The sequence below is a fragment of the Akebia trifoliata genome, chromosome 16, assembly GCF_017979445.1.
Source record: "Akebia trifoliata isolate Shusen 1 chromosome 16, ASM1797944v1, whole genome shotgun sequence".
In the NCBI taxonomy this organism is placed as follows: domain Eukaryota; kingdom Viridiplantae; phylum Streptophyta; class Magnoliopsida; order Ranunculales; family Lardizabalaceae; genus Akebia; species Akebia trifoliata.
Window position 1 is genome coordinate 30495632 of NC_141390.1, and position 119608 is coordinate 30615239.

The window sequence follows — 119608 nt, forward strand, 5'->3', positions numbered from 1 at the left end:
GATTTATTCTTCATTAGATATATCCAAGTACAACGTGAATGATCATCCACAATTGTAAGAAAATACCTAAAACCAGTAATTGACTCAACAGAGAAGGGACCCCAAATGTCACTATGTATCAAGTCAAAAATTTTATTTCTGATAGAATGACTAGTAGTGAATGGCAATCTTTTATGTTTTGCCAATGGACAGATATGACAATTGAAATTTGAAGAAGTATGTATATCAGGCAACAACTTTTGTAGTGTTTGAATCTTATTGAGAGAGTGATGACCTAGCCTAAAATGCCAAAAATCAAAGGAAGAATGGTTTACAGCAGAAAATACATTAGAATCCATAACAGATGCTTGCAACAAATATAACCCAGCTACTTGTTTAGCCACTCCAATCGTCTTCCATGAATGTAGGTCCTGTATGAAACAAGAATGAGAAAGAAACAGAAAACAACAAGAATTTTCCGTGAGCCTTTTAACTGAGATGAGATTAAAAGAAAAAGATGGAACATATAGAACATTATGAAGAACTAATGAGTTTGAAAGTTGTACAGTTCCAACATGTGTGACAGGAACACATGTTCCATTTGGTAATTTTACTGAAGTGTTTATAATAGAGGTAATTGTAGTGAGATGCGAAATAGAACTGACCATATGATCAGTAGCACCACTATCAATTATCCAAGAATTTGATTGCTTAGAAACAAAATCAGGTGAATTAATCATACCTGATAAACTCAAAGAGTTTGAAACAGAAGATAAACTGCTCGTAGCATTCATTGTTGTAGGTGGAGTGGTTTGTGAATAAGGTTGTAGAAAAGAAAGAAGTTGTTGACACTGTTCTTTGGTGAAAGGGAAAGGAGGAGTTGAATCTGAAGCCATGGATGCTTCATCAAAACCAGTGGAAGATAATGAAACTTGATGTACAGAAGATGTTTTGGTTCTCGGATTCTGACGATATCCAGGTGGATATCCATGTAACTTGTAGCATTTATCAATTGTATGCCCAGTAAGACCACAATGAGTACAAACTGGCTTAGGACGTTGCTTCTGATAATTCTTGATCATTGTGCTAGGAACATTAACATTCTTGCTGAATAAAACAGCAGTTTCAGTCATCAAAGATGATCCCACCACCTTTCTTTGCTTCTCTTCTTGTAAAGTAAGGGATGAAACTCTATCAATGGATGGCATTGGATCCATTAATAGAATTTTCCCTCGAATGTGTGTAAAAGAGTCATTTAGACCCATCAAAAATTGAACAACATATTCTGTTTGATGTTGATCTATTACTGTCTTTAAAGCTCCACAAGAACACCCCGGATTACAAGAACAACTAGGAATTGGTTTCAAAGTGGAAAACTCATCCCATACAGCTTTTAATTTCGTGTAATAGGAACTTATTGAAAATTGATCTTGAACTAATGAAGCAAGATCTTTCTTGAGTTGAAATAGGCTATGACCATTACCTTGAGTGAATCTTTTTTTCAAATTCCTCCAGACTTCTTCAGCAACTGAAGTGCTGATGACACTAGCAGCAATTTCTCTTGTAAGAGAATTAAGAATCCATGAAAGGACCATGTTGTTGCAACGAAACTACAAAATATACAGTGGATCAGATTGATTTTGAGGTCGAGAAAACGTTCCATCCACGAACCCCGTCTTGTTCTTGGCATTAAGAGCTGTTAACATGGATCTGCTCCACGTATAGTAGTTCTCACCATTCAAAGGCTGAGAAACCAAGATCGAACCAGGGCTTTCTCCATGATGAATAAAATAAGGATTGGAAAAATCCTCAAGCATAGAAGTGTTTGAAGATGTGGACGCGGAAGTGTTTGTAGGTGCAAAAGAACTCATATTAGAGAGGAAAAAAAAAAAAAACAGAACAAAATCAGAGTTTATTGCTTTGATACCATATCAGAATAAGAAGGAAAAAGTTGTAGGAAAGTAGAGTGATATTGGAGAGAAAAAATACTTGCATTTTATTCCTTATTATCTATTTTTACATGAATCGTACCTCTATTTATACACGTACATTGATAGCTAATTATCATAACAAAATAGCAAACTGGCTAACTAACACAACTGACTAACAGAGTGATTTGTACAACTAACTAACATAACTGACTAACAGACTGATTTGTACAGCTAACTAACATAACTGACTAATCAGATTTGTACAACCCATTAACATAACTGATTTATAATCTAATAGCTTTCTCCTTGCCAGCCCTGATTTCATTTTCTTTGATCTCGACATTGCTATTGGCATGGTAATGGCCTGTCATCCTACATATGCATCCTCTATGGAAAGTGGCCTCAAAATTAACCTTGTGAACTATAAAATTCAAGTCGTGCCTCAATGCATCACCTTCAAACAATGTGTATTGGGAATAGAAGGTCTCTTTGTCGAGTACGTCGATCCTGTGCTTCACATGTTTCAAGTGACTGGTTGCATAGAGAGAATCAATCACAGAAACATGCTTATGTTAGTATTTGTTGAAAAAATTAACAATGTTGTATGAACTATTGTTACTCAACAATCTTTTTCTTGACCAACTTTCCACTTTAGGGTTTATGTGAATCCAAGATAACTTAAAATTAAGGATTAATAATTTTATATAATTATAATGCCCTTATTCTTTGAAAAGCTGACTAAAATAGCCTCCTCATTTGTTTTTTCAAAATAATAATTTAAAATAATTAAAAAGACCAAAACTTATAATATAATTACTAAATTGTCTAAGAATTTGCTTTTAAAAACAATCTTAGCCCCATTGGAATCCCAGGAATTCCCATACTAATTTATTGTGCCAGTCCAATCATTTATCTGGGCCAAAACGCAATGGCCCATTAATGCATTATTGGAGTTGTTGTTTGTCCACGTTGGCATAGCTGTAATGTTTATCTCAATCACTGGGAATATCCTAATTATTCATGTACAAACAAATATATATATAAATTATTATTATTATTTTTTCAGGTTTAATTTTTTTATTATTATTATTCTGAGATAAATACATCATGCATTCTATTCTATATGTTTTTTTTTTTTTTTTTTTCAATTTTCAATAAGTCAAAACCACTAATCATAGAGTAGCAAATTTTTGTCTCGATTGATCTTGATGGATAAAAAAAAATGATCCTATTCTCGAGATTTACTTTTGCTTCAATGGTTATGATCTAGGTTTCAAAAGTCTCCTTCACCCCTTAATTTGTATATTTGTAAGGTATGTGCTGATTATATTATGATACTCAAGTAAATTTGCAAAATTAATTCTAACAAGAGTAATTTCTTAGAATATAGAATGAGTTACAATTCATTTCTTCAGTCTCTCCTCTCATATTTTTTATTTATTTATTATAATGGGGCTACTTTTAATCCTCACAAATCAAAACCCAAGGTCACAATCAACTAAATTACACCAAAGTTTTCACTTACAGCTTGTTCATTTCTCCCCTTTTTAACAATATCTTAGTATGAATCAGGATCAAGTAAGATATCCGACACCATCATATGTTGTTATGGGAATGGGACACTGATCTTGATCGTGACTCCTTTATTATCATCTTATAAAGTAACTCAAGATTTTTTTTTATTATTATTATCGATAAGCTAAGACTATAAAGGGCCTCATCGCCTCACGTGATTTATTAAAAGAGATTATGATTGAAAATTGGTCCTAAAGGAGGATCTGATACAATTCAGCTGTAATATTAGATAGAGAAAGATTATTTTGGATCTTATAAGTGACAACTATTCAATGGTTGAAAGAAGGTCGCTTGGGTTGACACCAACATTGCCCTTATCAATAATGGACAAAACTCTCATGAAAACGAAAAATGAAAGTTCCCCACCAGGCAGCCGAGTTTTGATTTGACTTTTAATAAGCATATAATCGACCAAAAATATAAGCATCCTTGTGGGCAACGATCCTTCAATTTTTTATCTAATTAATTGAATTGTGTGATCATGTAGTTTTTATATTAGTGAAATTACACCTTGAAATTCCATCCATAGTTGATTTTTTTGTATTTGTTCATTTTAATAGAATGAAAAAGACAACAACAAAAAAAAAAAAAAGGCAATTCCTTGTTTTCAATTTCATATGTTTATGATAAAAAAAAATGATTTATTTGACTTTTTTTTTTTTCAGACTTTTTCATTTTTTATAGTCATCTAGTGTTAGGTTGAAGATGAAGTTTTTTAAGGATAGTGAAAAAAATATGTATCAAAAAATCCCTTTTAAAAAGATATGGACTCTTTAGTACTCACTTTATCAAATATTAGCGTAGACAAGATTTTTGAAGTGAAAATATTATAATTACCCTTTCAACTATTTTTTAAGTTTAAAGAGTCCTGTTTATTTGAGAATATTTGAGGTACTCCTATATTTTAAAATTACGTACATGCACCTTGATTATGATAATCCCTTATAGATCAATGAAAAAAAATATCCAAACGAAAAAAATAGAACTCTTCTTTTCTTTTTTTCAAACCTAGTAATGTTTAACTCATGTAGATGATGATGACTACAACAATGATGATGATGGAGAAGAGTATGGTCATCATCATCATCAAACTGATTTGGTCTACCTATATTAGATTTATTAAAATATAAAAATAATTTTAAACAATTAAAATATAATTTTAAATTTTGACTTGGATGTTCGTCAAATTGATTCAACAAAAAAATTATCAAGTCAGGTCAAATATGATTAAATTGAATTTATAATAATTTTTAATAAATAAAAAATTATTTTTATTTTTCAAATAAATATTAATAACCAAATAAATCGATCAGGATTTTTATTTAACTGTGTATATTTTTAGATGAAGTTACTATTGAAAAGTTGTTATAAGGGTATTTCAAGTATTTTCATAGAAAAAAATCTTCAAAAAATCCTTAATAGATAAATATTTTATAAAGTAGGAATTTAAATGGTCCACATTATTTACGGTAAATTACATTTTGACCTCTTGCAATTTAGCAAAATTTCATTTTGACCCCCTAATATTTTGAGAATTGCACTTACCTCCCTTCTAGTTATCCAAAGGGTTGACTTACCCCCTTCCATCCAATTTCCATCAAATTTACTGTTAGATTTGTTTTATAAAATCCAATTTGCCCTTTTAAAATGTTATTTCCTTTTATAAATAAAAATACGACTATGAAAAAATGGGTTCAATGAATGCTTAGATGGGTAAATCTTAATTTTTGTTTTAAAATTTAGTTTTTTAATAAAAATAAAAATAAGAAGATAAAATAGTAAAAGAACATCTGACTTTAAACCCTATTAGTGAAAAGGAAGGTAAATGCAATTATCAAAACATTACGGATCAAAGTGTAATTTACCCTATTATTTATTAGATGACTATTTTCAAGCTAAAATCGCTAGTTTCAGCGGTTTCTAGGATTTTTACATTCAACCACGTCTGTCCTTATCAACAAATTTGAGATATTTTATAAATTTTAATTCGTCACATCAGAAATATGTATCTTACAAACATTTGGTGACGGTCGCACGTTGAATATTCAAAATTTTATTTTATAACTTTTATTTATTGTCTCCTTCTCCATTGCTTTCTGCCCCCATCCAGTTGAATAGTTTACTTAATCGATAGAAAAGTCACTCAAGGTTAGAAAAGTCAAAAACAAAATATATATATATATATATATATATATATATATATATATATATATATATATATATATATATATTATATTAAGATAAGCCTGAAGTAACATCAAAATGTACATTTTGATTGTGTGATGCACACTTAACATTTATGATTATGTATGCATCACATCAAAATGTAAAAATCGATGTGTATTCCAATGTTAATCACACATGAGTCTATATATTATTAACAATTTGGTTGAATGAGATATAATTTATAAGATAGGAATCATGACTGCGTCATCGGATTGTCATTATATGGTTAGATTATAATTTCCTTCAAGTTCCTACTTACTCCAAAAGAAAAGAAAAGAAAATTTATGTGAAATATTGAAAAAAACTTACTAGTTGCAGATCACCATTGATCATACTCCATCACTAAAAAAAATCTTGTTTTCATTCTATTGAAATAATTATACTCTAAAATTTTAAAAAAACACAACAGCAACAAAAATTAGTCATTTTGAAAGTTCAATGAGTCAAATTAGTAACATTTTTCTATTTTGAAAGTTACACTTTTTAATAGTTCAAATCTTTTATATATATATATATATGGGAAATGTTCAGCAACAAACATTTTGGCAAAACATTTTTCAAAACATGGGTTAGAGATCTTAAAATGGGCTGATTTTTGGTGAGGATGATCTCTACGCTGAGGAGATCATCATCACCAAAAATCAGTTCATTCCAAAACTTCTAACCCCATCAAAAATGATTTACAAAAAATGGACGGTCCACAATTTTTCAACTTGTAAACAGGGACTAGAAGTTTTTGAATGGGCTGATTTTTGGTGAGGATGATCTCCTCACCGTAGAGATCATCCTCACAAAAAATCAGCTCATTCCAAAACCTCTAACTCATGTTTTGAAAAATGTTTGTTGCTGAACGGGACCCTATATATATATATACTTTGTAAAATAGATACTTTGTAAGCTTAGGTTACAACGAGTGAGTCCCAAGAGTCATGGTTAGGTGAAAGGTCTCCGATCATGTTCTACTCTTAATGAATATTACAAAGAAGACGACTTTGGAAAGAGATATATGTATGCCCTCTTCTTTAAGATAGGCATCTTTTGACTTTTGAATGTTTATTTGGTACTGTATTACAAATCTAAAGTTGATCAATCAACCATATAGAATATCAGCCAGTGGGCCACTTTTTTCCATGATCATTGATAAGGTGGGGGCCGATCAAATGATCATGATCACCCAATCGATAAACTTCCCTTTGATCTTATATGGCTTTATCCTTGATTCTTCTAAGCTACTTTTTTAGTTCTCAAACAAACCACATGGAAAACTTTTGCACAATTAAACAAAAATATCACTCTTTTCATTTTGAAGAAAATATTACAAGGATGTTCCCTGGATTTCTTATTATTACATCAAACTGTAGTGCTCGCCACGTACGATACAAGCCATACCGTTGCATAAGATTCACAATGCATGACATACGACATTAATTTACTCAACCAAAGCACACTCTGCATAATTTATATGGGAAAAAGAACAGACACTTAACAATAGGCATCAGGGTTCTCAGTGAGGTAGGTTTCAATAACCTTGTACATGGCCATGGCTTTCTCTTTTCCACCCTTAATTTCCTCTTCTTTGATTTCAGTACCTTCCTTGCAATGGTAATGGCTGGTTGTCTTAACTTTGCATCCTCCATCAGCAGTAGCCTCAATCTTAGCCTCGTAAACAACCAATTCAACGCCGTCCTTCAATGCATCACCTTCAAACATAGTGTATTTGCAGTAGAAGTTCTCTTTGTCAAGTTCGTTGATCTTATGCTTAACATGTTTCAAGTGACTACCTGCATAGATAAATCAATCATGGTCATGTTACAATATATATTATGGTAGAATTTTAGATCATGTTTGGAGAACGCCTTCTAGTGTGCACAAATTTGCTTTTGGTGTACAATAACGTTTGGTGAAGATCTAAGAAAGGCTTCCTGCTTTTTTCAATTCCGTCCTATGTGAGAAACTAAAAAAATTTAAGAGATTTATCGGGCAAATCGACCTAGCTGTTGCAATTTTAAGCCAAAAACTGCCTTACTTTATGGTACTCTTTTTCGAAGTAAATGACGACCCCCAAAATGTTTCTATTCGTAGAACGCACCACAATCTGATACATCGATTATCTAACTTTTTTTTTCTTTTTTTTTTTTTGTAAATATTGGGTTACACCCACACCTTGGATGGGACTAATCCTTATAGTCGCACACCCTAACTATACAACGAGAAGGGGCAAACCCGCCTGTATCACTAGTTTTACCGCTAAGCCAAGCCATCTAGGCTGGGTTAACACCTATCTAACCTTACTATTTAATTCATATTTTGTGTAACTTACTTTCACTGAAATTGATTTGTTTGATAGTTCCAACCCCTCCATCTCCTTCGATTATATCGACACTCTTAATGGCGTGAGGCATGAGCTTGGGCATGAGGCCATGGTCAACAAACAAGGCCTTGAACAGCCTAGATGCTTTGATATGGCAAGTCATCTCATGAGTATAAGTGGTGATACCCATCTTCTCTTTAAGAGAAATATAAAATGATCTAAGAAGAATAACAAGAAGGAGATTAGGGATGAATTGGCTTAGGAGTGAGTTGTGAAGATGATGAAGAGCATTGCTGTTATTTATAGAGTTTAATGAGATGGGGATACATCGGGTAGAAAAAGTCTTCAAGTCAATGTTGATCAATTCTAGCTACCCTTCTATTATTTCCTTATAAAAAATTTAAAAAAATGCATCACCGAAAGTACGATTATTTAAAGAGTGCTGATTTTCTAGCTAGTAAGTCTTCACTCGTGATAGAGAAGACTGAGCTTACAGATTTGAGCAAAACGTAGCCCAAGGCCCAAGATTCCCAATTAGTCGGATAAATTAACCCAAGCCCACCCAATACTAACTGTTTTGGGTCAGTGGAACACAAGTAGGTTATACTTGCTCTTAGCTGGTAAAAAAGACCCGAAAAAATGAGATAAAAACATAGAGATGGAGTATAAGCCCAGAAAAATGTGGGCCAAGTACAAAAGCCCATTCATTTTGGGGTTGGTGGGGTAATTTAAATTGGTTTTTAGGAAACTTTAGAGTGGGTACTCATAGAAATATTTTTTTATTCACATTGGACCAGCTGTTAAGTCTATCTTAATAACTTGGAATATCCTATTTGAATATCCAAGTTATTCCTAAACAAATAAAAGATAAAATAAAAATATACAACTTGGTGAGAATTTCTATTATTTTTTCTAATATTTTATTTGAAATAATGATTTTCTGATTCCCCCATGCTCTACTAACGTGGCTTGTGCTAGAATCATAATTTTTCTTCAGGATACAAAACACATATATTTACAAGGATGTGCAGTTGTGTATGTTGAGGAAATTGGGATACATCATGAAGTTACTCATATGAAGCAACAACATTTTGATCTGATCGATGATCATTCATGGATAAGTTATTTATGATTCTATTCTTGACGATTTCTCTCTGTTAAATGGTTATGATCAAGGTTCCTAACATCCACTATTTCCAATTTTCTCACTTTTTTAAAACCTTTAATTTGAAGATTTTCAACAAATTGGGTTGTAATTGATCATCATTTCACGTGATCAAGTAAATTCATGTGGACCCTATCAATCTCCATATAAGTAGACCACAACATGTTTGATTCTCCTTGTCATACGATATTATTGTACCAAATTGTAATTAATAATATTATTTATAAGAGAATGCTATTGTCAGCTCAAGTAGACACTTGACCTGAGATCCAGACCGTTGCATCATCCTTTTCAAAATGTATGATGAGAATATTAGAACCATCCATTATTTGGGGGATGAAGGTGTCCAGGGTTGAAACTAACACTGTTCTTATCCATAATGGACAGAACAGCTTTATTAGAAAACTGTTTTAAAATAGAATAAAGAAAATATGAAAGTGACCAACGAGGCGGCTAATCTTTTATTTGACTTTGAATAAAAAGAATCAATAATAATAATAAATAAACGCGTTTCTGTGGGCCATGACATGGGTCATTCTTCAAATTATCTTTATCTTTGTTTAGAACTTAGAAACTTGTGATCTAGTATTTTTTAGGTAAATGATCGAGTATATAGCAAACTTATCGGCAGATGATGGTTATTCGGATTTATAAGTCAATCTGAATGGTGAATTTACATCTCAAAATCGATCGATTGGTGATTTATAGGTGATTTTTCTCCTATAAACCCATCTCAATGGGATATCCTAGTCACCTCGTTTTGAAGATAGTTAAAGTTAAAAATCACATGGCAAATTGACTATCAAATATACAAATGAGATGAGAGAAAAAAAATCATAAATTTTCTAAAGATTAATATTATTATTTTAGAAGTCAATTTTTATTTATTTATTTATTAACTAAGGTCTTAATGTCTCTTAGAACACCACAACTAATCCTCCAGGCACCTGCAATCCCATTCCCCTCCATGCACTAGGTAATTTTTAAGATAAATCCTTGAGGCTAGTCTCTAAGTTGGGATTCAAACTCAAGACCTCCAGTAAGTATTTTAAAAATTGAATCGGACTGAGTTGGACCAGACTCGCTAGCTTATGTGAGTTGTGTCAATTATAAAACTTGATTTCTAAATTATCAATTGGATTGTCTGGTTCAATTGGTTTAACTGGTGACCTGACCAGATTTGTAAACCGATCGATCTAGTCTTTGTGATTTTTGATACATCCCTCCAAGATTTGGTGAAGTTTGAATTCTCTCTTGTATTTTGAAATTGATGACATGCCCCTTTCACCAAGAGTTTTCTCTTATAAACTAATGAAAAATGATTTAACTTAGTATGATTTTAATTGTCCCTAAATAAATTGTCATGCTGAAAAAATAACATTACAATCCTTTAAAATGCATGCTTCGACATACTAATAAAGTAGACCTCGTTGTTAGCTTCCAAAATTGACACATTAAAATAAATTTTGGTAGTACTAAAAAAAAGACTTTAGACATCATTTTCAAAATCGAACGTCACTTTGGTTCAGAAAATGCTAGCCTCCGGGTTGAGACTCTCCATTAACATGACCCTTGGGATGGAAGAGATTTCCAAGAGGAATGTACCCTAGGAAAATGTGTATCCATCCTAAGAGATCGAATCTGATCTCGAGGAAACCTATGTCTTTTCTTAAATTCTAACAGTCATGTTGATGGAAAGCCTCACCCATGGGTTGAAGTTAGAAACCGATAAGAAACTTGTGTTTTTCATCCCATGTTTGTCGTATGTTGGACACTTTGCCTCATAAATGTTTAACGTTAAAAAATAAATAAAATAGAGAGTTGTTATTGGCACCTCAACATTTACTTAATCATTACACCCTAATAAAAAATAAATAAAATAAAAGGATTCTTCCCTATGCGTGTGAAACTTAAGTCCAAATTCTGGTTTTGGTACACTACTCTTTTTAATTCCCAAAACATGAATTTTGAGTGAATTCGTTAATTCTATAATCAATGAATTCACTGGTTTTGGTACACTACTCTTTTTTATTCTCATTTCTATGTAATGTTTGCATGGTGTGTTTTAATCTCTAATTGAGAAGTGATAAATAATTTAAGAAATTGGGGTGTAATAAGTAAAATTTGGAGTGCAAATAGAAGCTCTAGAAAAAATAAAATAACAACAATTTGAACACCTCTATATATATTTATTTGTTTCGCACAATTAAAAGAAATATCACAATACGGGACTTATCATTATTACATCCAACTATAGTGTTGGCCAACAAAACAAACCATACCGTTGCATAAGACATACAACATTAATTTACTCAACCAAGGCACACTTTGCATAATTTATGGGAGAAAAAACACACTTAACAATAGGCATCAGGGTTCTCGGTGAGGTAGGTTTCAACAACCTTGTACATGGCCATGGCTTTCTCTTTTCCACCCTTAATTTCCTCTTCTTTGATTTCAACACCTTCCTTGCAATGGTAATGGCTGGTTGTCTTAACTTTGCATCCTCCATCAGCAGTAGCCTCAATCTTAGCCTCATAAACAACTGATTCTACGCCACCCTTCAATGCATCACCTTCAAACATGGTGTATTTGCAGTAGAAGTTCTCTTTGTCAAGTTCGTCAATCTTGTGCTTGACATGTTTCAAGTGACTACCTGCATAGATAATCAATCATGGTTATGTTACAATATATATTTTGACAAATATATTATGGTAGAATTTTAGATCATGTTCCGAGAACGCCCTGTGGCATGCACAAAATTGCTTTTGGTGTACAACAACGTTTGATGAAGATCTAAGAAAGACTTCCTGCTTTTCAATTCCATCCTATGTGGGAAACTTAAAAAAACTTTTAAGAGATTAATCACTGACCTATCTGTTGCAATTTTAAGCAAAAACTCCATTACTTTATGGTACTCTTTTTCGAAGTAAACGACTTAAATAACCTCATAATGTTTCTATTCGTAGAATGCACCACAATCTGATACAACGCCTATCTAACATTTTTTTTTTTTTTTTAAAGGTATGGGATTACCCCCACACCTTTTGTGATGGGACTAGCCCCTAAAGTAGTATACCCTGACTCCACGAAAATTTTCCAAAATGTATCAGAGTAAGTCAGGAGGTCACCAAGTTCTAACACGAATAGAAAGGGCATACTAGTTTTATTTCTAAGCCAACCCACTTAGGCTGGGTTAACATCTATCTAAACTTCTAGTTCATGTTTTGTAACTTACTTTCACTGAAATTGAGTTGTTTGATGGTTCCAGCCCCTCCATCTCCTTCGATTATATCGACGCTCTTAATGGCATGAGGCATGAGCTTGGGCATAAGGCCATGGTCAACAAACAAGGCCTTGAACAGCCTAGATGCTGAGATGTGGCAGGTCATTTCATGATGGTAAGTGGTGACACCCATCTTCTCTTTTAGTGAAATATAAAAATCTAAGAAGAATAACAAGAAGGAGATTAGGGATGAATTGGCTTAGGACTGAGTTGTGAAGATGATGAAGAGAATTGGTGGCATTTATAGATTTATTAGACGCCTTGGGTGTAAGAAGTCTTCAAGTCAATGTTCAATTCCTGACTACTGCTCTGTTTTTTATAATATAGACGTGCTCCACCAAAAGTCTAATATTCTTATTTAAACCTTCATCTACGAAAGCAATCGTTTTTCTTCAGTTGTTGGTCCCTCTCTGAAGTCTGAATTCTAGAAATTCAACTTGATTGAGAAGACTTGGCTTAATAATTTGGGCCAAAGGTAGCCCAAGCATCCCAATTGGGATAAAAGTTGTATATGATCCTATTCTTGATGATTTCTCATTGTTAAATGGTTACGATGATGGTTCCTCACATCTACTTATTCCAATTTTCTCACTCTTTTAAAACATTTAATTTGAAATTTCCATCCAATTGGGTTGTAATTGATCATCATTTCACATGACCAATTAAACTCATGTGAACCCTATCAATGTTTGATTCTCCTTGAACTTTTTTATTTTACCATAAGATATTATTGTACCAAATTGTAATTAATAATATTTATAAGAGAATGCTATTGTCAGCCCAAGTAGAACCTTGACCTGAGATCCAGATCGTTGCATCATCCTTCTCAAAATGTATGATGAGAATATTAGAACCATCCATTGTTTGGGGGACGAAGGTGATCAGGGTTGAAACTAACACTGTTCTTATCCATAATGGACAGCTTTATTAGAAAACTATTTTAAAATAGAATAGAGAAAATGAAAGTGACCAACGAGGCGGCTAATATTTTATTTAATTGTCTTTGAATAAATAGAATCAATAATAATAAATAAACGCGTTTCTGTGGGACATGACATGGTTCACTCTTCAAATTATCTTTATCTTTGTTTAGAACTTGGAAACTTGTGATCTTGTATTTTTTAGGTTATATGATCGAATATATAGCAAACTTATCGGCAGATGATAGTTATTTTGATTTATAATTAAGTCATTCTGAATGGTGAATTTACACCTCAAAATCGATTGATTAGTGATTTATAGACGATTTTTCTCCCAAAAACTTATCTCAACAGGATATCCTAGACACCCCGTTTTGAATATATTTGAAGCTAAAATCACTTGTCAAATTATTGACCATCAAATATACAAATGACATGAGAGGAAAAAAAAAAAACATAAATTTTATAGAGATTAATATTACTTTTTTTAGAGGTCAAGAATTTTTTTTTTTTAACCAAGGTCTTCATTCCTCTTAGAGCACCCCAACTAAGCCTCCTAACACTTGCATTCCCATCCCCCACCATGCACCAAGTAATTTTTAAGATAAATTATTGAGGCTTGCCCCTAATTAGGGACTCAAACTCGAGACATCCAGTAAGTTTTTAAAAAATTGAATCGGACTGAGTTGCACCAGACTCGCTAGCTTATATGGGTTGTGTCAATTAAAAAACCTAATTTATATAATATCAATTCGACTGTCTGGTTCAATTGGTTTGATTGGTGACTTGACCAGATTTGTAAAAGGATCGATCTAGCTTTTGGGTGATTTTTGACACATCCCTCCAAGATTTGGTGAAGTTTGAGTTGCCCCTTGTATTTTGAAATTGATGACATGCCCTCTTGACCTAGAGTCTTCTCTTATAAACTAATGGAAAATGATTGACCTGGAACGATTTTAATTGTCCCTATCTATCTATCTATATATATATATATATATATATATTATATATATATATATATATATATATATATATATAATATATATATATATATTATATATATATATATATATATTATATATATATATATTGTTTGATCCTTACTTTGAAAATGGACAATCACTAAACTCTTTTATTTCAAATTCAAAATCCATAGTGAAAATTTTTCTTTTTATTTTATTTAATTCTTAAAATCTACATCCCTAATGATTGTATTTTTGAAGTTAAGGTAACCTGATTTGGGGAAGAAACCAAAAAAATTTACTTGGTATTTCAATGACCAGTCCGATTTTTCAAACATTGCCTCCACTTCTTAGGGTCCGTTTTCTTTAGAATCTTTGAGATTATCTTTCCATTTCAACCCTTAGTTTGATGAAGAGTACAATTTGATGGCTTGAAGTTAGTAATATGTCCATCAAAATCGATCAAAAGGTAAGCTATAAAACTTTTATCAAATTGGTTCGACCACCTTCAGACCATGATCAAATTTGGTCAGATCAACTGTGTTTCTTAAAATATAGGAAAAATTACTAAAATAGAGATAAAAATTAATTAATTATTAAAAAAAGTATTACTTTTTAACAAATTACAAAAATCAATTTAACAGGCTGAACTATGTAGTGTTTTCTGTAATCGCTCGACTGCCCACAACGTGTTGGGCTGTCCTATGTCATCTAATTGCCTTTGGCTCACGTTATGTGCATTGAAAAAAACACATTTTCCCTAGAAAGTTGTAAGATTCAAATCTTGCTAAGGGTGCATGAACTCAAATGGATTACCAAATTGACAATACAACACCATAGCCTTATAGATTTCATGGAAACACTCAGATCCAATAAAAATAAATAAAAGAACTAATGATTTTTGAACTTGATCCAAGGTTTTGAAAATAGACGGCTACTAAATTCTTAGAACTCCTACATTTAAAATTAAAATGTAACACCAAAAATAAAATTTTAATTTTCTTTTTAAATATATTTAAAATCTTACTAAGTTAGTTAGGCAAACTAGCCTACCCTTTCCATACTCGAATATGAAAGAATCCTAACACATTGGACAGTCCAGCAAATTGAAAACATTCTAAACAGTTCAACGTGTTAAGTCTTTTTTGTAATTTTTTGAAAATTAATACTTTATTAGTAATTAATTAAATAATTTACCCTTTTTTTGATAATTTTCCCAAAAATAAATTCTCCAATGTATTATAATCTATTATAATGAGATAAGGCAGAGTAGAAGAGGTTCGACACCAAAATTTAGATTTCAAAAATGCCCCTCACTTTAACATTTAAACTTAAATCAGGGTCATTTTGAGTAAAAACCAAGCCCACGTCCCTCAAATCATGTTGATTAGTTTTAAATTAGAAAAATATCATTTTAATACTATGTAATCTAAAAATCACCTTTTAATTAATATTTTAAATTACAAATAATCCCTTCAAAGACTTGTGCATTTTCACAAGCCACCTTCTAGTTTATTATAAAAAAAGATTACTCTCACAAAATTAATAATTCACTAATTGAGTCAAAAGTCTCAAAATATAGAATATAAAATATAAAATAGTTGTTTTTCAACATGACAATTTATGTAGCTACAATTAAAATCATACTCATTTCCCATTAGTTTATAAGAAAATAGTTGTTTTCAACCCAAGTTGAAATTTATCCATCAAAATAACCTCTTTTTCAAATGCTTCGACCTACTAATAAACTATACTCATTGTTAGCTTTCAAAATCGATACAGTAAAATAAATTTTGGTAGTACTAGAAAAAAGACTTTAGACATCACTTTTTAAGTGATGTCTATACTTCAGATGAAAAAGTACTTGTAAAAAGGAAGTTTTAGACACCATTTTTTTCCAAAATCGATGTTTAAAGATCAAACGTAAACTAATGTTTAAATCCCTCGTTTTTTTTTTTTCATTCCCTCCTCAGACGAAAAATGCACTTTGGATGTCATTTTTTCAAAAAATGATACTTATTTTTAAAAAAAGTGATATCTAAAATCTTTTATATATATATATATATATATATATGGGCGGTTCAAGGGCCATATGAGAAAACATATGAAAAAACTTTCGTTTTTCAAAATAAAAGTTAGAGGTCTTGGATTGAGCTGATTTTTTGCAAGGACGGTCACTATGATGAAAAGATCATCCTCACAAAAAATCAGCTCAATCAGAAACTTCTAAATCCATCAAAAATGATTTACAAATTAGTGATAAAAATTGGTAAAAAATCGACAGTCCACATTCTAAATCACTTTTAATGGGGTTAGAAGTTTCAGATTGGGTTGATTTTTTTTTTTTTTTTGGATGATCTTCCCATCATAGAGATCATCCTCACAACAAATCAGCTCAATCCAAAATTTCTAACCCATATTTTAAAATTTTATTAAAAACGAAAGTTTTTACATATGTTTTCTCATATGGCCCTTGAACCTGACCCATATATATATATATATAGTAGTTGCACAATGTTATGACTACGGTTTTAAATGTCATTCCATTCAGTATGTTTCAAACGAAACATTCTGACTTTTCAATTTATCGAGACAAAACACTCTCACAACTGGAACATTCAAAAAATTAGTGAATTCTCAGGAAAATCAAAGTAGAAGGAAATGGGGAAGAAAAAGAAGAAGAAGAAGAGAGAGAGACCTAGATCTTGATCTAGATGGTTGAATGAGGTCACCAGAGATTGCATTGGTTAGATCTTCGATTTCTTCTTCTTGTTCGATTATTTTTTTTCATTTGTGAAACAAAGTTCCAATCGAGTTAGAGATTTGAGTGATACATGCTCTTGATTTTGGTCCTTAATGAAAGACAGGGTTATTTAACCAAAAATGCTTATGTTTTGGTAAATATTTGATATACCTTGTGTCTTAGAACTGATTGCATACCCTTGACAATAGTCTTTTGGGTAAGACTTCTTTAAAAACCTTAATTTAATATATTATATGTTTTGTATTGTTTTGTGTTTGTTTCGATGTCATTTCGATTTTTTGAAACGCCAAACCGAAACGAGATTTTAAACCATGGTTATGACTGTTTGAAGAAAGCAAGCTAATGCACAAAATTTGCGTAGAGAATTAAAAATATGGCTGACATCGAGAGTTATTCCTAAGGATTTCATAGAAAAATGAATCTCTATTAAATTTGTAGGAAAATGTTAGCCTCAACTCAACTGCGGGGTTGAGAGTTGGGTTGAGGCTCTCTATCAATATGACCATTGGGATGCTAGGGATTCCCAAGAAATGCATCCCTAGGAGTTCATCTCTAGGAAATCTATATTTTTTTCTCCTTGAAATCCTATGGTAATGTTGATGGAGATCCTCAACCATTGAGGTTAGAAAAGTCCAAATTTGTATGGAAAATGCTAGCCTCCGGGTTGAGGCTCTCCATTAACATGACCCTTGGGATGGAAGAGGTTTCCAAGAGGAATGTACCCTAAGAAAATGTGTATTCATCCTAAGATATTGGATCTGATCTCGAGAAAACCTATGTTTTTTCTCAATTCCTAACAGTCATGTTGATGGAAAGCCTCAACCATGGGTTGAAGTTGGACATCGATAAGAAACTTGTGGTTTTCATCCCATGTCTGTGGTATGTTGGACGCTTTGCCTCAAACATGTTTAACATTAAAAAAAAAAAAAAATGAAAAAAATGAAAAAGAGAGAGCTGTTATTGGCACTTCAACATTTACTTAATTATTACACCCCAATTAAAATAAATAAAATAAAGGGATTCTTCCCAACGCGTGTGCATCAAAGTCCAAATTCTGGTTTTGGTACACTATTCATCTTAATTCCCAAAACATGAATTTTGAGTGAATTCGTTAATTCTATAATCAATGAATTCACTGGTTTGTAATGTAGAGAAAATAATTGGAGCCGTTTCTATGTAATGTTTGGTGGTGTGTTTTAATCCCTAATTGGGGAGTGATAAATAATTTAAGAAATTGGGGTGTAATAAGTAAAATTTGAGGTGCAAATAACAGTTCTAAAAAAAAAAACAACAATTTGAACCCCTCTATATATTTATTTGTTTCGCACATTTAAAAGCAATATCACAATAGGGAACTTCTTATTATTACATCCAACTATAGTGTTGGCCAACAAAACAAGCCATTACCGTTGCATAAGACATACAACATTAATTTACTCAACCAAGGCACACTTTGCATAATTTATGGGAGAAAAAACAGACACTTAACAATAGGCATCAGGGTTCTCAGTGAGGTAGGTTTCAACGACCTTGTACATGGCCATGGCTTTCTCTTTTCCACCCTTAATTTCCTCTTCTTTGATTTCAACACCTTCCTTGCAATGGTAATGGCTGGTTGTCTTAACTTTGCATCCTCCATCAGCAGTAGCCTCGATCTTAGCCTCATAAACAACCGATTCAACGCCACCCTTCAATGCATCACCTTCAAACATGGTGTATTTGCAGTAGAAGTTCTCTTTGTCAAGTTCGTCAATCTTGTGCTTCACATGTTTCAAGTGACTACCTGCATAGATAATCAATCATGGTTATGTTACAATATATATTTTGACAAATATATTATGGTAGAATTTTAGATCATGTTCCGAGAACGCCTTGTGGCATGCACAAAATTGCTTTTGGTGTACAATAACGTTTGGTGAAGATCTAAGAAAGACTTCCTGCTTTTCAATTCCATCCTATGTGGGATACTAAAAAAACTTGTAAGAGATTTATCACGACCTATCTGTTGCAATTTTAAGCAAAAACTCCCTTACTTTATGGTACACTTTTCGAAGTAAACGACATAAATAACCTCATAATGTTTTTCAAAATGCATCAGAATAAGTTAGGTGTCCACCAAGGTCCAAACACACAAATAGAAAGGACATACCCCAATCACCAGTTTTATTGCTAAGCCAGCCCACTTAGGCTGGGTTAACATCTATCTAAACTTACTATCTAGTTCATGTTTTGTAACTTACTTTCACTGAAATTGAGTTGTTTGATGGTTCCAGCCCCACCATCTCCTTCGATTATATCAACGCTCTTAATGGCATGAGGCATGAGCTTGGGCATGAGGCCATGGTCAACAAACAAGGCCTTGAACAGCCTAGATGCTGAGATGTGGCAGGTCATCTCATGATGGTAAGTGGTGACACCCATCTTCTCTTTAAGAGATATATAAAATGATCTAAGAAGAATAACAAGAAGGAGATTAGGGATGAATTGGCTTAGAAGTGAGTTGTGAAGATGATGAAGAGCATTGCTGTTATTTATAGATATATTAGACGCCTTGGATGTAACAAGTCTTCAAGTCAATGTTCAAATCCAGACTACTACTCTGTTTTTTATAATATGAACATGCTCTACATTCTTATTTAAACCCTCATCTACGCAAGCATTCGTTTTTCTTCAGTTGTGGGTCCCTCTCTGACGTCTGAATTCTAGAAAGTCAACTTGATTGAGAGGACTGGGCTTAATAATTTGAGCCAAAAGTAGCCCAAGCATCCCAAGTGGGATAAAAGTTACCAAGCCTACTCAATACTAATTGTTTCGGGTCAGTGTAGCCCAAGTCATTTAATTTTTCAAAGAAAGCCTCCATCAGCCCATTTATTTTTCAGGTACTAAAAGTAGGTGACTTGCTGTTTACGTTGGTAGAAAAGCCCAAAAAAATGTGATTCAAAATTTCTGATAGAGTTTAAGCCCATAAAAATGTGGGCCAAGTACAAAAGCCCATTCAGTTGGTGATGGTGGGGTGACATATCGGTTTTTAGGTATCCCTCAAGTGGGTACCCATACCCATAATGAAGTTTTTTATTCACATTGGACCAGCTGTTAGGTTTATCTTAATCGCTTGGAATATCTAATTTGGAAATCCAAATTATTCAGCATATACATACAAAATAAAAGATAAATTTAAATATACAACTTGGTGAGGTTTTATTTATTTATTTATTATTATGTCGGTGTGGGATACACTACCCACACCATGTTTGACTCTCCTTGATTTTTTTTTTTTTTAAACATATAAACAAGTACATTATTATTTTACTAAATTGCAACTAATTATATATTATTTACAAGATATTGGTTTTATCAGCTCCAGAGGACCCTTGACCTGAGATCCAGACCATTGGATCATTCTTGCAATTTATGATGGAAATCTTAGAACCATCCAATGTTTGGGGGACAAAGGTGTCTAGGGTTGAAACTAACACTACCCTTATCCATAATGGAGGAAACAGCTATATTAGAAAATTATTTAAAATAAGAAAAAAAACAAAAATGAAAATTGCCAACGAGGCGGCTCAAATATTTTTTTGACTTTTAATAAACAGAATCAATAATAATAGATGTACGCATTCGAGTGGGCCATGACCTGTAATGAGATGGGCCATTCTTCAAATTATCTTTATCATTTGTTAGAGCTTAGAAACTTGTGATCTTGTAATTTTTAAGCTCTTGCCGAATATATAGCAAAATTTATAGATTATTTTTCTCCCCAAAACTCATCTCAACATGAATATTTGAAGAGTCGTGATAATTTGACCATCCCATGTGGTAAACTCGATCGACTACCTGACGTGACAAGTTCGGAACTATAGATTTGCACTCCTTAGGATACACAGTTCTATTGAGGTACACTTTCTATGGAGAACTGCAATTGTGTATCCCGAGGAGCACAGATCTATGATTCCAAAACTTGTTACATTAGGGTGAGGGTAGTCAATTGAGTTTGCCACTTAGGGTAATCGATCATCACAATTCATATTTGAAGCTAAAATCACTTGTCAAATTGACCATTAGCATATTTATTGATCAGAAATTAGAAGAGGAGCTTTTTTAACCTCTAATTAGGTTTGAAGCTGTCCATCAAACATACAAATTATACGAGAGAAAAAAGTACAAATATTTTAGACACCAGTATTACTGTTTTAGAGGTCCATTTTCTTCTTTGTCTATAATAATAATTATTATTATTTTGAACTGACACAATGTGAAAAAAAACTCACATTAGATGGTCCAAAGCCATCAAATTTCATAAAATTTGACCAATCAAGGTGTCAATTTTTTTCATTGTTGAATTTTTTTCAACAGGCAGATATTGTCAAATTAATGGAGGATGGGAGAACTTCGAAGCCATCAAATCTTATGAACCTTAAAAAATTCAAGACCGTCAAAATTTGATTTCTAAAATTCATGGGCCTTAGCCCATCAATTTTTCTTGTCGAATTTTTCAATTTTCACGTAATGTGAGGTATCTGGACCTGTTAGGGCCTTGGCTGGTCCTCAGGACATCCTCTCCCCCATCTTGCACCAGTTAATTTCTGGGATGTGTCCCTGAGGGAGAGCCACATCACATATCCACGAAATCCCCTTCCTTTAAAAATTGTAGGTCATGGACTGTCTATTTTCAAAGTCTTCATCAGACTTATAAAAATACGTTTTATTTCTTCTATTTTTTATTTTAAATCTGATCTACACATTGATCCATACAAGGCTGAGGTGTTAGATCTTGTTTTCAAAATGTCAATCTCTACTACTTCAATGCCACTAGAGGCAACTCGTATTAAAAAGGATCCACTCCCCATCAACGAACAATTGAGGCTCACTATCAACATGACCATTGGGATTTCAAGAAAAAAAAACAGATCTCCTAGGGATATATTACTCTTGGGTATCCCAAAGAATCATGTTGATGGCGAGCCGATGGGTTGAGGCTCGCCTTTCCCAAGCAAAATGTATCTTAGGCAAAAGTGCATCCCTAGGAACTGGTGTCTAGAAAATCTGGTTTTTTTTTCTTAAATCCTACTAATGGTCATCTTCATGGAGAGCGTCAACTAGGGCTGGGAATGGATTGGGTGTAGGTCAGATGAAGTATATATCCATATCTTTATCCAACTCTATATCCAAACATCCATATCCTTTTTGTTACCCATTTGCACTAAATGTATCCATATCCAATTATTTATCCAAATTTTGAAAGGATATCCAACTTGTACCCAAATTTCAAGTGGACTCATTGTAAAGTTGAAGAAAGAACCTTAATTTTGACTTATACATATATTTTATTATGAATTTACTGTATTAATTAAACTCAGATAAATGGATGTTTGGATTGGATAGTACACATATCCATATTCGACACTAGAACATTTTTCATAATTTTACAAGAATTCTTTATTAGATTAAAAAATTATCCACATACCTGAATAACTTGGGTCGGATGAATCGGGTAAATGGATAATATCCGACCCATTGCTATCCTAAACCTTAACCACGGGTTGAGTTTAGGAAAGTCCAAATTTGTATGGAAAATGCTAGCCTCACCAACGGGTCAAGGCTCTCCATTAACGTGACTGTTGGAATGGCAGGGAATCACAAGAAAATTGTATCCCTAGGAAAATTTAGACATCTTCTTTAGAGAGAGCATCACATTCCATCTGACTCTTGTCAATCTCCCCATATTCTTCTCGACTACTGTTACTTTAATTAAACACACACCATAAATTGGTTTGATTCGCTCAATCAAAAGCAATATCACAATAGGGGACTTCTTATTATTACACCAACTACATTGTTGGCCAGATACAATACAAGCCATACCGTTGCATAAGACACACAATGCAAGACACACAACATTAATTTACTCAACCAAGGCACACTTTGCATAATTTATTGGAGAAAGAACAAGCACTTAACAATAGGCATCAGGGTTCTCAGTGAGGTGGGTTTCAACAACCTTGTACATGGCCATGGCTTTCTCTTTTCCACCCTTAATTTCCTCTTCTTTGATTTCAACACCTTCCTTGCAATGGTAATGACTGGTTGTCTTAACTTTGCATCCTCCATCAGCAGTAGCCTCGATCTTAGCCTCATAAACAACCGATTCAACGCCACCCTTCAATGCATCACCTTCAAACATAGTGTATTTGCAGTAGAAGTTCTCTTTGTCAAGTACATCGATCTTGTGCTTCACATGTTTCAAGTGGCTACCTGCATAGATAAGTTATGTTAGTAAATTTTGACATATATATATAGGGGCGGTTCAAGGGTCATATGTAAAAACATATGAAAAAATAATGATTTTTCAAAATATGGGTTAGAGGTTTTGGATTAAGCTGATTTTTTGTGAGGATGGTCACTATGATGAGAAGATCATCCTCACAAAAATTCAGTTCAATCAGAAATTTCTAAATCCATCAAAAGTGATTTACAAACTATTGACAAAAATTGACAAAAAATCGACGGTCCACATTCTAAATCACTTTTAATGGGGTTAGAAGTCTCAGATTGGACTGATTTTTTTATCGGATGATTTTCCCATCGTAGAGATCATCCTCACAAAAAATCAGTTCAATCAGAAATTTCTAAATCCATCAAAAGTGATTTACAAACTATTGACAAAAATTGACAAAAAATCGACGGTCCACATTCTAAATCACTTTTAATGGGGTTAGAAGTTTCAGATTGGACTGATTTTTTTATCGGATGATTTTCCCATCGTAGAGATCATCCTCACAAAAAATCAGCTTAATCTGAAATTTATAACCCATATTTTAAAATTTTATTAATGTTACATTGTTTTTACATATGTTTTCTCATATATGTCCCTTGAACCTGACCCATATATATATATAAAAACAATGTTTTCTCATATGTCCCTTGAACCTGACCCATATATATATATATATTATGGTAGAATTTAGATCATGTTTGAGGGCACGTTTTGTGCTCAAAATTGCTTTTGGAGTTCAATAACGTTTGGTGAAGATCTAAGAAAGGCTTCTGCTTTTCAAATATTCCATCCTATGTGGGAAATTAAAAAAACTTAAAGGCTTTTTTTAAAATAAATAAAATTATATGCTCTTTTTTGAAGTAAATGACTAAAATTACCCCATAATGATTCTAGAGAAATTTACTAAAACGGTACACTTTTCATGATTAATTATCAAAACGGTAAACTATAGCAATTAATTCTGAAAACGGTAATTTTATCATTTTTGGAATTAATATTTTTTACTAAAATGGTAAAAATAGTAAAATATAAATTTTTTTACCGAAAATACCCTTTCTTGTTTTACATATGTATTTACCATTTTAACCTTAGAAATAAATTAAAATCCAACTAAATCTTTCTCTTCTTTTTAATCTTCCCAACACTAAATAGAAATATGAAAGAGGAGAGGATTTTTTCGGAATTTTTGCCAAAAAATAAAAAAGGGTATTTTTGGTAAAATAAATTTACATTTTACCATTTTTACCGTTTTGATAAAAAATATTAATTCCGAAAATAGTAAAATTACCGTTTTCGTAATTAATTGCTATAATTTACAGTTTTGGTAAATAGTCGAAATGTGGTGCATGTTTTGGTAAATTTGACATGATTCTATTCCTAGAACGCACCACAATCCAATACAACACCTATCTAACTTTTTTTTTAGAAGAATGATGAATGCACACAGTAAATCATACGCAGTCTATACATAGCTGATGTGGCAAGGGCACAGAACCTCATAACTTTTTCTTTGTGTATCCCAAAGAAAAAATCTATGGTTTTATGCCTTTGCCACGTCAATGACATCTGATTTACCACATGCATTCATCACGACACTTTTTTTTAATATCGGGTTATCCCCACACTTTTTTGGATGGGACAAGTCCTTACAGTTGCACACCCTCACTCCACAAAAGTTTCCCAATATGTATTAGAGTAACTTTGGAAGCCACCAAGACTCAAACACAAGACTAGAGGAACGATACCCCTATCACCAGTTTTACAGCTAAGCCAACCCATCTAGGCCGGGTTAACATCTATCTAATTCTAAACTAACTATTTAATTCATGTTTTGTAACTTACTTTCACTGAAATTGAGTTGTTTGATGGTTCCAGCCCCTCCATCTCCTTCAATAATATCGACGCTCTTAATGGCATGAGGCATGAGCTTGGGCATGAGGCCATGGTCAACAAACAAGGCCTTGAACAGCCTAGATGCTGAGATATGGCAGGTCATCTCATGAGTATAAGTGGTGACACCCATCTTCTCTTTAAGAGAAATATAAATTATCTAAGAAGAATAACAAGAAGGAGATTAGGAATGAATTGGCTTAGGAGTGAGTTGTGAAGATGATGAAGAGCATTGCTGTTATTTATAGATTAATGAGATGGGGATGTACATCGGGTATAAAAAGTCCTCAAGTCAATGTTGATCAATTCCAGCTACCCTTCTATTATTTTAAATGCACCACCAAAGTCTGATTATTTAAACCGTCATCTACGAAAGCTGTGGGTCCTCTCTGAAGTCTGATTTCTAGAAATTCAACCTAACAGGGAAGACCGGGATTACAGATTTGGGCAAAATGTAGCCCACGCAATTCCTCACTGGAATAAAATTAAGGGTAAGTTACTTAAAGGACCTTGGTGGAGGAATTCATTTTTAATTAGTCCCTATGTTTTGGGTGATAGTTTGATAAGACATTTAGTAAAAAAATTTATTTCTTAATGGTCCCTCATTATTGCCGGACTCACCGCTTTTTTATTTATTGTCGAATTCCCCACTTTTTATTGTCAAGTTCCTCACTTTTTATTTATTATCAAACTTGACAATAAATAAAATGGAGAACTTGTAAAACCCACCCATTTTCGATTTTCAAGTTTTTTCGACTAAACTACTTGAAAAAATCAACTAAAAACTTGAAAGAACGATTTGTTTGGACGATCTCAAACCAAAAGAATGATTCTTGATTGATTTTCATCCAAAAACTAAGATAAAAAAAAGGTAAATTTTTATTTTTATTTTTTACATATATCTTTAAAATATTTTTAAAAAAATCATTAAAAATGATTTCTTCGTTCTTTTTAAATCCTTTCTGAAGGAATGGAGTTTCCAAAATTTGATTGAGATGTCAAAAATCTAAATTTTTTGGATAAAAATGATGAGTTTGAATGTTTAGAACATTCAATCGTGAGAAAGGTAGGAGATGAGGTCCAGGACTATTAAGAAAAGATAAGTTTACTTAATGAATTTAAGAGACTGCATAAAACTTAGGGATTATTTAGAAAAATTCCCTCTGTCAGGTCCTTTAAGTAAATTTCCCTAAAATTAACCCAAGCCCACCCAATACTAATTGTTTCGGGTCAGTGGAGCAGAAGTCTGCTAATCAATTAAAGAAAGCCTGTAACTGCTCTTGTAGATGGTCGAAGGCCCAGAAAACAGTGATCCAAAAATTATGATGGTGTATAAGCCCATAAAAATGAGGGCCCATTAAGTTAGGGCTGGTGCACTACGTCATATTGTAGATTTAGCGACTGTACAATTGCGTTAAAAACGACTGCTAAAGACTGTCGTTAATTGCGACAGTTTTTAGCGGTCGGTTATTGGTCGTTTCTACTTTATTAAGTTATATCAACAACACCGAATCAAATATCTCTCTCTCTCTCTCTCTCTCTCTCTCATGCTCGATCTGTATCTCTCTCTTGCTCTCTCGCACTCATCTCCGTCTCTCGCTCTCAAATCTCTTGATCACGCTCTCTGTCTCTCGCTCTCTCGTTCTCAAATTAATGGAGTCTTACTATGAATCTCATAAGTGGAAACCCTAACGTTGTTCAGATCATTAACGTTTACGAAGACGAGGATTATCTCCATATGGTTATCGAGCTCTGTAAGTCGTCCAATCTCTACGATCGCATCTCCAAACGGATATGCGGGAGAGATATTTGAGGCGAATCTGAGGGAAAGATATTTGAGGCTGTTCTTCGTGCGAATCTTTGGTTTCCAACTCCGATATTTCATTCTGTGTCTTTGTCGGCGAAAGATCTTTTGCGGAGGATTCTCTGTAAGGATGTTTCGAGGAGATTCTCAGCGGAACAAGTTCTCAGTAATTGATTCATGATGAAACCTTATTTACTCTGTTTAAATCTCCTTAAATGCCTTCAATGAGAGTCTTTCAAAGAGATTTCTCAATTTCTTGCCAATTTTTAGGGTTTTGATCACTGTTTTACTCTTATAATTCAAGGTTTTTAAAGTGTTTTTGTTTGATTCTTTAAATTTTCCCTATTTTAGATTTGCAGTAGTTTTTGGATCTCTTTTCTCTGCATTTATATTTGCCAGTTTTTAGGGTTTGATCCCTGTATTTTGTATGTGTTGTATGTGTTCCTGTATTAATTTCTCCATTTTCTCTGCATTAATTCCCCTTCTTTATTATTCTACTAAATTTAGAGCCAAAATCCCCAAACCGAAGCTCAAAATAACAAACTTTTTTGTTAGCTTAGCTGTTTGTTCTGCCTTTTTCGCTTTCTTTCTATTTCTATTTGTGGAGTCTTACTATAAATCTAAGTTTCAATAGGCTAAAGTCGCACCACTTGATAGGTTGCAGAGATTTCTGCTAGAGAAAAAAGAGCTCCCTTCGGAAAAAAATGATTAATGGGGTCTTACTATAAATCTGAGTTTTCAATAGGCTGCAGTCACACCACTGCTAGAGCAAAAAGAGTATACATATATATGATAGTATGATTGGTTATGCTCTATGGAGCTGAATTTTGTTTCTCCTACCGAAACTATTTTAAGGTTGCTGAAGCTGCTGTTGTTGCATCTACATTGGATTCTCCTATTACGTGGTTCTCAGGCAAATCAGAGGTATGAATGGAAGACCATCTATTTGAGTTTCAAGAATATATCCACCCAAGTTTGAGATTTTGGTCTTTTAGTATATATGAACTAGGTTTAGTAATTGATGTTTGGTTATCAATTGGCTGGAGTTAGCAATGTTCCTTCTTTGCTGTATAGATTATACTGATACCTTTATTGTTATTTAATTTGTAAGAGATCATCTTGTTACTTACATTGGGTATCAAATCAAAGTCTATCTTATACCCTAACTTTGTAAATCCCAACATCTATGGTTATGTGCATAGGTTTCCAATATTGAAGATAAATAATCCATCATTTGCAGATTTTTATTCTGCTCGTAGATCATGAAGCTTTGAAAATTGAATTTATAGTTTATGAAGCTTTGATGTTGTGGTTACTCTATGATTTTTCAATATGAAAAAAAACAGTGCAACTTTTTGTTTTTTAGAGTGAAATCCTAACAATGTAGTTCAATTGGGTTTTTTTTAAGTGATAGAGTGCAATTGGTACTACATGATCTGCAACTAGTCAGTCCCAAAGAAAACAGAATAGAAAATATAAGAAAAGACCGTGTGAGCACATATAATTGCCATTATACCTTCATGATCAATACATGTGTGACTTTGCTTTTGAATTACTGGTTCCTCGACATCCACACAATTAGAATCTCTCCCAAGCTTTCCTGATAGTTGTTTAACAATCCTTTTTGCTTTCCGTTTTGCCATTAAAATTAATAATAATTTCCAGCAACAAATGAGAAGATGTCCTAACACTACGATACTCCTTTGGATGGTACTTGTGGTAATTTAAACACTAAGTTACAAGAGATAGACACTTGCATTGAAGAAAACAAAAACACACCATTGGATTGCCTTTCTGTGTAGCAATGAACCATAATATTATAGAAGACTTCCAAAAACTCCATTCCTTCTCCCTTTGCATTTGAAGTGTAATATTGATATTTTATATTGCTCCTTTTTGGTATAAATGTATTTCATAAAATTTATATTTTCAGTGGCAGACTAAAACAGATGTAAAGGAATTAATCTAATAACAACACCTGTGTCTCCAAAAGCAATCACAAGAAACGCCAAAGGGCAGAATATTGCAACTGAAAACAGAAACAAAAAATATGAGTTTGAGATCTACAATGGGTTACACAATAAATCCATAGTTAGAGAAAATCACGACTAAAATTAAGGTGTTCAGGCATTATGGCTGGATAGTGTCATATATGACCAAAGTGGCAGACTAAAATTCCTAGATGTAAAGGAATTAAAAGAACACCCAAAAAAGAGTTTTTGGGTAAAATAAAATTCGGGTGTTACGGTTACAAATGGGGGTACTAACTAAACTTAGGTTTGTACTTTGGAGGTCAAGAGGTGAGACCCTATTAGGTGTTCCTAGTATTGGTGTGTGTATCTCTCATGCATCCCGATGGAACCTATGCTAACTGTCATTATTTGTTGATGATCAACTTTCTTATGCTTTGATAGGTTAATCTAAATAACATGTTTAGGGCTAAGCCTCGTTCATTGGTTTTGGTTCCAGACTCACCTTTGAGAATAGAAGAGCCAAAATATGAGGCCATCTGACGTATTAGGTAAATCTTTGTTTTCTGCTGCTATAATCAGTTGTTGTAGCATATAAATTGTTATAATTTTTAAAAATTCTTGTGGGGCAAGTGCCCTCACTGTAAATCTGCCCCTGCCATAAGGTGATTGTCAAGTACATGATTCATAGAGCTGAAATGTTTTGTTTCAGAAACTTCAGGTTTGGTGTCAGCTATCAAATGGTGAATGGGAGTCAGGAAAGATACAATCAACTTTCGGGGAGGATGCTTTTGTTTTGATTTACACTGTATGTTCTGACCTAAGATTTATCTTGCTTGGTTCAATATTGTTAGTAGTTTGCAGTTGTTGATGTTGGAAATAATCTATACTTTGGTTCCTTATTTATTTTGACACATTTTTAATGGTATTTATTGATGTGCTTGTCTCGAGTCTCAGGTTAAATTTTATACGGATTATGTGGAAATGCTAGTCCCACAGACTTTCCTTTTCATTTGGGACAATCTTACATTCTTATGTTTAATATTTATGGCAGGCTGAGGCTCCTCCGGGTGTTCTAAATTTTGGTAGAAAGTCCCCTTTCATTGTATGCGAGGATGCCGATATTGATGAAGCTGTTGAGCTTGCACACTTTGCTTTGTTCTTTAATAAGGTATGTCCGATTAATATTTTCTTTAGAATAATTGATTTTGTTGATCATAAACACTATGTTCTTTATAGGGACAATGTTGTTGTGCTGGTTCTCGCACGTTTCTGGGTGTCACCCCTATTTTTTAAATACAAAGCTGGAGAATTACCAAGGGGAGGTTCCGCTTTCTAATGTGAGTAGACTTCATTTTTTTCGACGGTATAAGACCGTTGATTATTGTCCGTCTAGCAAACAGTGCTAAGAAGAGTGTGGCGAAGATTGGCCCGAGATATCGCACATACCCAACATATGAGTTCGTGATTAATATTCAACAACAGGTATCTTTCTTTACCTTTTGTTCTGATTTTATACATTTACTTATTATTTATTGGAATTTGGGAATGATGTCGAAACCCATTTAATTATATTTGTAGTGGTGATACTCCAGTGTTGTGTTGTGTGTGTCTACATGTATTTGAAGGTGTGAGGAGGTGAGTGAGTTGCCTTGTAAGCATTTCTTCCACAAGGGTTGCTAGGAGAAGTGGTTGGATCATAGACACACGACTTAACCTCTTTGTTGACCCTTCCCTTAGTTGTTTGTCCTGAAGATGTATATGCACTTCAAACTTCATACAATAACACATGAAGATAGACATGAAAGTTGACATAGTTGTAACTACATTTCTAGGTAATTTGTGTAAAAATAGTAACCTTTGGCAACCAATCAGAAAATTTGAACGTGGGATATTTCTAACTACATTTCTAGGTAATTTGTGTCTAGCTTTCCATTCTGTTTAATGGGTAGAATAAGATTTTTTTTAGAACTTACCCGAGATTGCAGATTTCGAAGCTGGACCTTCCAACAACAACAACAACCACCCATTGCTACATAAACCCCCATCTTTAGAAACTTCTGCAAATCCTTTGAGGTTGGTATCTATTTCTTCACCATTCTACTCTATGAGTCCTTCCTCTTGTCTCTTCTTTTCCTTCTCTTTTTTTTTTCCCCCTCAATTTGTAAATTCAATTAACCATGAAAGAAAGGGGAAAAAAAAGAGCAAGAGATCAAGTCCACCAACCTAAAGAACAGCAAAAAGAACAACAGGAGCACAACTACTGGAACAGTTATGTATTTCTTTCATCCTAACAAACCAGCCCCACCTAAATGATAAAACCCTCAAAAAAGAGTCCCTGGACACACACACTAGATTTGCTTCAAAAGAGGTGAATTTTACTCCCCATATGTGTAATGCCTAGGAAAGGTTGAAATATTTGGGAGAAAATTTATAAAAGGACCTTCAAAAACAGTTGTACCAGATCTGACAACCATCATTATAATTCAGTTGATGATTGCTCATCAGATGATCTTTTCAAAATGTATTCAAGGCATATCCATAGTGATAGTTTTAGGAATTGAAGAATGATGGATATATTAGCCTTTCCAATATCTTTTGTCACTCACATTGAGTGGTGTCCTGAACTTGAGAGGTGAATTTTCTACCAAGCAATTGATTGGTATCTTCAGATTTATCTGCCAAAGCTATTTGAAAAAAACCTTTGGTAAGGTATTAACCTCAGCAATTGGATTAGAACACATCAATGTTTACTTGATCTCCTTAATTAAGCTTAAAACCCACTTCCAAGAGAAAAAAAATCTGAGGAAGTGTTTGAAAAATATTATTGTATATATTTTTGTTGGAAATTATTTCATCAGTGCAACATGAGTGCATCCCTCAAGCTATCTTGGGGATGGATGTCATCTGTCAAGCCAAATCTGGGATGGGGAAAACTGCTGTATTTGTCTTATCGACTTTGCAGCAAATTGAGCCTGTCGTAGGACAAGTAGCTGCACTTGTTTTGTGCCATACAAGGGAATTAGCTTACCAGGTTTGTTTATTACGTGGATCTTCATTTGGTGCTTATTGTTTCTAGGTGTTTTGTCAATAGATTTGTTGGAATTATTTAGTTATTTTCCCCCCTTTTCTCATTACTTGGTAGATTTGTCATGAGTTCGAGAGGTTTAGTGCTTACTTGCCTGATATTAAGGTGGTTGTTTTCTATGGTGGAGTTCACATAAAAAATCACAAGGATTTGCTTAAAAATGAGTGCCCACATATTGTTGTTAGAACACATGGGAGGATATTGAATATCACTCTGCATATTAAAACAATGGGTTTCCGAATATCACTCTGCACATCATGATTCATCTTAACACAAGCACGTGCCTGCACTCACACAGCCACACTCACATGTGCACATGAGCTTCAAGGATAGTTTGGCTCCTTACTCCCAACACTTCCAATTGATGAAAATGTACACTACAGTGGTCAAAGATGTGTATTTATGCTTCTTTAGATGAAGTGCTTATAAAATTAGAAATATCGGAATAGACTCAGTATGACTCTGTTTCATATTTTAATTTTGCATATATGTTTTAAAATTTCTGGATTGTCTTTGATTTCAGTGAGTTGCCAAAATTTCTCAGTGGTACGTGTACCTGTGCAGATCAGGGGGGTTGCCTTAGGTCTGATAAGGGTTCATGGAAGGACCCAAACATATTGAAGGTTTTGTTACTTACCTTGGAAAACTTTTATCTCTTATATTTGAGAATAATGTAGAAATGAGTTTTTAGCTTTTTTTTCATCTTCTGTGATTCATATATGGTTCAGAAAAAATTATGATTGCTTGCTTGAAACTATTTAGTTTCAATAGAAACTATTTGCCACGTAAGACTCTTCATCCATATCTGATTTTAATATACAATCTGTTTGAACATGAACCTCTGCCTACTAGCAACTCTGATGGGTATATAAAGGCATGGTCTTTGTGTTTGCCAATTCTGCAAGATTTATATCAGTAGATGTGGTTGGAAAGCATATCCTAGAATGGATCATCGGAAGAATAAAACACTACAAGCATTGCAACTCTCTCAGAATGGATCATCGGAGGAGACAGAGATGGCCGTGGACATAACTGCTTTGGCTGATACCAATGAGGACCCGAGTATGGAGATTGAGGATGGAAGAGATGATGAGGAGATGGAGGTGGAGGATGGTGATGCAGGAGGGGACAGGTCTGATTTCAAGGAAAAGATCTTGGGTGTGTTGAAGCAAGGAGACTTTGAGGAGAAGAGATCTTCTAAGCACACTCAAGTGGATTAATGGAGAATTTGTACTATTTGGGAAGCTGCTTATGGCCTGATTCCTTTAAGTTCCTCAACCGTTGATATTCCTGAAATCATAGTTGCAATCCCATTACGACCTCCTGTTTTATCATGGAACCTGTATTTACCACTCCTGGAATCACATGCGTCTATGGCTCTTACTTCTCGCTTTTTGTTTGTAGTGTTAACCGTGTGTGTCAGTCACAAAGCTCGACCCAATGGAAGCAAGAGAACAAGAAGTGGTGATATATGTTCTACTAATGATGCTACTTTGGTAACTTTTATCCGTGATCTAAAATATTGCTTCCACATTTTTTGTCAAATCCCAGCCATATAGGCATCTCTTTTTTTCCTTAAAAGTTTAGATATCGGTTTGTCACTGATGTCCAAAGTCTCAGACTTAGGACATTAGTCTTATAGACATCGGATTTCAATCGATGTCTAATGTATATTTTTTTTTTGGTAGTGCTTTCAGATTTGGAACGGTTTTAAGCCGTTCCAAATTCTATGTTATAACGGACAAAATGCGTCGTTTTTTTTTTCGACGGTCATTTCAACGGACTAAAGCCGTCGTGTTTGTCGACGGTCTTTTTAACGGTCAAAAGCCGTCGTTTTCCCCGACTTTCTTCAGCAGTCGCATTTCAATCGCGACTCCTTTTAAAACGACTGCAAGAACAGTCATTTATCCCGCAATATGACGTAGTGGTGGGGTATCTTATATCGGTTTTCTGGGAACTCTATAGTGGGTACCTATAATAAAGTTTTTTATTCACATCGGACCAGATGTTAGGTCTATCTAAATCATTTTGAATATGAATATCCAAATTATTCATATACATACAAAATAGAAGATAAAATAAAATATTGAACTTCGTGAGACTTTCTAATTTATTTATTTTTTTCAATATTTTTTTCTTATATTTTTATTGGTGTGGAGTACATACATCATGAAGTTAATAACACTCCATAGATGTTGGGGGCTTTGCATGAATCAAAACCATTAATCTTGCAACAACCACAACTTTTTCCTTTGATTGATGATCATTCATAGACGATTTCTCTAAATTTGTTAAGTGTTTACAATCAAGGTTCCTAATGTATACTTATACCAAGACAAATGACAATTTGACAAGAAACTTTCACTCATTCTGTACTTGGTCGGCGTGACAAGTGCATAGAATTATAGATTTTTTTCTTGTGAACCCAAAGAAAAAGATATATGATTCTGTGCACTTGCCATATTGACCGAGTATAGATCGAGTGAAAATTTTCGAGTTAGAATATCACGACTCTGGTACCGATTCTCTTGCTTTTTTAAAACCCTTAATTTGAAGATTGCTTCTATTTGCATAGTAATTGACCTTCAGTTCACATGATCATACATATCAAGGTAAACTCATGTGGACTTATTTAATTAGCACACCACATGGACCCTATCAACCTCCATAAATTAGACCACACCATGTTTGATTCTCCTTTCATGTTTTTATTTTATCATATAAACAAGTAGAATACTATTGTACCTAAATGTAATTGATTATATTATTTATAATTATAAGAGAATGATATTATCAACCCGAGATGACCATTGACCTGAGATCCAAGCCATTGGATTGGATCATCCTCACAATGTATGATGAAAATATTAGAACCATCCAATGTTTGAGGGATGAAGTTGTCCAGGGTTGAAAATAACACTGCACTTATCCATGATGGAGGAAACAACTATATTAGAAAACTGTCTAAAAATAAGTATGAAAATGAAAATTCCACGAGGCGTCTCAAATTCTATTTGACTTTTAATAAACATAATCAAAATGTTAATAATAATAGTCTCAAAATGACACATGTCACATTCTTATTTATATTCTTTGAATTTCGTATCTAACATTTTTTTGTCTTGTATCTCAATGAAAAGCATCTAAATTTTCTACACATTTTCCCGTTAGGATGTGCTGAGGTATAATCTTGAAGTCACTTCAACATATTCTTTTGACTATTGTAAAAAGAGTCATGGTGGAGTGACTCAACATTAGATCTCACATTGCACATCTTGCTGTGAAAGTGGATAGGAATCATAGATGCTTTTTTCACTCCTATCTCAAAGAAAGCATATATGATTCCCATACACTTTTACATCAAGATGTGCAATGTGAAGTCAAATCTTGAGGTCACTTTAATATTTTTCTTATAAAATAAAAATAAAAATAATTATAAATGAGTAATATGAGAATAATTGAAGTACATTTCAATGTTAATCCAGCATTTTCCATTGAGAAAAGTATTTGGTTGATTGCAGGTCAGAGTAACATTCCTAGGGCTAGACACTAAGACCCACAACAATAGGTATATCTTTTGTCGATTCTATTGGTTAGAAAAGTCTAATAAAAGTATAAGCCGCCATTTATGGATGAGGGTAGGCCTACTTTCAATCATGGTGACCTTCGTCCCGATAATATTCACGACTTACATTGAGGATAATTTGGCAAAAGTCTGCATGTGAGTCGACAATGTAATTTTGCTATATATAATAAAGTCATACTAGACTAACCCCAGTAGGAGACACATAGGGAACATCTTGACATGGTGGTGCGGGCATATTTATCTTCATAGATGTGTTTTCTCTGAGATATGAGTACAACAAATCTACGAACATGCACACACCACCACGTCAAGATGTCTCCCATGTATCTCCCACTGAGGTCAAATGCTAAAGTAACATTAAGATTGACATTGATTCTGACATTGTTGTTGTGGATGTATGTATGGAATCTTAATTACTTTTCAATGAGATACGAGTGAAAACCATCGTTGGCCATGTGGTCACCTCCACATCAACAATGTGAGAAATGATGATAATTTTAATGTTACTCCAGCGCGCGACTCATAATATAATAATATAATTTGATTAGCTACAATTAGGTATAATAATACTATATTAATTTATAAGAAAATGATAATATAATAATAATGGTTAAAGGAGAAATTAAAAAAACTATTGTAATTGACCTTATAGAGATTAATAAGGTGTGTGGGGATATATTAAACAAGTCTTTATTCTTGATCATAGCCTTGGTTTATGAAATGAATGTAGACAAATCGATCTAAGAACAATAAAAATAAAGATGCAATCATCACAAAACACAGATTTTTATTTGATTTCATCAAGATTGAGTCATGTCCACGGATCACCTTGATTTTGCTATGAAGTGAAATTTTGCAATTACAGGTTACACCACCAAATATATATAAATCCCAGGAAAACCTAACTAGGGTTTTACATAATATCAATGAAATTTAAAAAAGAAAAAAAATACACTTGTACTTTACATAATCTTGATATTTTTACTATGTTAAATGATGAACAATACTCTTTTCTGACTAATATCATCAGGTTCCACAAACCATAATAATGAAAGCCAATTATACTAAAAAAAGAATGTACAAATTATTCATCTTGAAAGATAGAGAAAAATTAAAAAGAACATGACAAAGGCTGTGAAAGCCAATATGATCCAAAAGAATCGGCTTTGGATAGAATGAGTAACATTATTGTTGTAGTTCAAATTCCACCCAATCAAATTGAAGTTCTAGAATCAAGCAAGGGATCCACAACTAATATTCAATTTAAATAGTCCAAATTTAGTAGAGGCCGTGAAAATTTAACATTGACTAGAAACTTAATTTTCCCATCCAAGGCATCCCAGCTTAATCTATAAATATACCACCAATGCTCTTCTCCATTTCCACAACCTCCCAAGCCAATCCATCTCTCATCTCCTTTTTTAATTTCCTTAGTTCATCTTATATTTCCCTAAAAGAGAAAATGGGTGTCATCACTTATACTCATGAGTTGGATTGCTCAATCTCTGCGTCGAGGTTGTTCAACGCATTGTTCCTTCATCATGACCTTATTCCAAAGCTCATGCCTCAAGCAATTAAGAATGTTGAGGTACTCCATGGAGATGGAGGGGCTGGAACCATCAAACAACTCAATTTCAGTGAAAGTAAGTTATACAAAACATGAATTACCTGTAGTAATTAAGGTTATATATTTATTGTCAAACAAATATTAATTAATATAAGAATGTTTTTAATATTTCTATGCAGAAAGTCAATTGAAATATGTTAAGCACAAGATCGATATACTTGACAAAGAGAACCTCTACTGCAAGTATACTTTGTTCGAAGGTGATGCATTGAGAGGTGGTGTTGAATCGATAGTTTATGAGATTAAGTTTGAAGCTGCTGCCCACGGAGGATGCAAATCTAAGATGAGCAGCCATTACCATGTCAAGGAAGGTGTGGAGATCAAAGAGGAGGAAATCAAGTCTGGAAAGGACAAAGCCATGGAAATGTACAAGGTTGTCGAAACCTACCTCAACGATAACCCCAATGCCTATGCTTAGTGTGTCTTTTATTATATTTCTTGCTAAAATTATGCAAAGTGTGTATTGGTTGAATAAATGAAGGTTTTCTATTGTAATTGGCCAACATTGCAATTGGCTTAATAATAATAATAAGCCCCCTATTCTGAATTGCTTTTAAGGGGATGTTTTGTTGAAATCTTTTACATATATGAGTGAAGAGTGGTAATTTTTTTTTTAAAATCAGTCTGTGATATTTTAATAAAAGTAACAGAGCCCTATGAATAAGAGAGAATGTACTGATTAGTTCAAATTAGGAGTGTGCAAACAATTTTTTTATATTTATAAAAGAGAGTGCTCAAACAAATTTTATTATTATTATTATTAGTTTTTATTTATGTTTGGGGCAGAGCATCCACAATATTGCCGAGGTGAATAGAAAAACACAAGTTTCCTAGGGATCAATACAATTTTTATAAAGATTCATTTTTTTTTAAACACTTTCCTTACTAAGCAAGGGTCGTTGGGCCCACAAGGGTTACCACATAGGAAATCCAATGCCACCACCATCTAAATTTCATGGAAAAAACTCATGCTAAATATATGTATATATATATGTTTTGAGATTTTCATCAAAGGTTTTTAAAATGGATGGCTATAGAACTTCCAAATTTAAAATTAAATTTCAAATGTTAAAAAGAATTTTTTTTTTTTTTTTAATTTGTTCATTCAAAGTTTTTATAATTTTGTCTTCTACATCCTTGTTGCACCGGATCATATTTTTGGATACCACGATCTGGGCTCATGACCATTAATAAGATTTGAAATCTTACTAAATTAACTCTCTCTCTCTCTCTCTCTCACACACACACACACACTCTCAACCTCATCTAGAAACCCCATATACTCTCAAGTCATCTCTCCCAAACACTCATCTTAAAGCATATTATTAACCTCCTCTCAACCTAAAATCTCTACTCACCTCAATTATCTCTTCTCTTCTCAAAAAATATAATATAAATACATCATCAAGATTAAAAATATTAAAAATTCAAGAACAAAAATAAGAAGGAAAAATACTAGTTTTAAGGTAAGGTTTAGTAGGAAATAATTTCCCCCTCTCCCTTCTCTATCTCCTAACCTCCTTCTTTCACTTTTTCATTTTTAATTTTTTTTTTTGGAGTTCTACCTCCATAAAAATGTAAATGTTTGTAGTTTAGTCACTATGGGGTCCCTCTTTTAATGAAGTGATCCCCATGATCTAATTCCAAAATAAAATCCCTTAACATTTAAAGGTACAAAGTTTTACTACCAATTTTCTCTTTTAAAATTTTCTAAAAATGAAAAATGATTATGCCATAAGTTACTACCCAACATTAAGGAAATAAGATGCCTAACGCCTTTCATATTGTCTAAATGGATTATTTTACTTAGATCAATGTTTCTTATCTATACGAGAGTCATTACAAACAAAAATTATTTTTTGAGTGCCTATTCACATCCGTTTTCTAAAAAAAATGATGACAACTTAAAATCCAAATAGTAGGTATCTTTGAAAACAAAAAATTCATGTTTACATCCGTGTTGCATTGGATCATGTGTTTGGCTACCAAAATCCGTGCTCATGGCCCTTGGTAAGTTTTGAAATCTTGTTAAAATTTTCAAACTAGCCCGACTCTTCCTTTTCTTAGGGTGCGTTTGATTGCACATGAAAAATAAGGTGGAAAATCATTTTCCAAATGTTTGATTGGTTTTTGATTTGCAAAATAATTTTTCACTCTCTTTAAACATTTTTGTAAAGTGTAAATTTCATTTTCTCACTATACCCATTAGAAAATGAAATCACTTCCAAATCAAAACCTTATCGTCCTCATCGTCGTCACCAACCACCTCCCACTTCTCTCTCTCTCTCTCACTTATTTTTCTTCTTCCACGGCCTCTCTCTTCCCCTCTTTCTCTCTTCTTCTAATTTAGATTTTTTGCCTGATTTTATCTAGATGGAATAAAACAATAAAAATTGATTTTCTGGCCTAACCCATTTTCCACAACCATTTTTTCATAGATTTCAAATGCCATTGAGAGTGACTTTCCATGCTATCAAAGAGACCCTTAATAAAATTCCCAAGAATATCTTTCCATGTCAACTGTCTTTTTAATCCTTTGCCCAAACTTTGGATATCCAAACATCTAACAGTCATAACATTATGAGAAATTATAACAAATAAATTGCTTTTACATACCGATTACGAAGGTTAATGACGAGGTCAACTTCATTGGTCCTTCTAAGCATTCGATAAAGAGATTATTTTGATGGTTAAATTTCAATCCAAATTGAAAATTACTAGAATATTTTAATTCAGAAAATTTTCAAGATTTTGGTACATGACAAAATTGATTCGATTGGTGAAACATCGATTCTTGTCATGGTACTCTGTTTTCATTATTTAGGTGAAAAGTATAATTTTTATTTTTTAATAAAAAAAAGTCAGACCCACTAAATTGAATTATGATTTAACGCGGTCCAACCAAATCGATAGATGTTTTATCTAATTAAACAAGTCCACATGTGTTTACCTTAATATATAAAAAAATTTATCCCACTTGGCTTTAATTTTATCCCATTTGGGGATGTTTGGGCTACGTTTTGCCCAAAAATGTAAGTCTAGTCTTCTGTACCATGTTGAACTTCTAGAATTCAGACTTCAGAGAGGGACCCACATTAATTTTTTTTTTTTTTTTTAAAATTGCTTCCACAGGTGAAGTGCATTTTTATAAATATAAATAATACAGGCATAGCTGGACTTAATTGAACATTGACTTGAAGATTTTTTTAGTTTTTACACCCAAGGACCAAGGCTAAATACACCCAAAGCTCTTCACCATCTTCACAACTCACTCCTAAGCCAATTCATCCCTAATTTCTTTCTTGTTATTCTTCCTTTGATCATCTTATATCTCTAAAAGAGAAGATGGGTGTCACCACTTATACTCATGAGATTACCTGCCATATCTCAGCATCTAGGCTGTTCAAGGCCTTGTTTGTTGACCATGGCCTCATGCCCAAACTCTTGCCTCATGTGATTAAGAGCGTTGATATAATCGAAAGAGATGGAGGGGTTGGAACCATCAAACAACTCAATTTCAGTGAAAGTAAGTTACACAAAACATGAATTACCTAGTAATGTTGGATAGGTGCTCAACGGTAAAATCAACGATGGGGCTTTGCTCCATCTAGTCGTGTGTTCAAAATTTGGTGGCCTCTTAACTAATCTAGTTGTACTTTAAGAAATTTTTGTGGGGTCATGATTTGCAAATGTGGTGGCTAACTAGTCCCATCCCAAAAGGGTGTGGGCCCACCCTGTGATAATATGGGAAAACAAATTGTTATTTAGGCATTGTATCTGATTGTCAGGATGTGTAAACTCATGAAAAATGAGCTTATATGTTCACATAAAATCCCGATTGTGTATATATGAGATCCAACAATTGTGACAAAATATGTATCCCAAGAATATATTACGAATCTTTAAAATAAATCTCAACCATTTACTTAAAAAAAAACAGGGCATGGGGAGGGGGAGGATTAGTTAAGTTCTTTAATGTTATGTTTGGATTGAGAGAAATGGAGAGGAGAAAATAAATGAGTTTGCCTCCATTTCTCTTGTTTGAATTGTTTAGTGTGGAGAGAAGAGAAAAGAATTGGCGAGAAGATGAGAGAAATGGTTATAAAACATTTTACAATTCCAACTCTGCCCTTAGATCTCTTTAATTATGATATTTTAAATTTCCAAAGTTGTCCCAAATTCTCTCATCTCAATCCAAACATGGTGGAGAGAAATTGAGTTTCTCTCCTCTCCACTTCTCTCAATCCAAACATAGCTAAAGTTTCCCACATAGGATGGAATTGAAGTCCAAAAGAGTGTTTGAGCACGAAATGCGCTAGGATGTGCTCTCCCACCATGACTTGAAAATCTAGTATAATATATCTGTCAAAAAATACTAACTAATGTAACCATGATTGATTATCTCTGCAGCTAGTCACTTAAAATACGTGAAGCACAAAATTGACGTACTTGACAAAGAGAATCTCTACTGCAAATACACCATGTTCGAGGGTGATGCATTGAAGGGAGGCATGGAATCAATTGTTTACAAGGCTAAGTTCGAGGCTACTGCTGATGGAGGATGCAAATGTAAGACGAACAGCCATTACCATGCCAAGGAAGGTGTTGAGATCAAAGAAGAGGAAATCAAGTCTGGAAAAGAGAAAGCCATGGCCATGTACAAGGCTGTTGAAACCCACCTCATTGAGAATCCTGATGCCTATTGTCAAGTGTGTCTAGGTCGAATAAGTTGTCTGTCCTACGCAACGGTTTGGCTTGTTTTGAAAGTGGCAAACAATATAAAAGCATCACATTCCCCATCTGACTCATATCAATCTCCCCATATTCTTCTCACTACTGTTACATCCCCCCACCCCATAAATTGGTTTGATTCACTCAATTAAAAGCAATATCACAATAGGGGAAAGCAATATCACAATAGGGGACTTCTTATTATTACACCAACTACATTGTTGGCCAGATACAATACAAGCCACACCGATGCATAAGACACACAATGCAAGTCATACAACATTAATTTACTCAACCAAGGCACACTTTTCATAATTTATGGGAGAAAGAACAAGCACTTAACAATAGGCATCAGGGTTCTCAGTGAGGTGGGTTTCAACAACCTTGTACATGGCCATGGCTTTCTCTTTTCCACCCTTAATTTCCTCTTCTTTGATTTCAACACCTTCCTTGCAATGGTAATGGCTGGTTGTCTTGACTTTGCATCCTCCATCAGCAGTAGCGTCTATCTTTGCCTCATAAACAACCGATTCAACGCCACCCTTCAATGCATCACCTTCAAACATAGTGTATTTGCAGTAGAGGTTCTCTTTGTCAAGTACATCGATCTTGTGCTTCACATGTTTCAAGTGACTACCTGCATAGATAAGCTATGTTAGTAATTTTTGACAAATATATATATTATGGTAGAATTTAGATCATGTTTGAAAGCACGTTTTGTGCTCAAAATTGCTTTTGGAGTTCAATAACGTTTGGTGAAGATCTAAGAAAGGCATCCTGCTCTTCAAATATTCCATCCTATATGGGAAACTAAAAAAACTTAAGGCTCTTTCGAAAAAAAAAAAAAAATTATATGCTCTGTTTTGAAGTAAATGACTAAAATTACCCCCACAATGATTCTATTCCTAGAACGCACCACAATCTGATACAACACCTAACTTTTTTTTTTTTTAAACAATGATGAATGCACACGATAAATCATACGCGATCTGTACGTAATTGATGTGGCAAGGGCACAAAACCGCAGAACTTTTTCCTTGTGTATCCCAAAGAAAAAAATCTATGATTTTATGCCCTTGCCACGTCAATGACATATGATTTACCACGTGCATTCATCACGACACACTTTTTTAAGAATAAGTTACCAAAACGGTGGAGTTTTGGAAATTATTTATCAAAACGGTACACTATAGCAAATATTTCCGAAAACGGTAAAGTTACTGTTTTCGAAAATAATTTTTTTTACCGAAACGATAAAAATAGCAAAAACATAAATTTGTGTACCAAAAATACCCTTTTTTGTTTTTAGTGTGCATTTACACTTATAACCCTCACAACAACTTAAAATCCAAAAAAAATTTAGAGGAAAAGTTGAACTTCATCTTCTCCATCTTTAAAATCTAATGTAAAGTATAACCATGGCCAAAAGGAGTTTTGGTTGTAACGAAGAGATCTCCTCACAACAACTTAAAATCCAAAAAAAATTTGGAGGAAAAGCTGAACTTCATCTTCTCCATTTCTAAAATCCAATGTACAATATTACCATGGCCAAAAGGAGTTTTGGTTGTAACAAAGAGATCTCTATGGTACGCCATTAAAATACTCCTTTGCATGAAGCTTTTCCTTTTTAAATATTGCTGTCAAATTCTTTTTTTTACAAATATTAAAAATTGTTCTCTTTCTTTAAAGATAGGGACGTCCTGACCCCTGCTCCTTGTTCTTGTTCTTTCTTCAACCAGAGAGAGAGAGAGAGAAAGAGAGGAGCTTCTTTAAACGCTGAGATAATCTTCGATATTTATGTACTTTCTTTGATAGAGAGAGAGAGAGGGGGAGGTTGCATACCTCTTCGCGTCTTCGACCTCTTACAGAAGTTGTTCGAAGGAAAACCATTACAAATGAAACCACAGTTATATTTTTATGATTTTGGATAGGACTGATTCGTAATTTCTGTCAAAATTAAGAAAATTGTATTTTTGGTACAAAAATATACCCTTTTACTGTTTTGATAAAAAAAAATTATTTTCGAAAACAGTAACTTTACCATTTTCGAAAATATTTGCTACAGTTTACCGTTTTGATAAATATTGCAAATGTTGTGCATGTTTTAGTAAATCTGCCTTTTTTAATATCGGGTTGCCCTCACTTTTTTTGGATGGGACAAGTCCCTATAGTCACACACCTTCACTCTATGAAAGTTTTTCAATAGGCATTAAAGTAACTTTGGAGGCCACCAAGACTCGAACACAAGACTAGAGGGACGATACCCCTATCACCAGTTTTACAGCTAAGCCAACCCATCTAGGCCGGGTTAACATCTATCTAATTCTAAACCAACTATTTAATTCATGTTTTGTAACTTACTTTCACTGAAATTGAGTTGTTTGATGGTACCAGCCCCTCCATCTCCTTCAATAATATCAACGCTCTTAATCGCATGAGGCATGAGCTTGGGCATGAGGCCATGGTCAACAAACAAGGCCTTGAACAGCCTAGATGCTGAGATATGGCAGGTCATCTCATGAGTATAAGTGGTGACACCCATCTTCTCTTTAAGAGAAATATAAAATGATCTAAGAAGAATAACAACAAGGAGATTAGGAATGAATTGGCTTAGGAGTGAGTTGTGAAGATGATGAAGAGCATTGCTGTTATTTATAGAGATTAATGAGATGGGGATACATCGGCCATCGGGTATAAAAATTCTTCAAGTCAATGTTGATCAATTCCAGCTACCCTTCTATTATTTTATATTTATAAAAATGCACCACCAAAGTCTCATTATTTAATCCGTCATCTACGGAAGCTGTGGGTCCATGTCTGAAGTCTGGTTTCTAGAAAGTCAACCAAATAGGGAAGACTGGAATTACAAATTTGGGCAAAATGTAGCCCAAGCAATTCCCAACTGGGATAAAATTGAAGGATCTGGTGGAGGAATTTATTTTTAAATAATCCCTAAGTACTGGATGGTAACTAGATATGACATTTAATAAATTTTTTATTTCTTAATGATCCCTCATTATTTTTTTATTGTCAAGTTCATCTCACTTTTTATTTATTGTCAAACTTGACAATAATACATAAAATGGAGAACTTGTAAAATTCACCCATTTTCGATTTTCAAGTTTTTTCGACTAAAATGCATGGATAGATCAACTAAAAACTTGAAAAAACAACTTGTTTGGACAATTTCAAACTAAAAGAATCATTCTTGATTTATTTTCATCCAAAAAAGGTGATTTTTTTCTAAAGGAATGGAGTTTCTGAAACTTGATTGAGATGTCAAAAATCTAATTTTTTTTAGATGAAAACGATGAATTTGAACAGTTAGAATATTTAATCGTGAGAAATGTAGGAGATGAGGTCCAAGACTATTAAGAAAAGATATTACTTAATGAATTTAAGAGACTGCATAAAACTTAGGGATTATTTAGAAAAAATCCCTCTGCCAGGTCCTTTAAGTAAATTTCCCTAAAATTAAACCAAGCCCACCCAATACTAATTGTTTCTGGTCAGTGGAGCAGAAGTCTGCTAATCTGTTGAAGAGTGCTTGTTAATTGCTCTTGTAGATGGTCAAAGGCCCAGAATATAGAGATCCAAAAATTATGATGGTGTACAAGCCCATAAAAAGTGAGCCCATTAAGTTAGGGCTGGTGGGGTATCTTATATCGGTTTTCTGGGAACTCTATAGTGGGTACCTATAATGAAGTTTTTCGCTCACATCGGATCAGCTGTTAGGTCTATCTAAATCATTTCGAATATGAATATCCTAATTATTCACATACATACAAAATAGAAGACAAAATAAAATATCGAACTCCATGAGAGTTTCTAATTTATTTATTTTTTCAATATATATTTTTATATTTTTATTGGTGTGGAGTACATACATTGTGAAGTTAATAACACTCCATAGATGTTGCTAGCTTTGCATGAATCAAAACCATTAATCTTGCAGCAACCACAACTTTTTCTTCTGATTTATGATTATTCATAAATAAAATGGTCCTATTCTCTACAATTTCTCTAAATTTGTTAAATGTTTACAATCAAGGTTCCAAATGTAAACTTATACCAAGACAAATGACAATTTGACAAGAAAATTTTCACTCAATCTGTACTTGGTCGACTTGCCAAATGCATAGAATTGTAGACTTTTTTCTTGTATATCCCAAAGAAAAAGATCTATGTATATCCCAAAGAAAAAGATCTATGGTTCTGTGCACTTGCCATGTCAACTGAGTACAAATCGAGTGAAAATTTTCGAGTTAAAATATCACGACTCTTATACCGATTCTGTTGTTTTTTCAAAACCCTTAATTTGAATATTACTTCTATTTGCATAGTAATTGACCTTCATTTCACATGATCATATGAGTATATCAAGGTAAACTCATGTGGACTTATTTTATTAGCAAACCACATGGACCCTATCAACCTCCATAAAGTAGACCACACCATGTTTGATTCTCCTTCAAGTTTTTATTTTATCATAAAAATAAGTAGAATATTATTATACCAAATTGTAATTGATTATATTATTTATAATTATAAGAGATGATATTATCAGCCCGAGCTGACCATTGACCTGAGATCCAAGCCATTGGATTGGATCATCCTCACAATGTATGATGAAAATATTAGAACCATCCAATGTTTGGGGGATGAAGTTGTCCAGGGTTGAAACTAGCATCGCACTTATCCATAATGGAGGAAACAACTATATTAGAAAACTGTCTAAAAATAAGTATGAAAATGAAAATTCCACAAGGCGGCTCAAATTTTATTTGACTTTTAATAAACAAAATCAAAATGTTAATAATAATAGTCTCAAAATGACACGTCACATTCTTATTTGTATTCTCTGAATTTCGTATCTAACATTTTTTTGTCTTGTATATCAATGAAAGCATCTAAATTTTCTACACATTTTCACGTTAGGATGTGCTGAGGTATAATCTTGAAGTCACTTCAACGTATTCTTTTGACTATTGTAAAAAGAGTCGTAGTGGAGTGACCTCAAGATTGGATCTCACATTGCGCATCTTGATGTGAAAGTGGATAGGAATCGTAGATGCTTTTGCACTCCTATCTCAAAGAAAGCATACATGGTTCCCATACATTTTTATGTCAGGATGTGTGTGATGTGAAGTCTAATCTTGAGGTCACTTTAATATTTTTCTTATAAAATTAATAATAATAATAATAATAATAGAGTAATGTGAGAATAATTGAAGTACATTTCAATGTTAATCCAGCATTTTCTATTGAGAAAAGTATTTGGTTGATTGCAGGTCAGAGTAACATTCCTAGGGCTAGACTTTAAGACCCACAACAACAGGTATATCTTTTGCCGACTCTATTTGTTAGAAAAGTCTAATAAAAGTATAAGCCACCATTTATGGATGAGGGCAGGCCTACTTTCAACCATGGTGACCTTCGTCCCAATAATATTCACCACTTACATTGAGGATGATCTGGCAAAAGTTTGCGTGTGGGTCGACAATATAATTTTGCTATATATAATAGAGTCATGCTGGAGTGACCCTAGTGAGAGACACTTGTGGGATATCTTGATGTGGTGGTGTGGGCATATCCATCTACATAAACGTGTTTTCTCTGAGAGATATGTTAAAATAAATTTACGTTCATGCGCACACCATCACGTCAAGATGTCCCCCATGTATCTTCCACTGAGGTCAAATGCTCAAGTAACATTAAAATTGATATCGATTCTCACATTGCTGATGTGGATGCATATATGGAATCTTAATTACTTTTCATTGAGATACAAGTGAAAACCATCGATGGCCATGTGGTCTCCTCCACATCAACAATGTGAGAAATGATGACAATTTTAATGTTACTCTAGTGCACGATTCATAATATAATAATATAATTTGATTAGCTATAATTAGGTATAATAAAATTATATTAATTTATAAGATAAGGATAATATAATAATAATGGTTAAAGGAGAAAGAAAAAAAACTGTTGTAATTGAACTTATAGAGATTAATAAGGTGTGTGGGGGATATATTAAACAAGTATTTATTCTTGATCATAGCCTTGGTTTATGAAATGAATGTAGAGAAATCGATCCAAGAACAATAAAAATAAAGATGCAATCATACACAAAACACAGAGATTTTTATTTGATTCCGTCAAGATTGAGGCATGCCCACGGATCACCTTGATTTCGCTATGAAGTGAAATTTTGCAATTACAGGTAACACAATCAAATATATATATATATATATATAAATCCCAGGAAAATCTAATTAGGGTTTTACATAATATCAATGAAATTTAAAAAAGAAAAAAAAATACACTTATACTTTACATAAAATTGACATTTTTACTATGTTAAATGATGAATAATACTCTTTTCTGACTAATATTATCAGGTTCCGCAAATTATACTAAAAAGGGAATGTACAAATTATTCTTCTTGAAAGACAAAGAGAAAAATTAAAAAGGACATGATAAAGGTCGTGAAAGCCAATATGATCCAAAAGAATCGGCTTTGAATAGAATTAAGAGGGCACATTCATGAGTGATGTTTGTAAGAGTAAAAAAGTGTACTCGATCTCTTTAGGTTTACAAGTCGCATCAAGATTCTTGAATATTATCTCGTGTGATATAAGGTTAATGCCTTTCTAATATCCAAATGAATTGGATTTGATTCTCTAGCTAACTAGGCTACATCTCGTATGTTCGGTATAAGTCACAATGTTATCAAAGCTTCCTTTAAATTATTAGCACAGTTATGATTGGGCTATGATTGGCCCAAACCAATAAACCTTGAGTGCTATGCATGGACTTACTATGGCTAGGTCCACATATTCCTCTTTTTGTTGTAGTTCAATTCTACCCAATCAAATTGAAGTTCTAGAATCAAGCAAGGGATCCACAACTAATATTCAATTTAAATATCCCAAATTTAGTAGAAGCCGTGAAAATTGAACATTGACTAGAAATTTAATTTTCCCACCCAAGGCATCCCCCATCTCAATCTATAAATATACCCCCAATGCTCTTCTCCATTTCCACAACCTCCCAAGCAAATCCATCTCTAAATCTCCTTTTTAATTTCCTTAGTTCATCTTATATTTCCCTAAAAGAGAAAATGGGTGTCATCACTTATACTCATGAGTTGGATTGCTCCATCTCTGCGTCCAGGTTGTTCAACGCATTGTTCCTTCATCATGACCTTATTCCAAAGCTCATGCCTCAAGCAATTAAGAATGTTGAGTTACTCCATGGAGATGGAGGGGCTGGAACCATCAAACAACTCAATTTCAGTGAAAGTAAGTTATACAAAATATGAATTACTTATAATAATTATGGTTATATATTTATTGTCAAACAAATATTAATTAATATAAGAATGTTCTTAATATTTCTACGCAGAAAGTCAATTGAAATATGTTAAGCACAAGATCGATATACTTGACAAAGAGAACCTCTACTGCAAGTATACTTTGTTCGAAGGTGATGCATTGAGAGGCGGTGTTGAATCAATAGTTTATGAGATTAAGTTTGAAGCAACTGCCCACGGAGGATGCAAATCTAAGATGAGCAGCCATTACCATGTCAAGGAAGGTGTGGAGATCAAAGAGGAGGAAATCAAGTCTGGAAAGGACAAAGCCATGGAAATGTACAAGGTTGTCGAAACCTACCTCAACGAAAACCCCAATGCCTATGCTTAGTGTCTTTTATTATATTTTTTGCTAAAATTATGCAAAGTGTGTATTGGTTGAATAAATGAAGGTTTTCTATTGTAATTGGCCAACATTGCAATTGGCTTAATAATAATAATAAGCCCCCTATTCTGAATTGCTTTTACGGGGTTGTTTTGTTGAAATCTTTTACATATATAAGTGAAGAGTGGTAATTTTTTTTAAAAATCAGTCTGTGATATTTTAATAAAAGAAACAAAGCCCTATGAATAAGAGGGAATGTACAAGTTCAAATTAGGAGTGTGCAAACAATTTTTTTATATTTATAAAAGAGAGTACTCAAACAAATTTTATTATTATTATTATTATTATTAGTTTTTATTTATGTTTGGGGCAGAGCATTCAATACATATCTGTTTTGAGATTTTCATCAAAGGCTTTTAAAATGGATGGCTATAGAACTTCCAAATTTCAAATGTTGAAAAGAATCTTTTTTTTTTTTTTTTTTTAATTTGTTCATTCAAAGTTTTTATAATTTTGTCTTCTACATCCTTGTTGTACGGGATCATGTTTTTGGATACCACAATCTGGGCTCATGACCATTAATAAAATTTGAAATCTTACTAAATTAACTCTCTCTCTCTCTCACATACACACTCAAGCTCATCTAGAAACCCCACATACTCTCAAGTCATCTCTCCCAAACTCTCACCTTAAAACATATTATTAACCTCCTCTCAACCTAAAATCTCTACTCACCTCAATTATCTCTTCTCTTCTCCAAAAATATAATATAAATACATTATCAAGATAAAAAATATCAAGAATTCAAGAATGAAAATAAGAAGGAAAATACAAGTTTTAAGGTAAGGTTTAGTAGGAAATAATTTCCCCCTCCCTTCTTGATAAGGTCCCAATTATTCAATTTTGGGACCACAATTGCACTAAGATTACCATTACATAAATGTTAGTTCATTTAAATAATTGTAAAATTATTTTATTTATCCAAATTAATAGAGCTAATGATATATTAGTGTTAATTGTAGCGCACGTGGAAGCTAACAAATCGCGAAACAATTACGGTTACAATACACGAGCCGAAAGGAAGCATCCAGAAAAATCTCGATCGATTTGGGCGCCACGTTACCGCGCCGCGGCTAGGCATGACCGCGCCGCGGTCATCTCGAGGAATTTGCCTTCGAGATTTTCACAGAAGCTTCTAGAAGCTTCGGTGGTTGTAACTGAATGGGTAGTTTGAAGCGAATCATCCGAAAAGTTAACCCGATTGCCCGAATACGAACATTATAAATTTGAGGGTTGATTTTAGAGAAGGGGCCCTCTCCTTGCTCTCTTCTTCTCTAAGTTTTGATTTCTCCTATTTGTAATTCTCTGCAATTTTCCTTTGAGTGAGATCTTGAGTGTAGTGAGAACATCAAGAGGAACCACTCATTGTTTATGTAATTGTTGGAAGAGCTATAAAAGGAGAATTTCGGATCGATCATCGTCTTCATCTTCTTCACCCATATTCTTTGCTTTTTATTAATTGTTGCAATTATGAATCTTGCAATGAGTGGCTAGAATCTCCTTAGAGAGTTCAATAATGCCAGAGCAAGTCCATCCATTTAATGTAGTTTCAAATTCATTATTCTTGCTTATCTTGTTAAATATTCTGTAAATTCTTCTTTGATTAGATCCCTTAGCTTATATTTCTGATTCAACTTTGATAGCCATTACTTAGATAAGTTCAAGAATGGCTATGCTCTGTGAAGAATCAGAATATAGATTAAGCAATCTCAATCAGATTAGGATTTACATGAATAACTTCTAGTTACTTTCATTGATTAAACGGCTCCATTTTCCGATCCATGAGCAATGACTTGCTACATGGATTGAGTTAGATTCAGAATTAATCTGCATTGTGGATGGTTTGCAAAGGCTACATTGAACTCTCTCTCTCTCTCTCACATACACACTCAAGCTCATCTAGAAACCCCACATACTCTCAAGTCATCTCTCCCAAACTCTCACCTTAAAACATATTATTAACCTCCTCTCAACCTAAAATCTCTACTCACCTCAATTATCTCTTCTCTTCTCCAAAAATATAATATAAATACATTATCAAGATAAAAAATATCAAGAATTCAAGAATGAAAATAAGAAGGAAAATACAAGTTTTAAGGTAAGGTTTAGTAGGAAATAATTTCCCCCTCCCTTCTCTATCTCCTAATCTCCTTCTTTCACTTTTTCATTTTAATTTTTTTTTTTTGAGTTCTACCTCCATAAAAATGTAAATGTTTGTAGTTTAGTCACCATGGGGTCCCTCTCTTAATGAGGTGATCCCCATAATCTAATTCCAAAATAAAATCCCTTAACATTTAAAGGTACAAAGTTTTACTACCAATTTTCTCTTTTAAAATTTTCTAAAAATAAAAAATGATTATGCCATAGGTTAACATCTGACATTGGGGAAATAAGATGCCTAACACCTTTCATGTTTTCTAAATGGATTACTTTATCTAGATCAATGTTTCTTATCTATACGAGAGTCACTACAAATAAAAATTATTTTTTGGGTGTTTATTCACATCCTTTTTCTAAAGAAGAATGATGACGACTCAAAATCCTAGTAGGAATCTTTGAAAACAAAAAAATTCATGTTTACATCCTTATTGCATTGGATCATGTTTTTGGCTACCAAAATCCGTGCTCATGACCCTTGGTAAGTTTTGAAATCTTGTTAAAATTTTCAAGCTAGCCCGACTCTTCCTTTTCTTAGGGTGCGTTTGATTGCACATGAAAAATAAGGTGGAAAATCATTTTCAAAATGTTTGATTGGTTTTTGGCATGCAAAATAATTTTTCACTCTCTTTAAAATTTTTTGTAAAGTGTAAATTTCATTTTCTCACTATACCCATTAGAAAATGAAATCACTCCCAAATCAAAACCTTATCGTTCTCATCGTCGTCACCAACTACCTCCCTCTTCTCTCTCTCTCTCACTTATTTTTCTTCTTCCACGGCCTCTCTCTTGCCCTCTTTCTCTCTTCTTCTAATTTAGATTTTTTACCTGATTTTATCTAGATGGAATAAAACAATAAAAATTGATTTTCCAACCTAACCCATTTTCCACGACCATTTTTTCATAGATTTCAAATACCATTGAAAGTGACTTTCCATGCTATCAAAGAGACCCTTAATAAAATTCCTAAGAATATCTTTCCATGTCAACTGTCTTTTTAATCCTTTGCCTCAAACTTTGGATATTCAAACATCTAACAGTCATAACATTATGAGAAATTATAACAAATAAATTGCTTTTACATACTGATTACGAAGGTTAATGATGAGGTCAACTTCATTGGTCCTTCTAAGCATTTGATAAAGAGATTATTTTGATGGTTAAATTTCAATTCAAATTGAAAATTACTAGAATTTTTTACTTCAGAAAATTTTCAAGATTTTGGTACATGACAAAATTGATTCAATTGGTGAAACATGGAATCTTGTCATGGTACTCTATTTTCATTATTTAGGTGAAAAGTATAATTTTTATTTTTTAATAAAAAAAAGTCAGTCCAACTAAATTGAATTATGATTTAACGCAGTCCAACCAAATTGATAAATGTTTTATCTAATTAAACAAGTCCACATGTGTTTACCTTGATATAATTATGATCACGTGAAATGAAGGTCAATTACAATCCAATTGGAAGGAATCTTCAAATTAAAGGTTTTAAAAGAGTAAGAGAATCGGTAGTAGTCAGTGTTAGGAACCTTGATATTAACCATTAAACTAAGAGAAACGTTCATGAATAGGACCATTTTATCCATGAATGACCATCAATTAGAACAAAGAGTTGTTCCTGCATGATTAATGGTTTTTATTTATGGAAAGTCCATCAACATCTATGATTTCTATCACGATGGAGTGGTTTCTATCATCATAGTGTGTACGAAATCACAAGTGAAAAGCATCCATGGTTTTGTGCACACCACCATGTCACTAAAGTGTGAAACAGAGTGAATTTCAAAGTCACTGCAGCATTTTCCATTAAAAAATAAAAATTATCACCAATATCTATATTTTCATTTTAATTTGTACGTATATGAATAATTTAGATATTCAAATTGGGATATTCCACGTTATTAACATAAACCCAGCAGCTGGTCCAATGTGAATAAAAAACTTCATTATGGGTGCCCACCACTAGGGGTGCAACTTAATTCAGTTCAAACCGAGAACCGAACCAAATCGTGGAATTTGAATTGGTTTGGTTCGGTTTATACTTATATCGATTCGGTTTTGGATTTTAAAAATAAAAAACCAATAAATTCGGTTCGGTTCTCGATTCAAATAACATAAAAAACCGAACCAACCCGAAAATCGAACAAATATATATATATAGATATATATATATATATATATATATATATATTTTTTTTTTTTTTCATTTTTCATTTTTAACAAAACCAAACTGTTCGAACCCTCGTCTCTCTCCCATCTCTGCTACAGGCTGCCAACGGCTGCCAGTAGTTGCCACCGGCTAAAACCCCTTATCACTCTCTCTCTCTCTCTACGAGCGGCTGCCACCAACTAAAACCAAACTCTCACTGTCATCTCTACGACAGGTTGCCATCGGCTAAGCTCCTCATCTCTCACGTCTCTGCAAGTGACTACTACCGGCTAAATCAAACCTTCACATCGTCTCTGCGACCGGCTGATCTCTTTCTTGCGACTGCGACCTGCAACAAGTTCCTCTCTCTCTCCGGTTGCGATTGCGACTGTGATTTCTGATCAAACCATGGAATCGAACCGAACCAAACCGAAGTAAGGTTGGTTGGATTGGTTCGGTTCTAGAACAATTCGGTTCGATTATGATTCTCATACGATGGAATCGATTTTGATTGGTTCGGTTATGATTTGCTCTAATCCAAACTAACCCGAACCAAGTTGCACCCCTACCCACCACCCTCTTGAGATGCCTAGAAACTGATATTAGTTATCGCACCCCCACCCAACTTAATGGGTTTTTTTTTACTAGGCCCACTTTTCTGGGCTTTTACTCCATCAGAATTAGGATCAAATATTTTTGGGCTTTTATAGAATCTAAAACCTAAAAGAGCAAGTTACCCACTTTTAGGACCTGATAAATGAACGTGCTAGGCTGTCTTTAAAGGATTTGCAACATTTCATTTGATGGTCAGAGGCGAATTGAAAGCTAAGCAGTGGTAATTCTACCCCCCGGGGAAAAATAGAGATGTCTCCTACGTTACCCGTAATATGTGGAAGTATCGACGTAATTTCATAGAGTCATTCGGTCTGAATGCTACATGAAGAACATAAGCCAGATGACGGAACGGGGAGACCTAGGATGTAGAAGATCATAACATGAGGGAAGAACTTGCATCAGTATCTCAATTTCAATTCAAACATGGGTTTGATTCACACTCCATGTTCTGAGAAATATTTACCATCCGAAAAGAGGAAAAAATGGAGTCTTTGTATAAAGAAATGCCGAAACGATTAATATTGGGTAGGCTTGGGTTTAATTTTATCCCACTTGGGGATGTTTGGGCTACTTTTTGCCCAAAAATGTAAGTCTAGTCTTCTCTACCATGTTGAACTTCTAGAATTCAGACTTCAGAGAGGGACCCACATTAAATAAAAAAATTAAAAAAATTAAAATCCTTAGGTGAAGTGCATTTTTATAAATATAAATAATAGAGGCGTGGCTGGACTTAATTGAACATTGACTTGAAGACCTTTTTAGTTTTTACACCCAAGGGCCAAGGCATCCCCATCTCAATCTATAAATATACACCCAGAGCTCTTCACCATCTTCACAACTCACTCCTAAGCCAATTCATCCCTAATTTCTTTCTTGTTATTCTTCCTTTCATCATCTTATATTCTCTAAAAAGAGAAGATGGGTGTCACCACTTATACTCATGAGATTACCTGCCATATCTCAGCATCTTGGCTGTTCAAGGCCTTGTTTGTTGACCATGGCCTCATGCCCAAACTCTTGCCTCATGTGATTAAGAGCGTTGATATAATTGAGGGAGATGGAGGGGCTGGAACCGTCAAACAACTCAATTTCAGTGAAAGTAAGTTACACAAATCACCTAGTAATGTTAGATAGGTGCTCAACGGTAAAATTAATGATGGGGCTTTACTCCATCTAGTCGTGTGTTCAAAATTTGGTGGCCTCTTGACTAATCTAATTGTACTTTAAAAAAAAATTGTGAGGTCATGATTTGCAACTGTGACGACTAACTAGTACCATCCCAAAAAGGTGTGGGCCCACCCTATGATAAGTTGGGAAAACAAATTGTTATTTAGACATAGTATTGGATTGTCGGGATGTGCGGACCCATGAAAAATGAGCTCATATGTTCACATAAAATCCCAACCGTGTATATGTGAGATCCAACAATTGTGACAAAATATGTATCCCAAGAATATATTACGAATCTCTAAGATAAATCTTAACCATTTACTTCAAAAAAAGAGGACATGGGGAGGGGGAGGATTAGTTAAGTTCTTTAATGTTATATTTGGATTGAGAGAAATGGGGAGAAGAGAAAATAAATGAGATTGTCTCCATTTCTCTTATTTGGATTGTTAACTGGGGAGAGAAGAGAAAATAATTGGAGAGAAGGGGAGAGAAACCCTTATAAAAAATTTTACAATTTCAACTCTACCCCTAGATCTCTTTCATTATGATATTTTAAAATTTCAAAGTTATCCCAAATTCTCTCTTGTCAATCCAAATATGGTGGAGAGAAATTAAGTTTCTCTCCTCTCCACTTCTCTCAATCCAAACATAGCTTAAGTTTCCCACATAGGATGGAATTGAAGTCCAAAAGAGTGTTTGAGCACAAAATGCGCTTGGATGTGCTCTCCCACCATGACTTAAAAATCTAGTATAATATATCTGTCAAAAAATACTAACTAATGTAACCATGATTGATTATCTCTGCAGCTAGTCACTTAAAATACGTGAAGCACAAAATTGACGTACTTGACAAAGAGAATCTCTACTGCAAATACACCATGTTCGACGGTGATGCATTGAAGGGAGGCGTGGAATCGATTGTTTACGAGGCTAAGTTCGAGGCTACTGCTGATGGAGGATGCAAATGTAAGACAACCAGCCATTACCATGCCAAGGAAGGTGTTGAGATCAAAGAAGAGGAAATCAAGTCTGGAAAAGAGAAAGCCATGGCCATGTACAAGGCTGTTGAAACCCACCTCACTGAGAATCCTGATGCCTATTGTTAAGTGTGCCTTGTAATTTTTCTTTTAATAAAATTATGCTAAGTGTATCTAGGTCGAATAAATGTTGTCTGTCCTACCCAACGGTTTGGCTTGTATTGAAAGTGGCAAACACTATAATTGGCTCAGTGATAAGAAGCCCCCTACTTTGAATTGCTTTTAAATGGGAATTTGTTGAAATGTTTAACATACATAAATGATGTGTGATAAATTTTTTTAATTGTTCAGAACAAATCAATATGGGGTGTTTAATTGTTTTCACATTGGACCAGCTATTGGGTTTATTAAGAGATATTTACGAAAAAAAAGTGATCAACTTTTGACGAATTTACGATTTCGGCTCAATGTTCATATTAATTATCAAAACGTGAACGATGATGAATTCGGTGGTTTTAAATGACAACGTCATTGTTCACGTTTTGGAAATTAAAATGTAAAGTGACCGGAATCGTAAATAATTCATTTTCAGCTCACGAAATAGTAATTCACCCTTATATTAATCACTTGGAATATGCAAATTATTCATATACATACAAATGAAAAGATAAAATAAAATATAGATATTGGTGAGAATTTTTATTTTTACTTATTTTTTTTAATTGAAAATGTTGGATTGACTTTGAAATTCACTCTGTTTCACACTTTGCTGATGTGGTGATTGGATGTTTTTCACTTGTGATTGGGCACACACCTCCACATCAGCAAAGTGTAAAGCAGAGTCAAAATGGTCCTATTCTAGAAGGCTTCTCTTTGTTAAATGGTTACCCCAATTCTCTCACTCTTTTAAAATCTTTAATTTGAAGATTCCTTCTAATTGACTTTTATTTCACATGATCATGATTATCGAGGCAAACACATGTGTACTCGTTTAATTAGCAAACCACATGGACCCTATCAACCTCCATAAAGTAGACCACAACATGTTTGATTCTCCTTCAAGTTTTTATTTTTCCATATAAACAGGAAAAATATTATTATACAAAATTTTAATTAATTATACTATTTATAAGAGAATGGTATTATCAGCCCGAGCAGACCCTCAACCTGAGATCCAGACCGTTGGATCATCCTTGCAATGTATGATGGGAATCTTAGAGCATCCAATGTTTGGGTGAAGGTGTCCAGGGTTGAAACTAACACTGCCCTTATCCATAATGGAGGAAACAGCTATTTGAAAATTTATCTAAAATAAGAAGAAAAAATGAAAGTGCCCAATGAGACGGCTCAGATTTTATTTAATTTTTAATAAACATATTATTAACAGTGCCCTTTTACTTAGAGTCGTGATGAATGCACACAATTTTGGTATGTGGTTGGTAAGCGGCTGACATGGCAAGAGCACGGAACCATAAATCTTTTCTTCAGGATACACAAAAAAAAAGATGTGCGATTCTGTGCCCTTGCCATGCCAGCTGTGTACTAAAAACGTGCATTCATCATTATTCTTTTAATTATTATCTTTATCTTTATTTATGAATTTGTGATCATGTAAATTTTAGATTCTGGATAGGTGGCAAATCGATCAGAAGATGAAAGTCATGTTGACTTACAAAGATCGATCAGAATCCGATTGAATTGGTGAAGTTATAACTGAAAATCAATCGATTGGTGATTTGTAGATTTTTTTTTTCCTAAAATTTTCCCCCAAAACCCCCAACATGGTAAGTCAACTTGTACTATTTTGAAGAAGATGAATTTTTGAAGCTAAAATCACAAGTCAAATTTACCATAATCTTTTATTAAGACATTATAGAAAGGATTTTTCAATATTATACTACGTTGAAAGCTCTACATTAAACTTACAAATGAGATGAGAGAAAAAAAAAATTAAATAAATAAATAAAGTCTAGTAATATTCAAGTTGGATTGAAATTTAACCATCAAAATAATCTCTTTTTCAAATACTTAGAAGGGCCAATGAAGTTGACTTTATCATTAACTCTCGTAATCCGTAATGTAAAAGCAATTTATTATATATAATTTCTCAGAACGTCATGACTGTTAGAACTTAGAAGTTTCAATGTAAGAATGCACAAAGCTTGAGGCAAGAGATTAAAAATACAGTTGGCATGGAAAGATATTCCTAGGAATTTTCTTAAGGGTCTCTTTCATCGAATGGAAATAAACTCAATTTGAAATCCATGGAAAAAAAATGATGATGGAAAATGGGTTTGGTAGGAAAATCAATTTTCATTGTTTTATTGCATCTATAGACCAAATCAGGGGGAAAATCTAAATTAGAAAAAGAATAAGAAGAAGACAGAAAGAGGAAAAAGAGAGAGACGATAAAAGAAAAGAGAGAGAGAGAGAGAGAGGTGGCCGACGATGGAGAGAATGACGATAATGGTGATAGTGATGGTGGGGAAGAAGAGCAGAGGAGATAAGATTTTGATTTTGGGGTGGATTTCAATTTCCCATGTCCCTTGGGTATGGTGGAAAACTGAAATCCTCACTTTACTAAAATGAATTTTTTTAGAGAGAGTGAAAAATTATTTTTTAAATCAAAAACCGATTTTGGGGTGGATTTTGGAAATTGATTATCCACTCTATTTTTATGTGTAATCAAATACATGGTAAAAATGGAAGAGTTAATTTAATAAGATTTCAAATCTTATTAATGGTCATGAGCTCAGATTGTGATATCCAAAAACATAATCTGATGCAATAAGGATGTAGAGGACAAAATTATAACAATTTTGAAAGAACAAATTAAAGATAAGGTTCTTTTTAATCTTTGAAATTAAATTTTAAATTTGAGAGTTCTGTAACCATCCATTTTCAAAACCTTTGATCAAGCTCAAAATAGATATTTATTTATTGGCAAATTTATCAAAGCATGCACCACATTTCGATTATTTAACAAAACGGTAGACTATAACAATTAATTTCGAAAACGGTAATTTACAGTTTTCAGAATTAATATTATTACCGTTTTTGAAATTAATATTTTTTACCAAAACAGTAAAAATAGTAAAATGTAAATTTTTTTTACCGAAAATTCCCTTTTTTATTTTTTGACTGAAATTACGAAAAGATCCTATCCTCTTTCATATTTATGTTTGGTGTCATTTGTATTAGGTTAAATTTAAAAAGATGGAGAAGGCGAAGTGCGGGTTTTTGTTAGTGTCGGGAAAATTAAAAATAAGAGAAAGATTTAGTTGAATTTTGATTTATTTTTAAGGTTAAAATGGTAAATGCATATGTAAAACAAAAAAGGGTATTTTTGATATAAAAAAAAATTTACATTTTACTGTTTTTACTGTTTTAGTAAAAAAATATTAATTTTGAAAAGGGAAATTTACCATTTTCGAAATTAATTGCTACAGTTTATTTGTTTGGTAATTAATTATGAAAACTATACCGTTTTGGTAAATTTCTCTTATTTATTTCTTTAGTATGAGTTTTTTCCATGAAATCTAGATGGTTGTGGCGTTGGATTTTCAATGTGGTAATCCTTGTGGGTCAACAATCCTTCGTAAGGAAAGTGTTTAAAAAAAATGAATCCTTATAAAAATTGTATTGATCCCTAGGAAACCTGTGTTTTTCTATTTACCTCTGCAATATTGTGGATGCTCTGCCCCAAGCATTTAAAAAAAAAAAAAAAAACTATTGTTTGAGCACTCCCTTTTGAGAGAAAAAAAATAGAAAATTGTTTGCACACTCCTAATTTGAACTAATCAGTACATTCCCTCTTAATCATAGGGCTCTGTTACTTTTATTAAAACATCACAGACTGATTTGTTTAGAACAATTATAAAAAAAAAATTACCACTCTTCATTTATATATGTAAAAGATTTCAATAAAGCACCCCTTTAAAAGCAATTCTGAATAGGGGGATTATTAATATTATTAAGCCAATTGCAATACAAACCATTATTTATTTCAACCAATACACACTTCGCATAATTTTAGCAAAAAATATAATAAAAGACACACTAAGCATAAGCATTGGGGTTTTCGGTGAGGTAGGTTTCGACAACCTTGTACATTTCCATGGCTTTGTCCTTTCCAGACTTGATTTCCTCTTCTTTGATCTCAACACCTTCCTTGACATGGTAATGGCTGCTCATCTTAGATTTGCATCCTCCATGGGCAGCTGCCTCGAACTTAATCTCATAAACTATGGATTCAACACCACCTCTCAATGCATCACCTTCAAACAAAGTATACTTGCAGTAGAGGTTCTCTTTGTCAAGTATATCGATCTTGTGCTTCACATATTTCAATTGACTTTCTGCATAGAAATATTAAAAACATTCTTATATTAATTAATATTTGTTTGACAATAAATATATAACCTTAATTACTATAGGTTATTCATGTTTTGTAAAACTTACTTTCACTGAAATTGAGTTGTTTGACGGTTCCAGCCCCTCCATCTCCATGGAGTACCTCAACATTCTTTATTGCTTGAGGCATGAGCTTTGGAATAAGGTCATGATGAAGGAACAATGCGTTGAACAACCTGGACGCAGAGATGGAGCAATCCAACTCATGAGTGTAAGTGATGACACCCATTTTCTCTTTTAGGGAAATATAAGATGAACTAAGGAAATTAAAAGGAGATTAGAGATGGATTGGCTTGGGAGGTTGTGGAATCGGAGTAGAGCACTGGGGGTATATTTATAGATTGAGATGGGGGATGCCTTGGGTGGGAAAATTAAGTTTCTAGTCAATGTTCAATGTTCACGGCCTCTACTACATTTTGAATATTTAATTGAACATTGGTTGTGGGTCCCTTGCTTGATTCTAGAAGTTCAATTTGATTGGGTGGAATTGAATTCCAACAAAGAGGAATATGCGGACCTAGCCATAGTAAGTCCATGCCCAGCTCAAGGTTTATTAGTTTGGGCCAAACAAAGCCCAATAATAACTGTGCTAATAATTTAAAGAAAACATGGTTTACATTGTGTCTTATATGTTTATGAGATATATATCCTGAGAAAGACATGCGTGCCACCAAGTTAAAGTGTCCCCGTATGTCCTCCCACTGAGGTCACTCCAGCATTAATCTTTGTTGTTTGTGTAACCTATTGAGTATCACCTCATTTTCACAATGGCTCTATTTTTAATTCTTATAAATCACGTAAGTAATTTTAAAAAGATTGTTTTGATTTTTGAGAATTAATATTATTATTTTCATTATAATTGTGTTCATATCACGAGAAGGGATGTCATGTCCACGACTAGGACATATACCCCCAACATACGAGATATAGCCTAGTTAGCTAGATAGTCAAGTCCAACTCATTTGGATATTCGAATAGCAATCACCATATAATTTATTTATTTAAAAATCTTAATGTGACTTGTAGACCTAAAGAGATTGGGTATACCTTTTTAACTCCTACAAATATCTCCCCTCTCAATTCTATCCAAAGCCAAGTCTTTGGGTTCATATCAACTTTCACGATCTTTATCATGTGTTTTTAATTTTAGTCTCAGTCTTTCAAGATGTATAATTTGTGATTGCATCTTTATTTTATTTTGTTTTTTATTGTTCTTGGATTGATTTCTCTACATTCATTCCACATATCATGCCTTTGACCAAGAATAAAGACTTGCTTAATCAGCATACCCCCACGCACCTTATTAACCTCTATACACTCAATTAAAACATTTTTTTTTTCTCTCCTTTAACCATTAACAATAATAATAATAATACTTATCTTATAAATTAATAGAATATTATTATACCTAAATTGCGGCTAATTAAGTTATATTATATATAGCAAAATTATGCTGTCAGCCCCAACGGACTTTTGTCTGATCATCCTCAAATCTCCATGCATTGGGATGAAGGTCACCAAGGTTGACGTTAAGGCTGTCTTTATCCATAAATGACAAGTAAAATGAGGAAATTCCCAATGAGGCGGCTAATACTTTTATTATACTTTTCTAACAAACATAATCGACAAAAGATATACTTGTTTATGTGGGTCTTGATGTCTAGGAATGTTACTCTCACCGGCAACCAACCAAATTCTTTTCCTCAATTGTTAGCTACTGATACTTCAAAATATATATATATATATATATATATATATGTTACTCTCATCGGCAATCAACCAAATTCTTTTCCTCAATTGTTAGCTACTGATCCTTCAAAATATATATATATATATATATAAAAGCCTATATTTGACAGCTCAAGATCGTCAAATTTCATAAATTTTGATGGACCAAGGCATCAAAATTTTCATTGTCAATTTTTTTTTTCGATGGATCAAAACCGTTAAATTAAAAGAGGATGGGAGAAATTTGATGGCTCTAAGCTATCGAATTGGGGATCATAAAAAATTTCAATGGCCATAGGTCGTCAAAATTCACTTTCTAAAATTTGTGGGTTTTGGCCTGTCAAGTTTTCTTGTCAAAATTTTCAATTTTCACATAGTGATAGTTGATCAAATTAGTAAACTTTTTTTTTTTTTTACTTACGTCTGACTAGGGGGATCGAATGAGCCAAGCATATGGGATCCTCCCCTGGGCACGTGCAACGCCTACACATTACACGCACTAGGTAAGTGAGGGAAAACCCTCATTGGTGGCCCCAAGGAAATATCTCCCAAATTAGGTATCAAACACACAACCTATATCAAACACGCAACCTAAGAACTTTCACCATTTATTGGATTCGAAATTTCCATTGAGCCAGATTATCCAATTAGTCAATTTGCACCTTTAAAATTGACCTATTGGTATTCTATAGATGTTGATTTTATCAGCGCAAAAAAGAAAGTTAAAGAGAGAAAAAAGTTAGATACGAAGATTAGAGAATACAGATAAGAATGTGACACCTGTTATTTTGAGATATTATTATTAAAAAATTTATAAGCATTATGTTATGAGAAATTCTATTAGCACAATAACTTTTACGTACAACACACCAATCATTTTAAAAAATTAAGCTGATTGTCTACATATAGAACATGACTGAAGCCAAGGTATCGAGTTACATAACAATATAGTGGAGAGTAGCTTGACTACCTATGATGATTATAGTTGTTGATTAATTATTTGGGTTGTCCTAATAGTTGGAAATTATGTTCCATGCACAGATCACATGTGGTGCATATATGTGGGTAGATGACTATAAGATAAGTGGCAACAGTGATTTCTTAATAAAAGGACACCCAACAAGAAGTTGGGAAAGTACTCCTAAGATTGATAGATACCATACTGTGGGCTAAAGACATTTTTTATTAATTCATGTGTCATCTATTTTGATGAAGATATTTGTTAGTTGTTGTAAGTTAATTTTGTAATTGTTGTACATATTTCATGTGATGACATCATGGTAGAGGGTTTTCTAACCTAAATAAAATAGTCTCTATTATTATAAGAAGATAATGGGTGTGAGTTTGTAATTCCAAAAAATCTGTGCAGAAAAAAAAAAAAAAAAGTTGTGGATTTGAGACTGTGTGTGTAATGTTGGGATTAGATTGTTTATTTAGTGCCGACATGGATGAGTACAAAGATTAAAGAGTGAAAATTTTAACATGTAGACTGGCCTCGTGACAATACTCATTATGAAAAATTTTATTCACATTGGACCAGCTGTTAGGTCTATCTAAATCATTTTGAATATAAATATCCAAATTATTCATATTCATACAAAATAAAAGATAAAATAAAATATCAAACTTCGTGGGAGTTTTAAAAAAAAATTCAACATTTTTATTTTTATTTTTGTTGGTGTGGAATACATACATCTTGAAGTTAATAAGACTCCATAGATGTTGGCTTTGCAGGAATCAAAACCATTAATCTAGCAGCAACCACAATTTGTTCTTTTGATTGATGATCATTCATAGATAAAATGGTCCTATTCTCTACAATTTCGCTAAATTTGTTAAATGTTTACATCAAGGCTCCTAATGTATACTTATACCAAGACCAATGATAATTTGACAAAAAAAAATTTTCACTCGGTCTATCCTTAGTCAACGTGGCAAGTGCACAAAACTGTTGATCTTTTTCCTTGTGTATCCCGAAGAAAAACATCTATGGTTCTGTGCACTTGCCATGTCGACCGACTACAGATTGAGTGAAAATTTTCAAGTTAGAATATCGCGACTCTTATACTGATCCTCTTGCTCTTTTAAAACCCTTAATTTGAAGATTCCTTCTATTTGTATAGTAATTGACCTTCATTTCATGATTATATCAAGGTAAACTCATGTGGACTTGTTTAATTAGCAAACTACATGGCCTCTATCAACCTCCATAATGTAGCCCACGGCATGTTTGATTTTTCTTCAATTTTTTATTTTACCACATAAACAAGTAGAATATTATTGTACCAAATTGTAATCGATTAGATTATTTATAATTATAAGAGAATGATATTATCAGCCCAAGCTGACCATTGACCCGAGATCCAAACTGTTGGATTGGATCATCCTCACAATGTATTATGAGAATATTAGAACCATCTAATGTTTGGGTGATAAACACTACCTGAAAATTGAAAAATTCGACAAAAAAATTGAAGGGCCAAGGCCCACAAATTTTAGAAATTGAATTTTGACGGTCTAGGACAGTCAAAATTCTAGATATTCTTAGATTTGACAGTTTAGAGTTGACGAATTTCTCTCATCATTCACTAATTTGATTGTTTCGGCTCGTCGAAAAGAAAAATTTGACAATGAAAAATTCAACACCAATTCGACTTTTTTATCCATCGAATTTTATGAAATTTGACTGTGCAGGACCGTCAAATTTGGACTTTTTTTCACATTGTGAAAGTTGTCCAGGGTTGAAACTAACACTGCACTTATCCTAAATGGAGTAAACAACTATATTAGAAAACTGTCTAAAAATAAGAATGAAAATGAAAATTCCACTAGGCAGCTCAAATTTTATTTGTAATCTCAGAGCATCGTATTTGACATTTTTTGTCTTGTATCTCGATGAAAAGCATCTAAGATTTCTACACATTTTCACGTCAGGATGAGCAATATGAGGTATAATCTTGAAGTCACTTCAACATTATTTTTTTGACTATTGCAAAAAGAGCCGTGCTGGAGTGATCTCAAGATTGGATCTCACATCGTGCATCTTGACGTGAAAGTGGATAGGAACCATAGATGCTTTTTCACTTGTATCTCGAGAAAAGCATCTATGGTTTCCATACACTTTCACGTCAGTGTGTGGGATGTGAAGTCCAATCTTGAGATCACTTTTATTACTTTTCTTACAAAAAAAATTTAAAAATAATAATAATAATAAGTAATGTGAGAATCGATGTACATTTCAATGTTAATCCAACATTTTCTATTGAGAAAAGTATTTGGTTGATTGCAGGACAGAGTAACATTCCTAGGGCTAGACGTCAAGACCCACAACAATAGGTATATCTTTTGTCGATTGTGTTTGTTAGAAAAGTCTAATAGAAGTATAAGCCGCCATTTATAGATGAGGGCAGGCCTGCTTTCAACCATGGTGACCTTCGTCCCGATAATGTTCACGACTTACATTGAGGATGATCTAGCAAAAGTCCGTGGGGCCGACAATATAATTTTGCTGTATATAATAGAGTTATGCTGGAGTGACCTCAGCGAGGGACATCTTGACGTGGTGGCATACATATATCCATTTTCATAGATACGTTGTCTCTGATATACGAGTAAAACGCATCTATGGAAATACGCGCGCCACCATGTCAAGATGTCGCCCGTGTATCTTCCACTAAGGTCAAATGCTGAAGTAACATTAAAATTGATATCGATTCTCACATTGCTAATGTGGATGTATGTATGGAATCATAATTACTTTTTATTGAGATATGAGTGAAAACCATCCATGGCCATGTGGTCACCTCCACATCAACAATGTGAGAAATGATGACAATTTTAATGTTACTCCCACCCGACTCATAATATAATAATATAATTTGATTAGCTACAGTTAGGTATAATAATATTGTATTAATTTATAATATAATAATAACTGTTAAAGGAGAGAGAAAAAGAAACTGTTGTAATTGACCTTTCAGGGATTAATAAGGTGTGGAGGGATACTTTAATTAAACAAGTCTTAGGTCATAGCCTTGGTATGAGAAATGAATGTAGAGAAATTGATCCAAGAATAATAATAAAAAAAAAATGCAATTACATATAAAAAATAGAGATTTTTATATGATTCCCTCGAGATTGAGGCATATCCATGGATCACATTGATTTCGCTATGAAGTAAAATTTTACAATTACAGATTATGCCCTTTCACCAAAAATAGATATATAAATCCCAGAAAAACCTAACTAGAATTTTACATAATACCCATGTAATTAAAAAGAGAAAAAAAAAAAAAAACACTTGGTCTTTACATAATATTGGAATGTACAAATTATTCATCTTGAAAGACAAGGAGAAAAATTAAAAAGGACATGATGAAGGTCATGAAAGCCAATATGATCCAAAAGAATTAGCTTTGGATAGAATTAAGAGGGCACATTCACAGGAGATATTTGTAAGAGTAAAAAAATATACTTAATCTCTTTAGGTTTACAAGTCACATCAAGATTCTTGAATGTTGTCTCTAGTGATATAAGGTCATCGCCATTCTAATATCCAAATGAATTGGATTCGATTCTCTAGCTAACTAGGCCATATCTCGTATGTTCGGTATAAGTCACAATGTTATCAAAGCTTCCTTTAAATTATTAGCACAGTTATGATTGGGCTATGTTTGGCCCAAACTAATAAACCTTGAGCTAGGCATGGACTTACTATGGCTAGGTCCGCATATTCCTCTTTTGTTGTAGTTTAATTCCACCCATGGTTTTTAAACTCGTCCGAGACTGAGACGTATTGCTCGAGTTAACTTGGTATCAGAACTGAATGAGACCAACTCACAAAGTCATTTTTTGACCAAGATTTACGACTCACTTTCAAATTTTTGATTTGTCTCACGAGATGTCTCCAACATATTGGAAAACTTGTTCGAGACAACTCGGTATCGAAGCTGAACAAGACGAGATACCGAGTTTAAAAACCATGATTCCACCTAATCAAATTGAAGTTCTAGAACCAAGCAAGGGACCCACAACTAATATTCAATTTAAATATTCCAAATTTAGTAGAGGCCGTGAAAATTGAACATTGACTAGAAAATTAATTTTCCCACCCAAGGCATTCCCAGCTAAATCTATAAATATACCACCAATGCTCTTCTCTGATTCCACAACCTCTCAAGCCAATCCATCTCTAATCTCCTTTTTAATTTCCTTAGTTCATCTTATATTTCCCTAAAAGAGAAAATGGGTGTCATCACTTATACTCATGAGTTGGATTGCTCCATCTCTGCGTCCAGGTTGTTCAACGCATTGTTCCTTCATCATGATCTTATTCCAAAGCTCATGCCTCACGCAATTAAGAATGTTGAGTTACTCCATGGAGATGGAGGGGCTGGAACCATCAAACAACTCAATTTCAGTGAAAGTAAGTTTTACAAAACATGAATAACCTATAGTAATTAAGGTTATATATTTATTGTCAAACAAATATTAATTAATATAAGAATGTTTTTAATATTTCTATGCAGAAAGTCAATTGAAATATGTGAAGCACAAGATCGATACACTTGACAAAGAGAACCTCTACTGCAAGTATACTTTGTTTGAAGGTGATGCATTGAGAGGTGGTGTTGAATCCATAGTTTATGAGATTAAGTTCGAGGCAGCTGCCCATGGAGGATGCAAATCTAAGATGAGCAGCCATTACCATGTCAAGGAAGGTGTTGAGATCAAAGAAGAGGAAATCAAGTCTGGAAAGGACAAAGCCATGGAAATGTACAAGGTTGTCGAAACCTACCTCACCGAAAACCCCAATGCTTATGCTTAATGTGTCTTTTATTATATTTTTTGCTAAAATTATGCGAAGTGTGTATTGGTTGAATAAATGATGGTTTGTATTGTAATTGGCCAACATTGCAAGTGGCTTAGTAATAATAATAAGCCCCTGAATTGCTTTTAAAGGGGTGTTTTGTTGAAATCTTTTACATATATAAATGAAGAGTGGTAATTTTTTTTAATTATTCTAAACAAATCAGTCTGTGATGTTTTAATAAAAGAAACAGAGCCCTATGAATAAGAGGGAATGTACTGATCAATTTAAATTAGGAATGTGCAAACAATTTTTTTTTTTTCCTTAATGGAGTGGTCAAACAATACTTTTTTTTGTGGTTATGTTTGGGGGCAGAGCATCCAAAATATTGCAGAGGTGAATAGAAAAATACAAGTTTTGCAAGGGATCAGTACAAATTTTTTAAGGATTCATTTTTTTAAAACACTTTACTTACTATGTAATGGTCTTGAGCCCACAAGGGTTATCACATTGGAAATCCAACGCCACAACCATCTAGATTTCATAGAAAAAACTCATACTAAAAAAATACGTAAATATCTATTTCAAGCATCATCAAAGGTATGTAAAATGGATGGCTATAGAACTCCCAAATTTAAAATTAAATTTCAAAGGTTAAAAAAAACATTTTTTTTTTTTTTTTAAATTTGTTGATTTAATAAATTTTACAAGATTTCAAATCTTACTAAGGGTCATGAGCACATATTTTGGTATCTAAAAACATGATGCAATGCCATAAAGATGTAGACATGGATTTTTCGTTTTTGAATAGCTTTATTACTTGGATTTTGAATCATCACTATTTTTTATTTATAGAAAAAGGTGTGAATGGACACCCGAAAAATAGTTTTAAAAAATTATTTTTGTTTGTAGTGACTCACGTATGGATAAGAGAAATTATTTTACCTAAGATCTAAGTAAAATGATCTATTTAGGTAATAAGAAAGGTGTTAGGTATCATATTTCCTCCACATTAGGTGATAACTTATGGCATGGTTATTTTTCATTTTTAGAAAATTGGTAGTGAAACCTTGTACCCTTAAATGTTAAGAGATTTTTTTTTTGATCTAGATCATGGGGGTCATCTCATTAAGAGAGGGACTTCATGATGACTAAATCACAAGTATTTACATTTTTATAGAAATAGAATTCCAAAAAAATTAAAAATGAAGAAGTGAAAAAAGGAAGTTAGGAAGTTGAGAAGGGAAAGGGGGGACTTATTTCTTACTACACTTTACCTTAAAACTTGTATTCTTCTTTCCTTTTCTTTTTCTTGAATTCTTGATATTCTTGATTTTAATGATGTATTTGTATTAGATTTTTAGAAAAGAGAAGAAAAGAAATAATTGAGGTGAGTAGAGATTTTACATTGAGAGGGATTTAATAGTATGTTTGAGATGAGAGTTTGGGAGAAATGACTTGAGAGTATGTGAGGTTTCTAAATGAGGTTGAGAGTATGAGAGAGATGACTTGAGAGAGAGGTGAAATCCCCACTTTACTAAAGTGAATTTTTTAGAGAGAGTGAAAATTTTATTTTTCAAGTCAAAAACCAATCAAACACCTGGAAATTGATTATCCACCCTATTTTTCATGTGCAATCAAAAACACCCTAGAACAAGAAGAGTTAATTTAGTAAGATTTCAAATCTTATTAATGTCATGAGCTCAGATTGTGGTATCCAAAAACATTATCGATGCAAAAAGAATGTAAAGGACAAAATTATAACAACTTTGAAAGAACAAATTTAAAAAAAAAAAAAATGTTCATTTTAACCTTTGAAATTTAATTTTAAATTTGGGAGTTCTATAGCCATCCATTTTAAAAACCTTTGATGAAGCTTGAAATAGATATTTATTTATATTTTTAGTATGAGTTTTTTCCATGAAATTTAGATGGTTGTGGCGTTGGATTTCAAATGTTGTACCCTTGTGGGGCTGAAGACCCTTACTTAGTAAAGAAAGTGTTTAAAGAAAAATGAATCCTTAAAAAATTTATATGGATCCTTTGGAAACTTGTGTTTTTCTATTCACCTATGCAATATTTTGGATGCTCTGCCCCAAACATAAAAAATAAAAATTATTATTTGCGCACTCCCTTTAAAAAACAAATTGTTTGCACACTCCTAATTTGAATGAATCAGTTAATTTCCCTCTTATTCATAGGGCTTTGTTACTTTTATTAAAATATCACAGACTGATTTGTTTAAACGAAACACCCCTTCAAAAGCAATTCAGAACAGAGGGCTTATTATTATTATTATTATTAAGCCAATTGCAATGTTGGCTAATTACAATACAAATACACACTTTGCATAATTTTAGCAAAAAATATAATAAAAGACACACTAAGCATAAGCATTGGGGTTTTCGGTGAGGTAGGTTTCGACAACCTTGTACATTTCCATGGCTTTGTCCTTTCCAGACTTTATTTCCTCTTCTTTGATCTCAACACCTTCCTTGACATGGTAATGGCTACTCATCTTACATTTGCATCCTCCGTGGGCAGCTGCCTCGAACTTAATCTCATAAACTATCGATTCAACACCGCCTCTTAATGCATCACCTTCGAACAAAGTATACTTGCAGTAGAGGTTCTCTTTGTCAAGTATATCGATCTTGTGCTTCACATATTTCAATTGACTTTCTGCATAGAAATATTAAAAACATTCTTATATTAATTAATATTTGTTTGACAATAAATATATAACCTTAATTACTATAGGTTATTCATGTTTTGTATAACTTACTTTCACTGAAATTGAGTTGTTTGATGGTTCCAGCCCCTCCATCTCCATGGAGTACCTCAACATTCTTAATTGCTTGAGGCATGAGCTTTGGAATAAGGTCATGATGAAGGAACAATGCGTTGAACAACCTGGACGCAGAGATTGAGCAATCCAAATCATGAGTATAAGTGATGACACCCATTTTCTCTTTTAGGGAAATATAAGATGAACTAAGGAAATTAAAAAAGGAGATTAGAGATCGATTGGCTTGGGAGGGAGTATTTTGAGTTTTGGAAACGGTGGAGAGCATTGGTGGTATTTATAGATTTAGATGGAGAGTGGCCTTGGTTGCTACAAAGCAAAAAAGTCTTTGGCCAATGTTCAATTCAATTGTGAACATTTAAATTCTGGCCCAATGTTAGACGCCTATAGGGGGGGCGATCGGCTTTCTTTAGGTGTGGGTCCTTCTCTGTATTCTAGAATTTCAACTTGATACAGAGGACCCCACAAAGAGGATTATGTGGACCTAACCTCAGTTGGCCCAAGCCTATATCATGGCTTATTTGTCTGGGCCAACGGTAGCCCAAGTATTCATAGGTGTGATGAAAGTAACCCAAGTCAATCGGGTCAGTGGAGGACAAGGGAGATAAATTAATAATAGGAGTAGGAAATTAGAAATTAATGCTTAAACAGATACAATTAGCGAAAGTTTGAGGAGGTTTTTGAACGTTCAATAAACGTTAGCTGCATTTTACGATATAGCGCATAGGTTTGAAGCCCATAACACTTGGGATAAGGTGAAGAACCCGCTTAATTCGGGGCACATTTGCACCAGCATTAAGCAAAGTTGGTAGGCACGATAAAGTTTTCTTATTTATTACTGTCGTGCAATTGTCTTGTATTTTATTTCATTTTTAAGATTACTAAGAAGTACATTATGTAATATTTTTTTGAGGGGTTTTGTTAAACATTATGGAGGAGGAATCAACACTAGAATTGTAGAAATTGAAAATTCTCTATATGGGTAAGAGCTTGACCAACAGATATGTGAGTGACTCGGGTTCATTCAGGTTTGATGTGAAACTGCATCCCAAGCATAGGTGATGAAAAATTCATTGTGGAAGATATGTACGATTTTTCTCCAAGGTGATTTTGCTATTTAGGTCAAGGTGGAGTGATGGGCACGTGTTATAGGTTATTGTCCCAGGTCTTCTGTATGACCGAATTCAAGCCAAGGTAGAGATTGTTGTGCAATTGTCTTGTATTATATTTCTTTTTTTGGGTTACTCTAAAAAGGGAATTATGTCATATATATATATTTAAGGATTTTCATTTTTATCTTTTGAGTTTCTATTTTTAGGGAGATAGACATGTTTTAGCAACTCTCAATTTTATACATAGAGATCTCTATGACTGTAAAACAAAGGAAAAAAGAGATAATAGTGATTGTTCTTGCTCTAATATGTGGACGTGGACACATTACCGAACCACATAAATCCTTGTGTGTTTCAAGTGCGATTTTTTGTTCTTTGTGCTATCTTGTATTTTCACAACTACATGAGCACATCTTTAATGTTTTGCTTTAATCACTTAACAATCCAATTATTACATATTTGAACAAGAAACAATAATAAAAAATCCTTGTGAACATTTTTTTTTTCTTTCTCCTTGATTTAGCTTATTAAATTTGTTCGGAGATGAATATAAGGTGTAGTTGACTCTGCATCTTGATATTCAAACTTGGTATTTCCTCTCATTTCATGCATCATTGATACCTATTTGAGTTGCCTTAGCCATCTCGTTTAGGATTAGATAAATCATTTAACTCTTTATCAATATATATTTAAGGGATCTACGTTTAGTGCCCCAACTTTACTTAGTACACTCCAATTAAAATAAAAAATAAGTCAATGGTTTAGAATAAGTAAAAGTTGGAGTGCCAATAGAAATTATCTCTCTTTTTCTGCTTTTTTTATTTTTTTTAAGATTCCTATTTGTTAGGTATAGGATTTTCCATAGCCTAATTCTAATTGTAAACAACTGCCTAAGTTGTTTGAATGTGATATCATGCTTTGTAATGTTGGGTTAAACTTGAATCAAACTTTAGTAATGTTCAAATGGTGTGTTTTAATGTGTAATAAATAATTTAAGAAATTGGGGTGCCAATGACAGCTCTCTATGCTAATAATGAAATAATTGTAAATTTTTTTTTCCAAAGAAGAATACATGATGGTCAATCACAAGATCATATTTCTATAAAGATAATACATAATTAAAAATTAAAAAAATTAATTATTTTTACCCTCCCAAAAAAAAGAAGTAAAAAATAGTTGACTTGGGTGAATTTTCTAAACTTGGCAAATATTTTCTAAATATGGAATGAATCGTATAGAATCTCGAATAAGTTAATGTGAAGGACAATTTACATTGAAAATCCTGTTAGAACTCAATTTCACATGCCCCAATTGACCTACAATTTTAAGTATTTAATTTGCATACGAATTCTATACTACTAAAGACATCAATAATAAGTGATAAATCCCACTGTAATTAGAATTATAAATATACTTTTTGAATTTTAATAGAAACCTTGATGAAAAGGAATCTTATTAAAAGATGATATCTAAGTCCTCTATTTCCATCTAGTTAAGTAGATTGACACCCCATAATAGAAGAGATGCACACGCATACACATAAGATTCTAAAATGTGATGATCTCCATCAATCACTAGAATTCTAACCAATCCAACATTGAGAGGAGAGAGAATGTGAGTGTGAAAAATTGAAGGACACGATTGAGGATTTGTGCACATTGGATCATTGACATGTGGATTACAAAAGTCACACCTCCAGCATAATCTTGAATCATCGATTTGATTAATGCCACAAGGTAAGCATCATAAACTTTTGATCTTTATGAACATGAACATATTTCTTGAGATATATGAATAATTCTTGATTGTGGGAATTATAGATTGATGGTTATGTGAATAAAGATTTTTTATGTTATAAATCTCGCAAATCCCGCTCAATCATGAATGAAATCAGTTTCAAACACTTATAAAATCATGCTTCACCTATTGTTGGATTTTGCATCGATCTATTAATCATGGATCAATCACTTTTGTTCTGATTTGATGGTCTTATACATGAAAAATCATTCTATTTGACATTGTTAGCTCTTTATCAGATGGTAAATGGTCAAAGTAATTAGATTCATATAAAAGATGTGTGGGCTTACTTGATGAATTAGCAAAATACCACATGTTCAGTGTCCTCTAAATTAAACACCCACTCTGTCAATTATTATAAGATAAAAAAATTTCCTATTATTAGGTCATAAAATTATATAAAATGAACTTAAGCCGAATACAATATTTTATTAATTGTATTATTTATAATCGAATAGATTATTAAAAATATATAATTTATGAATAAAATAGAAAGAAAAAAAAGAAGGAAGAAAGAAATTTCTATTGGGCGGCTTAGTTGATATTTGTTTTTTAACATAAACAAGAACAAGTCCACGCGTGTAGGTGGGCCATTACTGCCAATGTGATAGGAAGGTTTGGCATAATTCAAAGAGATGGAGGTGGATCAAATATTATTAGACAAATCAACTTGGTTGAAGGTTTGGTCAATTATTCATTTATTATGATCAATGTTTAATTTTAAAACCCAGATCGATCAATGTCATTGACTGATTGGGCTGATCTAAATCAGTCCACCTAAAAGTGAAATATGGTGTAAAATTTTTGGTTAATTTCTTTCCAAACTAGGCATCTTCAACCTCTTGATCTCAAAAAGAAATATTATTTCAACGTTTAAAAATATTTTTACTGTTCTCTTCGACATTAAGGTTCCATTTACTTAATCAACCTTCAAACTACACTAACAAGATAGGATTTTTAAAGTAAAAGATGATTGAATTGTGGATGTAAAAATAAGGCTACATTAATTCCAAGAGATAAATTAATTCGATCAGCCATGCCAAGATGAACATTAATTTGTTCGTCAATTTTATGGTCCTGAACCCTTCTTTCGCTATTTTATGGAGGATATATGTAGGTTCAGGCATAAAGGGCATTTTTATAGAGGATTGACAACCCAACAGGAGAATACCTTCTCCACTATGGTGAACCCAGATGCCTATCCTTTGTGTGTATTTGTTAGGTTAATATTGTAATCAATTCTTGTATTTTGAGTTCCAATGGTTATTTTTATTTTTGGCAAGTTCATCTTCAGTACTCATCATTATTGCTTCTCGATGTTTATTATGTAGCAAATCAAGAAAAATCATTAATCATCTATTCTATGAATGTTCAATAGTTAGAAATTTATGGATGTATTTTGAGAAGTCATTTGATGTTACTCCGTGCGAGCACTCGTTCTTGTCGAAAATTCAAAAAATTTTACATTTTTTTTTAATGCTCGAAAAATATTTTAGTGTTGATCGTGTTTGGGAAAATCTCAATTAAGCAGCATAACATGTTCCTTTACACGAATCCCTATCTATAGGAAATGAAATTAAAGCAGATTTTGCTAGGTAGGTTGTCCTCCATATTAACTATATAAGATTAGTAAATAGTATAATAGTAGAAGGGGGTCAGGATCTCTTGACCTCTATGAATGACTCATGGAAAATACGCATCATCCCAACTTTTTAAATGCAAAATCCAATGGAGATTTATCCTCACGATAACTATCTCCAAGATTTGTGTTATCAAGATACTCATAAATCTCAACCATGGGATCATTTGTTTTGTCAACGGATCCCAACCCTAGTATAAATATGTCAATTCTATGCTCCTTTTTCCTTTTGGTACCTCGGATTATGATGTAATCATGTAGACGTTATGGTTTGGGAGTGTGATGGTATTGGTCAACAAAGAGTCATTGTTAATACGTAAAACTCGTAGTTACACTTCTTGGAGGCTATATATTTCTTTAATCAGTGAGAGGTTGTAATTTGTAATAGAGAGTTTTCTTTCAAAGTGAATTGATGTCGATCGTAAATTATTGAACATGTTTCTTGTATGCTTAAGAAAATACAGACTCGAAGGAAATTTTGTGGAGTTTAAAAATAAGATTAACTCTTTTGGGGTGGTAATGAAGAAGATTCCATCTTGACTTAGTGAAATTGATTGGCTGCACAGGGCTTAGTTATCTTTAACTTGCTTGGAAATTCCTACTTAGCAAACTTGCCATATTTCGATTCTAATGGTAAAAATGTTCAAACGAATTGATCACACAATCGAATATTCTTCTCTATATAAGATTACATATTTTTGCATTTTCATACAATACAATTCTTCAATCAAAACAAAACAAAGTATCATTGTTTGACAAAGCCCCTTTAAAAAGCAACATCACAAAAGTGGGCTTTTTATTACAAAACCGAAGGTATTATAGACCAGGAGATACAAAACACACTCAAACAAGACACACTAAGCATAGGCATGGGGATTTTCGGTAAGGTAGGTTTCGATAACCTTGTAGATGGCCATGGCTTTCTCTTTTCCAGCCTTGATTTCCTCTTCTTTGATCTCAGCACCTTCCTTGGCATGGTAATGGCTTGTCATCTTACAAATGCATCCTCCGTTGTCAGAGGCCTCGAACTTAACTTCATAAACTATCGAATCCAACCCGCCCTTCAATGCATCACCTTCGAACAAAGTGTACTTGCAATAGAACTTCTCTTTGTCAAGTATATCGATTTTGTGCTTCACATATTTCAAGTGACTTGCTGCATAGAGATTTAATCATAAAAAACACGATTAACTATGTTAGTGTCTGTTGACAATTATGTGTAATTATATGTAACCTTAATATAGGTGATTCATGTTTTGTTTAACTTACCTTCACTGAAGTTGAGTTGTTTGATGGTTCCGGCACCTCCATCTCCTTCGATTAAATCCACACTCTTAATGGCTTGGGGCATAAGCTTGGGAACAAGGTCATGATCAAAGAACAAGGCCTTGAACAACCTAGATGGAGAGATATGGCAAGTCAACTCTTGTGAATAAGTGGTGACACCCATCTTCTCTTTTTGAGAATATAAGATGATCTAAAAAGAACAAATGAAGAGGAGATGAGGAATGAATTGGTTGAGGAGAGGAGTATTTTGAGTTGTGAAGATTGGTGAAGAGCTTTGGGTGTATTTATAGATTTCTTAGCTTTGGGTAGATGGGTGTGAAAAGCCTTCCATGGCAATGGCATTATGGCAACATTTAGAGGAAGTATTTTTCAAAGCTGTGGGTCCCTTTTTCAACGGTCAAATTTGGCTTTGAGGGTATTTCGGTCATTTATGTTGACAGAGGAGTGGATTTTTTAAGTTGTGGGTCCCATTCTAAATGAGGCACATATGGGCCAGACCTTAGTAAGCCCAAACAATTTTAAGGCCTCGAGCTCGTGGATTAACTTAGAGAGCTACTATTGCCACACCAACTCTTACTAATGCCATACCAATTCCTATATTAATCACCAACAAATTGCACACAGTTGGCATGGCATTATTAAAAGTTGGTGTGGGATTAGCAACTCTCTAAATTTAATACACTGCTTATAATTTGAACTTTGAGATCTTGGCTCAGCCCATGCGTTAGTCAGGTTCGGATAATAGGCTCAAGCTGAAAGGCATTTTATTAAATAGAGTTGAAAACATGTACATATTGGGCCAAGTTCAAAAACCCATTTAATTGTCTGTCTATTTTTCATCTTATGCTTGTTGATAAGGTCCCAATTATTCGATTTTGGGACCGTAATTGCATTAAGATTACCATTGCATAAATGTTAGTTCCTTTAAATAATTGCAAAATTATTTTATTTATCCAAATTAATAAAGCTAATGATATATTAGTGTTAATTGTAGCGCACGTGGAAGCCAACAAATCGCGAAACAATTACGGTTACAATACACGAGTCGAAGGGAAGTTTCCAGAAAAATCTCGGTCGATTTGGGCGCCACGTCACCGCGCCGCGGCTAGGCATGACCGCGCCGCGGTCATTTCGAGGAATTATCCTCGAGATTTTTACAGAAGCTTCTAGAAGCTTCGGTGGTTGTAACTGATTGGGTAGTTCGAAGCAAATCATCCGAAAAGTTGACCCGATTACCCGAATACAAATGTTATAAATTGGGGGCTCTTCTCTTCTCTCTTGTTCCATAAGTTTTGATTTTTTCTTCTTTTAATTTTCTGTAATTTTTCCTTTTGGTGAGATCTTGAGTGTAGTGAGAACATCAAGAGTAAGCCATTGGCTCTATTGTAACTCTTTTGAGAGATCCATTCAAGAAGGAATCAAGTTGCATCTTCATCTTCTTCTCCCATCTTCTCTTTGCTTTTTAGTATTGTTGCAATATGATCCTTGCGATGATCGGCTAGATCCTCTTTAGAGAGATCAATGATGCCGAAGCAAGTTTATCCCTCTAATGTAGTTTTAATTCTTATTTTGCTTACATGTTTACTATTCTAGAAATTCTACTTTGATTAGATGATCTACTTATTTTTTGATTCAAACTTTGATAGCCATTACTTAGATAAGCTCAAGAACGGCTATGCTTTGTGAAGAATCTAAATATAGCTAGGCAATCTCAATTAAATCTGAATTTTCATGAATGTCTCTTGGTTACCTTTAATAATTAAACCGCTCCACCTTCCGATCCATGAGCAATGACTTGCTACATGGATTGAGTTATTCTTGGAATTGATCTACATTATGGATAGTTTGTGAAGGCTACATTGAACTCTCTAATCTCCCTTTCTTTTATCTTCAACCTCTAGTTTCTGTTTTAAATAGAATTGCAAGTTTATTTCCATCTTATTTGTGCAACAAATCAGTTTTGTTTTTTAATCAATCTGTTTCAAATTTGTTTTGGTTTCTAATCGAATGAATATTTGAATCTTCGTTGTCCCTGTGGAACGAATTCGACTTACCCAAAGTCCATTTCTTAATCTTCTTAATCTCTGCATCTCTATTGCAAGATTTACAACCGATCAAAATGGCGCCGCTGCCGGGGACAGCGAGTTGATTCATTCTTCAATTCGGAAAGTATCCGAAACAGTTTCCGAAACAGAACCGAATGTGTTTTGCTTGAAACAGAAGCCAAACGAACAGAAAAAAAATTGAAAAAAATTTCATTACAATCCTCAGGATATCAGAAACCATTTCCAATTTGAAAAATCGATTTTCATCAAAATTTTACCGCGCCGCGTTTCTCCTTGGTGCGCCGCGGTGACGTGGCAACATTTTCTGCTGATTTTTGTTGGACAAGTTTCTGACATCATGGACATTGTAATGGTCATATTGGTTTTTTTTTCTTAGTATTCTGATTTGAATAATTTTGTTCTGTTCAGGTGAAGGACTTGACGGAAGTCGACGGAAATTGACGGAAGGCGACACGTGGAATTTTTATCCACTAAATTGGTTCCATCACCAAGAAGATCAGCAATTTTCAATTCTCTGCATTTTATTTTTTTTTTTTAGAAACCAACTTGTATTAGGAACTTGAACTTGTATTAATTTTTAATTTCATCCGAGAGGGCTCGGATTGTAATAGATTTAGGGACGGACGATAGTGGGAACGAACTATCTCAGCCCCTCGGGTTCGTACACCAAGTTTGGTGTTGGTGGCCCGAGTCGACTCAACTCGATCATCCCCCGTCTAGAACGGGAGGTAAATTTCGAAACACTCACGCATCACTCGCTAGTGAGTTTCTGTATTGCTTTTGAGTGACTAATTTGTACACATTGGATTGCACCTAGTAACAAGGGCACCCTTACGAGGATGGCACCATAAGATAAGAATCGGAGTTCATTACCGATATCTTGCCCTTCTAGGAAAATCAAATTCACAGCAAATTAATTAATTAAAATTTGATTAGACTGGACTCTAGGTTCCATCGAGCTCATTAAGCAAAGCTAATCAAAAGTTGCACCAATTGCACTTCTTGATCGTGAACAGTGCCTAGCGCAATCTTGCCCTGTAGTTCTACGTGAATTCAGGGGATAGACTACGTCTATTCAAGACGAGAGGTGATCTAAGAGTGCCCTTGCTCAGCATTGTGCGCCACCTCTCCTCTGGAGATTAAACTGGCTGTTCCGATTTCAGAGATTTGGGTTGGAGGCTTTGATTAATCCTTTGAACCAGTTAGGAGCTGTCTAGTAATAGGCACCCAGTTCTCACGTGTGAATTTCTCCCTCCTATTGTGTGCAATTTGGTAGTGTATGTTAGGTAGGAGATCGCAGAAAAATCCAATTGTATTTGATCCGGAGATCACAAGGTCTCACCCTCTACCTAAGGTTAGAAGAGAAAGCAACACCGTTCTCACTCCACCAGTCCCAGAAATGGATCCACATCCACTTCCACCTCATCACATCCATGAGGATCAACGAACGCTCAATGAGTTGTTCGCACCTATTACTGCCAACCCTCCATCATGTATAATTTTACCTGCTGCTAACGTGGCACAATTTGAAATTCGGGCAGCCACCATCAATATGCTGCCCAAATTCCACGGTTACGAGAGTGAACAACCGTACAATCACCTCAATAAATTCTTGACCTTATGCCAGACATTCAAAAATGGTCACCTCGACGATGAGAATGTCAAGCTTAGGTTATTCCCTCTTTCCCTCGAAGACCATGCTGCGGCTTGGTTAAACTCTTTGTCCTCCAACTCTATCACTACATGGGATGAGTTGTCGAGAAAATTCATGGCCAAATTCTTCCCTATGGCGAAGACGGAACAATTCAAAAATGCCATTCGGAACTTTAAGGGAAGACCGGATGAAGAATTCTCCCAGACTTGGGAAAGGTTCAATGACCTTCTTGTCAAGTGTCCACATCATGGGATAGACAAAGCCCAATTAGTTAATTTCTTTTACCGAGGTCTCCCACAGCCCAGCGTATTCTTCTCGAGTCTATGCATCAGGGTAAATTCATGAATCAAACTCCTAATCAAGCTTATGAATTCTTAGTCGAATTGGCTGAGAATGCTCGAAATTGGAGCACAAACATAGGGATTTTGATAGAGGAGATTTAGGAGTCAAGAAGCCGGGCATGTATGAGGTTAAGTCTGATCCTGAACTTAAGAGTGTCATGAATAGCCTTGTGAGTAGCTTACAAAGTCTCAATAAAAGTTTGACGCTTTCAGTGTCAAAACCAATTTCAAGAAGCCACTCCAATTCTACAAGTTGCCACAGAGACATTTTCATCATGTCAGCTGTGTGAGAATTTCAATCATTCTACAGAGAATTGTCCCACCTTGACTCTCTCGCAGTCAGAGCAAGCCAATGCTGTTGGAAATTACAGCACGTATAGGAAACCCACTCCTAACTCCTATAGTCAGACGTACCATCCCGATAATAGGTTTCACCCCAATTTCTCCTATCGACAAAGTGAACCTATCCAATCAGGAGGTCCTCCAGGGTTTCAGAAAAATTTCAATCGTCAAACTCATGCCAGTGCGAACCTATCTTTGGTTCCGCAGCCATCCTATTCTTCACCTCAAAATTCTGATCAACGGGCGATCGTTGTCGACCCTATGACCAATTACTCTCCTCCTGTTGCTCAACCAAACTCAGCATTGGAATCAATGATGGCTGAGATATTAAAGCAACAACAGCAACTCATACATCAACAAATCCAAACTACCCAGAACCAGTCTCAGACCAACCAGGTCACTGCGCAAGCAATCAAAAATTTAGAGGTTCAGATGGGTCAGTTAGCTTCATCCATAGGAGAGAAAAACAAAGGCCAGTTTCCCAGTCAAACTGTGCCTAATCCAGCAGGAACTGTTCCAAGAGGACAGTATGAAATCAATAGTCAGGCAGGTCCCTCTAATTCTGTCCAAGCCGTCCACACCTTACGATCTGGCAAATTGGTGGACAATAAAGTTGAAATGCCTGAGGAGGTTCTATCCAAAGAAACAACCTCTAGTGCACCTTCCACAGAAAAAGAAGACCAGTCTAAGGAAACACCTCCTCCTCTCGAAAGTCGAGTAATCATTCCCAAAGCTCCGTTCCCTCATAGACTTCTAGACAACAAAAAGGGAAAACAATTGGAAGGAATCTAGAAGTATTCAAAAATGTTCAAATAAATATTCCCTTCCTTGACGCAATTCGTCAAATTCCCTCATATGCCAAGTTTCTCAAAGATCTCACCACAGTGAAGCGAAAAACTCCTGTGCCAAGAGAGGCTATGATGACAGCCCAGTCTTCCTGTCTGATTCAGCAGACAATTGTTCCTAAATTCAAGGACCCAGGCTGTCCTACAATTTCTGTGCACATTGGAGAAACGATGATTGAGAAATGTCTATTAGATCTTGGGGCTAGTGTGAATCTTCTTCCTTTCTCAGTCTACCAGCAATTAGGTTTAGGTGAACTTAAACCTACGGATATCACTCTGAGTCTAGCAGATAGATCGGTGAAGATTCCCAAGGGAATAGTGGAGGATGTGATTATCAAGGTGAAGGATTTCTACTTTCCTGCCGACTTCGTGGTTCTTGACACTGAACCTGTCATTAACCCAAATTCTCATGTTCCAGTCATCTTAGGAACCCTTCTTAGCCACTTCCGATGCAGTCATCAAGTGTCGCAATGGTATCATGACCCTATCATTTGGGGACATGAAGGTCAAAATGAATGTCTTCCAAAATAAGTTTCAATCTACTGACATGGATGATTTGGAAGAAGTCAACATGATCGACACCCTGGTCAGTAGCACTTTTGAGGAAGCGGAGAACAAGGATCCGCTAGAAGAGTATTTTGGCCAATTCGGCCTTGAGTTCGATACTGAGAAATCCATCAGGGAGGTGAACTCTCTTCTTGAATCTGTCCCTATGATGGATTGGCAGCCAAAAATTCAGAGTCTGTCCTCTCTCTCGTCATCCCCAATAGTGGAAGAAATTCCAAAGCTTGAGTTAAAGCAATTGCCTGATACGCTGAAATACGCATTTTTGGGTAATGCTGAAACTTTTCCTGTCATTATCTCCCCTACTCTAGAAAAATCACAAGAAAATCGGTTACTTGACGTTCTGCGCGAAAATCGAGAAGCTATTGGGTGGACCATAGCTGATATCAAAGGCATCAGTCCTTCTGTGGTCATGCATCAAATTCATCTTGAGGAAAATTTCAAACCATCGAGAGAACCACAGAGGCGACTCAATCCGGTGTTACAAGAGGTCGTCCGAAAAGAAGTCATCAAACTTTTAGATGCGGGTATTATATACCCCATCTCGGATAGTAAATGGGTTAGTCCAGTTCAGGTTGTCCCTAAAAAGTCGGGTGTCACAGTTGTGACAAATCAGGATAATGAACTCATACCTACTCGAGTCCAAACCGGATGGAGAGTTTGTATAGACTACCGAAAACTGAATACGATGACACGTAAGGATCACTTCCCTCTTCCATTCATCGATCAGATGCTTGAACGTTTAGCCGGTCATGCTTATTACTGTTTTCTTGACGGATATTCGGGATACAACCAGATCCCAATTGCTCCTGAAGACCAAGAAAAGACAACGTTTACCTGTCCATTTGGGACCTTCGCCTATCGACGTATGCCCTTTGGGCTATGTAATGCTCCTGCCCCTTTCAAAGGTGCATGTTGAGTATATTTTCTGATATGGTCGAAGACTTTCTTGAAGTCTTCATGGACGATTTTTCTGTATTTGGGTCGAGTTTTGATGACTGTTTGGAATCATTTAAAGCTAGTTTTGAAAAGATGTCGAGAGAAGCACCTCGTGCTAAATTGGGAAAAATGTCACTTCATGGTTACCTCTGGGATAGTTCTAGGGCACATTATTTCCCACAAAGGAATTGAGGTAGATAAAGCCAAAGTCGATCTCATCGCAAATCTCCCTCCACCTAGAACTGTGAAAGAAGTTCGTTCGTTCCTAGGGCACGCAGGGTTTTACAGAAGGTTCATCAAAGACTTCGGAAAAATTTCAAAACCCCTGTGTGATTTGTTAGCCAAAGACATTTCTTTCGAGTTTTCTACCGCTTGTTTATCCGCCTTTGAGAAACTGAAAACTGAGTTGACCTCAGCACCTATTATCCAACCACCCAATTGGGATCTCCCATTTGAGGTGATGTGTGATGCATCCGATTACGCTATAGGTGCTGTATTGGGGCAACGAGTTGACAAACTCCCCCATGTCATCCAGTATGCCAGCAAGACGCTTAATGATGCCCAGCTCAATTATTCCACCACGGAAAAGGAACTACTAGCAGTAGTTTTTGCCTTAGATAAATTCCGTTCCTATCTTATAGGGTCCAAAGTAGTCATTTTCACTGACCACGCAGCGCTGAAATACCTTCTTGCCAAGAAGGATGCAAAAGCGAGGTTGATACGATGGATCCTTCTTCTTCAAGAGTTTGATCTCGAAATTCGAGATAAAAAGGGATGCGAAAATGTGGTTGCAGACCACCTATCTAGGCTAGTAGTTGAAACTCTCTCTGACTCTCTTCCGATTTCTGAAAATTTTCCTGACGAGCAAATCATGGCAATTTCCAATTCTGACACACCTTGGTACGCTGACATTGTCAACTACCTGGTGACAGGTCAAACTCCCACCTCTTGGAGTAAACAAAATCGTCTGCGCTTCCTCGCCCAAGCCAAATGGTTCTTCTGGGATGATCCGTATTTATTTAAATACTGCCCAGACCAGATAATTCGTCGTGTGTGTTGATGAGAGAGAACAAAGTGGTATTCTCGAGTTCTGCCACAATCATGCTTGTGGTGGGCATTTTGGAGGAAAGAAAACAGCAGCTAAAATCTTACAGTGTGGTTTTTATTGGCCCACAATCTTTCGTGACGCTCATCTCTTTGCTAAATCTTGTGATAGATGTCAACGTCTAGGAAAAATCAGTCGAAGAAATGAGATGCCCCAACAACCAATTTTGATCATCGAAATCTTCGATGTTTGGGGCATTGACTTCATGGGTCCCTTCCCCATTTCACACGGATTCCAATACATTTTAGTCGCAGTCGACTACGTGTCAAAATGGGTTGAAGCCACAGCTTGTCGAACGAATGATCATAAGGTTGTTGTTCAATTTCTAAAAAAAACTGTGTTTGCCCGATTTGGTACCCCTCGTGCTATCATTAGTGATGGAGGGAAACATTTCTGTAACCGAGTTTTTGAAAGTTTGATGCGCAAATATTCAATCACTCATAAGGTAGCTACTCCGTATCACCCACAAACCAGTGGGCAGGTCGAAATTTCTAATCGTGAGATCAAAACCATTCTTGAAAAAACCGTCAATCCGACTCGTAAAGATTGGTCCTTACGATTATCTGATGCCTTGTGGGCCTACAGAACAGCGTTCAAAACTCCAATAGGAATGTCCCCTTATCGGTTAATCTTTGGTAGAGCTTGTCATTTGCCAGTCGAACTGGAGCATCGAGCTTATTGGGCGATCAAACATTTAAATTTTGATCTAGCGAAAGCCGGCGAGCTTAGAAAACTCCAACTCACTGAGTTGGAAGAATTAAGGAATGATGCTTACGATAGCGCAAAACTTTACAAAGATCGAACGAAAATCTGGCATGATAGGCACATTCAGAGAAAATCTTTCCACGTAGGCCAGAAAGTGCTTTGTATAACTCTCGCCTCGCCTTCATTTATTTCCAGGGAAATTAAAGTCCCGTTGGACTGGACCATTTTTGATCCACAATATTCACCCTCATGGAAACATCGAGGTACTCAACCCAGCCAATGGAAATATTTTCCAAGTCAATGGCCAAAGGCTGAAGCCATTTCAGACTCTCCCTCATCCATCAGAAAAAGATTCATTTCTGAGTAATCCTGTGTACCAGGATTAGCTCAGTTCCATGTCTGGCTGAAGACATTAAACTTAGCGCTACTTCGGGAGGCAACCTTTGATTTTTATACATATTCTGTGTGACCATGTAGGATTTATTTTTTTCAATTTTTTTCTGCATTCACTCACTTTCTTTCAGGTGTACACCCTATGTAGTGTGCTTTTCACTTTTACACCCTGTGTGGAACACTTCTTTTGGTTGTACCTACAACTTTTGCAACGTAATGACATCCGCTTTCAGGTGTACTCTAAACCTCTACTCTTTAATCATTGAGGACAATGCTAAATTTAGGTTTGGGGGTGTGGGATAGCACATTTCATTTTTCACTTTTGTACATTGTTTTCGGTACATTTTCAAAAATACCTTCATCAAAATTTTTATATGTACTGTCATCATACGAATTTTTAAAACCAGGCTCATGTCCAATTTGTTTATAAATTCTTATTCCTCAAAAATAAGATATTTTGAAAAACAAAATTCACGTCACTTCTGATTGTAGTGAAAAAGTTATTTTGGATTAAGAGTTGTCTTCTTCACTGTCTAGAATGAGAGGGAAAGCTTGAAAAATAATGAACTTTGACCTCCTTGTCCTTTGGTTGGCTGAATAGAAGAAAAACAGAACTGTAGTTGATATTTTTGGAGACAGCAACCATAGGATTAGACTGGGTACCTTGAAAAGGGCTACCTGCTTTTTGAAAAAAAAAAAAAGAATATCAGAAAAATGATAAAGCGTGAAAAAGGTTGAAAAGAAAAGCAGAAAGATGTGAAGGTTAGAACTGAAAAAGTGCAAATTGTAAAAAGAGTCCAATGGGACCAAAATAGTTCAGTAGGGTGAAAGCCGTCAATGGTAAAAACGTGAGTACACTGGAATATCACAGATAAAGCCCCTTAGAGGTATTAAAGTGAACATCCATACTTCTCACAATCCCAGACAGGAGGCTCAGTTTCGAGTTAGAATTTAGGCAGACCCATACATTTTAGTAGTTAAGAAGGGAAACCTTGTCCGAAAAATTTATGTTACAATCAGAAAAATTTGTGCACACACTCAAGATATTTCTGAAAATGAGGAATAAAAAGAATTTTACTCAAATAGACCTTTGACTGGATTCTGAAAATTGGTGTGATGGCATTATATACAATAATTTTGAAGTTGTTATCTTTTAAAATGTTAGAATTTTGTGGGTATATTCACTGCAAACCCTCACGAGTCAAACTCGTCCACTAGGGGTAACCTAGGGGTTTAAGGGCTTACTGCATAAGCTAAATGCAGTCGGGAACCTCACGAAAGAGGAGTTGTTTACATTTAAGTTTTGCTCGGGACTAGCAAAATTGAGGTTTGGGGGTGTGATAAGGTCCCAATTATTCGATTTTGGGACCGTAATTGCATTAAGATTACCATTGCATAAATGTTAGTTCCTTTAAATAATTGCAAAATTATTTTATTTATCCAAATTAATAAAGCTAATGATATATTAGTGTTAATTGTAGCGCACGTGGAAGCCAACAAATCGCGAAACAATTACGGTTACAATACACGAGTCGAAGGAAGTTTCCAGAAAAATCTCGGTCGATTTGGGCGCCACGTCACCGCGCCGCGGCTAGGCATGACCGCGCCGCGGTCATTTCGAGGAATTTATCCTCGAGATTTTTACAGAAGCTTCTAGAAGCTTCGGTGGTTGTAACTGATTGGGTAGTTCGAAGCAAATCATCCGAAAAGTTGACCCGATTACCCGAATACAAATGTTATAAATTGGGGGCTCTTCTCTTCTTCTCTTGTTCCATAAGTTTTGATTTTTTCTTCTTTTAATTTTCTGTAATTTTTCCTTTTGGTGAGATCTTGAGTGTAGTGAGAACATCAAGAGTAAGCCATTGGCTCTATTGTAACTCTTTTGAGAGATCCATTCAAGAAGGAATCAAGTTGCATCTTCATCTTCTTCTCCCATCTTCTCTTTGCTTTTTAATATTGTTGCAATGATCCTTGCCTTGCGATGATCGGCTAGATCCTCTTTAGAGAGATCAATGATGCCGAAGCAAGTTTATCCCTCTAATGTAGTTTTAATTCCTTATTTTGCTTACATGTTTACTATTCTAGAAATTCTACTTTGATTAGATGATCTACTTATATTTTTGATTCAAACTTTGATAGCCATTACTTAGATAAGCTCAAGAACGGCTATGCTTTGTGAAGAATCTAAATATAAGCTAGGCAATCTCAATTAAATCTGAATTTTCATGAATGTCTCTTGGTTACCTTTAATAATTAAACCGCTCCACCTTCCGATCCATGAGCAATGACTTGCTACATGGATTGAGTTATTCTTGGAATTGATCTACATTATGGATAGTTTGTGAAGGCTACATTGAACTCTCTAATCTCCCTTTCTTTTATCTTCAACCTCTAGTTTCTGTTTTAAATAGAATTGCAAGTTTATTTCCATCTTATTTGTGCAACAAATCAGTTTTGTTTTTAAATCAATCTGTTTCAAAGCTTTGTTTTGGTTTCTAATCGAATGAATATTTGAATCTTCGTTGTCCCTGTGGAACGAATTCGACTTACCCAAAGTCCATTTCTTAATCTTAATCTCTGCATCTCTATTGCAAGATCTACAACCGATCACTTGTCTAGATTATTTAGGGGCTTTTTTTTATTTTTTATAAAGGGGGTGTGTCCTGACTAGCTGGGGCAAGGCAATTGGTCTTGTAGAGCACCATATCTCACTCAAATCCCCTGGGTATATGCGAAGCCTACATACCAGAGAAAATGGGTTGAATCCCCATGGGTGGCCCATAAGGCTGTTTGAACTCAAGACCTCTACCTTTTTTGTGATAAACCTTGGCCACAACACCTAACACACGTTGGTTTCTAATTTACCATTCCAATGTGTTATAATCATTCGCCACTCCAAAATGGTTTCTAATTTATTATCTTTGGTGGCAAATAAGTTTATCTTGGGAGTTGACTCCATAAGGTTGTTAGACTTAGCACAAATGTAAACTATTAATCATGCCGTGGCCTCTTTCATTCTGATTTGAGGATCTTTAGTGCAAATTAAATTCGTTTTTTTGTTCCCTTATGGAATTCTCTCTCTTTGTTATATGTTTGCAATTAAGGTAGATTCATTTAAGATGTGGTGGGCACATATACTTGATGAATTTGCATGTAGATCACACGGTATCCCAAATAACATCCACTCTATCAACCTCCATGACGATGACTTAGAACATAAAATCATATCATGTGATGGAATTAAAATTTAACTTGTATTTAACAATTACATTATTTATTTCTGATACCATTGATTATACATCCCCATAAATATGCGTAGTTGTGTATCCTGAGGAAAAGAATCTACAATTTTAAAACATCTCATGTAAGGGGGCGTCTGCCAGAGATGGGCATCAAAAAATCATTATTCAAATTATATATATCAAGTGCTCTTGAGATAATGACAAAGGAGACTTAAATAGGAAAGAATGTGATTGTTCAAAAGGTCACCAAATCCCAAGTTCATATCTCTTTGGAACATTAGATTGAAGAGATACAAATAGAGAGAAACGATTGGAGACGTCAACATGCTTTCTAAAACATCGAGGGGGTGGGCTCAATGGAAATTTCAAATCCAATAAGTGGTGAAAGAAAAGGGGAATTTTATATATCCACCCAAAAATATATATAAATTTCTATAACTCCAACACTAATATGATTTTTATTTTCAGGAAGTTTACCATTAATCAGTTTTGGAATGTTATTTGTGTGAGCGATAGTCCCACATCACCTGGGTATCATGACATTGAATTATATATAAGTCTAGGATAATCCCACCCTTGCAAGCCAGTTTTGTGAGGATGAGTTAGGCTTATAGGCTTCTACATGGTATCAGAGTGGGTAACCACAAGGATGTGAGCGATAGTCCCACATCACCTGGGTATCATGACCTTGAACTATATATAAGTCTAGGATAATTCCACCCTTGCAAGCCAGTTTTGTGAGGATGAGTTAGGCTCATAGACTTCTACATGGTATCAGAGTGGGTAACCACAAGGATGTGAGCGATAGTCCCACATCACCTGGATATCATGACCTTGGACTATATGTAAACCTAGGGTAATCCTCACGTTACAAGTCGGTTTTGTAAGGATAAATTAGGCCCATGGGCTTTTACAATTTGATGTTAGCTTTTCACCATGCTCGATTAGTTGGATGTCATATATATAATCATGTGTCCCACTGGTCGAGCTCGTTGCAGGGGTTGGAGGTGAGCAATGGAGCCCCCAAAAGAGATTTTCATAATTTCACTAATATTATGGAAAATCCTAATATGTTTCCTAGGATATATATATTTTTCATTTTTTTGTTTTGTTTGTGAAAGGGTGTAATTTTTAATCGCGAGTTTTCTCTTTATAGTGGAATTGGTGTGATCCGTGGACGTACCTCAATTTTGAGGGAATCACATAAATCTTTGTGTGATTTTGTGTTTGTTTCGATTCATTTCTTAGTTTGATTGCCTCTATTTTCTTAATAGATATGCTCTTGAAACTATGTATATTATCTCTTTTTAATACAATTAATTGCTTACTTCTTAGCGAAAGAAGGAAAAAAAAATGATTAATTTTGTTCGGGAATTGTTATAATGCATGTTTGATTGAAGTGACTTATTAGTGTTTATTTTTAAACAAGAAATACTTGGATCTGTTGATAATTCAAACACAGTACTCTTCCCTTAGAATAATTTTACACAAATTTTCACAATATATATCAAATCTTAATTCGGTACGAATTAACATTTAAGACAATGCCCCTTTTAAAAGCAATATCTCTACAGGAGACAGCCCTTCTTATTATAAAGCCAAATATACATAGGATAGACAAGGGGACATAAAACAAACTCAAACCATACACATTAAGCATAGGCGTGGGGGTTTTCTGTGAGGTAGGTTTCCACAACCTTGTACATGGCCATGGCTTTCTCCTTTCCGACCTTGATTTCCTCTTCTTTGATCTCAACACCTTCCTTGGCATGGTAATGGCTAGTCATCTTACATATGCATCCTCCAACAGCAGAGGCCTCAAACTTAATCTCGTAAACGATTGATTCCAGGCGGTCCTTCAATGCATCACCTTCGAACAAAGTGTACTTGCAGTAGAAATTCTCGTTGTCAAGCACATCGATTTTGTGCTTCACTTGTTTCAAGTGACTAGCTGCATAGACAATCAATCGTAAAACATGCTTATATTAGTATTTGCTAACAAAGATTTTTTTATTTTTTGCTAAGCGAGTAAGGGATTAGTTGCTAATGGAGGTGAAGATAGATTCAACGGGATTTGAACCTAGGTCATGGGATCAACTTTCCTCAAGCCATTACCACTTAACCAAGTGGCACCTTCATATTTGATAACAACTATAGTATTGTGTAAGCTTACTAAATGATTCATTAATTTTATACGACTTACTTTCACTGAAGTTGATATGTAAGATGGTTCCGGCCCCTCCATCTCCATGGATTTTATCAACGCTCTTAATCGCATGAGGCATGAGCTTTGGAACCAGGTCATGGTCATGGAACAAGGCCTTGAACATCCTAGATGGAGAGATCGGGCAATGCAACTCATGGGTATAAGTCTTGAAACCCATATTCTTGTCGAGTTAGAAAATGATCGAAGTAAGAAACGAAGATTTGGGATGAATTGGCTTTGAGAGGGAATTAATCTTTTTTGAGTTGTGAAGATGATGAAGAACAAAGGTGGTATTTATAGAATGAGATTGGGATCAACTTTGTGGGAAAAGTCTTTAGCCCATGTTCACGATCCATACTTCAAATCCGGGGTACAATAATATAATTAAAATGAACTCCAAATATTTTATTTCAGACCTGTTCAAATAGGCACAATAGGTACCTTTCTCGATTTTAAAAATTCAACTTGATGGAGAAGACTTTTGTAACAAGCATAGAGGGGGCCAGGCCGGTGATCTTCTATGAAAGATTAGTAGAAAATGCCACAAATACTCTCATCTTCAACCTTGTGTTTACATCTGTCTTCACTCAATTTTATTTGGCTAAATCATCTGATCTAAAAATTTAAATTATTTTATTCTTATTGATTTATAAAACAAAACAATAGAGAAATTATTTAAATCATGCAAGAATAAGTGGCCATCTTGGTAACCAAAATCCAAGGTCGAAGAAGATGGATATTTTAGGAAAAATCAAGGTTTTTGAAAAAATGTTATATCTGAGGGTATTTCAGTCATTTTCTGTTAGCCTTTTATAGAAGACTGCTGTCAAGGTGAATGCCATCACTCCCCCAATGCCTTACATTGGGACAAAGACAAGGACAACATCTACACGACTTATATTCATTAAAGCTGGTTATTCAGGATAACTAAGGTGTCAATGGGTACCCAATTACGAGGTCAACGTAATCAAAATCGATTAGTCAGTTTGGGTTTACATTATGAATCCGATTATTTTTTCCACGTTGATTATGGATAATTGCTTAACAGATCCATTAAAAATCAAGTCTACTTTGGAGATCCATATAGACCTGTTGTTGATTTGTTTAACTTGTAAATTATTTATAAGGATATTGCATCGTCTAATTAAGTAGTAATCAATGAGATAGCAGTTTACGTACTTTAACTAAAACTAGAATCTAAAGAAAAGTCGGAGACCTTTTGTAATAAATTGACTTGTTTCGAATGCCACTATGCAAGGTCTTGATAGTTGATACAATTGATGGGGAGGTAAATGATCGATATATCCTGAACCAACGACGACCAAAGAATTGGTCTAAAACGTCCACGCTATCATCCTTCGTATGGTCATCGACCACAGCATGGACGTTTTCATTAATTAATTTCTCTATTATAAGGATAGAAAATCGTATAAGGTTTCAAAAAAAAAAGTCATATAAATATTATATTTTTTGGATTAGAACAAGGTTGCTTAGACATGAAACAAAATAATAAAAAAGTCTAGTTAGTTGTTGAAAAATTAAAGACGAAGAAATTTCCAATAAAGTGACATAGTTGACTTTTGACTTTCAACAAGAGCTGTTAAAAGATCACGAGTCCATATGGAAAATATAGATATATATTAAAAATTATGAAAAAATTTGTATTTATAATGTAAAGTATAATACATTATATATTTATTTTAAGTTTATAAAATATTTTTGAGTGAAAAAAATATTTTTGAATATTTATGTATGATAATATGTTCCAGCACATTATTATACATTTTATGATGGTAAAAAGAACAAAGTCTAACCATCAAGTATCTTTTGAGCAAAATAACACATTATTGAAAAACAATATTCATAGCATCAAGCATTATCTTCAAATCCTATATTAAACAATGAATCAAAGTACAAACAACTATAAGGCCATAGAAATTAATTATGGACCTACAAAAAAATGAGTTATTTTATTTGAAAAATACATGTTTAAAGCCTAAAAGTTGTGTTTAATTTTTTTTTTTTTTTGTTGAGAAAATGGAGTTATTTATTTATTTATTATTGTTTTAATTGAAACATGTTCTAAAACAGAATTCCCCTTACTGAATAGTTTTGGTTTGTTTGTAATGAAGAGTCTTCAAATTGAGTTACTTTGAATATATTTTGTTGTAATGATCTGCAATGAAAATGATCATGAATTCGAGTTCATAATTATTTTTTTATTCTATAAAAACAATTATCTAAAGTATAAGGTAGACAATCTGATAAATTTACCTTAATTTTATGTCCTTGAATTATATGTAAGTTCAAAAGAAGGATAAATAAGAAAATGACAAATGCGATCAAACGAACATTCAAATAATAAGTTAATTGATTTCTCATAAGAATGATTACAAAATTGGATGTAGGACCAATTAGTCGCTTAGACTTTGAATTAGCAACGCGTAGACTTTGTAAAATAACTCCTTGCATCATTTTCTTATAGACCACATGGATAGTTATCAGTTTTATCTCATTCTTGTGCCATAGTCCACAGTAGTAATCCAAGGAGATGGAGAGGGTGGAAGAATGAGAAAAATCAACTCCCGGTAGGAAAACAATCAATACTCATCCATTCATGAATATTCAGATAAGGTCATGTCACATGACAAGATAAGAAAATTAAATACACACATATATATAGGGTAGCGTACTTTTGACAAAATCCTAAATAATATTCTAGATAAAATTTTGTTTTATATGGTTAAAAAATTTTAGAATGGACTGATTTTTTATGAGGATGATCTCTATAATCAATCGATCATCCTCACAAAAAATCAGTCAATTCTGAAACTTTTAATCTCATGAAAAGTTATTACAAACTAACAGTAAAAATTGACTATTCACGATTCTTCATCTTATAAACTAAGGTTAGAAATTTTAGAATTGATTGATTTTTTGTGAGGATGATTTTCTCATCATGGAGATCATCTTCACAAAAATAAATCCAACCCATTCTAAAAATTTCAACTCACATAAGACAAAATGCTTTGTCTAGAATGTATATATATATATATATATATAATATTTTTAAATATAAATAAAAATTTTAACATGTATTTGTTGTAAAGATATTGCCAAGATCCTTGATTACGAATAAGTATGCCACATAATAAATAGCTAGTAATAACGATAGAAAGGAAGAAAACTAGAATAAGGTAGGAATGACCTCAATTCACACTTTGTTGAAGTGAAGGTGCGTATAGAACCATTAGTGTTTTCATCGAGACGAGTGAAAAGTATCTACATTTGTGTGCACACCTCCAGGTCAGTAAGTGTGAATTGAAAAACTCATAAAACTAAATCGGATAACGTGAGAATCGTGCTAGACAACTAGAGTGACCTCAAGATTGTACCTCATATCGTACATCCTAACAGAAAAGTGTGTAGGAGCCATAGATTCTTTTCGACTCAAGATGTCACTTCAACGATATTAATAAAGTGATAAAAATAATGTTGGAATTCGATGAAAAACATCTATGATTCCTACATACTTCCACGCCATGAAAGTGAGATATGAGGTACAATTTTTAGGTCACTCTAGCATGACTCAATTGATAAGCAACTTTAAAAAAAAAAAATGGAATATTAATACTTAGGTGATAATCACAACCATGCTTTTCACTCGCATTTCGATGAAAAGTATCTATGGTTCCATACACACCTTCACATCATCAAAGTGTGAATTGAGGTCAATGTTAAAGTCCCTGCAACCATGGTTTTAAAACTCGATTTCACGTCTTGTCTTGTCTCGTCTAGCCAAGATACCAAGTTAACTCAAATGATACGTCTCGTCTCGTTCAAGTTGTCTCATTTAGCATTGAGACAATAATTTTTAACCATTTAAAAATTTTGAAAAAATTCAAAAATGAATCTTATTAGAAAATGAAACTAAAAAAAAAAAAGGCGAAGAAAAATAGATTTGGGGGTGAGAGCATAAGGTTTCAAGTTTGAAAACTTACTGTCTTGTTTAACTTGGACGAGATTTTGCAAAATCTCGTTCGAGATGTCTCGTTTATCTCGTGATACGTGACTGTCTCAAATGGGTTTGTGTGTTTGTCTCTTCTAGCCATGACACAGAGTTAACTCGGGCAATACATCTCAATCTCGGACGAGTTTTAAAAACATGACTCCATCACGACTCAAAAAAATATCTTCTATTCCAACTCAACACTGGAGAGGCAAAGCACGATTTTTACTTTTTACCACCAAAACATGACCAAGGCCTAGCTCCCAAGTGAGACTTAGACCCAGCTCTAAACTTGAACTGGACCTGCAGTTGCCTAGCCCGATAATTAAATGGGCCTAGTTACACTGTCCAAACCCAGTCCATGATGAGCCAGGCTAAAGTCCGGACTATTGATATTCCTAGAAGTTGGTCGATTTTTCGGATTCCTCCACCAGTAAGTCATATAAAAATTGTACAAAAGAACACGATATTTTTATGGGTTTCGTTGTGAATCTAATGACCAATTTTTTGAGCTCAAGAGAGCCAAAATCCATGAATAATTTGTTTCAAACCACTCTTCTGGGTATCTCTCTCGTTACAATGTATCATCCATCCTTTTAAATAGATAAAAATATAATCTTAAAAAAATATCTTAATTTCTCATAAAGAAAAGTAACCAATACTCATCCATTCATGATTCCAAGTAAGGTCAGGTCACGCAACATGATAAGTATATCCAATGCAATTCTTGGAATATGCACCAATTTATTACTAGCTATCTGTCCTAAATCAATCCTACATCGAGGTTCGCATGCGGTCCAAGTGAAGTATATTTCATCCCTCCACATTATAGATTTCAGATACACTAAATTTTTTTGGAGAATCCTTTGTGATTAGCATCGGAACTTTGGCAGAAGATAAGAGTTTATTGGTATGTTTCTTGATCTTAATAAGATGGTGAGTTGGATTTCGTCTCTCTTTTTTTTTTTTTTTGAGTCGTGACATTACCCCACCAAAAAAATATGAATAAACTCACACACAACAATGGGATTTTGTGACTGTACCATCGATTCGCTTATGGGGTTTATTTTTATTTTTATATTATGCTACTATCACAGCCCTTATTTTTTCTAAGGAAATCTTAGAGATACCTTGCCATCTAACATGTATTCTTTGATGCTCTGCCTTTGCTCCCCATTTTAGTGTGGGCTTGGGTATAGGCCTAGATACCGACTTAAGAAGCATGTACAAATGGGCGGGGCTTGTGGCCCCAATATGTTATGTTAGTAAAGGTGATGGAAGACAAGAGATGGCCTTTATGTTTTGTTGACTCGTGAGCCCTTTTAAAGACATTTCAAAAAAAAAAAAAACAAGCAAACAAACAAACTTTGGTTGGACTCTGGAATCTCATCAGAGCTGAACCCAATGTAAGAAAAGTATGGACTAAGCCCATAAAAGTCCCAAAATTTTGAGAGAAAATTCTTTTGTGGTCAAACCATAGGCATTGTTTCCACAAAACAAATAATGCCATAAAATTGAAGAAAAGAGATAATAGGGACTCAAAAGAGACACACTAAACATAGATATGAGGGTTCTCCAAAAGGTAAGTTTCAACCACCTTGTATATCCCCATAGCTTTCTCTTTGCCTGACTTGATTTCCTCTTCTTTTATCTCAGCCTCACCCTTGGTATGATACTTGCTTGTCATCTTACAAATGCACCCTCCATTATTAGATTCCTCAAAGTTAACTTCATAATCAATTGATTCGAGCTTATCCCCCAATGCATCGCCTTCGATTAAAGAATACTTGCACACAAAATTCTCTTTATCGACAACATCGATTCTATGCTTCACATATTTGAAATGACTAGCTGCATTATAGACCAAACAAAAATGCTTATTATGTCAATTACATGTCAAATATATGGGACTAATTAATTAATTTGTAACTTAAAACTATATATCTATGTGACTAACCTTCACTGAAATTGATTTGTTCAATGCTTCCAGCCCCTCCATCTCCTTCGATTATTTCGACGCTCTTTATTGCTTGAGGAATGAGTTTGGGGATCAAATTGTGTGAGTCAAGGAACAAGGCCTTGAATATCCTTGATGGTGCCACGGGACACTCGAACTCCTGAGCAAAACTGGTGACAACCATGTTATCCAAGAACTTAAAATGGCCAAAGAAAGAAGAAGAAGAGATCACTTTGGTTAATTAATTTGAAGGATTGAATGGTGAAGATAATGAACATTAGTAATATATATGCATTGGGGTGTGGACTGGAATGCGAACATCTCTAGTCCACATTCTGCATCTCAAGTACTCCAACATAGACCCATACGCCTTTCTCTTTTGATTTCTGACTGAGTCAACCCATGCGTTGCACATGGGCTGCTTGGTCCAGCCTAGTCAAATTGAGACCTAACAAGTTAGGTTTAAACCTTGCTTGCTGGGGACTTCTAAGACTGAAACTACTTTGTCCAAGCCAACCCATTAGAAAATATTTGTGATGCTTGTTAATTTCGGATCAACAATGATTTACTGCCTCAGTCATTAGGATTGAAAATTGGGAAGGAACCCAAAAACATCATGTGTACAATCCCCAAAATTTTCGTAACTAATTTTTTTTTGTTTGAAACTTGGCGGATTTATCCAAATTAAAACTGAACTGATACCAGCCCAAATAATTGCCAAATCCAAGCTTGATTATTATGGTTACGATATGCAAAGGTAACGCCTGATCTACTAACCAAAGTCATAGCATATATATTACAAATTTACTTTTGTGGTTTATGCATTCGATTCTGTTTATTTGGAATCTAGGTTAGTTCAGTTTCGCTATCCACCCACATCACTACACTGCCCTGAAGTCTAAGATAACCAACTTCAGTACTAATGTCATGAGCTAAGACATTTTTTTTATTTTATCGGTAGTGTCAAGCTAAGACCTAGTGCTTTCACCTCATGAGGTTCACCCTATGTGATCAAGTCGTAATCAATCTTTGGAACAAATCGAAACTTGGAGCTGATACAAACCCAACCAATGCAACAAAAATACATAGGTGGTAGTGATGCGGAAACTTAAGCCCATGTCTCTTTGGAGTTGTAAGCCCCCCCACACCCACTCTCTCTCTCTCTCTTCCCCCAAATTGATGTAGATGGTGGCTTTCGATGTGGGGTACCCTTCTTTTTAGGCCCTAGGTAGTTCCCAAGTTGACCCTTCCACTATTGTTCTCGGTGCCAATTGTGTCGTGGCTTTCACTTTAATACTCATATTTTTGGGTCCTAGGTAGTCATTTCCGCAAGTCATTCCTTCTAAGATTTCAATTTGGGACAAGGTGTTGGGTTCATATCATTTGGTACGAAAGGTAGCCTATAGCTTTTCTCAAGTTCAAATCTCATAAGAACTAACTTGGAAAAAAGGTTTCTTGGGGGCCGAAAATAAGAGTACCAAAGTGATATAAAAAATTCGCTAAAAAGTGGACGTAGTAGAAGCGACGACCTAGGTAAAAGACTGGTTCTGAAAAGAAGGATATCAAAATGAAAACTATCACATAATAACAATTGTGGACGTCAACTGCGGAGCTTGATGGTACGTTATGTTGAGTTTAATCCCACATAGGAGACATATTACACGTGAGGGGAGTGTAAGACATAGTCCCACATCGCCTGGGTATCATGGCATTGAGCTATATATAAACTTGGGGCAATCTTCAACTTACAAGCCGATTTTGTGAGGATGAGTTAGGCCCATGGATTTTTATATGGTATCTGCAGACACCTGAATTTAGATGAGCCCTCCATGCAAAGTGCCTCAAAATCCATAAAAATTAGAATGAGACTTAAAACCCAAATCTTCAAGAATCTAATATCTTTTCTCTCTTTCTTTTCATAAATGGACTAAGGCCCTTCATACATGGCTCATGGGCCAAATATACCTTACCCCTTCTTCTCTACACCATCATTACTTCTCAATCCAATCCAACCCTAATCTAATTCAACTCAACCCATTACCATGCCTATTGAACTCACCACCTAAGTCCATTAGACTTAAAACTCAAACATCACACCTATTCAACCCACTATCCAATCATTATCCTAAATCCAACCATTCTATCCAAGTCCAATTCTCAACCCAAACTCGAAGATCACAACCAATCATCCAAGATCATCAAAGTGGGACACATGCCACTATCTTAATCCACCTTCCTTATTCAACTACCTACATTCATCACTTTTCTCTAACAAAATCACATACTTACATCATAACCCACACATTTTTCTCATTACTCTCTTTAAACCTATCCTCACAAGTCATACCCACACCCTTTCTCCCCAATCAACTTACCTAAACACTCTATCTCTACATCTTTTGGACACATGTTACAACATCCTTCACTCTCCTAAAATCTAACCACCTAATTCCTTACACAACCCATTCTTCTAAATAAAATCAATTTCATTTAACTTATCTAACACTCAATTAACAAACTACCTTCTTATACCCCCATTCTCTCAACCAAACACTAATTTTATTTCCCACCTAACACTCAACCCAAATGGGTTGAAGGATCCAATCCATTGGGTCACAAATGACCCACTTACACATCCTTCTCCAAATGCCCTTCCACCACCCTTAATTTACATGCATCCCCTTTCACAAACCTTAAACCATTCTACTTTTTTTCATTATTTCACCCCATCTTACCCGTTAAATTAATTCCTAAAATCCCCTCATTCTCACACATGCTTGAGCCCTCAAGACTTGAAAAAAGAAAATCACTCTCTCTATTGTCAATACTTTCTACTCACTTTCAACCTTGATCTCACTCTCAATTATCTCAACTTATCATCTCAAGCTTAATCTCTATTACACAAATGAACCAAGACAAGTCAAAGAAGACCCATCTTTTGAAGGTCAAAGAAAGTCAAGTTAAATACAAAGTGAATTTTTGGACAAAAAGAAAGAAAACTCTCTTTCTCTTCCTTCCCCTTCTCTCCATTAAAATTTTTTCTCTTCTTCTCTACACTTATGCACACACCACAAAAAGTTTGAAACTAAGGCCTTGGGCCCTTGACCAAAAAGTTTATACTTTTGAATTTGCTTAAAATTTGAATCGTAGAAGGGCCCCTTCTTTAATAAGAAAGCCCTTAACAATTTAAATCAAAATCAAAGTCCCTCGTATTTTAGGGCACAAATCGGATCTTTTCAATTTTTCACTATTTTTTTCAAAATTGATCGAATCTGAAATTTCCGCTAATGGAAGGAGTAAAGTGTCTAACACCTTTCCTATTCCTTAATATGGACCCCTTACATAGATTTAGGATGGACCAATGGACCTTATCTATACGAAAGTCACTAATAAAAAAATAATTTTTCAAAAATTACTTTTCAGGTAATCATTCACACCCTTTTACAAAAAAGAATAATAGTGACTTTAAACCAATGTAGGAGAGATATTCGAAAATGAAAATCTCATGTCCACATTATTAAAGTGGGCCTTTCTTTCCTCCATGTCACTCAATTCATATCTCCACATGCTTTGGCCCAATTCGGCCAATACGCACAGGACGTGGTGAGTTTAGTCCCACATCGAACGCAAATTGCCTTGTCTCTCTCCTTATATGTTGGCCTTTCCATTCATTACCATTTGATTTTGAGTTGGACCCCCAAATTTATCACGTTACAACCCAAAGAGATATGAACTTAACTTTTCATACTATGAACCCATATGTATTTTCGTTGTATTGATTAGGTTTGCACCATTTAAAAAAAAATTGCTTGTGCTCATCAATATTGCTAATAGTAAATTGTTTTTTTTTTTTTTTCCTATCATTCTTATACATTGTTAAACAGTCTCCCTCCATAAGAGCATGCATTAAATACTTGTGGATGCGGAATTTCGAGAAAGTTTCTCACATTTACTTCGAAATACTGAACCTATCCCTAGTAAGAGACCCTTGTAAATATAATTACTACTCAATTAATTAACTGGAAAATAAGTTCGTCACCAATGACGATATAAGCCAAATCAACTTTGAGTACCTAAAACATCCAGAACTTTAGTTTTCTGTAAGATAAAAAATGGTAATGGGAGTCGGTCAGTCACTCAAGTGTTAGTGTTTAAACGTGTGGTCAACTCAATGTTCATCACTTTCTCGTGTTGAGGTTTAATTAGCCGCTAGTTGCCTAATTGCATTTGTTTTTTTTTTAAGTTATTAGTGCACCAATAAAGCTCTATTAGGCTAGGAAGATAATGTCATGTCTACAAGTTATAGGCCAGAAATTTGGTTTTTAAAGTGATACATAAATAGCTCAAACTTTATTGGAATCTCTATTAAAATTATACACTAATCTCTGTATTTTAATCATTCAAAAGTGACCACTTTAGAGTTTAGGCAATCAGATTCCTTCTTTAGGAAAGTGGCAGTAATCTTAGCAAAAAAATAATAATAATAAGGAAAGCGACAGTTTTAATTCTAATCTAGGAAAGTGGGTTTAGTGTGTAGTACTTCTTTAAACATTTTAATGGCCCTCCGACACTCGTTAGCTTAAAGAAATAGTTGATAATCTAGACACAGGAATCCATGGAAATCGGACCGTGGAGCTCCAACCTACCAGCTGGTGTCTGGCCACTTCTTAAAGCATGTATATAATTATAATATTATATATATATATATACATATTGTACTCGGCCCCTCTTTAACCTAAAGTTTTGATGGGGTGCATGATGGTTTTATTTGGAATGAGCATGATTAGTTCATTTAGTTTTTTTTAATTGAAAACTTAACATGTGCATTGGTAGTAGAAAATCAAGGCACCTCGTACTACTCGCTCATTCCAAGGTTACTTTTTTATCTTCTATTTTTGACTTTTCAAAGAGACTATAGTGACCTTGTTATCGATAGCTTTGATATGCTTGCTTTTTTTTGCATTTATTACGTGATGTATACTAATTAACGTGATTGTTCTGAAATAAACGAGATCAATAACTTGGTTTTGGGAATCCAGGTCTATGATATCATCACCAAAGGACTTTACCAACTAAACTACTTGGTACCCTAGCTTTTGCCTTAGGTGCAATTTGGTCTATGTATGTACTATAAACACATAGGAAACTCATTTTAAGATTTTCAGTATTTTCTAAGAAGAAGTGAGTTTGGGAGATTGTACCCTGATTTCACATAAATATTTTAAAGGATCTTCACCCATGGACATAGGCAATCTTACCAACCGATCCAAGTAAAATATTCTTCGTCAGTGTTCTCTTTTATTTCTAATTTGCATTTTTTTTTGTTTGTCTTCATTGTTTCTTGCACTCGATTTTCTACATGTTTAATTAAATTCAGTGTGATTTGAAATTCAATTGCTCTCTAAATTGTCAATGAAGTTAAGAGTTGAATAACTTAAAATAGGTAAAATTAGTTTTGATATTTCATTGGGATCAGATGGAACTTGGCAAACAATTGCATTTCCTACATGATTTGGGAATATTATATTTAACACTCAATCTCAAGACAACACGACACCTGCCAACTATCAATGGTGTGAATATGCACTAAATGAAAGGTACACATTGTGATTAATATTATACAAGTGTCCTTGTGTATTATTATTATCCATGGCCCATCTTATTAATTAGTGAAAAACTTGTATAAATGGACACCTTGCTCTTAGAAAGCATTACTTCTCTATTTGTTTTTCCTCACTCATACTAACCATGGAAACAATGGCCATGTTTGTTGTTTTGGTGGTTGCCATGCTTGCTTCATTTACCCATATGTCTGCCCTTGACACTTGCTGTAAATGTGGAACAATGGAGGTCCCCTATCCTTTTAGCACTAACAAAGATTGTGGGGACACTAGATACAGAATCTACTGCAATGAAGGCATTCTTGAGTTCCTATCCGCCGAGGGACATAACTACAAGATCCTTAGCATAAACCCGAATGCTCATACACTTGTAATCAGAACGCCCAAAATACAAAGTGATATTTGCTATTCTTCGGACCTCATGGTGGGAGGTCTAAGACTTGACGAAAGCTCCCCATTTAACATATCTACACGTAACACGGTTATGTTACTAAATTGCTCAGAAAATATACTTTTGTCACCATTAAATTGTTCTTCGAACAGCATTTGTAGGCTGTTCGAGGGGGAGGTTAAGGAAGGGAATGCATGTAAGAGCACACTTTGTTGCTCATATTTGAAGGATGCCTCCATCACGTCACATAGGATCAGAGTCAGAGTTGGTGGGTGCACTGCTTATACTAGTGTGGTGGATTTGAAGCCGGGGGACACTCCGGCATCTTGGAACTATGGAATTGAGCTCCAATGGTTGCCTCCTAATTGATGACTCTTCAACATATTGTATGTTGCTTTCACACAGCTTGTAAGCTTGTAGTCCTTTTTATGTTTTTTCTTTGCTTCAAGGCCTCTTACTATATAAGGGGGCTTAAGTCATCAGTTTAATAGTACTTTACTAGCTACAATGTAATGCTCGAGGGGTCTCTATCCCCCCCAGCTCTCCCTTAATAATAAATATTTTACATAAGTTTTTTGATTTTATATTATAACTTTGGAAGGGATCTTATACCAAATTAGAAAGAATGATCAAAGTAAGTTACACTGCACCATACCTCAAGTGTAAGGTGCACGTTACTTTAGTTTAAGTTATACTTGGTCAGCATTTTTAACAAAAGAAGACCTGATCTCAAAGCTACTCAAAAAGCTTTTATGGGCCATACGTGCTGTGGACAATCAGATTGGCCTGATCTAGATATAAGTCATAAAATCCGACAAAGTAAATTTTTTTTTTTTTTGAGTAATCGGGGGTTAAGGCGGTCCCCTGACCAGAATATATAGAAAGAGAAGAAAAGAGTTACAATGTCACATAGGGGTTCCCAATGGCATCCTCTCTTACAATGCACATCAACTCAGTCGGAAGATCAGAAGAGAAAAAGTCCTAGTCTCTTGAATGGTTAACAAGGAAGCAAGCTTGTCTGCAAGCCTGTTTGCTTCTCTGAGAGTGGACTTGAAGTGTAGGTTACCATATGTAGAGTATAGGGCCCAGATTTTGTTTGATAAAGGCTTGACTCTGCATGGGCATTGAAATTTACTTGGCCAAATACGTTTTCAAAATATTTATGAACATGGTATCATATCAGTCTTCCGTCATATAAGTTTTCTAACAAAGAGGGTTTTGGGCTGTTTGTACCATGGTTTAAAATATCGGAATGTATCGGCCAAGAGCCCAAGACCAATCTGAAACATTGAATGTTTTTGGAATGTATCGATTTCTATTTAATGTACATTTCTTAACCAAAACATTCAATCAATACTACATTTTAAACCTTCGTCCGTGCAGCCCTGTAAAATTATTGTTATACCCTTGTGTTAAGATATTCAGACAGCTTTTATTGCCACACCAACTTTTAATAATGGCACTCCAAGATGTGTGCTAATTTCTTTAGTGATTTAAATATGAATTAGGGTGGCATTAGCAAAAGTTAGTGTGGCAATAAAATCTCTCAATATTTAAAGGGTTGTTTAAAATAAATCATTGTTAAATATAGTGTATTAAGGTAATTGTAAATGCTTAAAAATAAGAATATAATGGTAATTATATGACTATATTAAAAGTATAAAGGGTATTGTAAATATCCTAAAGAGTAATGATTTTCGGATTCCCCATTGAGTATTTTTGGCATACTCAAAATACTCTTCTGATGTGACATGTGTTAGACCCATAGATCTTTTTCCTCGAGATACACATATTTATGAGGATATGTAGATATGTATCCCGAGGCATAAAATATATGATTCTAGCACATACCACGTCAAGAGAGTATTTTTAATATGCCACGTGGGGGAGTCAGATTATCATGACTATTCTAAAATATAGGTATAATGTTATATTTATGAGTCGTGATAACCTAACTCCCTCACATGGCATACTCAAAATACTCTCCTGGTATGGCATGTACCAGAATCATAGATCTTTGTTCCTCAGCATACACAATTGCACATATGTATAGTTATAGCAAAAATCTATGGTTATAGCACATGCCATGTTAGAAGAGTATTTTGAGTATGTCGTGTGGGGGAGTCAAAAAATCATTACTCTATCTATATGACTGTATTGAGGGTTATAAAGGGATTGTCAATTTTATAATTAGCGGTATAACAATATGTTTATATGATCGTATGGATAGGCATCTCTCTCTTTGTCAAAAAACTTATATACAAAAATGGATAACATTTAATTTCCATAAATATTGTCCAAGAGTCGTGCTAGAGTGACCTCAAGTTGAAATCTCATATCACATTTTTTGACGCGCAAGTGTATGGGAACTATGATGCTTTTCATTGAGTCAAGAAGTACAATATGAGATTCCAGTCTGAGGTCACTTCAGTATTATTCATTTTCAAATATATTTATATATGTAGTTTCTATATGAATAATGCTTGAGTGACCTCAAGATTGACATCGATTCACACTTAGCTGCAATTCCCTATAGTACTCTTCCAATAGTAGAGACTGGAAAGCCCATGCTGAAAAATGAAATCTAACCGAGCACCCATGTAATGACCATGATTTGGATTCGAAGTTTTCTTTTTCCTTTTTCCTTTTTCCTTTTTCCTTTTTTTCTTTTCTTTTTTCTTTTTCTTTTTTTCTTTTTTAAATTTTAAAAAAAGTTATAAAAAAAAAAAAAAACGTTCTTTTTTAAGCCTAACCAAATGGATTGAAAAAGAATGGTCACTTTACTCCAACATTCCAACAAAGGGATTTTGGTCGATCTCTATACCACAAGGGACTCTCTCAATCGTCTAATCAAACTATAGGAAAAAAGTACCCCAATATGAGGTGCATTATACATATAACATGATGAAATATGATTGAAGGACACCGTTACGCTTCTAACGTTATGGTCATTTTTACCTTAAGTTGCTTTGCAATATTCTTAAATTAAGAAGAACTTCTCCTGATTACTAATATGATGGAGAGCTTGTTTTCTTGTTCACAAGAATTGCAGATCCTCTCTTAAACATTGGTGTCCCTTTTTCAAAAGATTGGTTAAAATCTGAAATTCTAAATGAAAATAAACCGAAGAGAGGCTATATTTATTCTTTCTATGTCCAGGTAAGAACTTAAGCTTGTATGTGGTTCTAGAAAAACATTTTCAAAACACAACGAGCCCAGTCTACCGATCACAATTTGTGATCTAGCAAAAATGGAGAAATGCTCAAATAGCCTAATTAGATTTAAATACCATAAAACATTGAGGAAAATGATGGATTGCCTACGTTGGACTGTCAAACTGTTGATTTTTTAACTTGTATCTCAAGAAAGAAATCTATGATTATCTGTGCACTACCAAATCGGCATAGTATTGAACATAGTATCCAATGAACGCAGTCGATCACGATTGAAACATTAATAGTAAGATGAAGGGGTTTTTTTTATCTTAGAATTCTAAAAAATTGTTAAGAAAATAAGTGTAATCGAAACAAAAAAAAAAATAAATAAATAAATACAAGCTGTAATCATACAAAAATATACAAAAATTTTACTTGATTCCCTTAAGATTGAGGTACGTCCACGGATTACACTGATTTCACTATAAAGAGAAAACTCAAAGTTACAGATTACACCCTTTCACCAAAATAAAAATATAAATATCCCAAGAAATCTAATTAGGACTTTACATAATATTAGTGAAATTACGAAAAAAAAAAAGAGAAATCACGATTGACATGAAGACATGGCTTGATTTATAATACTTCCTTGTTGACTAGTACTATTAGACTTCACAAATCATAACAGAAATTACCATAATTAAGTGTATTTTTCATGGCTTTCTACATATCTCTTATTAATCCATGACTTTGAAGTTGCATAGGTCAACCAACTAAGCGAATGGGTCTAAGCTGTATGTGATAGGTTAGAATATTTTTGTGGTTGAAACTTCTTTTCTATTGTTTCATGATTGTAGTAAGCATTATGACAGGGATAAGGACAAATTTGCTTGGTAATGGTTGATAAGATGGCATTGTGCGTGGCAAGCTTCCACTAATATTAAGCCACTTGGTTTAGGCTTATAAGATCACTAGTCAATGTAGACCACTTAGTTAGCAGAGAATGTTACTCTTCACGTGTTTTCATGATTTTAGTAAACATGATCATACTGTTATAAGAACAAGGATGGGTAATGTATAGTTGATTAGATAGCATTATTAGCACGTTTTATTGATATTAAGCCATTTGATTTAGGTTTAATACAATCACCAAGTTATATTGCCTTTAACTGGAATGATTCGTGGATTACGGCCACGAAGATTATGCATTGTTAAAAACATTATTTGGGTGCGATTACCAGTACTAACACACCGGATCCCATCAAAACTCTACAATTAAGCGTGCTTAAACAAGAGTGGTATCAGGATAGATGACCTCCTCCCTCATTTTGGACTTGGACCCATAGTTCAGTTGGTTTAACACATTGTAAAGTAACTTTGATAGTTCAGTTGGTTTAACACATTGTAAAGTAACTTTGAGGTTGTAAGTTCAAGACCAACTTACCCATCCAAAAAATAAAGAGACAAATAGCTTACATTGGGAAATTAATTTGCATAACTATATTGCAATGATGTGATATGTATGGCATTTCCTATATAATTAGGAATTGATATATTTAATTGTCTCTCTTAACCTGTGACATGATACATTAGGACAGTGACACCTTCCCACCATCTAAATGGAACGAGCACATTATACGTAAGTGTCCAAGGGTATTATTACCTCTACAAGTCGTGCCGGATTGACTTTGAAATTCCCTCCGTTTCACACGTTGTTGACGTGGAGATGCTCACAGAATCATTGATGCTTTTCGCTTGTATCTCGATGAATAGCTTATATGGTTCTGTACATACATCCACATCAGCAAAGTGTGAAACGGAGTGAATTTCGAGGTTACTCCAGCATTCCTATCTTTAGTGGCCCACATTATTAACTTGCATAAATAGACACCTTGTCCTTAGCCTCCCATGCTTCTCCGTTGTTCCTCCTCACATACACTTCACTAAGAACATTATGAAGATTGTGGTTATTTTTATGGTAATCTTGCTTTCTTCATTAACCCATGAGTGTCATGGTCATTTTATTCCGAGTAGCTCTAAATGCGGAAAGATAAATGTCCCCTACCCTCTTAGTATCGGCAAATATCGTGGGGACTCAAGGTACAAAATCTATTGCAACAATGGCATGCTAGAGTTCCTATCGGCTACGGGGTCTTACTACAAGATCTTGAGCATTAAACCCCAGACTCGTACACTCATAATTAGTACGCCTACAACAATGAAAGATAATTGTTATTCTTCTGATCTCATGATTGGAGGTCTAACAATCGACATGAAATCTCCGTTTAGCATGTCTAAACGTAACACAGTTATGTTACTAAATTGCTCAGATTCCGCACTTTTATCGCCGTTAGATTGTTCTTCAACCAGCCTTTGTAGGCAGTTTGAGGAGAACGTTGAGGCTGGGAGTAGCTGTAAGGACACCCTTTGTTGCACATATTTGCAGGACTCCTCCATCACTTCCCACATGATTAGAGCCAAAGTTGGTGCATGCACCGCATATACTTCCGTGGTGGATTTGAAGCCTGGGGTCCCCGCAACGTCTTGGAATTATGGGATTGAGCTGGAATGGAGGCCCCCTAATTGAATCTTCACCACATTTTATGTTGTTTCCAAGCTCCTAAGAAGCTCATAGACCTATTAATGTGTGTGGGTGTGTTATATGCATCAAAACCCTAGCTATAGAAGGGCGTAATGTTATCAGTTCCATCGTACCTTAATAGTATCTTCAATCACCACATTGTATGTCGTTTTCGAGCTCCTTCGAAGTTCGTAGACCTCTTTATGTGTGTGTTTTATGCTTCAAGACCCTAGCTTTATAAGGGGGTAGTGTTATCGTGTTCCATCTTAACTTAATAATTAATAAATATTTATATTAGTTCTTCAATCTGATATCATAACTTTGGCGTGTATCTTTCTTTTTTTCAATATAAACAAGCAGGCAATTGTTAGTTAATTAGTGGCTTTGAACTTACATCGTGGTATCAACACTCACAGATTTTAACCAACTTTGCAATCTAACACCTACTTTTGTGTATTTTATGATTGACGCCCTCTCTCTCTCTCTCTCTCTCTCTCTCTCTCTTGTGTGCACGCGCACACACACACACACATTTTATTTTATTTTTATTTATTTTTGCGGGACAAATCACACCCTCAACAGATCCTAATAATTGAACCAGTCACACTACACCAAACGTCGTATAAGTTATGTACTCCATTATTTACTCTGTATTTCATAAAAAAATAACTGATCTCAGGATGCTCAAGCAACATCAATGGGCCATGTATCTTTTACTACTTTTTCAACACGTTCAATTATTTAATTTGATGTGCTATAAATTTTATTTTGAGGAAAGCACAAAAAACTATCAGAATATTGCAATTCCTAAAATAGCACCATAACAGCTCTTTTTGACAGTTATAACACTGTTATTGTTATGATATTAATGGACACTTTCACTGAAGGTATTATTAAATTAAGAGCAACATCTCCAAATTATTGGAAAAAAAAAATGCCTACAATAAAGTCATTATGAATTTTATAGAATCCCGGATCAACTAATTGCACGAACCCATTTGTATTGAGAGCATCCCCAACTTACAAAACTACCCACATTAGGCTTCTTGCGATTGGTCAACCGAGATTCTTTGGAACCACTTTCTATCTCGACTTATCAGAGTTGGATGAAGAGGTTAAAGAAAAACGTTATTAAGGATCACATCTGTAAAAGTTGCTCTTTTTCTTGTCAGAGGATGACCAGCAAGATTGGAGTTTAGACCTTGGAGCGAGTAACCAAATGGAGCATTTTTTTTTTTTCATTTTCTAGGCTATTTGCACCCACCTAAAGCACATTTTGAGGTGGAATGTACAGAAGAAAGTGGGGGCACTGAGCGTAAAGGTGGGTGCAAATTGAACGGCCCATCGCAAATGAAAACTTGTCATTTTTCCAGGTTTGGTGTCAGATTTTGCACCTGGAACCACTTTAGGTGAGTCCTTCAAGAATCATATAAGGTGCTGGTTAGCCAGCCTAGGCTGTAAATTAAGTCTTGAGTGCTGATTCCATAGACCTGGGCTGCAAAACCCGCCCTCACAAACCCAAGTTACTGATCTCATTAAAATAGGCTTAACAGATGCAACACTAAAAACCATTAAAGGGCTTGGGTTAATCAGAATTAAGAGCTCTTGGTTCTAGATTCTTTTTTTCTACATCTGATTAGAGTTGGGTATAAAAGAAACCAAATCAGTAAGAACTGAGACCGATGCAGTTCTATTCGACGGGTACTTGTAGGTATCCAAAATTGATTTGTTTTGTCATTTCTTTTTATTCTGAAACCGATGCATTTCTATTCGACGAGTACTGGCTCTTTGAGTCTGCCTCAACACAATTTTCCCAACTTGAAATCTGCATTTTTGTCGCCATTAAAGAAACAAACCAAGTGAATTTAGTGCTAAGTTGGCATTGCCAAGTGTAGATGATTTCAAGTTTGTTTCATGGTTTGTAGAGCCTGATAGTATTGGTCAATGAGAAATTTTCCCAAAGGTATTTTCATAATTTCACTAGTAATATGTAAAACCCCACTTATGTTTCCTGGGGTATACATATTTCTTGTTTTTGGTGAAATGGGATAATTTGTAACAGAGAGGTTTCTCTTCATAGTGGAATCAGTGTGATCCGTGAACGTACCTCAATCTTGAAGGAACCACGTAAAGTCTCTATGTTTCTTTGTGTGATTGCATCTTGATTGTTTGGATTCATTTTCTTGGTTAGATTGCACCTGTTTCCTTAACAATTTGGGTGGGATGGGAGGTGCAGGCATACACACAAACAAGAAAGGAAATAAGAAATATAAACAATGTAGCTGCAAAAACTAATCTTCTTTACTTTCCATTGATTTTTTCTCTCTTTTTTACAAGAAAACTGAGAATAAAGAAACTGCAAATAAAACAACATATAAAAACAAATCAAACCCAAACAAGTTCCACGCTTCTTGAGATCACCGCGGTACAAAACAGAGCAACTGAAATTATTGCTGTGTAGAACTAACTATACGTAAAAATCTCTCTCAGATAAATTCAAAAGAAAACCGAAAACCATATCCACCCCTATTAACAATGTTCTTACATCTCCTACTTCCTATTTCCAGTTTTCCGCTTCCCATCAACAGAAACTGTCTGTCTCCCATTTCGGTGCAGAGGCTGGCCAACCCCATTTGATAGTTTCCGTGACGGTGATGGACCAAGTGTGGGAATTGAACGCCTATGCCCAGCACTGTTAGAAACATTTCAAGCTGATGAGTTACATTATTTCAAATTGGCTAGTTGATAAGGATATCAATGCATGTTAAAAAAAAACCAAGTAATTATCAAATAATCGTTCTAATGTTCACCCGTTTGAATTACCTTAGCTCTGGGCTCTTAGTTGGCTTCAAATGAGGTACCCCCCTAGTATTTGACCCAACCCCATTGGGTATGCTTGTAACTTTGGGAAGATTAAATTGCCAAAGAAAGTCTGGCTCGGAAGAATCACTGGTCGCGGCCTCAAGCTCATCTGAATCATCAGTGGCAGTCGTATCAAATTGGCTTCCCTGTATATGGTAGTCATGACCCTCTTTTTTGCTTGCTGTGAGTTCGTTACTTGGTTTTTCTGGGTAAATTTTTGAACCCATGAGATATCTCTGATAAAAGAGCTCGGGCAATTGCCCATTCTCTCCTTCCCAATATCCAAGAGGGGTTTCATCTCCATTTACATAGTCTTGCTTGTTCACCATGACTTTATCGACCCAATCTGCAGATGTCGTTTCTTTCTCGTCATCATGGAAATTTAACCCAGGACTGTTGACTGGGGGCCAAGGTGGTGAGTTCACTAAGAGGTCTTGGAGATCAAAGCTTGGTTTCTTTGTCCTCAATGCAGAGTTGTTCCAAACCTACAAAAACCAGAACATAAAATTTGATTTAGGTCTGTTAAGTGGGTCCTCCCCTTCCCCTTCCTGTCTACTCAATACACAAAATCCATTTTTATTACATGATTATAATAATTGCGTTAGAAAAAATATTTATTTTATAACTGAAAATGAAATAATATGGTTACCTCTATGTTTCCTACATCTTCCATTGGTTGCCTGCGATTACTGTGACCACCTGACATATTTCCTCCAACTTGTCTGTTACAATTTGAAGGAGATGACACACCAGCCTTCGTTCTCTGCCTCTCAGGGCTGCTTGATATGGGACATTGAAGTTGTTCTGATCCTCCCTCTTTCCTGGCTAGTGCTGCCTTAAGACTAGCAATCTGAAGAAGATTTCAAAGACGATCAAAACAGTTAGATAAGCGTGAAATCAAGAGAAGAGATGTTTCGAAAATGACACAAAAATATGCACAGAAAAAGCAGTTTTAAAACCTGTTCCTTGAGCTCTTTCACATCTGCGCCTTCTTTGTTTAATTTGGCAGCACCAAGTTCGACCGTGGCTACTCGCTCAGCAAATTTGAGGGTACTAATTGTTTCTCCTATAGAATCCAGTTCGGGACTTATGTGTACAAACATTAGTGTCTTGGCTTGCCCACCTAGAATAATAATTACGACATGAAAGCAGAATGAAAGTGGAAATCAAAAAACCAAATTACTTCTTGTGTATCCAAGAAAATAGGACATTAGTTTATTCTTACCAAGGGAATCTTGGAGCAGTTGCGTGAGTTTACTGTTCCTATAGGGGACATGTGAATTCTTTTGGGCAAGGGAAGCAATCACATCGCCTAAAGCGGAAAGCGATTTGTTGATATGTTGTGCTTCCTTCAATCGATCTCCTGTCACCTCAGATTTGTCGACTCTCTCACTTCCTGCCAGGTCAACCAAATGCATGCACCCACGAACAATGGTGTTGGACGTCAAGTCTCTTCCTTGAACATGAACGGTCAAGCAACTGAAAATAAATTCAAAATAAAACTTAGCACCACTTCAGAATTGTTCTAAAAGTAAATGTAGAGTATTATGGTCTTACCTATGTGAGCGACTACTACGGTCATTGAGAGCCGTTGCACCCACTGCACGGTTCCTTTGTCCAATATTCATAAGTTCAATAACATCTGATGTTGATGAAACATGTACAACGTTGGCATCTGGTACATTGAACCCCTTCTGAGAACTATTACGAATTTCTAATGTGTTTATAGGTTAAGATAACCATTGAACTATGAGTGACATGGACTATAAAGGGGGAAAAAATATAAATAAACAAATCAATGCAGTAAAGGATATCTTCTGTTGAGACCATCAGTAACCAGAAGATCTCTAACTTGTTCGTTATAAATCTCAATCATTTGAACATAAACATCATAAGAAAAAGTGTCCTTTCTTTGTTCTGATAGAAGAAATAAGTCGCTCAATGCCCTATAATTCACTCCTTGGCTTTGCTCTGTGAGATCTTTAGGTCCAGTCTGGATGGATAAAGCAAAAGAGTCAACAAAAAATTAAACTGCATCGAACATCCATACTGAATAAAATGAGAATAATAGAATCAACTAAATGATAACAGAAAATCGATACTAGATTGAAGCAACACATTTATCCAAAAATAGATGAAGTTAACATCATCAACATTGGTAGGGTAACTGCTAGAATGTCTCACCATAGTGAAAGTTTTTCCGGATCCTGTTTGACCATATGCAAATATACAAACATTATAACCATCAAGAACAGAACGGATCAGAGGTTGGGTATCTGAAAAGACCTCCTCTGCAATAGAAAAAAACAAAAAACAAAAAACAAAAAAAAAACAATCAATGTCTAGCAACACAAGTAGGGTATATCAGGAGGGGAGGGGGGAACTAAATGGATAAGTTCTCAACCTTGAGTTGCAGAAGGACCGAAGACTTTGTTGAAGTTGAACGATCTGCGTCCTTTTCCATTTTTTGAAGGAGTGACAAAAGTAATGTTGCCTTCTTCTATATAATCCACAGTAGACCGGATTGGTTGTCCGGGCAAGAAAGGTCTTACTCGACAGTAGACCCTAATACTTCCTAATTGAATAGAAAGAAAATACATAAAGTTTCTTTTGAGAAACTATAGTAGATTAATATAAGAAGACACTGATAGTTAGACAATTGATGGTGTCACCTTTAAGGTCTTGCACTTGATTGTATAACTTACGGTTCTCCTCAAGAACCCTGTGGTATCCAGAAGCAGCATGAGCTAGACCATGCATATGCTTACCTATCAAGGAATTAATAACATATATATAAGCAGGAAAAAAAAAGCTATGGTGGCAAAGAAGCAAGAACAGAAAAACTAGCATTATTTTTTGAAGTCTTACCAAGATTGTTGAACTCCTCACGGAGCTTCATTTGCATAAACTGCATACCAGATCTTGTAGTATGAAGAGTATGCCTCAATTCCTACAGAAATTTCGAATATATATTCCATATTATCCATCCAACAAAATAAGAATCTATAATGAGAAGTTCGTTGATAAAATTAATACCTGAATGTCTCTTTTTTGTTGGTCAAAGAGCAATTGCTGCTTCAAAACCTGTTTTTTTGAATCCTCGTCATGGATGGCATTCTCATGAAAGTATTCCGTTTTCTTTATATGTGAGGCATTTTTTCCTTCCATCTTCATCTTTATCAACAAGGGAAGATGTCACAATGGATTCGAATCAAAAACACAATTCATAAACATCAAAAGCTTGTATGCTGAAAATGAGCCAATTTTCTCTGGATAGATTTCTCACATTTTTGAACTTTCAACAATATGTTCAAGAAGTAAAGCTCAATCACATACCTTCATTTTATTGGAATCAGTTTTTGAAAGGGACTTTTTGCTGTCGGTTACAGGAAGATCCTTAATAGTTGTTTTCATCTGTTAAATTATGAAATAGTAAGCAAATGAAGGAAAACCTCAATAGGACAACTCACACCCGTGCCTGTTAATAGTTGTTGGAACATAAAGACCATCAATTACAAATTTATGTTAAATTAATAACCCACATAGAGGAATGATTTTTATCGTCCATGGTTAACATATTCAAGAGGTAAACAAGGAACTTCTTAAGTTTTCATTTATTCAGAAAAACAAATTGTTATACACTAGTAGTACAAGAATCATGAAAAAGAAGCTTACTAGTTCATTGTGACTTGCAAAGCGACGCTCAAACTCCTCCACAACCTTACTTAGCATGGATCCCACAAGCTGTTATGACAGAACAAGTAATGCATTTCTCTTTAGAAATTCATCACAATATATTAATTAATCATGATAGGGGAATGCTTAAGTCAGGACTCAGGACAGAAGAGAAGAAAGGCACCCTTCTTTACCGGTGCCATACACATTGGACAAATCATAATCGCAGTGATATAAACCATCTGATTGTATCCTTTTATAACCATCCAAAGATTAGAATTGATCAATTGACTTCCCCCTCTGTCCCCACCCTGACAAGGCTATTCCTAAGTTAAACAACTAATCACATGCACCAAACAAAAGAACTCTTACCATTGGAACTTCTTCAGGCTTCTTGTCTGATAGAACAGCACGGACAAGCATGTTCAAGGAACGAGTTGTCTGTGCATTATAATTTGAAGAATTGTTCAGCCATTTAACCCATTCAGATATGACAAGCAAGCACCAATATGAACCTAAAATAATAATTCCTACTAACCATTTCAGTGGGATCTTGAGAAAGATCGCCATTGTCATTCATGGACCGGCTTCTTGACAAGGAATTCATGAAAGGCTCCGAATTTTTCCTTAGGAAATGTTTTCCAGAGTTGGTGGGTTTTAAATTCCCGCCAAATTTCCACAACCATTTCCACCTGTCTTTTTCCAGTCACCGTAGGATTTAAGTGCTAGAATGCAATTAACAATCCTTGCAGATTTCCCACCCTGAAAATTCAAACAGAAATTTTTAAACAAAAGGCCTACTCTTTCATATTTTAAGAATTTTATTAACCCACCTGTTCGAGATCAGATGCTTCGAAGGTGGGAAGCCCCATCTCCTGCACAGCTACAAGGAAATTCCTCACATTTTCAAAATACTGATATGCTGACAAAGCCGCTCCATCCGGGATAATAACCGAATCACTTGGACTTTCGACCACCTTAAAATAAAAACCACACAAGAAGTCAAAAACAAAGAGAAAGCCGAATTAATTACGGAATAAATGAGATATCTTTATCATCAATCCCACACCTTTGACACAGCACCCGGTTGAATCCTGTTCAGAACAATGCAAAGGATTAATCCACTTCTCAATCCAAGTCTGAATTCTTCTTCAGAAGGCTCAGCTGGCAAATCTTTAGCTCCAACAACTCCAACCATCTTTCTAAGCCACCCAGCCGCCTCATATCTTCTCGATGCTGCAAAACAATCCCGATATTTGGCTTCATTTAGCTTTACTAATTTTAAGTAAGAAAAATAACAATTTTTAAACTGATTTTCCCACCATACACGTTAATATTAGAAATTATTAAAAGAAACAGATTATGCGATTTGTTGAAGATATCAATTTCCCCACCGATTTTAAAGGCATTAACATGAAAACAAAAAGCGAAAACTTTTTTGGTCCATTTTGCAGTAAGTAGATACACTAAAACCCATGTTCCGGATCCAAGGTTTGCTCACAAACTCAGAAAAAACAATGGAAACAGAGAGTCTAAGATAACAACAATGAAAAATGTGTTTTTTGAAGCTTTGCGTGCAAATAAAGACTTTATTAAAAAAAAAAAAAAAAGAAAAGAATTGGCAAACTTGGGGATCCAAAGTCCAAACAGACTCAATTTCAGGAAAAGAAACATATTACATCTAATTTCGTTCAGAAGCGAATTAAAGCAGCAAAAACACTTGAAAATCAATAGAAAACAAAACAAAAAGATATTCCAGAAGTGATCGACAGATAAACTACTCTTAGTAACAATCGTACCTGCTTCTTCTGCTTTTCTTGAAGCTAAATCAATATCACTCAAAGGAGTTCCATGTTGTTGAAGAACGTCCTCCATAACAGAAGCCATCGAAAATGATGAAAAACCACCTGTCGCCATTATAACACCAGAAACAAAATATCTCCTAACCAAATCAAACTGAAATTCAAAATTCTTCCATTAAAGCTCCGAAAAATCAATATTAGCTCAAAATTCTCCAATACCCTCACAACAAACAATGCCACAAAGAAACAGATTTTTCTCAGTTTCTTAAAGAAAAAGAGATCAAATGCGTGATTGCAGATCAAGTTTGAGACAGAGAGAGAAAAGGAAGGATGTGCTTTTGCTGCTGTTGCTCTCTTGCAATCTTTCTTTCTAACTTCCTCAAAGCTATTTAGTATTTATTTGCGTTCTATAGTTGTAATATTGCTCTCAAAAGCAACACCGAACCTCGTTCCATACCTATTGGTTCAGATACAGAAAGTTGCTATTTTACGGCCATGTGAAAAGAAAAAATATTAAAGAGTTGCTATTGGCACCCCAACTTTTACTTATTACATTCCAATTAAAAATGGATGAATATTCATTTCATAAGGTGAATATGATGAAATTTCAACTCCGGTCATTGTTAATTTCAATTCCCAAAATAAGTTTTTCAAGTAAATTCGTTACTTTTATAATCTTTAAATTTGTTGATAATATAACAATAATTTTTCCATATTAACGATCTCACCGATAAAATTTATCAATGAATTTGTTGATTATAAAATTGACGAATTCAATGTAAAAGCATGTTTTGATAATTAAAAATGAACAGTATATCAAAACTGGAATGTTTACATAAATTAAGCACGCTTTGGGAAATGTGTTATTAAAAATAAAGAAAGTAAATGAATGATTGCATGTAAGTCAAAGTTAGAGGGATCAAATGGATGGGGGCTTTCGTTCATTCAGTCAATCTACTTCTATCTAACATTCGTGAATCGATCCCTATCAAGGGAAAGGCTATCTATCAATGGGCAGACGTAACCTCCGTGTGTATTGCGTGTTTGCTCCAATCCGGGTTAACGAAGTCCCCCCTCTTCTTTATTTTTTTTTTTTCCAAAGTTATGAGCCTAATTATAATTGTAAACAATTATTGACATTGTCTGAGCTAGTATTATAATGTTTTGTAATGATGAGATTATAGCTTGAGCCAAACTATGGTGATGTTTGATTAGTGGGTTTTAATTAGAGATAAGATAAATAACTTAAGAAAAAGAGGGTGTAGTAAGTGCAGTTAGGGTGTCAATAGTAACTTTCTTATTCTCTTTTTTAGTTTTTCACTTTTATATTTTCTCGGTGTGCTTTTTCACCTCAAGAACATAATTTTTAATAGTGTAATGATTTGCTAACATCCTTAACCTTCTAACACATGACACTTGCGTTCCCATCACCAAACCGTAGATCATTTGTCTTGGGATATACATAATCATAAAAAAAAATTTGTATATCCCAAAACAAAAGATCTACAATTTTGTGATTGAAGGCGTAAGGGGCATGAGTCGGACAGGGGGAGGGGGAGTCATATTATCATGAGTCTTTTCAATAAACTCATTAACAGATCAAAACATGTGTGAATATGCTAAACTAAAGCCC

At 34.4% G+C, this 119608-nt stretch overlaps 18 protein-coding genes and 1 pseudogene across 26 annotated transcripts; 8 read left to right on the forward strand and 11 right to left on the reverse strand.

The window, feature by feature from the left end:
• Positions 1–6987: 6987 nt before the first annotated feature.
• LOC147383465 (major allergen Pru ar 1-like) lies at positions 6988–8304 on the reverse strand. The gene is made up of 2 exons (XM_086428191.1): positions 8032–8304; positions 6988–7492 (listed from the first exon to the last, which is right to left on the reverse strand). The coding sequence occupies exons 1-2, from the start codon at positions 8210–8212 to the stop codon at positions 7194–7196; spliced, it is 480 nt and encodes a 159-aa protein (XP_086284317.1). The 5' UTR covers positions 8213–8304; the 3' UTR covers positions 6988–7193.
• Positions 8305–11346: 3042 nt separating this feature from the next.
• LOC147383466 (major allergen Pru ar 1-like) lies at positions 11347–12698 on the reverse strand. The gene is made up of 2 exons (XM_086428192.1): positions 12426–12698; positions 11347–11843 (listed from the first exon to the last, which is right to left on the reverse strand). The coding sequence occupies exons 1-2, from the start codon at positions 12604–12606 to the stop codon at positions 11545–11547; spliced, it is 480 nt and encodes a 159-aa protein (XP_086284318.1). The 5' UTR covers positions 12607–12698; the 3' UTR covers positions 11347–11544.
• A 5701-nt stretch (positions 12699–18399) lies between these two features.
• Positions 18400–19633, reverse strand: LOC147383467 (major allergen Pru ar 1-like). Its single transcript, XM_086429339.1, has 2 exons — positions 19360–19633; positions 18400–18902 (listed from the first exon to the last, which is right to left on the reverse strand). Exons 1-2 carry the CDS (start codon positions 19538–19540, stop codon positions 18604–18606), a joined length of 480 nt encoding a protein of 159 aa, XP_086285465.1. The 5' UTR covers positions 19541–19633; the 3' UTR covers positions 18400–18603.
• A 3275-nt stretch (positions 19634–22908) lies between these two features.
• LOC147383468 (major allergen Pru ar 1-like) lies at positions 22909–25504 on the reverse strand. The gene is made up of 2 exons (XM_086429406.1): positions 25239–25504; positions 22909–23374 (listed from the first exon to the last, which is right to left on the reverse strand). Exons 1-2 carry the CDS (start codon positions 25417–25419, stop codon positions 23076–23078), a joined length of 480 nt encoding a protein of 159 aa, XP_086285532.1. The 5' UTR covers positions 25420–25504; the 3' UTR covers positions 22909–23075.
• A 1162-nt stretch (positions 25505–26666) lies between these two features.
• On the forward strand, positions 26667–33775 carry LOC147383469 (aldehyde dehydrogenase family 2 member B7, mitochondrial-like). 8 transcript variants are annotated; one of them, XR_015173685.1, is made up of 6 exons: positions 26667–27256; positions 27946–28014; positions 29560–29611; positions 29773–29868; positions 30115–30231; positions 30300–31705. XR_015173685.1 is itself a non-coding variant. In XM_086428650.1 (4 exons), exons 2-4 carry the CDS (start codon positions 27898–27900, stop codon positions 30354–30356), a joined length of 291 nt encoding a protein of 96 aa, XP_086284776.1. In that variant the 5' UTR covers positions 26667–27256; positions 27748–27897; the 3' UTR covers positions 30357–31705. The 8 variants fall into 8 exon arrangements, 3 of the variants coding, with proteins under 3 accessions (XP_086284776.1, XP_086284775.1, XP_086284777.1); XR_015173683.1 differs by having other exon boundaries at positions 26667–28014; XR_015173686.1 differs by lacking the exon at positions 27946–28014.
• Positions 33776–37130: 3355 nt separating this feature from the next.
• Positions 37131–37980, forward strand: LOC147383470 (major allergen Pru av 1-like). Its single transcript, XM_086428629.1, has 2 exons — positions 37131–37377; positions 37481–37980. Exons 1-2 carry the CDS (start codon positions 37197–37199, stop codon positions 37777–37779), a joined length of 480 nt encoding a protein of 159 aa, XP_086284755.1. The 5' UTR covers positions 37131–37196; the 3' UTR covers positions 37780–37980.
• Positions 37981–40617: 2637 nt separating this feature from the next.
• On the forward strand, positions 40618–42244 carry LOC147383471 (major allergen Pru ar 1 pseudogene; annotated as a pseudogene). Its single transcript, XR_015173857.1, has 2 exons — positions 40618–40887; positions 41772–42244. The product of XR_015173857.1 is annotated as a major allergen Pru ar 1 pseudogene (transcript).
• Positions 42245–42263: 19 nt separating this feature from the next.
• On the reverse strand, positions 42264–44733 carry LOC147383472 (major allergen Pru ar 1-like). The gene is made up of 2 exons (XM_086428952.1): positions 44454–44733; positions 42264–42729 (listed from the first exon to the last, which is right to left on the reverse strand). Exons 1-2 carry the CDS (start codon positions 44632–44634, stop codon positions 42431–42433), a joined length of 480 nt encoding a protein of 159 aa, XP_086285078.1. The 5' UTR covers positions 44635–44733; the 3' UTR covers positions 42264–42430.
• Positions 44734–49157: 4424 nt separating this feature from the next.
• On the forward strand, positions 49158–49971 carry LOC147383473 (major allergen Pru av 1-like). The gene is made up of 2 exons (XM_086428758.1): positions 49158–49399; positions 49503–49971. Exons 1-2 carry the CDS (start codon positions 49219–49221, stop codon positions 49799–49801), a joined length of 480 nt encoding a protein of 159 aa, XP_086284884.1. The 5' UTR covers positions 49158–49218; the 3' UTR covers positions 49802–49971.
• A 5683-nt stretch (positions 49972–55654) lies between these two features.
• LOC147383474 (major allergen Pru ar 1-like) lies at positions 55655–57080 on the forward strand. The gene is made up of 2 exons (XM_086428742.1): positions 55655–55881; positions 56760–57080. Exons 1-2 carry the CDS (start codon positions 55701–55703, stop codon positions 57056–57058), a joined length of 480 nt encoding a protein of 159 aa, XP_086284868.1. The 5' UTR covers positions 55655–55700; the 3' UTR covers positions 57059–57080.
• Positions 57081–60855: 3775 nt separating this feature from the next.
• On the reverse strand, positions 60856–61652 carry LOC147383475 (major allergen Pru ar 1-like). Its single transcript, XM_086428641.1, has 2 exons — positions 61391–61652; positions 60856–61287 (listed from the first exon to the last, which is right to left on the reverse strand). The coding sequence occupies exons 1-2, from the start codon at positions 61569–61571 to the stop codon at positions 60989–60991; spliced, it is 480 nt and encodes a 159-aa protein (XP_086284767.1). The 5' UTR covers positions 61572–61652; the 3' UTR covers positions 60856–60988.
• Positions 61653–68246: 6594 nt separating this feature from the next.
• On the forward strand, positions 68247–69027 carry LOC147383476 (major allergen Pru ar 1-like). The gene is made up of 2 exons (XM_086428621.1): positions 68247–68495; positions 68599–69027. Exons 1-2 carry the CDS (start codon positions 68315–68317, stop codon positions 68895–68897), a joined length of 480 nt encoding a protein of 159 aa, XP_086284747.1. The 5' UTR covers positions 68247–68314; the 3' UTR covers positions 68898–69027.
• Positions 69028–71170: 2143 nt separating this feature from the next.
• On the reverse strand, positions 71171–71919 carry LOC147383477 (major allergen Pru ar 1-like). The gene is made up of 2 exons (XM_086428953.1): positions 71665–71919; positions 71171–71561 (listed from the first exon to the last, which is right to left on the reverse strand). The coding sequence occupies exons 1-2, from the start codon at positions 71843–71845 to the stop codon at positions 71263–71265; spliced, it is 480 nt and encodes a 159-aa protein (XP_086285079.1). The 5' UTR covers positions 71846–71919; the 3' UTR covers positions 71171–71262.
• Positions 71920–76885: 4966 nt separating this feature from the next.
• LOC147383478 (major allergen Pru av 1-like) lies at positions 76886–77793 on the reverse strand. The gene is made up of 2 exons (XM_086427053.1): positions 77503–77793; positions 76886–77389 (listed from the first exon to the last, which is right to left on the reverse strand). Exons 1-2 carry the CDS (start codon positions 77681–77683, stop codon positions 77091–77093), a joined length of 480 nt encoding a protein of 159 aa, XP_086283179.1. The 5' UTR covers positions 77684–77793; the 3' UTR covers positions 76886–77090.
• A 13404-nt stretch (positions 77794–91197) lies between these two features.
• LOC147383479 (major allergen Pru av 1-like) lies at positions 91198–92205 on the reverse strand. Its single transcript, XM_086428661.1, has 2 exons — positions 91920–92205; positions 91198–91667 (listed from the first exon to the last, which is right to left on the reverse strand). The coding sequence occupies exons 1-2, from the start codon at positions 92098–92100 to the stop codon at positions 91369–91371; spliced, it is 480 nt and encodes a 159-aa protein (XP_086284787.1). The 5' UTR covers positions 92101–92205; the 3' UTR covers positions 91198–91368.
• Positions 92206–97240: 5035 nt separating this feature from the next.
• Positions 97241–98156, reverse strand: LOC147383480 (major strawberry allergen Fra a 1.08-like). The gene is made up of 2 exons (XM_086428554.1): positions 97889–98156; positions 97241–97782 (listed from the first exon to the last, which is right to left on the reverse strand). The coding sequence occupies exons 1-2, from the start codon at positions 98070–98072 to the stop codon at positions 97484–97486; spliced, it is 483 nt and encodes a 160-aa protein (XP_086284680.1). The 5' UTR covers positions 98073–98156; the 3' UTR covers positions 97241–97483.
• Positions 98157–103637: 5481 nt separating this feature from the next.
• On the forward strand, positions 103638–104415 carry LOC147383481 (wall-associated receptor kinase-like 20). The gene has a single exon (XM_086427377.1). It carries the CDS (start codon positions 103646–103648, stop codon positions 104267–104269), a length of 624 nt encoding a protein of 207 aa, XP_086283503.1. The 5' UTR covers positions 103638–103645; the 3' UTR covers positions 104270–104415.
• A 4542-nt stretch (positions 104416–108957) lies between these two features.
• On the forward strand, positions 108958–109943 carry LOC147383482 (wall-associated receptor kinase-like 20). Its single transcript, XM_086428824.1, has one exon. It carries the CDS (start codon positions 109010–109012, stop codon positions 109640–109642), a length of 633 nt encoding a protein of 210 aa, XP_086284950.1. The 5' UTR covers positions 108958–109009; the 3' UTR covers positions 109643–109943.
• Positions 109944–111904: 1961 nt separating this feature from the next.
• Positions 111905–118364, reverse strand: LOC147383483 (kinesin-like protein KIN-14I). Its single transcript, XM_086428548.1, is given in 20 exon segments — positions 111905–112328; positions 112460–112983; positions 113148–113348; positions 113458–113621; positions 113724–113977; positions 114056–114215; positions 114311–114491; positions 114683–114789; positions 114903–115073; positions 115171–115266; positions 115367–115448; positions 115535–115672; positions 115835–115912; positions 116174–116242; positions 116546–116614; positions 116712–116854; positions 116857–116935; positions 117007–117150; positions 117243–117409; positions 117973–118364. Coding segments are annotated over 20 exon segments (3087 nt in total). The 5' UTR covers positions 118091–118364; the 3' UTR covers positions 111905–112186.
• Between the last annotated feature and the right edge of the window lie 1244 nt (positions 118365–119608).

Bases quoted from the DNA above. Each gene is read 5' to 3' on its own strand.
- LOC147383466 (XM_086428192.1), bottom strand. From the start codon at position 12,606: ATGGGTGTCACCACTTACCATCATGAAATGACCTGCCACATCTCAGCA. The intron at 11,844-12,425 runs GTAAGTTACAAA...TTATCTATGCAG, and splicing joins ACAACTCAATTTCAGTGAAA to GTAGTCACTTGAAACATGTC.
- LOC147383481 (XM_086427377.1), top strand. From the start codon at position 103,646: ATGGCCATGTTTGTTGTTTTGGTGGTTGCCATGCTTGCTTCATTTACC.
- LOC147383482 (XM_086428824.1), top strand. From the start codon at position 109,010: ATGAAGATTGTGGTTATTTTTATGGTAATCTTGCTTTCTTCATTAACC.
- LOC147383480 (XM_086428554.1), bottom strand. From the start codon at position 98,072: ATGGTTGTCACCAGTTTTGCTCAGGAGTTCGAGTGTCCCGTGGCACCA. The intron at 97,783-97,888 runs GTTAGTCACATA...TCTATAATGCAG, and splicing joins ACAAATCAATTTCAGTGAAG to CTAGTCATTTCAAATATGTG.
- LOC147383478 (XM_086427053.1), bottom strand. From the start codon at position 77,683: ATGGGTGTCACCACTTATTCACAAGAGTTGACTTGCCATATCTCTCCA. The intron at 77,390-77,502 runs GTAAGTTAAACA...ATCTCTATGCAG, and splicing joins ACAACTCAACTTCAGTGAAG to CAAGTCACTTGAAATATGTG.
- LOC147383465 (XM_086428191.1), bottom strand. From the start codon at position 8,212: ATGGGTATCACCACTTATACTCATGAGATGACTTGCCATATCAAAGCA. The intron at 7,493-8,031 runs GTAAGTTACACA...TTATCTATGCAG, and splicing joins ACAAATCAATTTCAGTGAAA to GTAGTCACTTGAAACATGTT.
- LOC147383470 (XM_086428629.1), top strand. From the start codon at position 37,197: ATGGGTGTCATCACTTATACTCATGAGTTGGATTGCTCAATCTCTGCG. The intron at 37,378-37,480 runs GTAAGTTATACA...ATTTCTATGCAG, and splicing joins ACAACTCAATTTCAGTGAAA to AAAGTCAATTGAAATATGTT.
- LOC147383475 (XM_086428641.1), bottom strand. From the start codon at position 61,571: ATGGGTGTCATCACTTACACTCATGAGTTGGATTGCTCCATCTCTGCG. The intron at 61,288-61,390 runs GTAAGTTTTACA...ATTTCTATGCAG, and splicing joins ACAACTCAATTTCAGTGAAA to AAAGTCAATTGAAATATGTG.
- LOC147383469 (XM_086428650.1), top strand. From the start codon at position 27,898: ATGCTCTATGGAGCTGAATTTTGTTTCTCCTACCGAAACTATTTTAAG. The intron at 28,015-30,114 runs GTATGAATGGAA...TATTTATGGCAG, and splicing joins GGTTCTCAGGCAAATCAGAG to GCTGAGGCTCCTCCGGGTGT. The intron at 30,232-30,299 runs GTATGTCCGATT...TGTTCTTTATAG, and splicing joins TTGCTTTGTTCTTTAATAAG to GGACAATGTTGTTGTGCTGG.
- LOC147383477 (XM_086428953.1), bottom strand. From the start codon at position 71,845: ATGGGTGTCATCACTTATACTCATGATTTGGATTGCTCAATCTCTGCG. The intron at 71,562-71,664 runs GTAAGTTATACA...ATTTCTATGCAG, and splicing joins ACAACTCAATTTCAGTGAAA to AAAGTCAATTGAAATATGTG.
- LOC147383472 (XM_086428952.1), bottom strand. From the start codon at position 44,634: ATGGGTGTCACCACTTATACTCATGAGATGACCTGCCATATCTCAGCA. The intron at 42,730-44,453 runs GTAAGTTACAAA...TTATCTATGCAG, and splicing joins ACAACTCAATTTCAGTGAAA to GTAGTCACTTGAAACATGTG.
- LOC147383473 (XM_086428758.1), top strand. From the start codon at position 49,219: ATGGGTGTCATCACTTATACTCATGAGTTGGATTGCTCCATCTCTGCG. The intron at 49,400-49,502 runs GTAAGTTATACA...ATTTCTACGCAG, and splicing joins ACAACTCAATTTCAGTGAAA to AAAGTCAATTGAAATATGTT.
- LOC147383476 (XM_086428621.1), top strand. From the start codon at position 68,315: ATGGGTGTCATCACTTATACTCATGAGTTGGATTGCTCCATCTCTGCG. The intron at 68,496-68,598 runs GTAAGTTTTACA...ATTTCTATGCAG, and splicing joins ACAACTCAATTTCAGTGAAA to AAAGTCAATTGAAATATGTG.
- LOC147383474 (XM_086428742.1), top strand. From the start codon at position 55,701: ATGGGTGTCACCACTTATACTCATGAGATTACCTGCCATATCTCAGCA. The intron at 55,882-56,759 runs GTAAGTTACACA...TTATCTCTGCAG, and splicing joins ACAACTCAATTTCAGTGAAA to CTAGTCACTTAAAATACGTG.
- LOC147383479 (XM_086428661.1), bottom strand. From the start codon at position 92,100: ATGGGTTTCAAGACTTATACCCATGAGTTGCATTGCCCGATCTCTCCA. The intron at 91,668-91,919 runs GTAAGTCGTATA...TTGTCTATGCAG, and splicing joins ACATATCAACTTCAGTGAAA to CTAGTCACTTGAAACAAGTG.
- LOC147383468 (XM_086429406.1), bottom strand. From the start codon at position 25,419: ATGGGTGTCACCACTTATACTCATGAGATGACCTGCCATATCTCAGCA. The intron at 23,375-25,238 runs GTAAGTTACAAA...TTATCTATGCAG, and splicing joins ACAACTCAATTTCAGTGAAA to GTAGCCACTTGAAACATGTG.
- LOC147383467 (XM_086429339.1), bottom strand. From the start codon at position 19,540: ATGGGTGTCACCACTTACCATCATGAGATGACCTGCCACATCTCAGCA. The intron at 18,903-19,359 runs GTAAGTTACAAA...TTATCTATGCAG, and splicing joins ACAACTCAATTTCAGTGAAA to GTAGTCACTTGAAACATGTG.